The 144,179-nt window shown below is 36.5% G+C and overlaps 2 protein-coding genes across 2 annotated transcripts in view; both read left to right on the top strand.

Annotated features, from left to right (window-relative positions):
- The first annotated feature begins 49,537 nt into the window (after positions 1 to 49,537).
- On the top strand, positions 49,538 to 108,079 carry LOC140163446 (uncharacterized). The gene is made up of 11 exons (XM_072186759.1): positions 49,538 to 49,637; positions 55,686 to 56,708; positions 57,961 to 58,008; positions 70,460 to 70,543; positions 72,904 to 73,060; positions 86,257 to 86,357; positions 88,378 to 88,454; positions 101,978 to 102,041; positions 103,246 to 103,433; positions 107,503 to 107,565; positions 108,059 to 108,079. The coding sequence occupies exons 2-11, from the start codon at positions 55,913 to 55,915 to the stop codon at positions 108,077 to 108,079; spliced, it is 1,599 nt and encodes a 532-aa protein (XP_072042860.1). The 5' UTR covers positions 49,538 to 49,637; positions 55,686 to 55,912.
- A 6,667-nt stretch (positions 108,080 to 114,746) lies between these two features.
- LOC140163913 (uncharacterized) overlaps positions 114,747 to 144,179 on the top strand; it is a 68,307-nt gene continuing 38,874 nt past the window's right edge. Inside the window, exons 1-4 of the mRNA XM_072187218.1 lie at positions 114,747 to 114,886; positions 118,431 to 118,628; positions 122,313 to 122,435; positions 128,346 to 128,414. Coding sequence (XP_072043319.1) covers positions 114,794 to 114,886; positions 118,431 to 118,628; positions 122,313 to 122,435; positions 128,346 to 128,414 — 483 coding nt within the window. The 5' untranslated portion in view covers positions 114,747 to 114,793. The remainder of the gene's footprint in view (positions 114,887 to 118,430; positions 118,629 to 122,312; positions 122,436 to 128,345; positions 128,415 to 144,179) is intronic.

A 144,179-nucleotide genomic window follows, 5' to 3' on the forward strand; every position in this document is an offset into this window, starting at 1 on the left:
CATATCTGTTCAACACGTATTTTCAAGTGTATGAGACCACATCTGGTTTCTTGAGAGATTTTCGTCTGATATCAAAATCGTGCATAGCAATTCACGTGTATCGATCCCGTGTATTCATTTTAGTGTCTCTGCTGCACCAAATAATTATTAGCCAGGCGATGTCGGTGTGTGACATCTCGCTAGAAGCATCGTAAGTTATTAATTGAAGTCCTATAGTTTGTCTACTTTATTTAACACGTAAAATATAGACCATACAGGTCAACTATATCGCTCTTAACGTCGGTCTACATTTCGGCGTAGTGGTAAAAGTATAACGTTTCCCGCCAGTTACGAGCTGATCAAAGTATTAATTCTCTACGATATTTGAACATTTTCTATGCACGATTTTCTGTCCCATAGAATCAATATTTAGGAAAAAAGGGCGACCAACAACAACGGTGGTCGCGACTTTTGGTAGTTTCATGCCCCCATTGAAACAAATGGTTAATAGAAAAATTGGGCGACTTTCAATGATTTGACCCGGGATTTGGGTTGAAATTATGGCAACCCTGCGTAATAGTAGCATACGGATCAGAACAGGTTGGCTTCGAATAAGATACTTTAACCCTCACAATAAGGAGTGTAAATTGCACCTTTATCAGTAAAATTTTATAAAATGTTACAAAATGTATTAAAACATTTCCATGACCGTGCACAATGACGGATAGAAGTGCATATTCAAACACAAAATTATGACAAATATTGGTATATCGTTCTTAAACATTATAATGTTATTTGGTTAAAAAGTTTAAATTTAACTGCATTTTGTACCTTGCTAAATTTAAAACCATCAGGCGGAAAGCATTATTTGTCTTGTAAGATAGGGCGTGCTGCTGCATGTGCACATCTTGGTAAAATAAAACCAACTTGTTGATGCTAGATTTAAACATAAAAAAGCAAATAGGCTATATCTAAAATAGGAGCATCGGAAAGAGTGGTTTGATCGACTATTGCTTGCTATGACAAGCTAACGCGTTTCCTGTACGTAATGGTAACTAAGTTTGACGGTATAATTGGCGTATTGGTCAGTTTGCGTGGCTATGGCTTAGTAAATGTTGTTTCTGTATTATCTAAACGTTAAGTGTTAAGAATACTTAAGTTCGTGAATGTTGTAGCTATTGTAAAAAATTCTCAATTTTTATGATGAGATCTTGAGATGGAGTAATTTTAATTAACCTTATTTGAAAATATTTTGCGGCTCTTGCTTCATTCTTCAACTCTAAGATCGAACATTAAATATGCAAATTAAACATCTTTTTTCGTGTGTGAAGTGGTTGATAGACGAAAACTGAAAACAATGCGAGACAGGAGCTTGTGGTAAATTCTTCCTGGAAGACTTCAGGAATATTTTGGTATATATTTTATTTACTGCTTTGAAATTAAACATTTATTTTATGTGATGTGAAGTGGTTCATAAAACATGATAGAAGAGCATTAAAAAAGAAAACGAGGGAGGGGAGATATTACGAACATGTGTATATCTTGTGATAACTTCTTCCTTTTTTAGTCGTTCAACGTCAAACAATTAGCTTTTTTGAAGTATGGCGGGCACAAACGGAGAGGGCGTACTTTGGTTTTGGGTAATCTTTTGTATGCTTCTCAGCTGACAAGATTACCCAAATCAAAGTACGCCCTTTCCTTTTGTGCCCGCAATATTTCAAAATCACTCAGGTTTTTCACCCGACACGCTAAATTTAGCAAATATCACACCATATCACTTAATGTAATCATAGGGCAATTCTTTTATTAAATCATCTTTATTCATAAAACAAAATAAGCACATAAAAAAACCATTTAGTGTACAGCTTTAGAATGTTAAAATATAAATCCCTTTATTTAATCTTGCGGATCTTGAACAGAAAGGCTAAGCCATTCTCCAACTTTAAGATCGAACATCAACTAGCATCAAATATATAATAATGCATTATTTCTCATCCAAAGATGTGCCATCTACATTTTCACCATACCAATACATATGGGTCCGGTGTTTGCACAACATTTAAAATGTAGGTTGAGTAGACCCCAGTGCGTAGCTCCAGGGATTCGCTCTTCCCTAGCACAATAACATGGGTTGATGCAACGGAAGAATTCAGGAATATCTTTGGTATTTTATTTTATTTACCGCTTGCAAATTAAACATATATATGTGAAGTAGTTGACTAGTTATCTTGGTGTAGATTATTCATCCAGTAGTTCAAAACATTATTTTGTAAATTAAATCTAATACTGGAACTAAGATTTGCAACTCACTTTGCTACGTTGCGTCCGAAAACATCGGACTTCGTCAGGCATCTGATTGAAGATGTTGTGATGACGTCCACTGCATCAAGAAAACTGAACATTTCTTCAACCCTGAGGAAGCGGTTATTCTAGATAAGGAGGAGAAGTGGTTTGAGCGAGGAGCTAGAGAATCCATATGGGAGAGAGTGGAGGAGCCCGCCATTAACAGAAAAGGGGGACTCCGCTTCCAGTTGTCACGTGCATGGGACCCGGCGTTACGAGACATTCCTCGCCGTCTGACGTCACAACATTTGACGTCATCACAACATCTTCAATCAGATGCCTGACGAAGTCCGATGTTTTCGGACGCAACGTAGCAAAGTGAGTTGCAAATCTTAGTTCCAGTATTAGATTTAATTTACAAAATAATGTAGTTGACTAGTTGATATAGACGAAAACTGAAAACAATTCGGGACGTGAAGGATTCGGAACTCGTGGTAACTTCTTCCTACTATAGACGAATCAACGAGCCAAGTTATGGTCAAAATTCAGTCGGCCATTACTGGGTCCCGTTTGCACCAAACTGATGTTGTTACTGCCCAGTTGGGTGGATTAAATCCGTTTAAAAATCGATGTTGAATTATATTGTGTTGTAAACTTTCATCATTCGTTTGTCTCGGTGTAACACGGGTGATGAAATACAGTTTATTATCCCCGCCAAGGCCACATCATTTCACATTTTAGGTGGGATAGACCCAAGGGGGAACACAGCTATGGCTGCCATAGCTATGGCTGCCATACTATAGCAGCCATAGTAAGCTATGGCTGCTATTCAGGTGTAGGAATGCGTGAAATTGGATTCGTCTATATTTCGAAATGGTAGGGCAGTGATTAGGGTATCTTTTTGTTCTTTTTTTGCAACAGGTGTGGGTTCAATTATGCGTCATGGACTAGGTCGGTGTTCTATATCACCTCTTACAACAACATGTATATCTAAATACAATTACAATTTGCATTTGGACCTTATTTTGTCTTTTGATGTCATGAGTTATTTTATATACACGTCATACTGCAGTTACTGTCCGTTTTCCTATACATAATACACAGTGCTCTTACCATTGACGCGTAACCTCTACAAATAGTGTATGATAGAAGTATGGGTAATTGCCTAGTTAACGTCGCTGTCGGCCAATATTAAAAGTACTAATATAGTTTTGTAACATGTCCTAAATTTTTAGCTAATTTAGATGTTTGGAAATATTCGCACTTTGGTGTTTTAGTTAATGTCATAGGTAATATAGTACATTGCCTAGTTAACGTCGCTGTGTGAAAAATAACCGGCCAATATTAAAAGTACTCTTCTGAAATTCTAGAAAATATAGTTTTGTAACATGTCCTAAATCATTAGCTAATTTAGGTGTTTGGAAATATTCGCACTTTGGTGTTTTAGGAAGGATATGTAAACGACAGATAACACCAAAAAATATGAAGAAATTATTTTCAAACCGTGTTACGGCCCACAGCCATTATGTTTCTCATTTTCAAGAATGTGGTTAACAATATGCACAGTATTGTCTCACTTCGTGAACAAAGGCCACACAGTAATTGTTACCTTGCGTTTGCTTTATAATCGTTCACCCATCTGAAACTATTAATACCAGCTCATTGCTCATTGCACAGGTAAAACAGACACATGTGTGTGTGGATTTAACCAGAGAAGATCTGATGTAACATAGTTGAGCTGTTTTCAATGAATTCTACTGTAAACATGAGTGCATCATGTAACATTTGCGTTCACGGAAATACCTTGGTCTTTCCCTCCGTAAGCTTTATATTTACTTTTCAGTTGACTTCATTGATGTAAATTTTTGATGTAAATCTTGTATTTTACAGAAATAAACGGGCAATCCACGGACACCTATTTTTAACCCCAAGCAAAAAAAAAATATGTTTACTCTCTTCACTGAGGATGGTGAATGTCCTACTCAAAATTCTACCTCAAGGATATAAGAAAATCTGACAGGATTGACACGAATATGTTTTACACATAGGTTCCATTACATTTGATGACGTAAGAACCATGCAAAATAAGGAATGAGATTTAAAAGACAGTTTGTTGCATATCACACTCAGCCCATGACAAAATGGTACATAAAATGGCTTGAGTTACCATACTGGCTTAATGGCTTTCAATGTTAATATTCGCTTGGACGTTGGTTTGGACAATTTAGGGCGATGAGCTGGACTATTTTGATGTTTTTTGCCGTACCTTGATTTTTTACAATTCCGAAAAACAAGAACGACAACAAAACCAACCGACCACAAAAAGCAATGTTTGACATAATATGCCATTGATGCCGAATTTCGTGACCTATTTTATCTGAACACTTTTTTTTCAGCAAGGATCAAGGTGAGGATTTATAGTTAAAGTAGGGAAAAAAGCATGTAAAAACTGCTTAGGATTGGCAATAGCGTTAGGGTCATCGGATTTATTTTTCTCATTTGAAACTTGTAGCTAAGGAGTTATATCTGTCTTATAAATGCAACCGAGGGATTATCAAGAGCTGTGCACAAAAAGTAACTTGCTGCACCTTCAACTGATAAAGCAGTTCTGGCAAAAAATCTCAAACATACTCATCTGTAGGGACACAGTTATTCAACGGCAATATGGTTGCACAGTCATAGTTTGAACTTTGAATGAGTTATGTACTAAAATCTCATACCCACAATTAAAGGTCAAATTTTTAGCAATAGCTCTTGAATTGTCTTTATTCAACTATGCCGTTGAAAATGATTCCATTTTGGTTCAAAATGAAAGTCTTGAGTAAGCCTGGCATATGCACCTGATATCATCAATGCTTTATATTATGACCTGCATTAAAACTCAATATGCCAAATGGATATTTTCAAGCAGTATGGAAAATTATGCAATATGAATGAGATCCTGCTCTTAAGCCAGGACTTTAATGGCTATTTATAGTATGATCTTCTTGTCAGTTTCATAAAAGAAGTGTAATTTAGGTCAAGTCAGGGCACTTATACAGGAAATAATTTGTATGTAGAAATTTTGAAGTAAATTGGGTAAAATATATTTGTACGGAGAACACCTGAGATACTAAAACCAAAGTGCAGGTCAAGACATATTGCAACTCTACTATTAAAGTAGTTAATGAGTTTGCACGGCCTCTTACAGCAATTTGTATGTAGAAATTTTGAAGTAAATTGGGTAAAATATATTTGTACGGAGAACACCTGAGATACTAAAACCAAAGTGCAGGTCAAGACATATTGCAACTCTACTATTAAAGTAGTTAATGAGTTTGCACGGCCTCTTACAGCAATTTTCAATTTGTTTCTGTCGACTGGTAATTTTTCTACTCAATTGAAAGTACCCAAAAATAATTCACATCTACAAAAATGATGACGCTGAAGTATTAGATATTACTGACCTATTTTAATTTTGATATAATTCGCCAAAATCCTTGGGTTTTTTTCAGCAGATATATTGAATTTATTGACAAAAATAATATTTTAAATGAAAAACCATTTCGGAGCCAATAATTACACCTACATAGCGATTGTATGCAACCTGTTGATAAAATAAATAATCTGATACTGCCATAAAGATTAAAATTAAAAACATGTATATCGTCCCCGCCCTCACCAGTTTTTGGAGATTTTCAAATATTTTTTGTTATTTTCCTTCTTTGCTCCCTTACTTTGTTTCTAAAATTATTGTATTGAAAAGACAGTTTCTTGATTATCATTTTATAAACACATTGCAAACACTCTCTTCAAGCTAAGGGTAGGGCTTTGGTGAAATAACAAAAATATTAGGGGCCTCCCCGTTTTTATGTGTTGACAAACACGTTGCAATAATTGCAATTTTACACAGAAAAGAATGGTAAAATATAACATAATAACAAATAATAATAGCCTCCCTCACCTCCCTCCCTCAATTTTTGAAAAATTCTGGACGATATACATGTTATTTTTTTTTTTACTTGGCTTAATACAACTACAATAATTGAGAGTGGCCGTTTTATTTATTTTTATATTGCATAACAATGGTTTCTAGTTCCTGAATTTCTATTGTAATGTCCAATATTTGGTTGGAAAATCCCATTAATTTGCCAGACAAAGCTGCAAAACCCATGTAGTGATTGCTATAGCGAAATTTGTTTATTGGTGCAATGGTTAGATGTGATGCAATCCGGGGATGCAATCGATTGGGACACACAAATCAATAGCATAGTACAAATGAGATGTTCAAACAAGATTTAACGAGATTGACTTCTATCCTGAGTTGTCAAAGGCCTTTGATACAATATATCACATTTGATTGTCGAAATTTGATTGGTTAGAGCTGATTGTGCAATCGAATGCAGAATAAAAAATCAATAGCATAGTGAAATTATTTTTATTATTGTTTACTACCTGGATGAATGAAAATCTTCACAAACGTACACTGTCCTAAGTTATCAAAGGCTTTTGATACAATAGATCACATTTGATTAGGGAAATTTGATTGGTTATAGAGCTGATTGTGCAATCGAATGCAGCAGCAAAAATCAACAGCATAGTGCAATTTAGATGCTGAAGCAGGACAATAGATTTAATGATATTTATTTAATTGATTTACTGAAAAGATAAAATGATTCACACTATCCTGTAATCTGGATGAATGATAATCTTCACAAGTGTACACTCTATCCTGAGTTATTAAAGGCTTGCTTTTGATACAATAGATCACATTGGATTAGTGCAATTTGACTCGTTAGAGCTGATTGTGCAATCGAATACAGAAGCAGATATTAACAGCATTTTTACAATTTAGATGCTGAAGCGGGACAAAAGATGATGACATTGATTTACGGAAAAGTTAACATGACCCACTCTATCCTGAGTTATCAAAGGCTTTTGATACAATAGATAACATTTGATAAGCGAAATTTGACTGGTTAGAACAGATTGTGCAATCGAATGCAGAAGCAGAAATAAATAGCATAGTGCAATTTAGATGATGAAGCAGGACAAAAGATTTTATGAGATTGATTTACGGAAAAGATGAAACGACCCACTCTATCCTTACTTATCAAAGGCTTTAATCACATTCGATTAGAGAATTTGATTGGCTAGAGGTGATCGTGCAACCAAATGCAGAAGTCTAAATAAATAGCATTGTACTATTTAGATGCTGAAGCAGGACAAGATTTATGAGCTTGATTTACGGAAGATTAAATGACCCACTTTATCCAGAGTTATCAAAGGCTTTTGGTACAATAGATTACATTTGATTAGCAACATTTGATTGGTTGTAGGTGATCATGCAATCGAATACAGAAGCAGAAATCAATAGCATGGTACAATTTAGATGCTGAAGCAAGACAAAACATTCAATAGATTGATTTACGAAAAAGATCAAACAACCCACTCTATCCAGACTTTTAAAAGGCTTTGATCACATTCAATTCGCAAAATTTGATTGGTTAGAGCTGGTCGTGCAATCAAAAGCAGAGATCAAATTTTTCAATCAATCAATTTCATCAAAGGCCTTTGATATAAAAGATCACTTTTGATTTGCGAATGCAGAAGAAATCGATATCATAGTGCAATTTAGATGCTGAAGCAGGACAAGAGATTTAATGAGGTTGACTTACTGAAAAGGTAAAATGACCCACTCTATCCTGAGTTATCAAAAGCTTTTGATACAATAGATCACATTTGATCAGCGAAATTTGACTGGTTAGAGCTGATTGTGCAATCGAATGCAGAAGCAGATATCAATAGCATAGTGCAATTTAGATGCTGAAGCAGGACAACAGATGTAATGAGATTGATTTACTGAAAAGATAAAATGACCCACTCTATCTAGATTTATCAAAGGCTTTTGATACAATAGATCACAATATATATTTATTTATTTATGATGGGGCACTATGGTAAAAAATAGAAATTATAATACTACCATCTCTGAACTTCAAAGCATATGATCCAGAGTCCCACAAGACTCAATACTTAAAATTAATACCTAATAATACAAGGAAATATAAAGAAAAACACAGCACAAAATCTTGTATGAATTGGTATTTATTTCATGAATCTTCAACAATGTAATTTTTATCTTAATATTACGCACAGGTTAGGCACACCCCAACCACATGTTCACACCTACCACCCATGATATTATTTTAACACAACTAATACTAGACTTTCATTAATTGTTATGGTTGCAGTTAAAATGTAAGTACGGCCTGCTATTTTATGAATGTGAGCACAGCCAGGTTTTCAGAACACAGGCAGAATATACCTACAAAACAACACAATTTTAATGAGTGTTTTGGACAAGCATTACGTTACCTCATTCAAAATTCAAACACCCTGTGTGGAAGATGGATGTCTTCCACAAGAGGTGTATGGATTTCAACTGGAATAGCCCATTGCATATATGAAAAGAAACACTCTTGAGTTTATTACAAAATAACATGTGTTTCTTATCATATACTAGATTGCTACTGTATATGATTTTATTACCTTAAATATAGTTAATGGGGCACCTGGATTTTGCCTGGGTGAGATGGGGTGATTTTAGAAAATTAGTCAAATATGAAAACATAGTGGATTTTTACAAAACAACACAAAATATTTCATTCAAACATATCCATTGAAGACCTTCATTTCACCCTTTTTTATATTTCATAACCCAACAAACCCTAATCATGCTCTAGCATTTATCTTGTCTTGCATCCAGGAATGTCTAGAATCTTGTCAGGCTGGTAAATGGTTAAAACACCTAAAAAGAAACAAAATGAGAAAAATAATTGTTCAGTTTCTTAAAAGATTATATTAAAGCCAAGAATTTTCTGCTTTACAAATGCTAAATTCCGCTTTTCTCCGCTTTGTAATTTTAGCACATTTCTGACATAATAAAATTTCACAAGAATCATTGCGATGTTGCAAAGTTGGGATGGGTGATTGGGTATCATGGCTGCAATGGGAGGTCGGACAGGCGTTGTAACGGTAAATCTATGACGGATTTTACTTTATTTTGATGAATTTTGAAGACCCATTTCATTTAGTATTTTATTTATTTCTTTTCAATTACATTTTATTTCTTTTTCTAGGTAATTTTTGCTTATTTAAAAAAATTTTTTTTCTCAGAATGCGTTTTCCGCTTTACTTCCGAATTCCGCGATTTTCGCGGAATTTCCGCAACGCGGAAAATTCTTGGCTTTAGATTATATCAAAGTTAGAACATACTGAGATTCTACAAATGGTACGAAAACTAATATGCTATATTATACCTTAAGGATATCTTCTTGCAAAAGTCGGAAAAATAAAACAAAAACAAGAATTATTATTTCTGCATAAATCCAGGAAATGGTTGGGTATTGGTGTTTATACTTGAATCATGCCAAATTGAGACTCATTTCAGCAGAGTCTAGTCGTTTGTATTGCACTAAACAAATCTTACTTCACAAGAATCTTAACAAGAATCACTGATTTTCTTATTTTCCCTGAATTTTAAAGCCAATTGCTAACAGGGAGACGACCTAAATATCTACTCCTAGAACCTACCAACCACATGAGGTATCAGTGTTGTTGGTGCATATTGTATAACACAATGAAAGAAACTGCTTTTGGTAGAACTAAGTAAAGGTGTCCATACTCAGTCACTGTGCATAAGTGCAAAGGCAATTACCCCAGTAGCGGTCGGAACGTGAAACTATCTCCACTGAGGAGAGATATCAAGAGATAAAATTCATGGTAAACATCCCCTTCCATTAACTTCACTACTCTGTAATCTAGTGTGTGTTGTCTTAGTCAAATCTGTGTCTTGATCAGGACTAAATAGACATTACAGTACTGTTGATATAACAGTATCATCACTTTTCACCAGCCTTTCAAAGGTGCATTTTGTGATTTGTCTCTGAGGACCCACATTTTTGTTCACACTTACAAATATTTTTTGCATGTTTAAAATGAGCAAACAAGAAAGAAAGTTAAATTTGAAACACAATTAAAGTAACACATTTTACATTCAATAATACAGTAAACATTAAACATTTTCTTTTTTCTTGATTAGGTTAAACATAGTGTACAGAAATGTTTGCATATCCAATTGTCTATTTTCTACTTGAACATATAAAAGAAAGTCTTGCTCGCCTGTGGGATACTGGCTGCCCTGATACATAAGATTTTTAGGCCTTACCCAGCAAACACAAAACGTTTTCGACATCATTCGCAAAAGGTTATAAAAGGTTGTCAGAAAACATTTAAATGTCGGGTTATATAAAGGGTATATTAAGAGTATAAAACGTTTTCATAACATTTAAAAACATTTTTGATAATCTACTGCTCAGCAAACAAAAATGTTTTACAGAAAACGTTTAAATGTCAGGTTATATAAAGGATATAAAAACGTTTTAATAACATTCCAAAAACATTCTTGAAAACTTGATACAAAACATTCTAAACAGAATGTTATTTTGTGGTTGAAAAAATATTTTGCGAAAAATGTTTTCCCAAAATATTTTCAATAACGTTTTTAAAAACGTTTTCATGACCTTTATATAACTTAACATTTAAATGTTATTAAAAGGTTTTGAAAAAACATTTTAAGAACATTTCTGTGTTTGCTGGGTTCAAATATTTTAACATAATGTTATTTAAGTATTGACACAATATTTGGCAAAAATGTTTGCAAAATAGTTTACAATAACATTTTTTTGAAAACATTCAAAAATATTGTTGTAGGGTGTTTTCATGCAAAACGTTTTAAAACGTTATCATGACCTTTATATAACCCGACATTTTAATGTTATTAAAACGTTTTGATCTAAACCAAAAGCCAAAATATAACTTATTTAAAATGTTTTTAAAACGTTTTTGTGTTTGCTGGGTATATACTTTTTTGCCTACTACCTATACTACACAGATAAACAGGTGTTGAAACAAATCTTCCAACAGATTGTGTATTTCTTAAATAAAGATCATACAGATTATGTGCAGTGAAAGTGAAGACCAAAAATATTTCTCTGTACACTAAATCTTCCATTGACCACAAGTACTATGCGTACTGTATACTGTACATAGTTCTAAGGTTAAAAACAAAATTATAATTATTGGTTTATCAATGCTGGAAGAATTGTTACAAACAGTGTTGAAAATGGTATACCAATAACCTTTCAGTTTCTTTTTCAATATTTAACATGATACATGTATCTCAGAGCTGAGAAAATATCTGACCCTTCCCCAAATCCCAATTACTTTGTTTTCATTTGAGAATAGACTGGCTAAACAAGGGTCAATAGTCAAAAAATATTTTTTTTTTTTGCAATATCTGAATGTGCTCTGTTCATTTGGGGTACTTTTTGTTACTATCACCTCATGTTGCACTAGATAGCAAATCAGTACAGAAAATTGAAATGGAAGAAATGCACTTTGGGAAGTGTAAGATATTTTCTCTAATTTCAGAGATGCTAATGGAAACAAATGGTTTTTATATGCATCTTTCTCTGTCATTACTGATATAAATAGATACAATTTGTCATGGTAACCTCAAAGAATACCATCATAATTTAATAAGGTGTCTACCTATCTGTACATAAGCTCACAGTTCAAAGTCTTGCTGTGTTTCCAATTCATTGGGTTATTGCAGTTGAAATCCATATACCGCAAATGGAAGACATGCCTTAATCTTCCACACTACCTGAATGGGTGACTCCATTTGAAATCTACACACCCTGTGCTGGAGATAAGATGACGTCTTCCATAGGAGGATATATTGCTTTCAACTGAAGTAGCTCATTGTATCATGGATTTGCTATAATTGTGACATAATCTGATCTACTCAGGCTAAATGAGGTTATAACCAAATGAGGTTATCATCATCATCATCAACTTGCTTGGTAACTAAGCTCAAAATCTTACATTGATATCAGGTAAAACCATAATACAGGGGGAGTATGGGTTTCAAAATGATTAACTCTGACCAATTACATTTGAAAAACTTACTCCCCCTGTAGAAGGTATTTCCAAAATCTTCCACAGGGGGAGTGTGGATTTCAATTGGAAAAGCATAATGCTGATTATCTTGTGTATTTTATTGCTCCTTATTTTACCTGTAGGACCTATTGAAACTTTACTATTGTCACCTTTGAACTGGTTGGATCTGATTGTGTCATCATACATGTAAGCTATCCATCACTGGCTACCTACGCTGACTTATATAATATTTGTTTTGTATCATATTAACTTTCATTAAATAAGACTGCAAGAGTAGGATGGTAAAATAAACTGTAATACTTGTTTCTAGTACAGTCCATGACGTCAATGCATTGAGCTAGCTTTTTTGCACATGCACCTGATCACTCTCTATAAGGCAGATGACCCGATAGACAGCACCATCTCCCACTTTACCCCATCAAAATGCAGATTTTGGTTTCAGGTGAAAGCTCATATTTTTCTCTTTAACATATTAAAATTATGCATTCCAAATCTGTATATTGACTTACATCTAGCTTGACCAGACTCTCACTTAGAACATCCTTCCAACTCTTGTTTTGGCTTGTGTTTCTGAAAACATGAGTGATTAAGAAAGCAAGAGGTCAGATTAGAACTTCCTTATATGTTAAATAATATCCATCATTATTATCATCATTCTGGTTGTTGAGACTTATCAGCAGCTCATTATATTTAATGGAAAAGTAGCAAGACAGCAAACAAAACTTTTTTCACAAAACATTTGCAAAATGTTACCAGAAACCTATAAAAAATTATGGATATATCAATGTTATATACATATTAAATTTTTTTTAAACTTTTATTTTTAAATTGCTGCAAAACATAATGTTATTTTGTTGACAAAATATTTGTTTAAACATGTTAAACATTAGCAAAAAAAAAAAAATACAACAACATTTTAACATTTTAAAAATGTTGCTGTAGTATATTTTTCATTCAAAAGTTTTAATAACATTTTGTGTTTGCTGGGAACAATAATATGATCTGATATTAGCTATGTTCAGTACATTGTGCAAGTACTGTAACACAAGTAGACAATTATGAGCTATCTAATAATCTGATGTCATCTTCAGTATATAGCAGTACTAACACCATCTGATATGTGTTATCGTCAGTAGATAGCAGCATTAACACCATCTGAGGCGCTATCTTCAGTAGATAGCAGCATTAACACTAACTGAGGTGCTATCTTCAGTAGATAGCAGCATTAACACCAACTGATACGAGATATCTATAGTAGATGGCAACACTGACACAATCCCATGTAAGTCATCTTCAGTAGATAGCAACATTAACACCATCTGATATACACTATAATCAGTAGATAACAACATTAACATAACATGAGCTATTTTTTACTATATAGCAGCATTAATCATCTGATATGTGCCACATGTATGTGCTATATCCGTAGCTAGCAGTATTGATACAATTATTGTAAGTATATAGCAGTACTAACACCATTTGATATGAGCTATCTTCAGTAGATAGCAGCATTAACACTGTGTGATAAGTGCTATCTTCAGTAGATAGCAGTCTTAACACCATCTGATATGAGCTATCTTCAGTAGATAGCAGTCTTAACACTATCTGATATGTGTTATCTTCAGTAGATAGCAGCATTAACATCATTTGATTTGAGCTATCTTCAATAGATAACAGCATTAATACCATTATGTGGTATCTCTAGTAAATAGTATCTGATATGCATTAGCTTCAATGGATAGCAGCATTAACATAATTTGATTTGAGCTATCTTCAGTAGATAACAGCATTAATACCATTATGTGGTATCTCTAGTAAATAGCATCTGACATGCATTAGCTTCAATGGATAGCAGCATTAACATAATTTGATTTGAGCTATCTTCAGTAGATAACAGCATTAATACCATTATGTGGTATCTCTAGTAAATAGTATCTGATATGCATTAGCTTCAATGGATAGCAGCATTAACATAATTTGATTTGAGCTATCTTCAGTAGATAACAGCATTAATACCATTATGTGGTATCTCTAGTAAATAGCATCTGACATGCATTAGCTTCAATGGATAGCAGCATTAACATAATTTGATTTGAGCTATCTTCAGTAGATAACAGCATTAATACCATTATCTGGTATCTTTAGTAAATAGTATACAAATATATACTGCCATGAGAGGTTCTGGTTAAAACTATGGGCCCGAGGTGAGATCAATAGTACGCCCCGAAGGAAAATAGTATTAATTGATCTCAATGAGGGACCATAGTTTTAACCAGAACTTCGAATAAAGGCAGTATATATTTGTTTTATATACTTCATTAATATGTTCTTTGTTCATTGATTGTTTAAAAGAAAATTATTTGACGTTTTGACTCTCTAGCTTCTATCCTGAGTGAACAGCACGATCAATTTAAGCACAACCTATATTTTGCCCTTCAAAAAAATCGACTAGGCTAAAATCGAGCTAACCAATTACAGCAGCGAAATCACGCTATGGCAGTTTCTGGTAATGCGTGAACTGTTCCGTCGCATCAAATGCGCGCACGCGAAGAGCATGGTCAAAAGTACTATTTTACGGCTTGGAGGTACTATTTACGGCTCATCCGGGACATTGCAAATACTATTTACGGCTTAGAGGTACTATTTACGGATAGGAGTACTGATGGTAGAACTATTTTTGGTCATGTGATCCACTTTTAACCAATCAATGAACAAGAATATATTAATGAAGTATATAATATCTGATATGCATTATCTTCAGTGGATAGCAGCATTAACACCATCTGGCATCAGATATCTTCAGTACAAAGCAACATTAACATGATCTGATTTGACCTATCTTCAGTAGGTATATGCTACCTTTAGTAGATAGCCACAATTAAACACTGGCTGATATGGGCTATCATTGATTTTTATTTGATTTTAACTTATGAACCAATTAATACGACTTGAACCAACAACCTATGGAAAAGGGTAAATATGAAGGCTATTCTGAAGATGTATCCGTTTTGTTGTGAAAATACATGATACCCAGTAAAACTGTACTATCTACATGCATTAGGTATTGTTTAAATTATTTGAACAAAATAAAGTAGTTTAATTATTTTTACAAATAAATCTGTACTAATTTCCACATAGATGTGGACAACCTATTAAACCAAAATTGGCCTTTCTTTTCAGACCATTTCTGACATACCAAATTTGCTTTCACCAACACATCTTCACACCCAAAAATCACATTTTCATCAAATAACTTTGAAAAGTTGAAGAGCCAATCAAAATTGAAGAGCCAAGATTTTAAATGTATAATCATGAGTAATTTCAATATCCTGGCTCATAAGATGACAGAGATATGACAATGGAGGTAGAACTTTTTGAATGACCCTCGTACAAAGCACAATATTTGCTAGTAAAAAAACAAGTATACTGAATTTTTAATTTGGAGGTGCAGGCATAAGGAAGAGGATCCTGATAATTAAATAATTGATAATCAATTCATTACAATGAAAATATTTCCCTTCTTCTATATATTAGAGGTATGGTAAATTGCTGGCATACTACAACCTCATCAAACCCATATTTTGAAATTTACATCCCATTTTCAACAAAATCTTTTGAAACTCAATTATGACACAAGTGTTGGCTTGTCATGAATTTTGTTTTTGAAGTTTACATTAAGTAAAGGTCACATTCCCAAGTTACATGGTTTATGCAACCAAAGACTAAAAATACACCGGAAAAACCTCCCATGTGCTAAAATTTCTGTCATGAGTGACACTCTGGAGCCATCTCAATTAAAGTTGAAGACAAATACTAAATACATTTGCCTAAGGGCTTGTCAGAAACTGTTCAGAATGAGACTTTATGGAAGCAAAAATTGTGAAATTGTCCTGAAATGCAGGTGTACGAGGGGGTATCCAAAAGTTTTTCACATCAACCAGAAGAAAAAGAGCTATATTGATGACATTTTGTCAGTGTAATCACTGGTCCTTATGTACATTATGGTCCAAAAATGGTCTCATAAGTATGTTTAATTTTTTACAGGTGGCGCTATGATGGGCAATAGGCGCATAACCTTTTCATGATAAGATCCTCCAATTTTTTGAGTTTCTTCACTGTGGCCGCATCATCCGTAAATGATTGACGTCCACTTCTTGGCTCATCTGTAAGGGACATGCGGCCAGTTTGGAAATTTCTTTTTCAAAAAGCAACAGTGCCATATGATGGGCAATCATCGCCACAGATAGCTTTCATTTCATCATAGATTTTCTGAGCATTGTAGGCCTAACCCTCCAAATGCAGGAACTTAATCAATCTGCGTGCCTCAATTTTCACCATCTTACAGGTTATGCGCCTACTGCCCATCTAGCGCCACCAGTCCTGTAAAGAAAGTAAACATACTTATGAGACTATTTTGGACCATAATGTACATAAGGACCAGTAATTACACTGACAAAATTTCATCAATATAGCTCTTTTCCTTCTGGGTGATGTCAAAAACTTTTGGATACCCCCTCGTATAATTCAGAATTTAGATGCTTGCACATTGATTGTGAAGAATTTAGAAAAAAGTGTGTACATTATTTTGATGTTCAACTCTTTACTGCTTTTTATCTATTATTATTAATAATATAATTCTTGGGCACTAGAATATATATATGTGTACTACCAGATTCACACTGCTGCTACTCCAGAGGTACACTGCTGCCCAGCTACTTCATTGATACTTCAGAGTACCTGTGTGGGTACTCCAAGGTGCAAGTATTAAAATCACATGTAACCACAAAGTAGCTGGACAGCAGTGTTCCTCAGGGGTCAGGAGCAATAGGAATCTGACAGTGTACCACAGTATGGTATATATAATACCATTGGCCTCTGCACACTTTAGTTCAATTGATTTCAGTTTACATCCTGGGGGGGGGGGGTCCACTCCCATTGTGGCCTGTACACCATCCGCGATAGTCAACTTAAACAAGGATTTAACCCTTGGCTAAAACGACACCCTAAACAGGGATTTCATTCCTAACATCAAATTTCATACCCTAAATTTCATTTCTGCGTATTTAGAAATTGCAATTTTGCTACCCTTTTTCCCAATTTTTCATGTTTTTGACACCCTAAACGCGATACGCCAGATCGTGCCTACCCACTAAAAGCGACCCTTTTACGCGTTTTCATTATCGCGGATGGTGTACAGGCCACAATGGGAGTGACCCCGGGGTTTACATGCACTACAATCATGCAAATCATGTTAAAGTAAGACTAAAGTTGTCATATTTGGCAGATGAGTAGTACTTACATCGCTAATTGATCTAGGCTATGGAGGCATTTTAACAGTACCCTCATTTCAGTAGAAAAAGGTCACTGAACTTTTCACAGAGGGTCAAGTACAAAATTACTCAGACCAGTTCAAAACTCCCACCATCGTGGTCCTCTGGTAGTAAGGATTCAGAAAGGTATACTTTGACCTATCTATGATGTACGTTTATGGAGTTTTTGGCAGAAGAGTAACATTGTGACGTCATAGGAAATGAAATGAAATTTGCTCTGATTTTGATCTCTCAAATTATTTGCCTTGTTACCGGTACATTTTCATGACTATACTTGGAATCAACATGAAAAATGCATTAAAATGAGTACAAACAAGCCTACTATTAGTTCAGTGGTTCTTAAGATAGCTTGATATATATAGAAAATATGCCAAAACTTGTTGAAACCCATGGCTAGCATTTAAAGACCCACCTAAAGTGAAAATGGCATGCAATGAAATTGGACCATCGTTCTTTAAACGTCTCTATCTGGTTATCTCTATGTCTCTTTTCAGTAATTGTGCTCAAGTTTAAAAGAAGAAACAGTCCTCCCAAAGAGAAATGCCCAGGGCAGGTTGTTAACTAGATGTGAATTGCATGTGAATGAGGGGTATAGTTTATTATAGGCAGTACAAACACTCAGACACATCTCCAACATGGTATCACACACTGATTGTCTGCCCTGGGGTATATAGGAAACACATGCAGGTATCCCACAATGCAATGTGTTATCACGGTTATAGGCAGTATAAACACACACATCACCAACACATGATCACACCATACTGGGGTATATGGGAAAACATACAGGTATTCCACAATGACATGTGTTACAGGCCCGGGTTACAGGCAGTATAAACACTGAGAAACATCTCTAACACAATATCACACATTGATTTGTCTGCCCTGGGGTATATGGGAAAAACATACAGGTATCCCACAATGCAATGTGTTATATGCAGTATAAACACTCACACACATGGATGGAAGGAAGGAAGGAAGGAAGGAAGGAAGGAAGGAAGGAAGGAAGAAAAGTGGGTTCTTGTCCTTTACTTGGCAACAGGTGATGCTAAAATGTTTGCATAAATTATGCATAATTTATGCAAAACATCATACTTCATTTGCTTATCAGAAAAAATCTCACATGTGCATTTTCACTGTTACCTATTTGGCAAATAGGTAGGCGTAACAGTGACAACAATATCCAAGTTAACAATAATTTTCTGTTTGCAGGGGACACACAACTGCTTAACTGTGGTCAAAGATAACGTTTATTATTTTTATAAAATAATGTACTTGTTTTTTATTTTATTTTCCCTGCAAAATGAAAATATTGAATTTGACATTTTGTCACTGTTACCTATCTGCCAAAAAGGTGACAGTGTAAATTATGCATATGAAGATTTCCTGTCAGCTAGTAAACTTTCTCAGACTTTAAATGATAGAATTGTGATTTTAAGTGATATTTCATATTTCTTATTATAATCTCTATATTTTTTATACTCATTGTCATTATTATCTTTAAATGCAGGATTCTGATAACTTCTGTGTTTTGATGTGATGGGTCACAATTGTTGTATGTATTTCAATAAACTTGTTTCTTGTGTAAAGCACCTTTAGTGTGAAGTTCACATTTACAAGTGGGAAAAATATGAGGGCAATACATTTAGGGGACATTTCCTAATAGAACAGGTTTGCAATAAAAACGGTGACATCCCGCTATCTCTAAGGTCCGCTATCTCTAAGGTTCGCTATCTCTAAGGTTCGCTGTCACTAACGTGTAAAGTCTATGGAGATCAGAATCCCGCTATCTCTAATAGAGAAAAGGGTTCGCTATACCTAAAAAAAGGTCCGCTACTTCTAAGGTTCGATATCACTAATTTAGAATAAGGTTCACTAGTTCTAAGGTTCGATATCACAAATTATAAATAAGGTTCGCTATTACTACTTTAAAATAAGGTTCGCTATCACTAATTTTGAATAAGGTCCGCTATCACTAATTTATTGAAGGTTCGCTATCTCTAAGGTTCGTTATCACTAATTCCAATAAAGGTCCGCTATACCTAAGGTTCGCTATCACTAATTTTGTTTCAGGTTCGCTATCCCTAAATAATTAAGGTTTGCTATCTCTAAGGTTTGTTATCACTAATTTCGATTAAGGTTCGCTATACCTAAGGTTCGTTATCACTAATCTTAAATAAGGTCCACTATCTCTAATTTTAAATAAGGTCCGCTATCTCTAATTTCAAATTAGGTCCGCTATCTCTAATTTGAAATAAGGACCGCTATAGCGAACCTTATTTGAAATTAGAGATGGCGAACCTTATTTAAAATTAGAGATAGCGAACCTTATTTAAAATTAGAGATAGTGAACCTTATTTGAAATTAGTGATAGCGAACCTTAGAGATAGCGACCCTTAGAGATAGCGAACCTTAGAGATAGCGGACCTTATTTAAAATTAGAGATAGCGAACCTTAGGGATACCGGGATTGTTAAAATTAGAGATAGCGGACCTTATTTTAAATTAGTGATAGCGAACCTTAGAGATAGCGAACCTTCAATAAATTAGTGATAGCGGACCTTATTTAAAATTAGAGATAGTGAACCTTATTTGAAATTAGTGATAGCGAACCTTAGAGATAGCGACCCTTAGAGATAGCGAACCTTAGAGATAGCGGACCTTATTTAAAATTAGAGATAGCGAACCTTAGGGATACCGGGATTGTTAAAATTAGAGATAGCGGACCTTATTTTAAATTAGTGATAGCGAACCTTAGAGATAGCGAACCTTCAATAAATTAGTGATAGCGGACCTTATTTAAAATTAGAGATAGCGAACCTTATTTAAAATTAGTGATATCGAACCTTAGAAATATCGAACCTTTTTCAAAATTAGTGATATCGAACCTTAGGTATAGCGTACCTTTTTCCTAATTAGTGAAAACGAACTGTAGAGATAGCGAACCTTAGAGATAGCGTAACCTTAGAGATAGCGAACCGTAACCATAAAGACACCCATTCATCAAAAATCATCTAATGAAAACATCTTTTAGTACCCTGGCACATACTGTCAAAAATGCACACAGCATTGTTTAACAAACTCATTCTGACTCTAATTATTCCAAAGCACTATAAAAACCAGCTACATCAAAATAGTCTTATTTACAAAAGAATTAGTTGATTTATTTTAATAGCTCATATATACTGCTATAAAAAATGGGATGCTCTCCTATTAAAAGTCTGTCAGAAACTCTGATTCCATATCCACTTTTAAGAAGTCACTCAAGACTCAGTTATTTATGCATTACACTGCCTCATTTCAAATATTGAGTTTTAGTTTTGGTTTTGGTTTTGGTCACATGGTTTTCTATTGTCCTGCCTAACCACTTGAATCACAAGATATCGAACTCATTGTTTCTACCTTTTGTTTAAAACTAAACATTTGTGACAGGTAGTTTCGGTTTTGGTTTCAGTTTCTTATAAGTGGTGTGACGAATAAAATTACAGGATTTTCGAGATACCTGATATAAGTATACAAAAGAAATGTTTAAATTTCGCAGTGCAATATTCACGAGCAGAGAAGTCGAACAAAGCAGTCTACATTTGAAAGCATTGATTTAGTTTGAAAGCATTGACTTGAGACTACGAAATAGCCCATGGAAATAAGAGATATTCTCTTATTTCCATGAATAGCCTAAGCTGATTTCACTGTGAAAATATATAGACCATCGAAATATTTGCATTCAACATTACAAAAGGGGCCACTATTGTAATTGTATAGGTGCTATAAACAAAATCGATTCATGTCCTTAATCCCATGTACCAGAATCGATGGAAGGCCATTATATGACCTCTAATAACCTAATGACTTTTACTGAAGCAATTTTTACTGCAAAAAGTAGAAGATAGAGGGGAAAAGAGATTGTGTGATGTGTGTGTGTGTGTGTGTGTGGGGGGGGGGTTGGAGGGCAAGGGGATATGGGCCGGGGAGAGAGAGAAACATATGAGAGAGAGCATTGGAAGTGAAAGAGAAGGGGAGGAGAGCTCGAGATGAAGATATCGAATGTAGGGGAGGAGGAGGGGAAAGGGGTAATTTAGGGAAGATGTGGTTATATAGGGAGGGAGCCCCCTCTTAAAGAGGTATGGGTTGTGCTTCCGGGGATAATAAACTAATTCATAATCAAATCATCTCCATGCATCGTTTATGTTTCATACAAACAAACAAATCCCCCACCCCACCCCATCCTTCAATATGTGCGCATGTATATGATTTCTAGGCCTCGTGAGTGTAATATGCCACCTACCGTCGACAGAGAGCATCAACTGTCGTCCATGGATAGATTTCGATATCAATCATGATAATAATTATGTTAGCACAATAGGCTATTGTATACTTCTGGTTATATACCCTATACTGTGTCCTCCCAGCATAATAGTGTTATGATTGCAGACCAGATCAGCTCTACTTTTTAATCCCTTGATTTTTGGTTTCTGAACAAAAGAGAAACCAAAACTATATATTTGAAATGAGGGACTGTCTTTTTGTTCCTGTTGGTTCTTGTGTCTCCAAGCACATCATTCTTGATGTACATGATGTGCTATCACACCACCAAATAGTATGATATGGATGTTCGCCCTGAATGCATTTCTCAGAAAAACACATAGATGGCCTAAAGTAAGCATTAAAATGAGCAGAAATTTGCATAACCTTGGCTAAATTTGGATTGGTAATGATTAGTAATATCCATTCCTGCAAGTGTACCACAAATGGGAGAGATCAAGTATTTTTTAATGATTTTAAGCAGCTTTTTTGTACAGAAACACTGGCATGATTTTGCCTGTAAATAGGCAATTCCCAGACATCATAGATGTCATATCAAGGGCCAGTCATGAAAAATAATGATGGTCATCCTATATTTTTTCCCACTCAGAGGGATCAGGCTAGGGCTAATTTCAACCATCATAGCTGTTGCTAAGAACTGAGTTGCTTCTGCGAAGAAAAAAATGATGTTTTCTTGAGGCAAATTTAGTACTTATCTCTATGGGGCTTTATTTGGTGGTGTGAGATCATAAATGCTTGTAATGTATGTATGTATCGCTGTAGAATCATAAAAGTACTGAATTTGTACTGGAGTACACAATTTGCATCCTCCTTCTGTTATAACTGCCCGTGGGATACACAAACAGCAAATAGATGTGACACATCTGATGTGTAAATTTATATAAATTGATAAATTTGACCTTTTCTGATGGCAGGAAAAGTTAAGTGATGATAACATCTGAAGGAGGTTATCTGCTCTCTGTGGAAGTAGTCCTATGGGGTAGGGAACACATATTTTATAGAATTCTTATCAAAAGAAGGACATGTCTAAGGCAAGGTTGCAAAACAATTTCAGCACAATTAAATGGCGGGTTAAATAATTGAATAGTCGCCCAATATTTTTCTTATAAACCATTGGTTTCTATGGGATAGGAAACTACCAGAATTCACGTTAGCCAGTTGCTTTTTTTCTTCTTAAACATCGATTGGTGTCTGTAGGACAGGACATTGTTGCGGGGAAAATCTTCAAAAGTCATCGGATTGGGCTATTAAATCGTGAGTTTGGCAACCCTGGCCTGAGGGCCACTTGAATATAAAACTGCTACCCATCCATGCACATCCCATTAATAAAACATCAAAAAAACTAAAACAAAAACAAACAAAAACACCTTCATATATACTTTCACTAAAAATCAAGCCCAAACATTGCCATTTTCTCATTTTTACACTGAATTCTGGGTAAAACCTGCAGAAATTGAAAAACATGCTGCATGATGGGTAAAATCTCTAGATAATTGTCCGAGGGAAATAGTATACTGAACTGATAAAAGCAACTCCTGCCAATCTTCTGCTGCAAATATTTTGCACATGCACTCTTTTGCAAAATTGCCTCATTCCAATGGCAAATTACAATGACCTCCATTAAAGAATCATAGCTTAAAAGTTGATCCCAAGTTGTGGAGTATGAGTTTGTGTACCCATTGCATGTATAGGTCAATTTATAACTGTACAAAGAAATTGGAGTAAAGAACTTCGTATTGGCATGTTTGAGAACCTAGTGATAGAAATAGTCTAGAGCCGTCAGCTAGGATAGTCTGTGAAAATATGTTCCATTTAGTAGGACTAAGTGGAAGTGTAAAATGTTAACCAATAAGTGATCTGAAACTGTTTTATTCAACTTCACTTATAACCTTTAAATAATATATATTACATTATGGTGTATTTCACTTTACTATCAATACTTAACCTAAAAAAATATATATCCAATGGCTATATCAGGCTGGTATATTCCCGTTTTGAGCACTACTATTTGCTAGTGCAGTCAGTGCTTGATACAAGGTGAACATAAGTCAAGTTGGAGCAATATACTTAGAGGCCAAAATATGTTTGTCTATTTTTCCCTCCGCACTTTGGTCAAACTCCTAATTTTGAAACATGGCAATATTGGTAATTTGCCACTTCTTCACACAAGTAGAGTCTGTCTCACCTTTAGTGCATCAGCTATTACCCATACAAATGTACCTGCAATTTTGTGTTGGGCACTGGACATGTCGAAGTTCCAATGCACATTATTTACTTTTGTCTTTTGCCTATCCAGTATCGTGTCATAATGGATGGGCTGGCCAATATTTTTATTGTAGTGGATACCAGCTTATTCTTATTCTAATTCAGTATAATTGCTATAATTAAAAGTGCTTTTTTTCCAGAAAAAAATCATGTTACTTTTGTGAGTACATCCCTGTTGTTTTAAATGAACGAAACCGTTACGAACATCTAAGCCGCCGAATGGCGTTCTTAATTTGGGCACATGTATTATGCGAACACATATCGCGCGATCATTGAGGATCTACAAGCGTGTCGCTGTTGCTTGTCGGCGCGCTCACTGTCTTATATGACTATCCACTATCGTGTCATAATGGATAGGTGAAAAACAATCAAATTGCGTGTATTCTTGACAAGACGCACCAACTGAATTAGAATATTAATTACTTACTAAATGGGTAATAATACTATGTTTTTACAGTTGGAAATTTTAAGCTTTCTTCCTCCCATCCTCCCTGTTCAAGCAATGTTAAAAAAAGATTGAAAGTGTCTGAAAATAATTTAAAAAAAGGATTGACGCCCATGCACATAGCACAATCGCATACCAATCCATTCAGCACTCAATATTGAAGCAGAGATGCATAAAATGCATAGAGTGTCCCATATGTTTCATGATACAATTCAATTAACCAATCAGAAGCCCACTTCTGTTTCCATGTTTATGCTGTGTGTGTGCTATATTGGCAAATACTTCTCTGATAATTAGTGTAAGTCAGGCCTGAGAGTGTATCTTTGAAAAAATATCTGTTTTGGGCGAATGGAGGGTCTGGAGCAGCTAAAAACAAGTGTAGAAAAAATCTGGAAGTTGAAAAAAAAAATATCTGGAAACATATTAAAATCTGGTCTCTCACATGCCTGGTGTAAGTGTGCAACATAATGATACCTTTAAGGTTTTAACCTACATTGCTGTGATCACAAATTGGTCAAAAGTTAAACTGACAAATGATGTGACTGTTCAAAGACTTCTGACATCTATATGTGACACGATCTGGTCCATGGGGGCCAAAGGAGGCATTTTTAGAAAATTGACTTACTATAATTATTACATTATACATACAATAGGCTATCATTTACTGAAAACACCAGAGGTCTAGCATACTTGGTTCTAAAGTTATGAAGTTTTTGATGCCGATTTCTTATGTATTTTATTGTTGTTTTTTAATCCACATTTTTACCCTTATCTCAGTTTCAAATTTGCCGCCTTTGGCCCCCACGGACCAGATCGTGTCACATAAGTTATGGACTCTATTTATTAAAGGTGTGTGTGTATAATACATGGTGTTTTCTATCTCACATTGAGACTCATCACCCAAATATTATTATTCCAAATTTTGAGTTAAATTGTTCCAGCAGTTTGGATTCAAGTAGCAAAAATAGGTATCACATTGCACTTGGCCCATAGAATTAGCATAATGGATTCTAGTGCAGTAACCACCAAACTACCACATTTCTGTTCATACCACCTGAACTTAACATATTTTTGGCCTAAAATTTGGGGTTATAAGTAAAACATGGCCTTTTACATGATATCAAAATCTGTATTTAATGGAGTAGGGGGTGGGGTGAGGCTGCCAATTGGGTCATATACCTTTACTTTAAAGGCCAATTTCGAAATTCCATGACTTTTCCCATTTGTCACAATTCAGTGACTTTTGAAGAGTCTGTGGGAACCATGACTAAACCAACTATAGGGCAAATCAAATCAACCATCATTGCCATCTTCAATAATGTTTACTAAACAAACATTTTGAACTTGACCAATACTATAATTAGAAGTTCAACTTAATCATTAACCCATCTTGATTGATCAGGGACTTTTATTGTATTACATTTTAGTGTAAATTTCCCTACAAGGCAGCTGTTTGATGTTACCACGGGGATAATAAGTGACTTTTTGAACACCATAAAATTCATCAGAATTAAAATTTTGGCATCATTTAAGAAGCATAAATTGCTGTGCAAATGGCAAACATCATGAGAACAATCTAATGAAGACAAAATCCGATAACCATATTTTTTATTATGCAAGTGAGCCTGTTGAATTTTGAAACCATGGTTAACATATTAACATATGAATGTGAGCAACTGATGCTGGGGACAGCTATTATCACTTACAGAGCAAGTTATTTGCAATGTTTTATGAAATAAGAACATACTATAATGATAAATTTGACCTATTCATACTTTATATTGATAGTATAGTGCCTTAGGGTCGAAATTGTTACACGAGTGACAAAAGTGCCAAATTTGGTACACAGGTTTGTATGACCCTAAAGTTCATGAAAAGAAGCGGCTCCAAAAATATGGACTTTATTTTGGCCTTTTTTTTAATGTATCTAACCTATAGTCTAGGGGTGGGAACTGACCCAAATTTTTTTCAGGAAGCAGTTTTTCTATGGCCAAATTTAATCAATAAAAAGAATCTGTCAAAAAAAATTTCACCAGATGAAGTCTTCTTTCGGGTTTTGGCGAAAATTCAAAATGGCCGCCAAAATAGGTGTTTTTTAGGAATTTTACCACTATTAGTATAGTTTTAGTCCAAAAGCACCAAGTAATATGTCTTTCTATATGTTTTTGAGGCCGCGTATTCCATATCTGCCATTAATATAATGGCCATATGAATATCTAGATGGCTAAAATTCAAAATGGCCGCCTAAATAGGTGTTTTTTTCAAGATTTTGCCACTTTTGTGTAGGTTTAGGCCAAAATCACCAAGTAATATGTCTTCCTATTTGTTTTTGAGGCTGCTAATTCCAAATCTACCATTTCTATAATGGCCAAATGAATATTAGGTTAGATAATGGTAACAATTCAAAATGGCCATAAAATCACCTTTAAAAAAAAGACTTTCATGGACAGTGAGCCATTTATATTGATATATTGAGTAATGTGTCTTTTTAGGTGTTTTCATTTCTCAGACTATGAATCTCTACTCTATTAAAAGGGCATTTCGTGATCCACAGCCTCATCCCCACTTTTCTCAAAAAAGTTGAGATTTTTATATCACTGGAAACCTCTGGCTACATAATGTTTATGTACAAAATATTTCTTGCAGATTAATTAGTTTAGCAAAGATATCGTGAAATTTGAATTTCGTTCTGGTGCTCCAGAACGAAATTACAACGCATTGTCTATGGAGCAGTGTAATATACATAATCATGCATAACTCGCGAACGCAAATTCGGAATCAACTGAAATTTTGGGAATAGGGTTTTTTTTCGTGGATATCTAATGAAAAATGACATAAATAGAGGATGCTAGGATCAGGAAATACTCCTTTAAGCGATATGATTAATAGTGGCAATAATCACCGCAATAATCAATGTACCGCACCAAGGCATTTGCTTTTTATATTATTGGTAGGCACGACTGTATATGGTGTCAATTGTGTCATTTCAGCTTCATAACAGCTCACCATATAGGCTAACAGCGGAAAAGCAAATATGAAGCCATAATATCGCTAAAGTGTTGCTGGATCACCGGGTAGTTCAGCTCTACAGCGAGGAATGCATGGTTAAGTCTTTCGCTAATCTAAGAAATGGATCCTTTGTGATCGGTAGAATGATATTTCAGTGTCTAAGGGCTAAAGAAGACAATGAACAATAGAAGCAAATGGTGCCAGCCAAATTGAGGCAAGTGAAATGACAGAGGACTGGATCAAGAAGAGTGTCTGATGACAACATAATCTCTGGGCAAAAGAATCCTCGCTGACTATGACCAATTCAAATCTCTAATCAAAAATCTGATTGGTTTGATAAAGTCAGGCAATTCAATTGGGATGAACGAAAATACTTAGGACATACATGCAAAAACAGATACCTACTAAAAGAAACAGTAGCAGAATTTGATGTCAAAAATGACTATAGAGGACGAAATCTACATGGAAAATTGCATCGGGGAATACTTTTTACAAAGCTACTTTCAATGCTACTGTTTCCAACTCATGGATCGGAAAGAATAAACAAGGAGCATCCAAAACCGAATCGGCTGAAAGGGCTAGAGAAAAATGTGAGAATCGGAAAGAGAGAGACAGAGAGAGAGAGGAAGGTGTTGTTAAGAGACTGCAGATGTAAGCCTTGAATTTTCGATAAAGTGTCACTTGGAAAATCAACATTTTCTTGTTCCCAACTCCTGACCAAAGACAATGTTTACTGTGTGAAATATGATGTCTGCTAGATCATCCAGACTGACTTCATAGTCTGGTAGGCATGACCATCTATCTGGATTTGATTTACCATTTGAAGCTTAACAGAGCTCGGAGTACTTAATGGCATGCTTCTTGTAGTCTAATTGCTAGTGTATAAGCATTCAATGTGCTCAACTCTGACAAAATATTGAAGTCAGGGTATACCAACTTGTTTATTGGATTCAAGGCATCCTGCATCTGCAGGCTCTTTATTAGCAACACTTTCTTCTTGAATCAGTCCTCTGTTAGTTCACTTGTCACAATTTGGCTGACATTATTTGCGAATATTGCATGGCTACTGTCTCTTTGACACTGAAATATCACTCTACCGATCAAATTCAAGCATCCATTTCTTAAATTAGCGATAGACTTGAACTTGCATTCCTCATTGTAGGGCTGATCTACCCACTGACCCAGCAAGACTTTAGCGATATTGTGGCTTCGTGTTTGTTTTTGAGCTGCTATGGTTAACCTGAAATTACACAATTGACATACAGTTGTGCGTACTATAAAAACATTGGTGCAGTACATTTGTCATAATGGTGGCTCTTGTACCATTATAAATATATTATCAGATATTGCCACAATAATTAATCAAATTTGATTATTATCGAGTAGAGATTCATGGTCTGCGACATTGAAAACACCTAAAAAGACACATTTTTATTACTCAATATGGGTCCCTGTCAGCAAATTCTTTAAAAAAAGGTGATATTGGCGGCCATTTTAAATTTTTGCCATATTTTGATCTAGATATTCATATGACCATTATATTAATGGCAGATATGGAATCAGCGGCGTTAAAAACATATAGAAAGATATTACTTGGTGCTTTTGGCCTAAAACTATACAAAAAGTGGTATAATCTTGAAAAACACCTATTTTGGCGGCCATTTTGAATTTTAGCCATCTAGATATTCATATGGCCATTATATTAATGGCAGATTTGGAATCAGTGGCCTCAAAAACATATATAAAGACATATTACTTGGTGCATTTGGCCTGAAACTATACAGAAAGTGGCATAATCTTGAAAAAACACCTATTTTGGCGGCCATTTTGAATTTTAGCCATCTAGATATTCATAATGCCATTATATTTATGGCAGATTTGGAATCAGCGGCCTCAAAAACATATATAAAGACATATTACTTGGTGCATTTGGCCTAAAACTATACAGAAAGTGGCAAAATCTTGAAAAAACACCTATTTTGGTGGCCATTTTGAATTTTCCCCAAAACCCGACCTAAGACTTCATCTGGTGAAATATTTTTTGACAGATTCTTTTTCCTGATACAATTTGGCCATAGAAAAACTGGTTCCTGTGTAAGTTTGCAGAAAAAAGTCCTTGTCAAATACATTAATATCAAAAAAGATGTATTTTTGACCAAAAATTGGGGTTTTTAGCCCAAAAATGGCCAAAATGAGGTCCATATTTTTGGAGCCGCTTATTTTCTTAAACTTTAGGGTCATACAAACCTGTGTACCAAATTTGGCACTTTTGTCACTCGTGTAACGATTTTCGCCTTATTTGACCCTAAGGCACTATACTATGATAACTTGTGGAGCATTCAGGCACACTACTTTGTAGAGAAAATTGCTATTTGTTCCTTTAACAAACTTCCCAACTTTTTCAGATTCTACACATTTCTTAGTAAACTTTCTTGTCTAATCACTGTGGAGAGTCACAATGTCACTGTGACATTTCTTAAGCCAAATAAATTGCTAAGAAAGTCATGTATGACAAACTTGAAGCTTCCCAAAAGCCAACAATTCTCACCTATTGATTGATTAAAATGTGGTGAAGTAAAGTGCAAAGTGAATTTTACCTGAATGTTAAAAGTTGGGTTTATACGATATTAGATAGCAATAAGCATCTGATCACTGACCAATCAGAAGAATTGTTACTTCTAGCATGGAAAAGAATGATCCAGTTTGTTGGTCACGAGCAATTGCCAGCAACAGAACTATGAATTCACTTTACAGCTTCCATATCAAACACTTCCCACATGTTCACAGCATACTATTTCCCAATCAAGACTTTTCATTGCTAAGATTTGACAAGACTGTGAGTGCCAGCACATTAATGTTATAGCCCCATATTCATGTTATCACACAGGATAGTTGTTGACTAACTCAGGGTTAATTCAACTTGATGCATCCAACTTTAATCCAACTTTATGTATGAATTGAACATCTTTTCCATAACTTTTCTTTTTTCCCCTCCTCCCTGCACTTGCCACTTATAAATCAACAACATGCATTAACTGTGATATATGTATATCCTTCTTTACTGGAAATGGGAACGAGAAATGTCTTATTTCCTTGAAATAATAAGGCTCAAATCATGGATTTTTTCAAATACCAAAATTTGATAACTATGACAAAAGTCCTATTTTAATAGTCATTACCTCCCCTGTATAGTTATACAAAATATAAGTGGGAGAGAAATGAAGCAGGCAAATTGAAACAAAAACAAACAGATAAACCAGTTACCCAGCAAACACAAAAACGTTTTAAAAACGTTTTAAATAAGTTATATTTTGGCTTTTGGTTTAGGTTAAAACGTTTTAATAACATTAAAATGTCGGGTTATATAAAGGTCATGATAACGTTTTAAAACGTTTTGTATGAAAACACACTACAACAACATTTTTAAATGTTTTCAAAAAATGTTATTATAAACTATTTTTGCAAACATTTTTCCCAAATATTGTGTCAATACTTAAATAACATTATGTTAAAATGTTTGAACCCAGCAAACACAGAAATGTTCTTAAAATGTTTTTTTCAAAACCTTATAATAACATTTAAATGTCGGGTTATATAAAGGTCATGAAAACGTTTTTAAAACGTTATTGAAAATATTTTGGGCAAACGTTTTTCGCAAAATATTTTTTCAACCACAAAATAACATTCTGTTTAGAATGTTTTGTATCAAGTTTTCAAGAATGTTTTTGGAATGTTATTAAAACGTTTTTATACCCTTTATATAACCCGACATTTAAACGCGTTTTCTGTAAAACATTTTTGTTTGCTGAGCAGTAGATTATCAAAAATGTTTTTTAAGGTTATGAAAGCGTTTTATACTCTTAATATACCCTTTATATAACCCGACATTTAAACGTTTTCTGACAACCTTTTATAACCTTTTGCGAATGATGTCGAAAACGTTTTGTGTTTGCTGGGTACCATGGTTACTGCATCTCAACCTTCATCATGTCAATATCAGCAGTAGACAGCTACTTCAACAATATCAGCAGATAGCTACTTCAACAATATCAGCAGTAGATAGCTACTTCATCAATATCAGCAGTAGATAGCAACTTCATCAATACCAATATCAGCAGCAGATAGCAATTTCAACAATGCCAATATCAGCAGTAGATAGCTACTTCAACAATACCAATATCAGCAGTAGATAGCAACTTCATCAATAACAACAGTCAGCAGTAGATAGCTTTTTCACCAATATCAATATCAGCAGCAGATAGCAACTTCAACAATACCAATATCAGCAGTGGATAGCAACTTCATAAATATTAATATCAGCAGTACATATCTACTTCATCAATATCAATATCAGTCTTAGATAGCTACTTCATTAATATCAATATCAGCAGTAGAGAGCTACTTCAAAAATATCAACAGTAGATAGCTACTTCATCAATATCAATATCAGTAGCCTTGTCAGAACCAATATCAGCAGTAGAGAGCAACTATATCAATACCAATATCAGCAGTAGATAACTACTTCATCAATACCAATATCAGCAGTAGAAGACTACTTCATCAAAATCAATATCAGCAGTAGATAATTATTTCTACAATACCAATGTCAGAAATAGGTAGCTACTTCAACAATACCAATATCAGCAATAGATAGCTACTTCATCAACATCAGCAGTTGACAGCTACTTCATCAATATCAATATCAGCAGTTGATAGCTACTTTGTCAATATCAATATCAGCAGTAGATAGCTACTTCATCAATATAAATCTCAGCAGTAGATAGCTACTTCAATACTAATATCAACAGTAGATGACTACTTTTTGGGAAGTATATCTGTACTTTTGATAAAGCCAATTTTGTAGCATTTGTAGCAAAATTATTTCAAATTTATTATTTTTAAATTAAGCTTAATCTTAAATGTGTTGCATTTGTAAGAGAACAAAAGAGAGAGAGAGAGAGAGAGAGAGAGAGAGAAACAGTGAGAGATGAATGAAAAATGGAAAGGAAAGAGAGAAAAAGAATGAGCGAGACAAGAAACAAGAAAACCAGAAAAAAAGTCAAATCATGAAAAAGAATCAAAGCAGAAGAAAGTAAAACACCAAAGATGGAAAGAAACAGTCATAATCCCAATGATATTAGAGCAACACAACTGTATACCCTTAATCCTCAGTGCTTATTTGGTGACAAACTGTCTAATAAAACACTTGACATCCCCGACACGATGAGACTCCCATGATACGCCCTCTCAAACGTCTTAGGTAAACATTTACACTGGAAATTGTAATTGGACACTGCCACTTCAAACTGGGTCACATGATAATGATACTATAGTTATTCATACAAGCAGTTTGGTTCTATATTTTTCTAAATTTTCAAATATTTCAGATTCTGCAGTTACGTGGATGTAGTATAACTTTGAGCAGATCACAACATAGTGACCTGATCTGTGCCAGCTCTGAATAAATCTGTTGCAAATTTTATGAGCTGAGAAATACCCAATGAAAAGTATTTGTTACAGGACTTGCAGAAGGTAAACCAAAAGCTATCTGTACTGTTCCAGTTCCATTTGAACCATGATCTATCATGTGAATAACCCAGTTGAACCTTTGATGGGTAGGTAGAAATCTAATGAGAGACAGTGGTCTACTCTTAGTAGAACCTTCCTATCTAGGGAAATTGTGTCAAGTTGATAATTATATAATATTTAAAGGCTTTAAAGGTGATACAAGAATATATTGCAAGAGCTAAAAATATCATACAAGCCACTAACGAGTACAAACAATATTTTTAGAAATTTAATATATTCTTGTATTACCTGAAAATAAGCCATTCAATACTATTATTATCATTTATATTAGGCTTTTGCCGCCCCCCCCTCCATGGAAGAGAAAGATGCCCCTCAGACAAAAAATGAAAAAGAAAATTGGGAAGGCAAAAGAAAAGAAAAGGGACAAGGAGCTCGTTTCCCACCAAAATTCATACTGATCATGTACCAAAATAGTGTAAAATACTTAGCATGCACATTGTCCAAACGAATCCCGTTTAAAGCCGAAAGACTAGTTAACCGTATAATATGTCTAAATAAACATGTATACATCCCACCAATAATACTTGGTCAAAATTATGCAAACTGGAATATTTTCTCATTTTTGGCTTCAGAAATTTGTATCTTATCCCCCACCCCCCACCATGGAGGCTGGCTATGCCCTTGCACACAAGAAAAGCTCTTGAGGCATGTTTGTTCTCATTGAAGACATCACAATCATGAATCCTCACTTGTATTTAAACCATGAGCAAAAAATCCCTAACCACACACATAGGAGCCTGGTACAAGCTATGGTAGATATACATCCTATTTGCATTCCTACACTAAATCTTTGCCTTGATTATAAACAATATTGCTAGATGCCACCCTGAATGCTGATGTACCAGCACTTAATGTGTGAACAGAATCTTGATGAACGAATTAGTAGTAGTGAGGGCAAGATGAGCTATGCCTACAGGTAGGGACTGCTAGAATTGGTTATCTTGGTTTCACAAGTTTTAGTCTGCACTTTAGTCCCATATTTGGCTGTTGGTTCCACTGATATTGAGAAAGCAGTGTCACCTTCCTCAGTGGGTGGGTATTTCGAATGGAATAGCTACTTATTTAATCCAAATCTCTTTCCAGATGTGCAACATGTCATATTTCATCAGGTCCATGTCACACATTGTTGTTGGCATCTGACAACATTTAATCTATACTATGATCAGCTCTTAATAGGTGGGAAATATTTGTTTTTGTTACTGCGCGAGTCAATAAAGTTCCAACTTACGCGTGTGTAAATTCACAAAAGCATGCGTCATTCACGCAAAACGCAGTTGCGCGTAGGTGCTGCGCCTAGCTGTGTGTACGCCATTCTGTATCAATCCACGATGTTATGAGTCCTGCCTATTACGAGCTGATCAGAGTATAGAGGAAGATTTACATATTCATTTATAAGACTGTTCCATTAGCTAGTAATAATGTCAGGAACATTTGGTCCTAAGTTTGTTGACTACAACAACACTATTATAAATGTTTTTGTTATCATCAACAGCATTTGCAGGCCTGATAATAAATATCAAAAACAGAATTCCTTTTACAAAATTTGCTTACTTTAAATGTCCAATGCATAATTACAGTGCACTGATTAGCTGCTCCTTTAATCTGCCAATAGTCGTCAGCGATAGTAGGCCTATTAAGCCTTGCCCAGCTCACAAATGTTGAAGGTGAGCAAACAATTCTGCTTGAATTCTGCTTCAAATATTTGTGCAACGATGATGGAAGAAAACAAACATGTGATGTGGTTAAGTAATTTTGAGTTTATACAGCCAAATATGTCAATTTCAGTTACATTTCATCATTTTCAGCAATGTCAAATAGCTACATCTCAGGAATTCAATGGGCTAATCTATTTGAAATCCACACTCCACTTGTGGAAGCTAAAGTTCTTTCACAGAGGGAGTATGTGTTACAAATAGAATAGACAATTGGGTAACTTTGATTTGAAATACACCATTTGTGCTAGATATATAAGTAAATCATAATACAGCAGGAGTATGGGTTTCAAAAACCTAGCAAATCCATTTGAAAAACATACTCCCTCTGTAGAAGACTATTCATATATCTTCCACATGAGTATGGTCAATTTAAAATGGAATAGTCTAATTTGGTAGGCATTCCAGCATATTGTAGCCTGATACATGACTTTATTTGTCTAATCACTGCACATATGATGTTAAACCAGCAAATCGCAGGTAAGGAAGTATCTTATTATTGATGCATTTTGCCCTTTTACCAAAACAAATCACGTATTGAGGCAGTCTCTCCTGGCAGGTGATAGAGGGCTTACTACAAAGTCATTGACTTAATTGGAACCTGTAGGCCTAGTCAGGTTCATTAAGGACTTGATCAATGGCACAAACAGAATGGGGTCACAGACTAGATAGTCATTAACAAACACTAGAACACTTATTTGATTAGTTATAGTTTGAGCCTTAACTTAGACAGTGCCACTGAACTTTGGTGGGAGGTGTCATATGTGTTTCCCGTGTCTACACCACTGACGGGGAGGCACCCAGCCTGTGATAATTTGTGTTATTCAAAATCTTCACAAGTATGAAAACAGAATTTTTGCCTTCATGCTCTCTTTATTCTTTTATAAAATATTGAGCCTTTCTACAAGCCCTGGTTGAATTCTTATCAGAACTGCAATTAGAAAGGTTATGACAACAAGTCATTCAGTTTTATGACAGACATTGAAAAGCTTATTTCATATGAAAAGGTTCGACTACAAAAATGATTCTCTTATAAATGCATTTACGCACAGTTTTCACCTCGATACACCTGTGTACACACACCTCTCCAGCACAGCTAGTCTAGTCTCCACGCAGTCTGTGTTATACTACACGGTTGAGGGCATAGCATCATAAGAGAGTTGTGAAATCTAGTGGAAAATAGACATCTGTGATTGGTTTTGCCAAAACCCCAAGTGTTCCCTTCATCCAATCTAAAAAATAGAATTTTTTTTGTATTGAATGAAAGCTAACGCTCCCCCCTAAAATCATGTTTTACATTAGGTCAACAGATAATTATATTGGCCACAAAGTTAACAAAATTTAGCAAAAGACATTAAAATCAGCAGTTGATTAAAATTTCATCTATTCTTATATTAGCAGTAAACAGCTACTTTATCAATACCAATATCAGCAGTAGATAGCTGCTTCATCAATACCAATATTAGCAGTAGATAGCTACTTCATCAATACCAATATCAGCAGTAAATATCGGCATTAGATGCCTATTTCATCAATACCAATATCAGCAGTAGATGACTACTTCATCAATACCAATATCAGCAGTAGATAGCTATTTCATCAATACCAATATCAGCAGTAGATAGCTATTTCATCAATACCAATATCAGCAGATGACTACTCCATCAATACCAATATCAGCAGTAGATGACTACCTCATCAATACCAATATCAGCAGTAGATAACTACTTCATCAATACCAATATCAGCAGTAGATGACTACTTCATCAATACCAATATCAGCAGTAGATGACTACTTCATCAATACCAATATCAGCAGTAGATGACTACCGGTACCTCATCAATACCAATATCAGCAGTAGATAACTACTTCATCAATACCAATATCAGCAGTAGATGACTACTTCATCAATACCAATATCAGCAGTAGATAACTACTTCATCAATACCAATATCAGCAGTAGATGACTACTTCATCAATACCAATATCAGCAATACAAAAAAGCAAGCACTGACAGAAATACCCGAAGCTGCTTTCACATTGCCTGGAAATAGACCCAAGCAAACTGTCTGCAATCAGGCAAATGCCTGAAACCTTACATCCCTGAATTAGTAGATTACTTCTTCATCAATACCAATATCAGCAGCAGATGACTACTTAATCAACACCAAAAATAACAGTGGATAGCTACATCATCAACACCAATATCAACAGTAGATACCTGCTTTCACAACACCAATTTCATCAGTAGATAGCTATATCATAAATACCAATATTAGCAGTAGATAGCTGCTTTGTCAATACCAATATCAGCAGTAGATAGCAACTTCATCAATACCAATATCAGCAATAGATAACTACATCATCAATACCAATATCAGCAGTAGATAGCTGCTTTATCAACACTAATATTAGCAGTTAGGCGACAAAAAAACCAAACCCTGTTTTATGGGCCCCGACTCACCCAGATTTAGTGTTTTGAGAGAATTTTTTTTACTCTTTGCTAAAATCATGTAAAATCAGCCATTTTTGGCCTAAAATTTAATGATTTTGACTGAAAATTTTTGAAAAAAAGATCAGAACATTTTCAAAATATGTTTGCAAAAGAACATCAAATTTTTGCTAAATTTTCAAGCTTTCGATGATATTTTTAGAAAAAAGAAAAAAATCCAAACCGATCCACCCTACTTGAAAGTCCATCTGCCTATAAAACAGGATGTTTATTTTCGTCACCTTATGTAGATGACTTCTTTATCAATACCAATATCAGCAGTAAATGACTAACTTACATCAACTGTACTAATAAATAACACTTGATCGAATTTTTATGATATCTACATAATTTATACAAATATATTTTAAATGCTGCAAGTCTTTGGAAGTGTCTTAAAAGCAGTGGCATAGTCATTTGTTACTGAGGGGGAAAGGTTATGGCAAAGGGAGAGGGGCAAGATGGTTTCAGTGGGGGTAAATTTGGTCAAAAATAAATTGGCAAAAAGGCCTTTAATTAGTTCCCCTTACCCCCTTCCCTTGGATATTATGCCTGAGCAGACAACATGTTTCCTATGCACAGTGGGGTTCACCGATTCAGCACGATTCTGCGCCCCTCCAAGCCAGCGTTCGAAATAGGGCCGGTTAGCCGGCCATTGGCCTGTACCTTTTTGGCCTGGCAAGTAACTTTTCTGACTGGCATCTAGTTGCCGACCCGACTGGTCGGTAACTTTTTAAGGTCAAGCCCGGCTGGCGGTAACTTTTTGAGGCATATTTCGAACGCTGCTCCAAGCGATGAAAGTCAAAATCTTTGTGGGCTTTGTGCGCATTTCAGCATTCAACCATTTGAAAGATCAATCTAAGACTAAAGAAAGATCAATTCAACTTCATTATAACTAAAATTAATGAGTGATAGACCATATTTGTGCAAATTTTTGCACACTTGTTTCAAGAATTGGGGAGGGGGCACCATTATGTATCCTTAGCCCTGGGCACCACAACCCTATAGCTACGTCACTGCCTATGCAGACAACATAGGCCTTTGAAACTCTTCCCAATTTGGCAGACTAACCCTAAATTGTCCATGGTGACTTAATAACTGATCAGGGTAATTTCTAATTTTGCACATTTGAGTTATATCTAATTTTTCACCAGGCTGAAAAAATTCCCCTGGAGGAAAATTTTTAAAATAACAAAAACAATTTCTAATGGTTTTTTGAAAATTTAAATTAGATGAGCAAATTTTAATATAAACAAAATACCAGATTTTATACCCATTGATAGTAATATATCTTATGTCTTCTTTGCTCTAAACCAAGAAAGAACATATATTTTAATTTTAATTAGAGCATTGCATTGTGTGATACCATGTTGCCTGAGCAGGGAACATGCTGTCAGGTCAGGCAGTGTTGCCTGGCCAGGCATTCAAACCGGACTGATAATGGCATGTTTTTTAACAACAGTGTGGAGGCACTTTGAAACACATAATTTTCATCACACCATTTATAGCCATAAGATCTATAATATTGGGTTATACCACAGTGTGTGGAGTATCTGTGGTTATAATAGTGGCCATCTCCTTTTTTAAAAAAAATGGAAATGAACCCACAATTAAAATTTGAAATACCATGTAATAGGAGAAATGTGAAAATTGGCAAGTCGCCCAATGATATTATCTGTGTGGCGCCAAACATCACTTCCTACTTGCATTGGGCCAACAAACTTTTCAGGTTCAATGCATTTTGTAAAAGACTCTTTGCTGTGTGGAACTGTCCATATACACGGTCCCTGCTAATACCATGGAAATGGTATAGATACAGTTCAATGTTTGTACATTCACTTCAAGTTCAGATATCTACCATTTGTTCAAGGTCAGTGTCAATGTAATGGTTCAACCTACTGGAACGGTATGCCAGTGTTACCAGTATTTCTGCTGGGAGTCTGTTGAAAATATTTTGTGCCCAATAAACTATGACTCCCGTAGTTGACTTTATGTGCTATGTACCATGATCAATTGGCTACTAAATATTTACTACACCTGCACTCAATGATTTTGTAAATTTTCAAGGGGTGGTGAAACCTAAGTGTGTGTGTGGGAGGGGGGAAGAATGAGAAGAATATCTGTATGACATCTGTTACAGTAGTGTTATTTCCCTGTCATTGTCCTATCCTTGCCCTTATATATTATTTTGGGAAAAGAAAGTTGAGAATAAAATAATTTACACAAATTATTTATTGCTACAATTGGGTGGCTTGAACTTGATATTTGGGCTACTTATCAGCTCTTAAAGCAACAATGTAGAGAAGGCTATCATTAGGGGTTTGTTGTACATGTGCATGTTGTGTATATATAAAGCATGCTCCATTTGAAATTTGTGGATGTTTTATTCAGTTGTGACAATGAATGGTACTTCATACCTTTTGTAGCAAAGTATACAAATTCATGTACTACATAAATATTGAAATTATATGCCATAGCAGTATAAATTCAGTTTGGGAAACAAAGTAGAAAGACCAGGAAGGTGTGCCTGATATAATTCTGAATCACGGTGTGGTTCTGACATAATACAGTTCATGTGAACGTGGGGTAAGTTGTAATAATCTGTATTGTTCAACATCATCTATGCATGGATCAATTAAGTGATATAGCTATATGGCAAATGTTGAGCCTTATATGTCAGTGAGTAAGCTTAAAGGCTAATGAAAGTTGATGCTAAGTTTCCTAAAAGATATTTTTTGTCGAGTGATGAGGGGACTCTCATTATTTATCATTTGGCTGTATTTCGTTACTGTTGATGTAAGACCATGATTACAGAGGACCAGGGATTAACTCTGTCATTATAAAAAAATATTTGAAAAAATCAAAGAGCCCTTGGAGTTAAAATGGTGAGTGTAATGATTGACTGACGAATGGGCTATTGCAGTTTAATTGAAATCCACACTACCCCTGTGGAAGATTTGGATATAAAACCTATCAAAAAAGTAGGATTCAACATTGACTGGGGGAGTGGGGGCTTATTTACATAACCCTATCAAAACCATCTCAACACTTTTGACCAGCATTGTCTGAAAGGTATAAAAAAATCAAATTTTAAAATGTGTTTTTTGCCCATATCTCTGCAACCATAGCTTGGATTTTCGTCAAATTTTATATCAAGGCAGAAACTATATATCTTGTTACATATATAAAAATATTGCATTTTATTTCACATGATATAAGGGTATGGTCAGTTTTTATACAAACCAAAAAAATAGGATTCAACATTAACTGGGAAAGTGGGGTGGGGGCTTATTTACATAACCCTATCAAAGCCGTCCCAACACTTTTGGCCAGCATTGTCTGAAAGGCATAAAAAGAAATCAAATTTTAAAATGTGTTTTTTGCCCATTTTTTAATCTCTGCAACCATAGCTTGGATTTTCGTCAAATTTTACATCAAGGCAGAAACTATTTATCTTGTTACATATATAAAAATATTGCATTTTATTTCATGTGATATAAGGGTATGGTCAGTTTTTATACAAACCAAAAAAATAGGATTCAACATTAACTGGGAAAGTGGGGTGGGGGCCTATTTACATAACCCTATCAAAGCCGTCCCAACACTTTTGGCCAGCATTGTCTGAATAATTCATTAGCCCGAAATGCAAACTTATTGAGCATTTTGTACCGTAAGAACTTCGTGGCAACATGGAAAACGTAGCCCAAATGTACTTGACAGAATGATTTGTCATGGCAATCCGGCTATTATTTCGCCCAATAGTCGTGTTTCATGTTCCAATTTCAATACATACTGCTTTCGGCAGAAAAAATAAAACAGCAAAGATGAAAAGAAACAGTCATAATCCCAATGATATTAGAGCAACACAACTATATACTTTTATTAATCCTCACAGTGCTTATTTGGTGACAAGCTGTCTAATAAAACACTTGACATCCCTGACACGATGAGACTCCCTTGGCACGCCCTCTCAAACGTCTTAGGTAAACATTTACACTGGAAATTGTAATTGGACACTGCCACTTCAAACTGGGTCACATGATAATGATATTATAGCTATTCATATGGGCAGTTTGGTTTTCTATTTGTCTAGATTTAAAAAAAATTTTTTTTAATATTTAAAAAAATATTTCAGATTCTGCAGTCAGGCCTTTGAGCAGAGCACAACATAGCGACCCGATCTGTGGCAGCTCTGAACAGATCTGATGCGCATTTTGTGAGCTGAGAAATACCTAATGAAAAGTATTTGTTACAGGACTTGCAGAAGGTAAGCTAAAGTAATCTGTACTATTCCAGTTCCATTTGAACCATAATCTATCATGTGAATAACCCAATTGAACCTTTGATGGGTAGGTAGAAATCCAATGAGGGACAGTGATCTTAGTAGAACCTTCCTATCGAGGGAAATTGTGTCAAGTTGATAATTATATAATATTGAATGGCTTTGAGGGGCGATACAAAAATATATATAAAAAAAGAGTCACAGATGAGTACAAATGATAGTTTTAGGAAAATTAGTATATTCTTGTATCACCTGAAAATAAGCCATTCAATACTATAATAAATATCAAAAACAGAATTCCTTTTACAAAATTTGCTTACTTTAAGTGTCCAGTGCATAATTACAGTGCGCTGATTAGCTGCTGCTGTAATCTGCCAATAGTCGTCAGCGATAGTAGGCTTATTAAGTCTTGCCCAGTTCACAAATGTTGAAGGTGAACAACTAATAATTCTGCTTGAATTCTGCTTCAAATATTTGTGCAACGATGATGGAAGAAAACAAACAAGTGATGTGGTTAAGTAATTTTGAGTTACAGCCAAATATGTCAATTTCAGTTATATTTCATCATTTTCAGCAATGTCAAATAGCTACATCTCAGGAATTCAATGGGCTAATCTATTTGGAATCCACACTCCACCTGTGGAAGCTAAAGTTCTTTCACAGAAGGAGTACGTGTTACAAATAGAATAGACAACTGAGTAACTTCTATTCGAAATACTCCAACTGTGGTAGATAAAAGTAAAGCCATATACAGCGGGAGTTTCAAAAACATTAAACCTAGCCAATTCCATGTGAAAAACATACTCCCTCTGTAGAAAACTATTCATAAATCTTCCACAGGGGTATGGCCAATTTAAAATGAAATCTAATTTTCATGGGAGTTTTAGCAAATTGTAGCCCATGGTTCTGCTTGATACATGACTTTATTTTGCCTGATCACAGCACATTAGTGTTTGTCTATAACAGAAAATCGCAGGTAAGAAAGTATCTTATTCTTAATACACCCCTTTTCCGAAAACAAGTCACATATTTAGGCAGTCTCTCCTGGCAGGTGAAAGAGGGTTTACTGCAGAGTCATTGACTTGATTGGAACCTTCTGATCCAGCTGCAGTTATTTCTGGCGTACCACAGGGTACGGTAACAGGACCGTTGTGGTTTTTGCTGTATATAAATGATCTGCCTAATCAACTGCCGTCAACTTGTCGACTGTTTGCAGACGATTGTTTACTCTATACTCCTATTGACGGCAGTGGAAACACCAGTATTTTGCAAGAGGATCTCCAAACCTTAGAGAAATGGCAAGAGGACTGGCTAATGAGTTTTAATCCCAGCAAGTGTGCCTCAATGTCCATAGCAACCAGGGCTCCAACCAAGCGCTACTACACTTTCATGCGGGCAGCAGCTGGAGAGTGTGACATCTCACCCTTATTTGGGAGTAGAAATCACCAACACTCTCAATTGGGGAACACAGACCAGTCTTAGTATCAAAAAGGCCCAGAGAGTAATGGGTGTTCTGAAGAGAAACCTCGCTGACTGCAGGCAGGAGGTGAAAGTCACTGCTTACCAAGCCATTGTTCGTCCTTTACTTGAGTATGCTACCTCAGCGTGGGATCCCCATGTAAAAACACAATATCAACGCCTTGGAAAAAGTGCAGACACAAGAGGCTCGTTTCTGCATGAAAGAGTACAGCCGTATGCCGGGAACTGTCACCCAGTTAATGGCAGACCTCAACTGGCAGCCTCTGCAGACCAGAAGGAAGATTGCCAGAGTTACTATGTTTTATAAAATGGTCAACGGGTTAGTTGACATTGACCTACAAGACTACGTTGTGAAGACAAACAGACAGACGAGAGGACATAACCAAAAATATCAGACTATGAGATGGAAGGTGGCGGCTTGGAGAGACTCCTTCTTCCCAACGACTGTAAAAGAATGGAATGAGCTCCCTCCATCGGCGGTGAATTGTAATAGCCTTGAGAGTTTCAAGTCAGCAGTTAAAGACCACTACCAAACCAAAAGTAAAAATTAAAATTTAATGCAAGCATCATTCAGAGGTTTATACACAGTTAGCGTGATGCGTCGAGAAATGATGTCTTGCTGACTATACAGATGAGATGAGATGAGATATAGTCAGGTTCATTAAAGACTTGATCAATGGCACAAACAGAATGGGGTCACAGACTAGATAGTCCGATAACAAACACTAGACCGCTTATTTGATTAGTTATAGTTTGAAGCTTTGGCTTGTATGTTTCATGCGCCGCTAAATTGGAGGCACCCAATTTGTGGTAATTTGTGGTATTTCAAATTTTCACAGGTATAAAAATGGATTTTCTACTTTTAAGTTTCTTTTTTTTCTTTTATACAATTTTGAACCTTTTCTACACATCATGATTCAATTCTCAGCAAAAAGTATGATTGGAAAAGATCAGTTTTATGACATACATCAAAAAGCTAATAAAAAAAGGTTCGTCGGTGTCATACCACACGTGCATAACTTTTTGAAATTGTTCGATAGTTACTTCATCAATACCAATATCAGCAGTAGATAGCTACTTCATCAATACCAATATCAGCAGTAGATAGCTACTTCATCAATACCAATATCAGCAGTAGATAGCTACTTCATCAATACCAATATCAGCAGTAGATAGCTACTTCATCAATACCAATATCAGTACCAATATCAGAAGTAGATATCAATATCAATACCAATATCAGCAGTAGATGACTACTTCATCAACATCAATATCAGCAGTAGATAGCTACTTCATCAATACCAATATCAATACCAATATCAGTAGATAGCTACTTCATCAATACCAATAACAGCAGTAGATAGCTACTTCATCAATACCAATATTAGCAGTAGATAGCTACTTCATCAATACCAATATCAGCAGTAGACAGCTACTTCATCAATACCAATATTAACAGGAGATAGCTACTTCATCAATACCAATATCAGAAGTAGATAGCTACTTCATCAATACCAATATCAGAAGTAGATAGCTACTTCATCAATACCAATATCAGCAGTAGATAGCTACTTCATCAATACCAATATCAGCAGTAGATAGCTACTTCATCAACATCAATATCAGCAGTAGATAGCTACTTCATCAATACCAATATCAATACCAATATCAGTAGATAGCTACTTCATCAATACCAATAACAGCAGTAGATAGCTACTTCATCAATACCAATATTAGCAGTAGATAGCTACTTTATCAATACCAATATCAGCAGTAGACAGCTACTTCATCAATACCAATATCAGCAGTAGATAGCTACTTCATCAATACCAATATCAGCAGTAGATAGCTACTTCATCAATACCAATATCAGTACCAATATCAGAAGTAGATATCAATATCAATACCAATATCAGCAGTAGATGACTACTTCATCAATACAATATCAGCAGTTGATAGCTACTTCATCAATACCAATATCAGAAGTAGATAGCTAATTCATCAATACCAATATCAGAAGTAGACAGCTACTTCATCAATACCAATATCAGCAGTAGACAGCTACTTCATCAATACCAATATTAGCAGGAGATAGCTACTTCATCAATACCAATATCAGCAGTAGATAGCTACTTCATCAATACCAATATCAGCAGTAGACAGCTACTTCATCAATACCAATATTAGCAATAGATAGCTACTTCATCAATACCAATATCAGCAGTAGACAGCTACTTCATCAATACCAATATCAGCAGTAGATAGCTACTTCATCAATACCAATATCAGTACCAATATCAGAAGTAGATATCAATATCAATACCAATATCAGCAGTAGATGACTACTTCATCAATACAATATCAGCAGTTGATAGCTACTTCATCAATATCAATATCAGCAGTAGATAGCTACTTCATCAATACCAATATCAATACCAATATCAGAAGTAGATAGCTAATTCATCAATACCAATATCAGAAGTAGATAGCTACTTCATCAATACCAATATCAGCAGTAGATAGCTACTTCATCAATACCAATATCAGCAGTAGACAGCTACTTCATCAATACTAATATTAGCAGGAGATAGCTACTTCATCAATACCAATATCAGCAGTAGATAGTTACTTCATCAATACCAATATCAGCAGTAGACAGCTACTTCATCAATACCAATATTAGCAATAGATAGCTACTTCATCAATACCAATATCAGCAGTAGGCAGCTACTTCATCAATACCAATATTAGCAGGAGATAGCTACTTCATCAATTCCAATATCAGCAGTAGATAGTTACTTCATCAATACCAATATCAGCAGTAGATAACTACTTCATAAATACTAATATTAGCAGAAGATGATTACTTCATCAATATAAAAACTGATGTTAACATTAATATCAGTAGTATATACCTACAACATCAATACCAATATCAGCAGTAGATATAGCTACTTCATCAATACCAATATCAGAAGTAGATAGCTCTACTTCATCAATACAAATATCAGTAGATAGCCACTTCTTCAATACCAATATCAGCAGTAAATAGCTGCTTCATCAATACTTATATCAGCAGTAGATAGCTACTCAATGTGAAACATTCAAACCAACCCTACCAGATGCATCAGTCTTCAGATGCCAGGTCTGCAACAAAATCTGCAAGTCTCGCATTGGTCTATTCAGCCACACAAGACGATGCTTTCCAACCACCTCAGACGGCGCTACTCCATAGTCTGCGAAGACTGACGGATGCCAACTCCAGATAGCTACTCCCTTGATACTAATATCAGTAGATAGCTTCTTCATCAATACTTATATCAGTAGATAGCTTCATCAATACCGACAGTAGATATCTACTTCATTAATACTAATATCAGTAGATAGTTACTTCATAAATACCAATATCAACAGTAGATAGCTGCTTCATTAATACTAATATCAGTAGATAGTTACTTCATCAATACCCATATCAACAGTAGATAGCTGCTTCATTAATACCAATGTCCAATGAACTTTATAAAACCTGACATTTAATTAAAACGCCTTTAATCAAAATCAAAACCCAAAATATAACCAGATTAATACATTTTAAAAACATTTTGTGTTTGCTGTTTAGATATGTACTTGGAGCAGGTGTGTAATTGTCATTTAACAAATTAAAATAAATTTTCAATTGAATTGATTGAATTTTGTTTTATTGACTGAATTGATGGTGGATCGATTGACCGAGTTGCTTTTCTTGGTTGATTGCATACTTGATTCAGTTCAGGACTTGACTGATTGATTGATAAATATCATAAATTGGCAGAGCCCTATCCCTTTTAACTGAGGGATTTTTTGTAGTAATACAACAGCATTTCATTAAGTCATGGTAATCTATGTGGGCCGAGCACTCCCTCAAAGGACCAGTGCCGACTTTGGTCTGATTGGATCAGATCGTTTCACATAATTTCTTAAACTCATTTAGGCTATACAGAGTAGTGCAAAAACATTCCTGTTTTGTACTCCCCATTGCAGAAAATTACAGCACTAATTTTTTTGGATTAAAAAAATATTATCCTGTTTTGCCAAATGAAACATAGCTAAATCCCAATCCTTTAGTTAGTCCTAACTAGCAATAAAAGTCAAATTTTAATATTTTTGTGATTTGAGGAAAAATGGTCCAATAACATGCAATTTTGTAGTTACAATTGTAGTCACAAAATTGAAACACTTGGCAGGGTAATGGCGGCTTATAAACTGTGTAAACATTCAAAATCATGAGTATAAGGTAAGAGTTAGCTCATAATTTTAATATTTTATGTTATTTTTGCTAATTGGTTATGAAAAAGATTGAAAATGTGTTTTCCAAAAATTAGAATGCATAACTTGAAATTAGTCTTTGTTCAAGTCTTTGGGCTTGATTGTGACAGAATACGGCCCTTATTTCAATAAATTGATGATCAAAAATTAAAATTTTGCTTTCATTGCCAGTTTAGGACTAACTATTAAAAGGATTAAGAAGTTAATCCAAAAAAAATAGTTCTTTATTTTTCTGGAATGGGGAGTAGTCCGGTCTTTGTATTGATTTTTTTTATATCATTAGGCCTATGTTTTAAATAATGGAGAAGGAAGCAGCCTATGCTTTACCCTAGCAGGGCATAAGACAATGCGAAACACAATAATATGTGATCGGAAATAAATGATGCAAGCCCGAGAAATTTTGGTATATTTGCCAGGCTCTCCCTTTTAAAAGGATTTTTATTACTTGCATAATTGGGCACGGGAATTGGGCCAACAAACTTTCAGGTCCAGTGCATTCTTAAAAGACGGTGGCTGTGTAATAGTCGTGATTGTGTCAGTGTGTGCAGTTCCATGTTTGTACATTCAATTCCAAAAGTTCGCTACATTTATATTGAATGAATACACTTACACACAAACCACACACAAACTGTGGTGACACCGTATATGTTCAAGGTCAGTGTCAATGGTAGTCTCCTACACAGCCTGTTTGCGTCGGTCTGACACTCGTCGATCCTAACAATGTTTGTGATAGCCACATCAGTCTGGCTCGAGACTATGTCAATGGTTCAGCCCGCAGAATGACCCCGAGAAAGATACGGAACTGCATGGCAGTGATACCAGTTCTGCTACCTAATCATACTAATTTGACTGTTGGGTGTTTTTAATACAATACCGCCTATTCAAATATGAGTCCAGTTGTCAGGGGCTGTGCAATAATTATGAGCCGGGTAAAATTGGGGAGGGAAGAAATTTTGGCGAGCGAAAGGGGGAAAGCATTTTTGGCAAGCCGAGAGGGGGGCACGGGAGGGTGGGGGCCGGGGTGGGGGTTGCAAAGCGATTTTGGCACACATTCATGGGGCACCTTTTAAATAAAACACGCTACTATTAGAAAACGGTACGGAAATGCTTAATTATGCAAATTTTCCTGCTCACTGCGCTTGCAACATGTATCAAGGCCATTTAAGGTTTGTAAATTGGGATCCCAAAAATTTGGCATGTGCAAGGGGGGAGGCAAAGAATTTTTGGTGGCCAAGGGGGGTGGGTAAGCGATTTTTGGCGAGCCGTTTGGAACTTTTACCCGGGGGGGGGGGGCTCATAATTATTGCACAGCCCCTGACTATGTGCCACCATGAGCATTGGCTATAAGTATTTACTACACATGCACTTGCATCGGTAAAAGTTTAAAATTTTGTATTTTTGACTGGGGCAACTGTGGGGAAAAGCCTAAGTTTGAGAGAGGGGGAGAGGGCAAATGACAAAAAAGCTGTGTAAGAGTTTAATATATGACATTTATACAGTAGTGTTCCCTTGTCATGGTTCTAAAACTTTCCAAGCTGTCCATGCAATGTGCATGGGACCACAAACATGCAGCTATAAACCCTTAGCCTGAAATTATGCACCCTCTGTTTTCTAGTTACACACATACACATCTGCATGACAACTGGTTTTTTTTCTTTAGCTTTATCGCCTTTAGGCCTATGTTATACGTCAACTTGTTATTTTGAGAAACGACAGTTGAGAATAGAGAATTCATACACAAAATATTGCTACAATTGGGTGCCTTGAACTTGAAAATTTGGGCTACTTATATCAGCTAAAGCAACAATGAAGAGAAGTATTAGTACATGTATATAACTGGTATTGTACATGTGCTTGTGTATTAGCTTGTATTAATATACTGTTGTAAAATTAAAGCCCATCCATCATTTAGATGCTGCATTTGAAATGTGTGTTTTGTTTTATTTAGCATGTACTGGTACTTTCATACCTTTTACATGTTTTAAGGCAAAGTATACACAATTCATGTACAATACATTGAAATTACATGCTGTAACAGCCAAATTCAGTATGGGACACAAAGTAGAATAGAAAGACATGGATCTATGCCTCCACAGTGTGTTTCTGATTTTTTTCTCACAGTTCATGTGAATGCGGGGTAAGTTGTAATAATCTGTATTGTTCCAACATATCAATATTATTATATCGGTGAGTATAAATCAGGTACATGTGGCCCACACATACAGACATACTGTATTTATTTCCAGGGGTGGGGGCCCATGTATTCCAAGGTGGAATATCATGTTCAATGCATTAATTTTCAGTATTTTCCGGCATTAGGTGGAGGTGCAGTATTTAGCGTTAGTGTGCATATTTAATTATTTTCTTTATTTTTCACCCGGGTAAGTCAGGTGGAAATAAAGAAAATAATTAAATGTCCAAGGCTAACATTATATGGCGCCTGCACCTAGTGGGTGCTTCCATGATACCTTTAACACATATTTTGGTCACGTTTACTGACCTAAAACAGTGGAAAATGGTCATATCTTGCAATTTGTTAATGTTTCATGTTCAAGGCTCATTCAAACACAGTAGCGTAGCCAACGGGGGGAAGTGGGGACAGAGTCAGCCCGCCTGACAAAAAATGAAGGACAAAGTAATAGAAAAGGGGCAAGGACAAAATTCAGCCCGATCATGTGCCAAAATAGTGTAAAATGCAAAATTTTTGCACGCTACGTGCGCACATTGTACAGATAAAGTCCTTTCCATCCTGATAATGGGCAAAAATAGTTTTAAATACAAAATTTTTGCGGGCTATGTGCGCACATCGTCCCAATAAAGCCTTTTTGGGAATCTCAAAGACATACAGTACCCCCTTACCAAAATGTAAGCCATATTTAAGCAATATACCTAGCAATATAAGAAGGCTTCAAAGCCTTAATAACCATATGCCTTATAAGCAATATTTAAGGCATATTTTAAGGCATACCTTAGGTATACTTAAGCAATATTTTAAGGCTTCGTTTCTGATATTTAGGCATATATTAATTGCTTACACAAATAAGCAATATATTTCTTATGATAACAAACTGTATATTGCTTTATATTTTACTGTATGCCTTATAAGCAATATTTAAGGCATACCTTAGGCATACTCAAGCAATATTTTTAGGCTTCGTGTAAGCAATATTTACTGTAAGCAATATTTGTCAAAAATATTGATAAAGGTTACCGAAAGCAGTATATGCACAATGAAACTGCATGTAATGCAGCTGCACTGTATTGATTGGCTTGAAGGAATGTTCCTCAGCAGCAGAATGATCAATGTGTTCCAAAACATGCTTAAATCTATAGCATACTACCTTATTTTTCTTGAATAGCATCAAATTAAGACAATATACTTTCTACATCAATCTGCATCAATGACAGCTAAAGATTGGAATATGAAACAGTGGAACGTTTCGTTTAAAAAGTTAAAATAGTTTTTGTATAAAAGCCACATGTAAAATACAAAAGTTACATAATATTGTTATATGGTGAAAGATAAAATATAAAATGTTACGTTAAAATATAATTTGGTATGAAAGCTGAGTAACATGATAGAAGTATAATAAAAAAAGCTTTGCTCAAAGCGACAAATCGCAAGTTGTTATTATTTCTCTACACTATTGAATAAAATAACGTCAAGGTGTAGGCCTATACCTAACACACATGGCACAAAGAAACTGATTAAAACAGGAAGCAACTTTCCTTGTTCAAATTTAACATGATCTGCATTTCATAGTACATGGACATAACCAATATAACATAAAGACACTATATGCATTAAGGTGGTTATGGAGGCATTATAAAAGTGCTCTAAACATGTTTTAAACAGATTAATTGAGTAGAGCAAAGTACATTGATCAATATGCCTTTTGTTTGGAGTCAATCGGATATACGGTTTTCAAAATATATCAATTTATATTTGCTTTGTATCTTATTGTTTTTATCAATAATCAATCAAGTTAATGAGCTAAAATGACTGGAGAAGCTCATTTACATATAATTTTTAATATTTTGCTAAAATCCATGCATAAATGTTCAGGGTACTTTTATTTTGCATAATTTTGCCCTGAAACTTGGTCAAAGTGTTTCTAATATGTTCTAATGTATTATATAGTGAAGCCGCCCCCTAATTTGCATATTTGCATAATTAATTAGCATTTATGCAAATTAGCTTATTAATTATGTAAATTAGAGGGCGGCTTCACTATATAATACATTAGAACATATTAGAAACACTTTGACCAAGTTTCAGGGCAAAAGTATGCAAAATAAAAGTACCCTGAACATTTATGCATTGATTTTTAGCAAAATATTGGCAAAAATTACATATTAATGAGCCTTTCCAGTCCTTTTAGCTCATTAATAACTATATTGATTATTGACAAAAACAATAGGATACAAAGAAAATATAAATCGATGTATTTTGGAAACCGATGTCCGATTTGTCTCAAACAAAAGGCATATTGATCAGTGTACTTTACCCTACTCAATTAATTTGTTTAAAACATGCTCAAAGCATTTTCTAATTTCTAGAAAATGCATCCAATATGCCCCAATATACTCATCTCTCCCTTGCACTTGGTCATTCCATGTGCATGCATGCCTATAGCTTTCACAGCACCTGAATACCAAATCAATCATGTATATTTTTAAGCTTACCTATACCTTGTCCATGCTAATAACACTTGCACACTTCCAAGCAGTAATAATTACGTAGCTACATGGATCACATATACATTGATTGTCAAATAACATCACAATGTTAATGAAAAGAAGGTATTTTATAGCTGAAAACATCAAAAAAAAAAACAAGGAGCTACATCATCTCTGCAGTCATCACAATTCAAAATGACAGTTGGAAATATATTACCATAATGCACCATTTGACCCTGAGGTCATATTGCTAAATAATTTATATTGCTAATTTTATATTGCTTAATACCAGTTGTTAACAGTATATTGCTTGAAATGTTTATATTATTTGTTTAGTTTTTGGACATTGATTCAGTTAACAATATATTGCCTAAAATATTTATATTGCTAGCTAGTTGATTTAATATAAGCAATATGCTTCAACACGTACTGCTTGTGGTATTGCTAAAATAATGTATATTTTGTTTATTGCTTGTGATATTGCTTAAATATTGCTTAATAAGGCTTCAACATTGGTACGTGGGCTCTATGTATTGTATGATTTGTGTAATTTTTTCGCCTCTGCCCCGAAATTTTATATTGCCCCCCGACCAAAAAAGCTGGCTACGCCCCTGTTCAAACAGACCTTTTTTCTAATTTTTGATGTTTTTGACACCCTAAATGATGTAGGTCTACTTTTTGACGTTTCATGTTCAAGGTCCTGCCATAAATACCCTTTTTCTGATTTCCTAAATGATGTACGTACGTACATGTATATAATTACTTGCCCGTGAAAAACTACCCTTTTACACATTATTTGTTTGCACGAGCATGATATCCACCTCAAAATATATGTGGCAACCCCCTTGGATTTATTTCTTGTTGCCCAATTATGCTAAACTGAACTAAAATTGAAGTAATAATTTTGAAATTACAGCCATCATGAGCAGTATCCATGTTCGTACATGGGTAAAATCCATGCCGCACTTTTCATTTCTCTCAATAGATCTGATTGGTGTACAAATGAATTAGGCTTTGTTATTCCAAAGGGTTGGTATTCCAAAGGTTCATTACTCTGAATTTACGGTAAGGCTCGCTATTCCAAAGGACTGTTATTCCGAATGGTCATTAGGCCTACTCTGAATTTACAACAAGGTTTGTTATTCCGAATGATCATTACTCCAAAGGTGCATTATTCCGAAGGGTCATTACTCCAAAGGTGCATTATTCCGAAGGGTCATTACTCCAAAGGTGCATTATTCCGAAGGGTCATTACTCCAAAGGTGCATTATTCCGAAGGGTCATTACTCCAAAGGTGCATTATTCCGAAGGGTCATTACTCCAAAGGTGCATTATTCCGAAGGGTCATTACTCCGAATTTATAATAAGTTTCGTTATTCCAAAGGGTCATTATTCCGAAGAGTCATTACTTTGAATTTAAAACAAGGCTCATTATACCATAAGGTCATTACTCCGAAGGGTCATTATTCTGAGGGGTCGTTATTCCAAAGGGTCGTTATTCCGAAGGATCATTCTCTGAATTAAAAATAAGGTTTGTTATTCTGAAGGGTCATTAATACAAAGGGTCGTTATTCCAAAGGGTCATTACTCCAAATTTAAAACAATGCTCTTTATACCGAAGGCTAGTGATTTCGAAGGATCATTACTCCGAATTTAAAATGAGGTTCGTTATTCCGAAGGGCCATTACTCCGAATTTACATTAAGGTTTGTTCTTCCGAAGGGTCGTTACTCCGAATTTTGGAATAACAATCCTTCGGAATAATGACACGCCCCAGTTTAAATGTTCCTTGCTCATCAGGACCATTGGACTTGTAGCCTATGTGTCGAGCAGTAGCATATATAAATTAATGGGGAGCACAGGTGAGGGGGGCATTCCCCAATTTGGAACCCTTGCTCCTCACTTTCCCTCCCACAATGAATATTACTTACAATTTTTACATGCTTCAATGGAGAACCCCCCATTGCGGCCCCCTGCAGTATTCCACTCTGTAGCTAAACACAATAGTCACTAAATAGGCTAGTCAAATTAAAAAATCACCCTTCACAACAGAATCCATTTCGCATGCGTCCATCTCCCAAAGCTAACACAAAAATACATCAAAAGTCCCCAAAAATCCAAGCAGTGGAACAGTGCCTAATTGGCATAAATCCAAAATGGCCGCTTTATGCAGGGGTGAAATTTTAAATTTGGTCAAATCTTGTTTAAAACCATACCAATGTAGTCTTCTTGTCATCAGGATTCAGAAAAATTGGGGCTCTACAGGAGGAAAAATTAAAAATTCTCTGATTTTGATCAAAAATGGTCTCATATTGTTCCGCTTGCAAAAGCATTCAATAAAAAGAATAGTTTGCCATATCCCAGGTGGTTTGTTACCTTGGTAACATAGCAAAGAAGATCAAATTCCATTGAGTCGTATTGACCTTGACCTATTTTGTGATGTTACCTATGTAACAAAACATAAAAAAACAATGCAAGTTTTATCATTTTGATTTATTTTTTGCCAAAGAAACAATTTGAGACCAGTTGGATTAAAATTGGAGCATATTTCAACAGAGGTTGTGCGTGAAATTATTGATTGGTTCCAAACAAAGGATATCAACCGGTGTCCTTCACCATATTTCAATAGAGGATAGAGGGTGTGCATGATTGTCACCAAACAAAGGATTTGAACCGGTGTCCTTCACCGTAAGCGCAGTGCAGTCCATTCAATCAAATGTTGTCATTTGATCGTAGTGCAGTTGTTACGTTTGTGAGACAAACTGTCGCGGTAGATTGCAATCATGCATTTGAGTAGTCCGCCATATTTACGGTATGATACGTCATATGTACAACCTCTATTGTAAACACCCTGGGCCCCACAATTTGACCTTTGACCTTATAACTCAAGAACTATATGTTGGAGACTGGTCAAACTATACATTTTCTGAATCCTTATGAGGATAGCAATACATTGATATGGCTGTTAACAAGATTTGACCAACTTTGAAATTTCACCCCTGCATAAGCGGCCATTTTGGATTAATGCAAATTAGGCACTGTTCCACTACTTGGATTTTCAGGATATTGTTGATGTGTTATTAAATATGCTTTTCAGAATTGTGATTTAAATGGATTCTGTTCCAAATAGTGGTGGGTTAACTTTTTATTTTATTTTTCTTAATTTGATTGGCCTAAAACTTTAAACTTGGCAGGGTGATAGAAAATTATGACCTCTTGTATACTGAATAGTTGGTCCAATATGTTTTCAACAGTTGAAGTCACCGCCAAGCTAAATGATCACACTATTGTGATTTTTAATCTTAGAAAGAGACTCATATAATTCCTGAAGGTACTTCTTCTTATTAGGTGGCCTATCTAATGGTAAGAGTTATGCTACCAGTACCAACAAGTGTACCTGTACCAAACGTTTCGTAATTATGTAGGGGTCTAGAGCACTCTTTCTACTTACAATTTGAATAATAAGCAATACATTTCTTTTTTTCCTTTTGTTTTGTTTTCAGCAGATCAAAGTGAGTTGGAGAATATACTGAGAACAGCTAAGTACTGAGACCTTCATTAAAGAAACTGGACATAGTAAGGATGGGTATACCAATAATCTCAATACATACCAAATCCAACTGGTTTTCATTGTGATGTAGCACATCTTATCCACATGCAATGTACTTGAATAATATTTGTATTGGTAATCATACAGATTTAATTAACATACCACTTTGTGCAATTTAGTAACATGGCAGAAATGGTCAGAGATAGGTTTCTTTTTGCCCCAAATGAAGTTGAAATACAGGAAGAAATCGGTAAGGGGGCATACTCACGTGTATTTGCTGCTGTCTACAAGAATTCATCAGGCCAAATGTGTAAAGCAGCAGCCAAAAAAATTAAAACTAGTTCCATGCAGCACAGAGAGATCCAATCAATGCGACAACTCGATCACAAGAATATCATCAAATTCTATGGGGTGTATATTGTCGGGATGAATGAAACCTATATTCTTATGGAACTGGCAGAAAGAAAGGACTTGCGTTGCTTTCTTAATAGGTATCGAGTAGAAAAACCTAACCCAGTGCGACTACCTCGGGGGCTTGTGTGGAAGTGGGTTACTGAAGCTGCTTCTGCTCTCGATTACCTACATGCTCTTCATCAAAGTCATTGTGATATCAAATCCTTGAATTACTTAGTCATGTTGGATTATACGCTGAAGCTAGGTGATTTGGGACACATCAATACAAAAGGTGGTGGTACATGTCGATGGATGGCTCCTGAAGTTATATCCATGCAACTGATGAGATCACCAAAATCGGATGTCTTTTCCTTTGGAATAGTGGTATGGGAGATTGTCACAACAGAGATTCCATTCTTCATGATCATTGGCGATTTCAAAATAATGAGAGCTATATGTGATGGAAAGCGGCCAGAAATTCCAGATGATTGTCCAAGTGAACTAAAATATCTTATGCAGTCTTGTTGGGAGGCAGATTACAATAAGAGGCCTACAATGGAAATAATCGGTGCAGCTTTACAGTCATGTAAGTATTAACCTGCAGCAATTTAAATATATTTTGTCATTGATGCTAATAAAAGAAGAGAGAAAACAAGAAATGTGGTCATGTGACCACGAAGACAGTTGTTTGTTGTTCACGACCGGAAGTGACCCATTTGTGACCTTTGATCCCAAATATGTGAACACCCTATAGACACTGGCGTGTGATAGATGACAGGCAGGTCCAATATTTTGAGTAGTGGATGCCGGCGCAGCCGGTATCCACTACGATAAAAATATTGGACCTGCCTGTCGTCTATCATAGGTAGAGGATACATGTAGTCAAAATAAAAATTCCTATCGTTTATTCTCAGTCAAATATTATTTTAATAACTGTAAACTATTTTTAAAGCAAAAATTAAGTTACCATCATAAAAACTCCCCTTTTTCTAAAATGAACGAAACTTGTTTACAACTTCACATCTTTTGTTGCGCGTACTGCTAGCGCGTGCGCGTATTCCGCACTAGTCTACGCATACAACGAGATACATACTCGCACCTCTAGAAGCGTGTTACGCGTTATCAACACGCAAGATGACGTGGGGTCGTCTACGGCCTGATAGACGGCACCCGAAATCATGCGATTGTCCAATCGGATTATGAGTCTACAAACTAGACCATTCCCACTGACTAAGAATTCCCTATATATGCACCATTAGAGTTATAAGTTGGATTCTGGTGAAGAGATATACTACTAGTGATATAACTGGAGGTTATGTACAAGGCCACAGCTTTACTTAGCTAGATAGGGGAGTAAACTGGGTTGATTCACACAAATTGTCCTTCAGCTTTGAGGACTGATGTAGTACTAATGAAGGAATCAAAATTTCTTAATTGAATTGACATAAGTAAGTTATTAGGGTATTAGTTGGAGTTTTTATTCATGTAGTTTTTGTGGGGGGGGGGCGTTTATTTAAGAATGGGGACGTTTTAGACTGGAGTGTTTTTACCATCCTTATGAAAAATGTTACGGTTGGCAGTAACACTTTTATTGCGTTACGGATATCCATAACAAATTATTGTTACCGTTAACCATAACATTTCCAGATTTGACCTCAGCCTCATTTTGAATTCTCCAATGTGTTATGGCTGACCGTAACAAATGGTGTGTTACCGTTATGAGTACTGGGACAGACTGGTAATAGCTCAATTTCAAAATTCAAATTGCCTGATTTGTCCTCAACTTGCATGATCTACATGTAGGTTACAGTTTATTAATCAATTGTTTTTATTTTCAGGTATAGCTGGCAAGCCAGTGTTTTCACCAGCAGTAGTGAACCTTGAAGGTAAGTTTAATTTAGGATTTTCAGTTAGAAATTTTAAATATTTTTTAGTTTTGTGGTGAAGTTTAAAATATTTTTTTGTGTTGCAAGTTCAGCACAAATGGTTTTTTGGGGTGCCTGCTACGGCGACACCCCTTATTTGGCTTGAATTTGCAAAAGTTTCTAATTTCGGTCTTGCTAGATTTACTTTGCAACTGTTTTGCTTAAAAGTATGCCCAGCTTAAAAATAAAAACACAACTTGATTGATTTTGATTTTATTATTGTTTACTAATATGCACGGGATGAAATCTTGTGTGTCTAGGCCCGTTATCCTTTGTTTAAAATACACATGGGCTCATAAAAACACTGACGAATTTCAAGAGATGGCGCTATTACGATCGCAGAGTATGATCCAGCGATGGATGGTCTCTTATCCCTGGAAAATCTAGCACCTTTAAAAAAATCCTTGAAATCCCGGGCGTATAGGCTTGTCATCTTTGTTTGAAATACAAAATTATTGGGTTTATAAAAACACCCAAATACACTGTGACTTTCGTGTCGCTTAAACATGTTAAAACAAGTTTAAATGCGCCTAAAACCTGATAACCGCAGCGACTTTCCGTTAAATCAATAACCAGGCATGCAATATTGTCAGGTACTACAAGCGCCAGTTATATCATATGTCCACTTGGAAAACAATGAAGAATTAAATATGCAAACCTATATTCTAAATTAAATAATTCCGCTCCAACAACCCCCCACAACATGAGTTCCTAACAATAGTAACCGAAATGGTAACCTGAACTTTATTCCTTTTTATTTTAATTTACAATTTTATACCTCTCTCACTGAATAAATTATGCTTTACATTTCCTAATCTTTCTTTGCTTACTATGCTAATGTTACATTTTTGTTTTAAAGAAAAAAAAAATTGTTTCCAAATGGTTATATTTCAGCCCCGGGGTGGCACTTCAATGGATATAGGGCTGTGCAATATTGGGGCATCAGGTGAGAGCAAAATATAAAAAATATGAGGTCATTGCAAGGGTGAGATTTTTGGCATTCGGTGAGAGCAAAATGTACAAAATATGGGGTCATTGGGTGAGAGAGGGACCGTTTGGATTAAGGGGTGGGGGCATTGGGTGAGAATAAGACTTTTTTAAATGGGGTCTTTGTGTGAGAGCAGGGCGTAGCCAGCTTTCTTGGTCAGGGGGGGCAAAATAAAATTTTGGGGGCACAGACGAAAAAAATTGCAGTTGCATCATACAATACATAGAGACGGTATGTCTTCATGCTTCCCGAAAAGGGCCTCATTGGGATGATGTGCTTGTGCGCAGAAGCGAAAAGAAATGATATTTTACACTATTTTAGCCCATTATCCGCTAAAAAGGGGCTTTATTGTTACAATGTGCTGCAGTAGTATACGGAAAATTTTGTATTTTACACTATTTTGGCCCTGAATTTTGCTAGAAAAGGGCTCCTTGCCCTTCTCTTTTCCTTTGCCCTCCTGATTTTCTCTTTCATTTTTTTGTCAGAGGGCACTTTTTCTTTGATTTTTTTTTTTTATCAGGGGGCAGTCTGCCCCCGCTGGCTACGCTTACTGTGTGAGAGCCTAAAGCCTCGAAAATAGAATTCCTAGTTCTAAATGGCTTTGTTATTTCAAAAGAATTAACAAAATCAGTGATAGACGAGGCTCGTTGCTGTTCAGATATGGGTCAAGGTCTTTGGGTGACAGATCTAATTTAGGAAAAATATGTGGACTTTGGGTGACAGAGCATGTGCTGGTAATAGTGTCTTTGGGTGACAGCGATGGTGAAAAAGGAGGTCTTAACAGCCCTACATATGCGTCACCTCCAAAGTGGGAGTGCCCCCCCCCCCGGATTTCAGCACATCACATCAAAGCTCCCATTGGGCACCCCATTCCTTTTTAAAGGAATTTTTATTTTTGTGTTGTGGTGAGGTTTGAAAATATTTGTTCGTGTTTGAGGTAGTTTCAATATTTGTGTGTGTGTGCATGTCTTTGGAAATAAACTCAACCCAGGAAGTATCGAAACGATTATAGATGGTCAGATATATCGTGAACTGAAATATATATGGCAAAAACTTATTTAATGTATATAAAGCGCAGCTTTCTCCTGCGCATTTTGATACATCTTTTGTTGCTTTACGATATCATTTGGTCGAGTTATAGGTGCTTGAGTGGCTTCAAGTCGGATTTTGAAAGTTGCACTTAGCTCCTATTCAAGCCAAATGCATTCGTCGTGTACACACACCCCCACCCACACACAAAATCAAGACAAAGGACACCGATGTGCTCTGTTTACTTAACCATGAACTTTACTTTATTTTACTCCTTCGACTTCCAACTTCAATACTTGCTACCCTTTACTTATCTCATGAACTCTTTCTGCTGACATCTCAATACTTGGTGTGCCCACCATCACTGTCTATCACTGCCTGGATTCGTCGTCGCATGCTCTGAACAAGATGTCTTACCTTTCCTTGGTGCTAAGTGCAACTTTCAAGCCACTCAAGCACCCATAACTCGACCAAATGATATGGTAGAGCAACAAAAAAGGTATCAAAATGTGCAAGAGAAAACTGCCCTTTATATAAATTAAATAAGTTTTTGCTATATATTTCAGTTCCCGATATATCTGACCATCTATAATCGTTTCGATACTTTCTGGGTTGAGTTTAGGAAGGAATTACTTAATTACAGGATGTAATTAATCACCTGTGATGATGGAACAGGATCAAAGCCTATTGCAGGAAGTTCTGGACGGTCTATGGAAGAAAAGGAACAGCAACCTTTTAAGGAAACCAAAAAATATGTCAGAAGGGAAGGTGGAAATAGTACAGAAGGAGATGATTGTCAAAGGTATCCAGATACTGGGAGTATCAGAACTGTGGTGGCTTGGACAAGGAAGATTTACAACTGATGGTGGCAATATGGTCAACTACTCGGGAATGGAAAGTGGAAAGAAACGAGAAGGATCGAGTTGGTTTCATTGTTGAGAAGACAATTACCAAGTCTGTGATAGGATATAACCCAGACAATGAGAGGGTGATGACTTTAAGACTGCAAGGAAATCCCATCAATATTTCTATGATGCAAGTATATGCACCTACAACAGACATGACAGATGCACCTGACTCAGAGATCATAGAGTTCTATGAGATGATCCAGGGAGTTTTAGACAGTATTCCAAAGAGAGACCTGCTCATTGTACTGGATGATTGGAATGCCAAAATTGGAAAAAGCAGTGAAGTGTCAGACATTGTAAGCAAACATGGGCTTGGAACCAGAAATGAACGTGGAGACAGACTGTATGTGCAGATTGTGGTAGCGACCATCAACTTCTTGTAGCCAAGTAAAAATTGAGACTGCATGCAAAGAAAGGAAATAGGCCACCGATCAGGTATGATGTTGATAACATTCCAGTTCAGAATGCTGTTGAGGTAAAGAAAAAGTTTGAGCAATTAGTGAGGGGGAACATACACCAAATGAACTGTGGAAGGATATGAAGGAAACAGTGAAGAATACAGCCAGCCAAGAAATACATCCTGAAGGAAAGGAGAAGAAAGCAACCCTGGATAAGCAACTTTGGATATTACAACACACACTGGATTTAGCTGACAGCAGGAATGAAGCAAAAGCAGCTGGTGATCAGATTAAAAGGTCACGCCTGAATACGGAGGTTGCTAAGCTGCTAAGAGTGTAAAGGAAGAAAAGAGGAACTTCATCAAAAGAAAATGTCAGGAAATGGAGAGATGTAAAGGTGATTCAAAAGCAGCCTTTGGCATAGCAAAGGAGTTAACAAAGAAGTGGGTTCCAAGAATGGAGTAAATGTATTTTTATCATTGACATTGTAGGTATAGTTGTAGTTATAGTTGTAATCACATTTTTATAATCATTTATAATTGTAGTTGGATTATAGTTGCATTTATAGTTGCAGTTAGAATTGTAGCTGGATTGAGAGTTATAATCAGAGAGTTATAGTTGAGTCTAGAGTAATAGTTGAGTTTATAGTTACTTTATAGTAGTTGTAGGTTTAGAGTTAGGGTTGAATATTTCACTTATGCTACATATGATCACAGAAGTAAGAAATCTTTCATGATGATCAGGTATTAAACCTAGTAAATTCAAAACCTAGGTCTATAGATTCAAATCTTCTTAGACTATACTCCAACATCAGATACTTTTTTTTCTGGAAGACCTGGGTAAATTACTTGAGGGCACAACAAAGGGAATTAGTTTTATGGCCATATTAAATGTTTTCACTGTGGGAGACAATTAGCATGATTAGTAGTCGTGAAAACAGACCCTGGAAATAAATTCCAGGATCTGTGCTGTGACTTGGTATAGATCTGATCACCTACCATGCCTACACTGTAAAAATAGTCATGATAGTGGGGTGGGTATAAACTCTTCTACAGGAGTGGAAGAATTAAGAAGGGGCCAAGAGGTGACAAATTTCCAAATCTTCCTGCTGTCCCTCTACTAAAATATTGTTGATATTCACTGAGAAATTTTGGGTCAAAATTAGAATGTTTAAAAATTGTGGTCTAACCAGGCCAAAAGAAGATACTTTTGGTCAATTTTGTCCCAGTATTTTGAGCCGAGGCAATATCGACCAGCCCCGGGGGGGGGGGGGGGGCACACAAAATTTTTGGTGGGTATGCTCCCCCCAAATTTTGAGGCGGTGGGTCTTTGGGAGCTGACTGCGTACCGATAAAAGGGGGTCTTTTGGAGCTGCGAACAAGTAAAACAGGGACTTTTGGAGCTGCGAACAGTCCAAATCAAGGGTCTATCTTGGCTTTCTGGTTGAAAATCGCCTGAAAAAACCTTTCAGAGCTGAAATTATCAAAATCAAGGGTCTTTCGGAGTTCTATTTTGGTCACATATAGGGGTCTTTTGGAGCTACGAAATCCAAAAAGGGGGGTCTCTCCGGGAGCATACCCAGTATGGTCATTTGTGTTGAGTGCCCCCGACCAGCCTCTCCCACTCCCCATTACTGCCGATGCTGGTATGCCTCCGGGGTACGCATGTTTGTATTCGGAAGGGATGGGCCGCGGGGCGTGTGGGAGAAGACCCAAAAATTCGCCAGTCTTCGAAGAATTTTGAAACAAATGATATACCAAAAGTCAAAATTTTCGGCCGAATTTACCCAAAATTGTCTTAGTTTTTACAAATTTTGGGAAAATTGTGGGAAAATTTTGAAAATTTTGGCTAGATTAAGGAAAAATTGGGCTGTTTTTCGAAAAAATTGAGAAAATTTTGAAAAAGGACCCATTCATATACCAAAATAGGCTTTGAAAAGGGGTCATTGATATACCAGAAGGCTGAAAATGCGTCCCCGTATGGTCATTTGTACTGAGTACCCCCCCGGGGTATGCCTCTGCTCTTCTGGGTCTTTGAATTGATGAAGGGTCATGCTATAAAAATTAATTAAGTCATGAAGTGACATGAGCAATCTATAAATTGCATAATGGGTTGCTGTTTTGGCCATGATGTGACCACCCAGAGGCTTTCATTTCCTGCTTAACCATCAACACATTGACCCCTCACTGTGTGTCTCAACTCCAAGCATGAAGTTATAGAACTCCCAGGACCCCAGTTTAGTATCTTTGTTTACCTTGACAAAAAGGCATTATGGGAAGGCATTCCTGTACAGAGTACGGAATGCATTATTATGGAAGGCATTTGACTACCGGTATAGCATAGTATCAACAATGCATTATGGGAAGCTATGGCATAATTTCATCAATCCTTTGTATGGGAATATAAGGTACAGGTGATGCATTCTGTAGGCCTATTTAACATGACAGTAACATGGTTTAAAAATGCATTATGGGCAAGAGTTCCAACATTGCATTATGGGAAAGCATTCCAATACAATCTACAGCAATGCATTTATTGGGAAGACATTCCGCTACAGAGTATGGGTATAGCGTATAGTTTCAACAATGCATTTTGGGAAACTATATCATAGTTTCAACGATGCATTATGGGAAAGCATTCCAGTACAGGTTACGGAATGCAATATGTAAGGCATTTGACTACAGGTATAGCATAGTATCAACAATGCATTATGGGAAGCTATGGCATAATTTCATGGGAATGAAATAATTTCATAATTTTATGGGAAGCTATGGCATTATGGGAACCTATGGCATTTGACTACAGGTATAGCATAGTATCAACAATGCATTATGGGAAGCTATGGCATAATTTCATCAATATTTTGTATGGGAATATAAGGTACAGCTGATGCATTCTGGGAAGAATACATAGTGTACATATATTTAACATGACAATAACATGGTTTTAAAAATGCATTATGGGCAAGAGTTCCAACAATGCATTATGGGCAAGAGTTCCAACAATGCATTATGGGAAAGCATTCAAATACAATCTACAGCAATGCATTATGAGTATAGGTATAGCATATAGTTTCAACAATGCATTATGGGAAAACATTCCAGTACAGCGTATGGAATGCATTATGGAAGGCATTTGTCTACAGGTATAGCATAGTATTAGCAATGCATTATGGGAAGCTATGGCATTTCATCAATACTTTGTATGGGAATATAAGGTACAGCTGATGCATGTAGGCCTAGGCCTATTTAACATGACAATAACATGGTTTTAAAAATGCATTATGGGCAAGAATTCCAACAATGCATTAGGGGTGGTGCAATAATTATGTGTACCCGGGGTGAATTATAGGGGGGGCAAAGATTTTTGGCAGGCCAAAAGGGGCGGGCAAGGATTTTTGGCAGGTCGAAAGGGGGGTCAAGCGATTTTTGGCAGTCGAAGGGGGGGGCAAGCAATTTTTGGCACAGATATTTTGGGCACCGTTTCTATATTACGCCCTAAAAGGCGTAGGAAAAGCGTTACAAACACGTTCAAATATGCACAATTTCCTGCTCGCTGCGCTCGCATTATATGTTAAGACAATTTAAGGTTTTAAATTTGGGTTCCCCAAAACCTTGCATGTGTAAGGGGGGGGCAAAGATTTTTGGCACGTCAAAATGGGGGGGGCAAAGGTTTTTGCACGTCGAAGGGGGGGGCAAAGGTTTTTAGCACGGCCAAAGGGGGGCAAGAGATTTTGGCAGACCATTTTGAGAATTCACCCCCGGGTACACATAATTATTGCACCACCCCTTATGGGAAAGCATTCCAATACAATCTACAGCAATGCATTGGGAAGACATTCCGCTACAGAGTATAGGTATAGCATATAGTTTCAACAATGCATTATGGGAAGCTATGGCATAATTTCAACAATGGTACAGAGAATGTCTTTAGTTATCTAGCCAACTATAAACTCAACTATAATTCCAACTACAACTATAAACTCAACTATAATTCCAACTACAACTATAAACTCAACTATAATTCCAACTATAACTACAACTACAACTATAACAACAACTATAAACTACAACTACAACTATAAACTATAAAATGTTAACACTCCCAAGAATGGATGTAATAAATGATGCAAAGGGCATTTTGCTAACTGAAAGTGAAGATATCAAGAAAAGATTTCAGGTTATTTATATAATTTGGAAACCACAAAATTGTCTAATATCTTTTTAACCAATTATCAAAATTAATATAAAAAACTCAATTAGCAAACTCATAGCCTATACTTCAAATTTTAAATGCTTAGACTTGGACCAAGTTTTTTTGAATTTTGTGACTGCAATTGTAAGATATGTTTTGGGCCCATTTGCCCTCAAATTGTAAAACTATTAAAATTTCACTTTTATTGCCAATTAGAACTAAACTAAAAGATTAAGATTTAGCTATGTTTTATTTGGCAAAACAGGATAATGTGTTTTTAATCCAAACAGTAGTAATATGCGAGGACACAATGTGCTGCTCACTATCTGAACTGGGGATTAGCAAAGATTATAATTTTATTATATAGAGGTTATCCACTTTACTCATGCGTGACTTCTAACAAAAGGCGCTGATTCCCGTAGTATTCCTCATTCAACCCAATTCAATGCACGACCTCGGAGTAACCTGCATGACTTTGGCGGGTTATTTTGAAGCAGTTATTGTTGCACATGCAGGTACTTCTTTTGAAAGTCCTAAACAAGGTATAGCAGTCGTTGATAGGATGTGTAACTTATAGAACACGGATAACCTCTATTGAATGATCTATCATCGATTAAAGGTGACTTGCAATGAAGAGCTCCGGAGGTGATTACAATGAAATATAAACATATTCAATGAAGACTTTCAGCTCCTGATATCGATAGCGGGTTTGATTTTGTGAGTGAAATAAATAAATAGCAAACAGCGATTTGGACTTCTTAGCTGAAGGTTCTACCATCAATGCCCATTTGATGCTTAAAATGCATTTTGCATGGAACAGAATTTTTTCAAACACCTTTTGTCAAACTGAACAAAATATATCAAGCAATAAAATTGACCAGGAATTTATCAGAATTATATAACGGGAAACAAGGAATCATTAGCCTAAATCTACTAAATATAGTTATTTTACCCTTAGACAGAGAAACTGAAGAAGCACAAAGACGCAGAATTTGTAATCACGTTGGCAATCAAACAAGAAGCTACAAGACATCATCATCAACATCAGTCGGCTGCGGAGCAGGCTTTCTCCAAGCTTTCTCCAACTAATGCGATCTTGGGCAAGCGAAACAATTTTGTTTGGCTGCAGCATCCCTTCAGTATCTCCCAGGAGGTGCTGGACATACTGTAAGTACAGTGTGCGCGTGGCCCCGGTTTCCTCTTCCCATGTGGTGGAATATAAAGCGCATATTCTTTCACAGGCTCGCCATGTTCAAGACGCAGTATATGGCCGAGAAATTTGAGTTGATGAATCTTGACTCTGGCAACCAGTGGAGTGGTGTTGGTCAGGTTGTAGATGGTTCCGTTTGGAATCCGATCCACACGCTTGATGTTTAACATGGCTCTGTAGCAAGATGTTGCAAATGCATTGATCTTGTTTTCCATGTCCTTGGTAATTACCCATGACTCGCACCCGTACAGAAAGACAGTAACACACGTTGTCTGAAACAGCTTGATTTTTTGTTTCGATTGGCAGGGACGGGCTTCTCCAAAGCGTTCCAGTTTCCAGAAAGCTGCCCAGGCTAGTGCTTTTCTTCTTTTTAGGTCTCCAACACCAGAGCCCATCTTGGAACCCAAATACCTGAAGTCTGTGACATGGTTGATGGTATTACCATAGACTTCAAGTGCTGGTTGGGCGTTACAGTTTGCAGGCATATATTCTGTCTTAGGTGCGCTACAAGACAACCATTATTTTATTGACTTTTGTTCAGACCAACACCAAGTATCTCAGCCGTAAACTATATCCATATACATTTATAAGGCTGGAAAGCCTGTATAAGGACAGATTTGAGATGCCAGCGACTAAAGACTGACTCCCGTTTTATAGCAGTGGCCGCTACCGCAATAAAATTTTTTTCCATGATCACAATTGCCTGAGGGTGTGCATCCACCCTGGCATAAATTATGGGTATTGGACCCTGAACCCTTGGTTCGTAGAAAATATCATGGCTGAAAAACATGTGATCCACACTTTCCCTAGGGTGTGCCCCCACCCTGAGCCTGAATTCCGAGTGTTTTGACCCTGAACCCTTTGATCCTTAAAGCAAAATATCATGGCTGGAAACTCAACAATGAATAGGGTACTGGTGCATACAAATCAAATGTTCAGTGGTGAAATTTCCAAGATTCTTCAACAGGCGTGTGACCTGAAGTTACAAAGGATGAAATATCAATGTTATATTCTACAACATGTGTATTATTATAATTAAAGAAAAGAGAAAATTTTTTAGATGTTGTCTTTAGATGTTGCCCCAAAACCAGCGACATGCTCATTGGTTGCTGGGGTCAATCACCACGATGCTGGCATGACATTGACCTCTGACCCGGTAAACAATTGGCGGGACAATTGGAATCGTCAATATCTCAGCAAGGGCAATTTATTGAGTTTTACTTGTTGCACATCGTAAAACTTTAATTTATAAATACATATATATTTTTTTTGCAGGTGCTTTGTGCTGTCCAAGGTAATTTTGATGTTCCAGATAAATGCAAATGACTGATTGCTTGATTTGCTTGAAAAAAACCCACAAACAACCACCAACATTTTTTATTTGCTGAGGCCAGAGCGATCTAGCAGGGGTGTTGAGAAAATGTTTTTGCTGGTATTAATGTGTCGAGCGCTATTAATACGTCGAGCGCGAAGCGTGAGCTCCAATGAATATGGTCCAGTGGCCTTCCTTGAGCTCGAGCATAGTAGGAATGGGGTCAAGAGCTGTAGAATATACTCTTCTGGTCTCTTCAATCAGCTTGTTTAAAGTGGAAATTAGAGGTATTGAGTCATCAAGAGTAGCTATCACTCTCACAATGCAACTTAAAGGTGCAGGTTGAAAATCCTCATTTCCCATGGATATGCACTGCTAGACAGTAACATGATATGAGTACATGTAAATGTAGGTGTAAATTTATTTTAACCTTAAGCACATGGATATATTGTAGTCTTATTTAGGTCTGCTTTTTCCAATTCACCATACATATAGGACTTCAACTGCTGGGGCAGATCCAGGATTGTCAATGGGGTTGGGGTACAGAGGCTACAATTGGCTGAAGTTGGGCTGATTTGGCATGATTTTTCTTGAGTTTAGCTTCAATTTCCTATGTGTTAGGAAATTTTAGAGAGGGGGACATAAGCTGGATTTTCCTCATTTTGATCCGCCCCTCAACCGGTCGTCTCAAGTTGAGAGTAGCGCCATGTTGGATTTTGCAGTGGCAGTTTCAAATCCCGTACTGGTCTAATCTCACGAGGCATATGGGTCAAAACCGATCAATCGGCAGTACTTGGAAAAAATTGTGTCGCACACATTGAATTCTAATTTTCACGAATGCTTAAACTTCCATTGTTAATTTCTTTTATATAATCAAACAACCAGACTACACTCAGAAAAATGGTAATGTTTTTTTTATCTTGCATTAATTCCTTTTATAAACCACGGCAGGTTGTTTGAGGAATGGTCAAAACACTGTGTCGCAGATGACATATTTTTGGTATTTAATGTTGCTCATTCTTAAACAGACGTGCATTCATTTGGAACATGGCTCGTATTTGAAGTACAAATCTATACTGACACAAAGCAATGAAAATTTAAATGGCATGCATGGCCTACTTGGAGTTTTTTTTTAAAATACCATCAGAATATGTTGCAAGGTTTCATGAAACCTACGTTACCCCGATATGTTAACACCTACCTTAGTCGTTGCAAACACTGAAATTGAATCAAAGAGTCCTTAAACATACGGTTTATCATGCAAGTTATATGATAGGAATGTTTGTAGATCCACATGATTTATGTATTTGAGAAAGAAATCCTAGGCAATTTGAAGGTTCAGACTGTATTTTTAAGAAATGCAACATACGTTACCACAAAGTACAGGATTAAAACAAAAAAGTGACTATAAACTGTTGAGCAAATTATAGCCGCATGTGTACTTGATCAACTTTATCAATATTACTTCGTTAACACATTTCCAACATACTTGTCAAGCATTTTGAAGTTAAAATGTAACCTACGTGACCGAAACATATGTTACCATTAATTTTAACACCCTATTAAAATTGACTAAAACCGCGCCCAATTAAATGTGTATTGTTTTCTTATAACGCAATCATGCATTATACACAGTAACATGTTTAATTACCCTTAGTAACGTAAGTTACCCATAGAAAACACATGGACATTATTGAAATTGATGTTGTAAAAATAAAAGTACACAAGATTTGATGGTCATATTTTCCAGAATGAAAATTAGAGGGACTGCCTTTGATTTATGAATAAAAAGGAGTAGTTTAGAGATACTTTATTTTTACTGATTTTTCAATTCCAAGTACTGCCGATTTATCGGTTTTGACCTGTATACACAGACGTAGAAAATTGGTTTATCTGTACGCTGGTGACGAAGCTGTGTATACACATTGATGGGACTCTCAACAGCACTCAACGTGAGATGAGACGTACAGACTGACTCTCATTTCCACATGATTTTTTGACTGATGCTGGGAGGAGCAATCGCCCTTGCTCCTCTCAAATGTCAGTGCCTGCATTATATAATATGTGACCGTACAGCACGAATGAGCGTTAAATGTCCTCAATTGTATTCTGAGTTACAGTGTAAAATGGGCATGAAGGTCGTATTCATAGGTACCTCAATTTGGTGCTACGTGTACCTCATTTAATGAGATACACGTAGCACCAAATTGAAATACCTATGAATATGACCTTCATGCCCATTTTACACTGTAACTCAGAATACAATTGCGGACATTTACGGCTCATTCGTGCTGTACGGTCACATATAGGCCCCGTTGCTGGGTTGTGACAGCTTTATCTGATGAACTGCATAAATATTATGATATTTGATAGTTTCAGATGTTCACATGACGACACAAAGTCCATATTCTTCAAGAGAGCAAATAGATGGAGGGGGTGACACTCTACCTGGAGTAGGTAAGCGATTATATATTAGCAAGGTTAAGACAAATATCAATACATGAACAAAGTTTAATCCTGCAACAGTAGAGTAGACCTCACACATTTAATATTATTTAACTATGTGACAGTTTGGGTTATGAGCTCAAATGTGAAAAAAGGGCAAACCAAATTAAGTATTAGTATTGTACTGCAATTGATTTCAGTTTACATGCACTACAATCGTGCAAATCATGTTAAAGTTGTCATTTTTGGAAGATGAAGTGCTAATTAATCTAGGCTAGGGAGGCATTTTAACAGTACCCTCATTGTAGTAGAAAAAGGTCATTGAACTTTGCAAAGAGGGTTAAGTTCAAAACTACTCAGACCTGTTAAAAACTGACACCATCGTGATCCACTAGTAATATGGATTCAGAAAAAGTATAGTTTGACCTATCTATGATGCACGGTTATGGAGTTATGGGCAAAAGAGTAACATTGTGACATCATAGGTCCAATTTTGTTCTTGTTGCAAGAAATCAGAAAAAGGATAGTTAAAATGGCCTTTCAGCTAGACCTATATTTGGGCTGCTGCGTGTATGTTATTAAAAAAATTAGAAACGCCTTTGGACAAAAATCCACAGCTATCAGGACAAATGTATATAAATGTCAGACCATATGGTCAGACCTAGCAGTTCACACTTTCTTACTTGCCCTGCGGGGCCGTTACGTTGTGGTCCCACTTGGAGCATGTTCTCGAAACGTTTGGGCTGCTGCGTGTATGTTATTTAAAAAAATTAGAAACGCCTTTGGACAAAAATCCACAGCTATCAGGACAAATGCATAAACGTCAGACCTAGCAGTTCACACTTTCTTACTTGCCCGGCGGGGCTGTTACGTTGTGGTCCCACTTGAAGTATGTTCGCGAAATGTTTGGGCTGCTGCGTGTATGTTATTAAAAAATTAGAAACGCCTTTGGACAAAAATCCACAGCTATCAGGACAAATGCGTAAACGTCAGACCTAGCAGTTCACACTTTCTTACTTGCCCTGCGGTGCTGTTCCGTTGTGATCCCACTTGGAGCATGTTCTCGAAACATTTGGGTTGTTGCATGTATGTTAAATGCATTTGGACGAAAAGATTGATAATAGCGGAATAGCGCAATTATCACTTGCGTGGAGATGTAAAGTAAAAATGTCATGTTTGAAAATAGCGCAATTATCATTTGAGTGGTGAGGTAAAGTGAAAATTTCAAATTTGTGCAATTACTTTGAAGCCATTTTTGAAAATAGCGGAATAGCACAATTCATAATTCATAATTGCAATGTTTAGTTCGTAATTGCAATAATTTCAAAATGTGGTTGATAATTGCGCTAATTTCAACAACTTATTATCATAATTGCGCTATTTTCATTGAGCATTTTGAAAGTTTCAACGTTTAGTTCATAATTGCGCTATTTTCAAAATGTGGTTGATAATTGTGATAATTTAATTTTTATTAACCATCTAACTGATACATATTGTGCTATGTCTTCTGATGGCATTTAGGCAACTATTTAGCTCTATTGGTGCAAAAGAACAGGCCTACAAGATGGTTTCCGACATCGGTTTTCGATAGTCTTTCGAATGATGCGTGCACATTAAAAAAAAAAATTAATAGGCCTACATGTACAAGATGGTTTCCAACACTGTTTTTCGAGTGGTGTGTGCACCTTTTTTCATCAGCTTTACACCAAACCTGCAAATTTTTCATGAAGGCGCTGGAACTGACAATAGCCATAATATCAAAGAATAGCAACACTGACTGCTAATCTGCAATTATCAATGAAATTAGCGCAATTATGAACTAAACGTTGTAATTATGTAACTTTCAAAATGCTCAATGAAAATAGCGCACAGTCTCGACACCCTGTATTAGAAATATTTTTTCCCTGCTACTTAATACTTCTACGACTTTCGGATCATGCATGCACATCATATTTTTATGGACGGAAATGTGGCACGTCCCATATTTTCGGGTTCTTAACTTTGGAATTTAATGGCAGGTCTGTATTTCACCAAATACGAGCAGTGAAAATGTCCAAATAGCCTTACTTTTAATACATATATCGAACTTTTTGAAAAACATACTTTAGGACAAAAATTCGTACTCCCGCATTCTGAACCAATTTCCGTACGAAATACGGAAAATCCATACTAGTTGGCAGCCCTGGAATGAGTAAAATAGTACTATGAGTTTTCTCCTGATACCAAAATAACAGGTTTGATCAGGAATGGTGGATGAGGCTGTCGTTCTGGGCACAAACCTTTAACGTAAGTTATGTTGTACAAAAAGAACCAAATTGGTATGTGAAATATACGGCAAATTTAAATTTGAAAGATTCTGGGTTTTTTTGCAGTCCCTGTTGAAATAAGTTCCAGAGGACGACGTACACTCAGTGCTTATAACAAGGCCATAAAGTTTGGCAAAAACGCAGTCTACAGATCAAGGCTTATGATTGTTGGGCAAGAAAGAGTTGGAAAAACTTCACTCATGAATAAATTACTTGGAAGACGGTAAGTCTTTTTGGAAATTATTAGAGGATGGAGAGGTTTTAAACTTTTTAAGTTTATCAAAATTCAGATTTTTGCATATTTGTAGGAAGCATAGATTTGCTAATGAAGCAAACAAATGGCAAATGTGAAAGCAATCTGATCAGGCCCAAAAAATTGTTTGTTAGTCCTGGACATCAGATTTAGATGCACGATTGTTTTTCAAAAAGAAAAAAAGGAGCTAAATGCTAGTTCATTCATGATTGACTTACAAAACAAGCAAACAAACAACAACAACAACAACAACAACAACAACAACAACAACACTTTGTGTTTTCAATAAGCAAAGTTATAATTTGTGCCCATGTCAATTAATGATTTCAAAATACATGGGATTTGTATCCGATTTGAAATCGTTAATACATTATGACATAAACATAACTTTGCATATTGAGCACACGTTTTTTTTTCTCCAAAAATTAATGATCCTTGCATTTAGCTCTAGTCCTGTTTCGTGTCATATCATACAATCATATATAGTGATGACTTAGACCTGGGACTTAGATTTGGTTATAGATGTTTAAAAGTGACTTTGAAAAGTTGTAACATGTTGATTCTAGGATATAATGTGTGTATGACATGATCTTATTTATAATAATGACTTGATGTTAGTAAGCCATGTTTAAAATGATCTGAAGTGTAGGCCTATATAATGTATTTATCCAACAATAGATGCTCTCGGTCGGGGTTGTACGTTACATCTATTGCACTTACCCATTTCTCATGTCTGTCAAAGGGGACACCCTCGTGATATTGGTTTGTACTGGGCCTTTCAGTTCCAGCTGATTTTCTCCGCATTAAAAACACCAATTTGCGAACAGTTAAAATCAAGGGTCTTTCTTGGCTTTCTGGTTGAAAATCACCTGAAAGAGCTGAAAGGATCTTCAGGGGTATATGTGAGAGGCCACAAGGTAAAATCAGGGTAAAAATGCCAAACATGGGCTGAAAATAAAAGAAAACATGTAAAAGTAGTACAACTAGTCTGTATAGTCAGTGATTTCCTGTTCAGCCTGATAATGTCATATTTCCGGGACACCACTAATTTGGGACATCGTATCAACTTTCATAGACATAGTTGTCTTTAAAACCGGTCAAACTTTTTAGGCGTATGAACCGTTTGGCCATATCGGTTATACTGAAATATTGTGGATATTGACGTGGTCAGATGAGATAATCCTTGTCAATATTCATTTTAATAGGGACTGTAGAAAATGGACGTTTAGAGAGATCACCCGTTCATTAGGCCAATAGTATTGCGTATCATTTGGCGTTAATTAACTTGAGTTCCCTATCATATCTCATTCACTACTACACTATCTATATCACTCACTGTATTAGCAATTCCGCCATGACAGTCAGTCTACCTTAATTAATTGTTCCTCCAAGTTAGAGTTCTCCCAAGACAACCAGTACCCCCCCCAATTACCAATTTCCATAATGGTATGTATGGGTTATTATAGTGGTCAATGAAATATATCCAGTTAAACAGGGTAATACCTGATATAGTCAGATTTTCCCATAGTCGTATCCTTAATTAATTGTTCCTCCAAGATATATACCTAGAGTTCTCCCAAAACACCCAGACCACCCCCAATTAATAACTTCCCTCTGGGTCATAGTGGTCAGTGGAAAATGACCAGTTAAACAGGATATACCTGATACAGTTATCCATAGTTGTGTACAGGATCTTATATCACATAATTGGCACTGTGTCTTCTATCTGTTATATTTAATTTTGTTTCCCTATTTGATTTGGAGAATATAGTGTACATTGTAGTGGTTAAAGGAGAGTGTCCGGTTGGGGGTGGGGTGGGGCGTGTAGTTGGTGATGATGAGCGGTCACAAAGGAGGGCAGTTAGTTGGGGTGCAGTTGGTGATGATGAGCGGTTAAAGGAGGGCGTCCGGTTGGGGTGTAGTTGGTGAACACCATAGGATGTAAATCGATTGAACCGATATTTAGAGGATATGAATCAAAAGAGGGTCTAACATTAATGATGAAAACAAACCCCTCCTCGGTTAGATTTTTAGTCCAATCCAAATCCAAAACGTATTGAAGATATATAGAAGTCGATGTCATTTACAGGCCTATGATCATGTAGAATACGACCATAGAACACTATCTGAACTGGGCCCAGGGGAAACTGATTAATTTGGTGAATTAGTTGTATTGGGATAATCGCTCTAATTAATTGGAAGAACTAGGCCTATATATTACGGACCGACTGTCTCGGTGATCTACTTGGAAGTGTGAGTGGACGAGACTTAGGGTGAGCACATAAGTTCTATTATAATTGCATAAATTCTAAATATGTTATGAAATAGACCCAAACAACAACACATAATAAAGTACGATATAAGAAGATATATATATATATATATTTCATTTTTTTATTTTCATTTTATTATAGATATTCAAAGGATCTTTGTAGGCGTTACTCGATGGTTTAATGTTGGTATTAATATTTAGTCGGGTTTTTAAGGCCCGTGGCCTTTTGATGAAGACAATGTGCCACCTATCCTAGCATGTTGTTTGGGTCCCAAGTAGCATATTTATACATGTTTACAAAAATCCAGATGCAGCAGAAGGCGGCCATCTTGTTTTTCAAAATGGCACCCATTTTGGCAAAATATTTCCAATATTTGTCAAACTGCCCCTTCCCAATGTGATTTTATTGGCACAGTAGTGATTGTTTTAGGCTTGTTATAGTAGTTTTGTCATGTTGGCATGCAGTAGCACCAATATTAATGATTTACAAATTCAAAATGGCCGCCAAAAAATTCAAAATGGCCACGAAATCAATTTATTTCCTTCAAACATACAATAAGCCTACATTAATCTGGTAACATATGAGATTGGACACGTGACATGAATATTAAAATAATAACACACACAAATCCCATACTTAATGCACACACCACCCCACACCCTTACCCCCGTATATTTAGTATATTATTTTAAAGTGCCACAGAAAATGTATCAAAAACGTTTTCTTGGCTCATACGGGTATCCTTTATACAAGAACAGATGGCGGTGCTAGTTTGGGCTACAGGCTGTATTACTACATCCATAAACACATGGCAGCAGGAAGTACGTGGTTCTTCAAAAAATTTGAACCATTTAAGGACAATTTTGCCCAAATGTGCCCAGTTGGTTGCACTGGTCTCCACTGAAAACCCACCCATCGATATACCAAAATCGCTGAAAAAGGTACCCCAAAACCGTGGCACCTTCCTGTACACCTTCAAACAGCAAGACCCCCCCCCAGGACATGACATTGAGAGGTATTGAGGGGTATTGAGAACAGGGTAAAAGGTACCGAGTGGTCCCAGAAATGGTTTATGGTTCCCGGGGGATGGAATTTTTAATGGTTTCTAGGGATAGAGTTAGGGATACCAGGGATGGGGTATAAAAGGGTACTAGTAAAGGGTACCGAAGGTCCCAGGGACAACAGTTTATGGATCCAGGTGAAGGTGCTAGGTTCCAGGGGTGACATTAGGGGTGTCAGCAATGGGGTTTGGGGTACCAAGGACAGGGTTAGGGGTTCGGGGGATGAAGTTAGGGGTTCCAGGAATGGGGAGAGTCTCATGGTCGGTGTTAGGGCACCTAAAACAATGCCTACTGTACCAATAAATTCACAATGGGAAGGGTCAATTTGAAAAATATTGGATAGGGTGAGGGGTACTGGGATGGAGTAAAGGGTCCCAGGGTTTGGATAATGGGTACCGGGGACAGCGTTAGGTGCACTGAGGAAGGGCTAGGGGTACTGAGGACAGGGTAACGGGTTATGGGTCCCGGTGAAGGGGCTAGGGGTTTCATAGATGACCGGTCATGGGTCCAGGAATGGGGTTAGAGGTCGCATGATCGTGACGCGTGTTTGAGGTCCAATGGATGGGATATGGGGTACTGGGCATTGGGTATGGTGAACCAGATGTGGGTTAACAGGTTCCGAAGATGGTATTAGGGTCCCAGGGGTGTTTCATGGCCGGGTCTCAGGGACGGAGTTTGGTGTTCCATGAATTGAGTTAAAGGTCACATAGTTTGTGTTAGAGGTCCCCGGGAATAGGGTAATGGGGATGGAGGCCATGGGTTAGGGATATGAGTACCAGGCCAGAACAGGGTAAGGGGTGTAAGGCATTGAATATGGGGAACCAGATGTGGAGTTACAGGAGCCAAAGATGGGATTAGGGTCCCAGGGATGGGTCATGGGTCTCGGGTTACGGGTTCCAGGAATAGAGTTAAAAGTCCCATAGTTGGTGTTAGAGGTTCCAGGGAATAGGGTAAGGGGTAATGGTGATAGAATTAGGGGTCCCAGGGTTGGGGTAGCCCATTAAATTGGTACCAAGAACAGAGTAAGGGGTGCCGGGCATTGGTTAAGGGTAAACAGGTTGTGGGTTGCATGTACCAAAGGTGGGATTAGGATCCCAGGGACGGGTTATGGGCAGACCTGCCAACCTAAGCATGAGTAAGAAAGAGAGACATTGAGGCCAAAACTTTGTACATGTACACAAACCAGGTACCGACAAATTCAAAGACTTGAGGTGTGCAATACTTTCAGAATTCAGGGAAGGTTTTGCAGGTCTAAATTTATCACAATAGACTAAAGAGAATGCTATAGCAAAATTTGTGAAAAAAAGTGAAATTTGCATCATTTTCTGCTGTTCTTACATTTAAATTTGCCATCACTGAAATTTTCAGAAAGCAGGACTGTCCCTCTTTTTCATTTTGGAAAACCCCAAATGAGGGACAGTCCCTCAAAATGAGGGACAGTTGGCAGGTCTGTATGGGTCTCCAGAGTTCCAGGTTCCAGGAACGGAGTTTAAAAGTCCCAATTGAAGTTGGTGTTAGAGGTCCCTGGGAATAAGGATAGGGGTAATGGAGATGGAGTTAGGGGTCCCCACGTTGCGGTAATGGGTACCAGGAAAGGGGTTATGGGTACCGGGCATTAGGTAAGGGGTACCGGATGTGGGGTTACCGGTACCAAAGATGGGATAAGACTAGAGGTTCTAGGAATGGAGTTAAAGGTCCCATAGTTGGTGCTAGGTGTCCCGGGAATAGGGTTAGGGATACTGGGGATGGATTCCAGGTTTGGCGTTAGGCGATGGATTCCAGGTTTGGCGTTAGGAGTCCCAGGGATGGCGTTAGGGGTACCGAGGACTGTGTAGGGGTAATGGAGTAAGAGACTTAGGGTACTAAGGATATGGTTAGGGTGCCAAGGGTGTGGTTATGGGCTGGTCCGAGTACATCAAATTTAGCCAGAACATATCAGGTTATGGGCCAATGGGCAGTGGATTATGGGTTCCGGTGTTGTGTTAAGGGGCCCCTTGGATGGGTCTAGGGGCCCCAGGGATGGGTAGTGCTACTGGCCAGGGATCGGGTTAGGGGTACCAAGAATACAGGGTTATGTGAACCGAGGAGGGTATAAGGGTAGGACATTCGGGTACTAGTACGGGATACATGTTATTGGGTATAGATATCAGAGTACGATGTACGTTTAGCAGGGTAGGCCTACAGGGTTATGAGTTAGGTACCAAGTTAGGGGTGATCGGGGTAAAGATTAGGATTACGGGTTCGGGTATGAGTATGGGCTGGCCCGGTACATCAAACTTAAGCGGGAACATAATTATTATTATCATATCCAGATGAGGAGGTGGGGGTGGGTGTGTGGGGTGGTGTGGTGTGTATTTGCAGTGTAGTATGGAGTTTGTGTATCTGTTGGTATATTAATTAACATGTTACTTGCTTAAACTTATATTTTATAATGCTCATTGTATGTATAGAGGAAATAAGTTGGATTTGGCAGCCATTTTGAATATCAAAATCGTCAATATTAGTGCATACATGTCATAAATAATATCCTAGGCCTAAAACAATTGCTATTGTATCAATAAATTCACAATGGGAAGGGTCAGTTTGAAATATATTGGAAAATTATTGAAAAAATGGCCACCATGCTTTATTTCGACGTCGAATGCGTCGTTGCGGGGTCAAATGCGACGTTGCGGCGTCAAATGCGTTTTATCATCGCTTGAATCATGAGTTTATTTAAGCTAACGTCAGTCCATATTCTCGCTATGTACACAAATCTTTGAAAGGTCAACATGAATGTTCCTGCTGCTAAACCTCACCGGTGTTCCCTGTGTGAGAGAGGGTTCACTCGCAAATTCGATCTAAGGCGACATGAGAAAATTGTACATCAAGAAGAAGAGTCTGAACAGGAGGAAGGGAGGAAGGTGATTCAGAAGTAGATGATATGAACTGGGATGATTCACAAGTAAATGACTACCCTGAATCCGAAGCTTCTGAAGTATATGAATCTGAATCTGAGGAGGAGTCATCGGGTGAACAGATAAGCGATGAACTGGAAGACAACGCTACGTATCGAGAATGGTACGCACAAGCCATGGAAACCACTGAAGAGTTGAGAGCTGAAAAATATGAAAAGTACATTGCAGAGGGATTAGATCCAGAACAGGCTAAGGAGAAAGCATACACGAATACCGTGAGGGCGGCTACACGTACCTTCACCAACCCACTTACCGCCTCTCTACGGAGTTAGGCTGAGTAGATGGGAGATGACCTGTATCAAGAAATCACGGATGAACTCGAAGACAAAATGGACTATGGTGCGGATATTCACACAGCAATCAAAAGAGTGGTGGCTAAGTATCAAGCCAAATTCGATGGTCTTTTCCTGTACGATGAAGATGCGGATGAAGAAATGGAAGCTGATGATGAAGACAGCGTGTGAAAAAGGAACCAAAACTACGGAAGTAACTAAGGGCCATGCGGGTTGCTTTGTAACGCAAGAAGTCAGTATCGTGTGATCACAAATCCCGACTTCTTGTGTTCCTGACTTAGCCAGTTTGAAATAAAGAGAAAGTAAAGATATCAAAATAAAGAAATAGTTAAGACAACTCAGGATCTCAAGAACTCATGAAATCTGTTCAATTTTTACGGCGTTGGTATTTTAATTGTAAGCCCATCCACGTTAGTTATCTCGAGATCCTATTTTCTTGACTTAAAGTCAGGAACTCGTGAACTCAAGCCACGCTTGAGTTCCTGACTTCAAGTCAGGAACACAGGATCACGAGATCCTGACTTCATGACTTTAAAGTCAGGAACTCGTGAACTCAAGCCGCGCTTGAGTTCTTGAGTTCCTGACTTCATGACTTTAAAGTCAGGAAGTTGTGAACACAAGCCGCGCTTGAGATCCTGACTTCACGACTTTAAAGTCAGGAACTCGTGAACACAAGCCGCGCTTGAGTTCACGACTTCCTGACTTTGAACTCAGGAACACAAGAACTCAAGCGCCGCTTGGTTCACGACTTCTGACTTTGAACTCAGGAAGTCACGAACACAAGAACTCAAGCACGGCTTGTGTTCGCGACTTCCTGACTTTGTCGCGTAACCTATACCACCTGCTAGTCCAGGCAAAGTCAGGAAGTCGTGAACACAAGCTGGCGCTTGAGTTCTTGTGTTCAGAATCTCCTGAGTTCAAAGTCAGAAGTCGTGAACTCAAGCGGCGCTTGAGTTCTTGTGTTCCTGAGTTCAAAGTCAGGAAGTCGTGAACTCAAGCGCTGCTTGTGTTCACGAAGTTCCTGACTTTAAAGTCGTGAAGTCAGGATCTCAAGCGGCTTGTGTTCACGAGTTACTGAATTTAAAGTCATGAAGTCAGGAACTCAAGAACACAAGCGCGCTTGAGTTCACGAAGTTCCTGACTTTAAAGTCATGAGGTCAGGAGCTCGTGAGCCTGTGTTCCTGCCTTGAAGTCAGGAAGTCAGGAAGTCAAGCGTGGCTTGAGTTCACGAAGTTCTTGACTTTAAGTCAAGAAAATAGGATCTCGAGATAACTAAAGTGGATGGGCTAGCGCTTACAATTAAACTACTAACGCCGTGACAATTGAACAGATTTCATGAGTTCTTGAGATCCTGAGTTGTCTTAACTATTTCTTTATTTTGATATCTTTACTATCTCTTTATTTCAAACTGGCAAAGTCAGGAACACAAGAAGTCGTGATTTGTGATCACAAGATCCTGACTTCTTGCGTTACAAAGCGAACTCACGTGGCCCTTAGTTACTTCTGTACAAAACTGTTTTACCACCACCATCACCATCACTAAACTATACTTTATGCTATACATTAACGCGATAAAATATTTAACAAACAGCATAATAAAATCTAATATTTGTTACAAAGTACATTTGACGAATATTAATACCAACATTAAACCATCGAGTAACGCCTACAAAGAGCCTTTGAATATCTATAATAAAATGAAAATAAAAAAATGAAAAATATATATATCTTCTTATATCGTACTTTATTATGTGTTGTTGTTTGGGTCTATTTCATAACATATTTAGAATTTATGCAATTATAATAGAACTTATGTGCTCACCCTAAGTCTCGTCCACTCACACTTCCAAGTAGATCACCGAGACAGTCGGTCCGTAATATATAGTTCTTGCAATTAATTAGAGCGATTATCCCAATACAACTAATTCACCAAATTAATCAGTTTCCCCTGGGCCCAGTTCAGATAGTGTTCTATGGTCGTATTATACATGATCATAGGCCTGTAAATGACATCGACTTCTATATATCTTCAATACGTTTTGGATTTGGATTGGACTAAAAATCTAACCGAGGAGGGGTTTGTTTTCATCATTAATGTTAGACCCTCTTTTGATTCATATCCTCTAAATATCGGTTCAAATGATTTACATCCTATGGTGTTCACCAACTACACCCCAACCGGACGCCCTCCTTTAACCGCTCATCATCACCAACTGCACCCCAACTAAATGCCCTCCTTTGTGACCGCTCATCATCACCAACTACACGCCCCACCCCACCCCCAACCGGACACTCTCCTTTAACCACTACAATGTACACTACATTCTCCAAATCAAATAGGGAAACAAAATTAAATATAACAGATAGAAGACACAGTGCCAATTATGTGATATAAGATCCTGTACACAACTATGGATAACTGTATCAGGTATATCCTGTTTAACTGGTCATTTTCCACTGACCACTATGACCCAGAGGGAAGTTATTAATTGGGGGTGGTCTGGGTGTTTTGGGAGAACTCTAGGTATATATCTTGGAGGAACAATTAATTAAGGATACGACTATGGGAAAATCTGACTATATCAGGTATTACCCTGTTTAACTGGATATATTTCATTGACCACTATAATAACCCATACATACCATTATGGAAATTGGTAATTGGGGGGGGGGGGGGGACTGGTTGTCTTGGGAGAACTCTAACTTGGAGGAACAATTAATTAAGGTAGACTGACTGTCATGGCGGAATTGCTAATACAGTGAGTGATATAGATAGTGTAGTAGTGAATGAGATATGATAGGGAACTCAAGTTAATTAACGCCAAATGATCGCTTAATACTATTGGCCTAATGAACGGGTGATCTCTCTAAACGTCCATTTTCTACAGTCCCTATTATAATGAATATTGACAAGGATTATCTCATCTGACCACGTCAATATCCACAATATTTCAGTATAACCGATATGGCCAAACGGTTCATACGCCTAAAAAGTTTGACCGGTTTTAAAGACAACTATGTCTATAAAAGTTGATACGATGTCCCAAATTAGTGGTGTCCCAGAAATATGACATTATCAGGCTGAACAGGAAATCACTGACTATACAGACTAGTTGTACTACTTGTAAATTCTGTCAAAATCAGCTGAAAAGAGGAACTCTAACACCCCTAGGTCTTTTGGAGCTCTATTTTGGTCCAATTTATGGGGTCTTTTGGAGCAGCGAAATCCAAAAAGGGGAGTCTTTCCAGGGAAGCATACATGTATGCTAATTTGTGTTAAGTGTCCCTGGGCTTTGCGCATTAGCTAATTATGTCATAATATGACCTTCACTTATTTCTTAAGCTATTCAGGCATTAGGGGGCTGTCATTTTCTTTGGAAGGGGGTGGGTCATGAATATACTGGGGGGGTCATAGAATTTTTAGACCAAAAATAAGGGGGGGGTGGTTCTAAATTTTTACACCCAAATTAGGGGGTTATAGCACTGCCACTTTACTTCCAGAAGTTACTCTGAGTATGCAGTGGTCCCCTGCGAAGGCCGTTTAAAATTTGGTTGCGAGGTCGTGAGAAATTTGTCGGAGTAAGTGTGTGTGAACGTATATGTGTGTGAAATTGGGTAAATTCTTTGGTATGCCGGGGTAAATTTACGCCGACTAGTGCCCATGTCTGAACATGGCTTTTATAGGCATAAAATTAAGTAAATGATAGCCCTCCCATACAATTCTCTCATTGGCTGAGCGGTTGTCACCATTTGTGTAACTTCTACAAACCAGTGATTGGAGATTGAGACTAGACTTAAACTATGCCCAAGCTAGCATGCCAAAATGATGCTACAGTACTAACTCCTATCGATGGATGCTTTGTGCACTTTATACAAGTTGTTGTAAATATTACACCAAGTCTACTGAATTAGGCTCTTTTTTTGAGAAAACCCCACTCCCTTCAACTCTCTACTGTACATTGTTGACAAATACTATTACAGGCACAAATATTGAGTTTTTCCCCCTGGCTTTGTGCAAGATGGGATTTTGAATTCGTCCGGGCATCTGAGTTTGTGTTTGTTTGTCGAACTGAAGAAGAAACAACAATTATGTGAAAATCTCCTGCTCTTAATCACACATCTCCCCAATGGTAAATCGCTCTTACTCAACCATTTTAAATCGCATAAATTTGCGCCAAACCACTTAGACTGGTTTTGGTGATGGGTCTTTACCAATACTTGACGGTACCCATAGTGCAGCTACCACCCAAGTTTGGTTGCATTAGGATCTAATCTGTTCATATGAGACCAAATATTAACCAAAAGTCTAAAATAATGGTATTTTACAAGTTGACCTTGTAATGACCTTTGACCTCACTATATGACCTTCAACACCACTAATAGCAGAGGGTTTCTATAGTGCAGCTATGACCCAAGTTTGATATAAAATTGGATGGTTTGAACCCAATACACAAATTTATTGGTCGAGCTATGAGTTTTAAAATATTGGACGAGACGAAGTCGAGTCTAATATTTTCAACTCATAGCGAGACCAATAAATTTTGTAAATGAAAAAACCATCAATTTTATCATTATTATGTTTTCAGAATCTTCTCTTGGTCAAAAACATGACTTTTGGTCAAAAATGTGATTTTTTGGTCAAAAATGTAATTTTTGGTCAAAAATGTGACTTTTGGTCAAAACTGTGATTTTTGGTCAAAAATGTGATTTTTGGTCAAAAATGTGATTTTATGCTCATCATAAAAAGCATGATCGACTTAAGAAACGGTTTTCTCATTTTTTTATTTTTGGTCTATTTCCGATTTTAGGCATCATTTTGTGCAAATATGCGTTTGTGAATTTTAAAAAGTTCATTTTGATGCCTTATATGGTCAATATCTCAAAAAACTAAAAAAAACGTTTTTGGAATGGTGCCTCAAGATTAAGAAAAAAACAAAACAAACATTTCTGGAAAGAGTGTTTTTTTGTTATGATGTACCAAACAAAAATGGCCAAAAATTCACTTTTTTGTGATTTTCTTCATAATTGTTGTTTTTACACCAAATCTGTATTTATATTGAGATTCATTGATGTCATGCCTTTATAAAAATGTATACTTTTATATGTCTTGCGTGAATAAATACAAAGTTATGGCACTTTTACTACATGCATGTCGGAGAGTACACAGCTACCTTAAACGGTATTCATGAACTTATGTTGAAATGCGCGCAAAGCGCGCTAAAAATGTGTGAGTTTCTCCGCTTTAAGAGGGCACAGAATCGGTTAAATGCTGAATTGGCTGGTTCAATTGCTGATTTTGGGAGATTCGCAGCGAGTGATATTTAGTCTTTACCAATACTTGACAGTATACCCATAGTGCAGCTACCACCCAAGTTTGATATAAAATTGGATCGGTTGAGCCCATATTTATTGGTTGAGCTATGAGTTTTAAAATATTGGACGAGACGTAGTCGAGTCCAATATTTTACAACTCATAGCGAGACCAATAATATTGGACATAAATCATCCAATTTTATCATTATTATGTTTTGGATCCAATATTATCACAACTTGGATCCATCAAAACATAATAATGGTTGCATTAGGATCTAATCTGTTCATATGAGACCAAATATTAACCAAAAGTCTAAAATAATGGTAGTTTACAAGTTGACCTTGTAATGACCTTTGACCTCACTATATGACCTTCAACACCACTAATAGCAGAGGGTTTCTATAGTGCAGCTATGACCCAAGTTTGAAATAAATTGGATCGGTTGAGCCCATATTTATTGGTCGAGCTATGAGTTTTAAAATATTTGACGAGACATAGTTGAGTCCAATATTGTACAACTCATAGTGAGACCAATAAATATTGGGCGTAGAGCATCCAATTTTATCATTATTATGTTTTGGATCCAATATTTTAACACACTTGGATCCATCGAAACATAATAATAGTTGCATTAGGTTTTATGTAAGACTTAATTTTGACAAAAATCTTACATAATGAGATTTTACAAGTTGACCTCAAATGACCTTTGACCTCAGACCTTGAACACCATCAATTGATGAGGGTTCATATGAGACCAAATTTTAAAGTCTCAAAATAATGGTATTTTACAAGTTGACCTCAAATGACCTTTGACCTGCATATATGACCTTTAACAGGGGTGTGATTCAAAGCTTGTGAAATATCCAGAAAAATAGGAAAACACCCAGAAAACAGTGTGAAATTGGACAAAAATACCCTAAAACAGGCTGAAAATCAATAAATCACTTTAAATAGTTAAATCGGCAGAGATGGTGATTAATAAAATGGATTTATTGGTTCAAATCTATGTCTTTAAATGAATTTTACTGAAGGTATATTTTCTTGTACAGTGTTGAATGTTTTGTATGTATTGGTATTTATGCACCTGCGGAGATATGGGGATGGCATTTTGTCTTCTCCATTCTCTAGTCTGGTTTATGTGTTTTCTTTTCAATCATTGTGCTTAAAGTTTGTTTTTTAATGATAGCAATAAAGATTGAAATGATCAACAACAAAAAATCATGTTTGCGTTCTTTGATAACATCAATGTTTAATATTATATTATTCAGATTTAATCAGAATGAAGAAACAACAGAAAGCATAGACCCATCCTCCAGATGTACTATAGATGTCTGTCATGTGACAAATTGGAAGGAGGTCCCAAATAGAGGTATATGTGATGTTAAAATCCCGGGGGCACTCAACTTAAATACTTATACACTTTAGACCAACAATTTAGCAGGTATGAGGCTCAAAGGTTTCCATAATTCCAGGGTTAAGACCAGTCTTAAGGAATTGGATTGCAACGTTTGCACAGGATTTTTTGTGGGACCTAGGCTGAGAGCACATCACACACCAAATTACATCTTGAATATGAGGAATGTCCTTCTGATATCAAATATTTCGAAATATAATACAAATTTGATGGAAAATGATCAAAGTAAACTTTATAAATCTAATGATATACTTTAAGTGTATGTAGCTCTGGGAGGAAAAGCCATCCATTATTTGACCTTTAATATTGAAGATATTCATTTTTGTCCCCAAAAGGCCTAAAATTTGTAGGTCTTTTTCTTATCCATGGAACTATGGAATCTTTTAGGCTCATAAGTTTATATATACAGACTTGACATTTAGTATGGAATATTCCAAGACTGGTCTGGAAGGGGTCTGTATAAACCGCACGGGATAAATATTAATTGGGGTGTGTCGAGAGATGGTGTAATGTAATCTTTTGACAGAAAATGTGCTTTCCATTAGTTTAAATTATGGTTCTCATAATGTAGTGAATTAGCCTAAAATGGCAGATTTAGGGAGACTGAATTTGATTTTTATGGGGGTAAAATTTCTGAATTTGAGCAACATTATTCTAATATTATCAAATTTATTGAGATTTGAGGTGATATTTACTGAACCTAAATACCAGTAAGTGTTTGTCTGAACTGAAATGCACTTGTAATCTGACAGTTTTGAAAGTGGGAGGAGCTTTAACAAGAATTTGTCTTTAAAAAAGACAAGTTCACGGATCAGGTGTATAGTAAAATGGCATCATTTCACTGCCGTGAAAAAATATGGCTCTGAAAAGTGGTACGCACTCAGAAATTTTGAATAGCCCCCTGGGGCCAAATGGTATAAACTTACTGTACACAAAAAAACAGCGTGAGTTCATTGGACAACCAATTGAGGCCATTCAAACTCTCAGAATACGTACCACTTTAAAAAAAAGCCGTATTTTAAGCTCCTCCCGATTGCAAGTGTATTTCAACTGTGATGAATGCCAATTGCTGACGAAGTTTAGGAAATATCACCTCAAACCCGTATAAATTTGATAATAACAGAGCAATGTTGCATAAAGTCCGAAATTGTGTCCCCCACAAAGCTCAAAAATAAATCCACCATTTTAGGCAGATTCGCTACATTATGAGAACCATAATGTAAACTCATGGAAAGCACATTTTCTATCAAACAATTATTTTACACCATCTCCCGACACACCCCAATTAATATTTAGCCTGTGCGGTTTATGCAGACCCCTTCCAGACCAGTCTTGATATTTTTCAAAAAAATATTCCATACTAAATATCGAGTCTGTATATAAGTATACAAATTTAGAATGGCAAACACTTAGCAAAAATGCTCCATTTTTTTGGACAACATAACAAAAGGGTTTTTTTTTTTAATCTTGCCCACTTTGAGAAATATTCATCAAAAATTGTTGAAAAATGCTTAATTTTGGAAAAGTCTGATTTTTGCACAAATTTAAACAATTTTTGGTGAAATAAAAAATAAAATAAAATAAAATATAAAAAAATGAAGAATTTTTTTTGTTATGTTGTCCAAGAAAATTTGAGTAAATAAACAAACATGATTTTCCCCATAATTCCAGGGATAGTTAATGGAAAAGGAATGCACATGAACACATGGATGCGTAAGTAAGACACTGCTTTAGCTAGTCTGTACTGTCACCGGTCAATCAAACTATTCACAGCCAGTGATTGGTTACTAGTATGTAACAAGGATAGGTATCATCGAAAGGAATCAAACAACAATCTGAGTGTGAGTGACAGGTGAAATCAGATGTGAACTAGTTTGTGTTATTTCTGACTATTAATTATTAAAACTTCCTAGCTCTCAATTTCTACCTGATGGAAGACAGCAAAACTTTGAATATATCTTCTTTTTTTTGGCAGACCCTCATAAGATCTATATTAATGCTCAAGCTGATTGCTTAAAGGAGGAATTGAAAAATCTAGTTTCCTCTGAACAGGTATGTTTCCATTTTTGTGTTTGCGTGCATTTTGTAAACTTTTCTCTACTATCCGGCTGTCAATTTGAATTTGCTGTATAGGGCTGGTAAAAATGCAAAATTAATTATAACAAACATTATGTTAATCTACATGTTAATCTACAGAAATTAAAAGTTACACAAGAGTTTCTTATATGCACATACTTAAACTTAAGAAAAAGAAATAGCTATAGAGAAAGATACAGTAATTAACAAATCCCTTTTAGGGATTTGATTTTTTTATGCTTAGCCTAAATAACACAGTCATGAGTAAGTTAAAACTGTGGTTTTTTTTCTTTTCAATTTCTTGACCGAATTTGACCAAACTTAGTCACAAGCATGACTGAACATGTCCACACATGTCACATGGCCCTTTTAGGGTCAAAGGTTGCTGAGGGGTAACAACCTGATTTACAGCTCAAAATACTTCTCCTGCCACAAATAACATAGCACAGTGAGGCACATATGCACTAACACTAGCCATTGTCTATGGGGTGTTCACAGATCTGGGGTCAAAGGTCATTAACAGGAGTTTCCAATTTGAGAAATTACTAAATACCTTCAAAATGCCTCTGTAGGCTAGTCAAATTAAAAAAAATACCCACCACTAATTGTAACAGAATCCATTTTGCATGTGTCCATCTCCCAAAAGCTCACCCAAAAACATATCAAAAGTCCCCAAAAATCCAAGCAGTGGAACAGGGCCTAATTTGCATTATTCCAAAATGGCCACTTATATGCAGCAGTGAAATTTCAAATTTGGTCAAATCTTAGTAGAAAAACCATACCAATGTGTTGCTCTTGTCATAAGGATTCAGACAAGGCGGTTCTCGAACCACGAGTCTCGCCTGCTTTTGTGACCGCCTGCTTTTGTGACCGCCTGCTTTTGCGATAACTGTTGGTAGAGAGGTAAATGAATTTGGCGGTTATCGGCTGGGCACGATTATCTGGCTGATGGTAACTGTACTGTACCCACCAAGTTTCATGCCCATGCAACAGTTTTTACTAATATGACCTCATATGACCCCAGGTGGCCCTGAAATGACCTTCTAAAATTTTGGCTCTAAATGTTGACTGTACCCCTCGTGCTAAGTTTCATGCCCATACGAGTTTTTACTAATTTGACCTCAGATGACCACTGGTGGCCTCGAAATGACCTTCCAAAAATTTGGCTATAAATATTGACTGTACCCATCAAGTTTCATGCCCATACGACAGTTTTTACTAATTTGACCTCAGTTGACCCCTGGTGACTCCGAAATTACCTTCCAAATATTTGGTTTTAAATATTGACTGTACCCACCAAGTTTCATGCCCATACGACAGTTTTACTAATTTGACCTCAGATGACCCCTGGTGACCCCAAAATGACCTTCCAAAAATTTGACTTTAAATGTTGACTGTGTACCCACTAAGTTTAATGCCCATCCGACAGTTTTACTAATTTGACCTCAGATGACCCTGGTAACCTCAAAATGACCTTCCAAAAATTTGGCTTTAAATGTTGACTGTACCCACCAAGTTTCATGCCCATACGACAGTTTTCACTAATTTGACCTCAGATGACCCCTGGTGACCCCAAAATGACCTTCCAAAAATTTGGCTTTAAATGTTTACTGTACCCACCAAGTTTCAAGCCCATACGACAGTTTTTAATAATTTGACCTCAGATGACCCCTGGTGACCCCAAAATGAACTTCCAAAAATTTGGCTTGAAATGTTGACTGTACCCATCAGGTTTCATGCCCATACGACAGTTTTTAATAACTTGACCTCAGATGACCCCGTAATGACCTTCCAAAAATTTGGCAAAACCAAACAACTATTTCATCAAAGTAATAAATCAAAACAGAAAGATGCTTCCTTTACGAGTTATCACTCATTGAAAGTGCTACTTTGCTATAGTTTACATGGAAAGCGACTATTTTAAAGTCGTCATATTTCGTTAATTACATGACCGATCAAGCTGTTATTTGGATATGTGATACAGTTGAAAATTAATTATTAAAAGATTTGGTGACCTCAGTTGACCTTTGACCTTGTATGTGACCTTTGACCTCACGAAATTGGATAAAGTATGTTGCGCTGAAAAATCAAATTTGGCAATACCAAAGAACTATTTCATGAAATAAATCAAAACAGAAAGATGCTTCCTTTACCAGTTATCACTCATTGAAAGTGCTACTTTGCTATACTTTACATGGAAAGCGACTATCTTAAAGTCGTCATATTTCCTTAATTACATGACCGATCAAGCTGTTATTTGGATATGTGATGCACAGTTGAAAATTAATTATTAAAAGATTTGGTGACCTCAGTTGACCTTTGACCTTGTATGTGACCTTTGACCTCACGAAATTGGATAAAGTATGTTGCGCTGAAAAATCAAATTTGGCAATACCAAAGAACTATTTCATGAAATAAATCAAAACAGAGAGATGCTTCCTTTACCAGTTATCACTCATTGAAAGTGGTGCTACTTTGCTATACTTTACATGGAAAGCGACTATCTTAAAGTCGTCATATTTCCTTAATTACATGATCGATCAAGCTGTTAGTTGGATATGTGATGCACAGTTGAAAATTAGTTATTAAAAGATTTGGTGACCTCAGTTGACCTTTGACCTTGTATGTGACCTTTGACCTCACGAAATTGGATAAAGTATGTTGCGCTGAAAATCTAATCAGGTCGAAAAGTACCACTGGCCACGCAACTCCCCACCAAGTAACGCCACTGTACCCCATCACGGATCTCCAGATAATCTGTTCATAAGGTATTTTGCTTATTACGCATATATTATGCAAATTAGGTACTTAATTACCATATTTTACGCTCAAAATCTAATCAGGTCAAGAACCTCTGGCCCCACTACTCCTCACCAAGTTACGTCACTGTACCCCATACGGATCTCCAGATAAGCTGCTCACAGGGTTTTTTTGCTTGATACGCATCAAATACGCATAAATTATGCAACTGAGGTACTTAATTACCATATTTTGCGCTGAAAATCAAATCGGGTTGAGATCCTCTGGTCATACTACCCCCTACCACGTTATGTTGACCGTACCCACCAAGTTTCGTGCCCATACGACAGTTTTTAGTCATTTGACCTCAGATGACCCCTGGATGACCTCGGGTGACCTTGACGCACTAACCAATACAAACTTGTTCTGTCTGGGGTGAAGATGCACCCACCCACCAAGTTTGAACAACGTGCGACCCCTAGTCTCCGAGAAAATAGGTTTTTGCATTTTATGCATAAATTATGCAAATTAGGTACTTAATTACCATATTTTGCGCTGAAAATCAAATCGGGTTGAGATCCTCTGGTCATACTACCCCCTACCACGTTTCATAATCATAGGGCTTATGGATCTTACGGATCCCCAGATACAGCTCCATAAGCGGATTTCTTCAGATTTCCAACCATATTTTTAGAATCGTTTCGCATAAATTATGCAAATTAACAACTAAATGCGCATACTTTTCGCCGAAAAACTAATCAGGTGATCAGCAGGTGTGTATCATTCCTGTCACCAGGTTTCGTTACCATGCGCCTGACGGATCTTGAGATAGTCTGTCCACAAACTCCGCTATCAATTTGCGCTGATTTTCGCATAAATTATGCAAATTAGCTATGTTAATTTGCATATTTTTCACCGAAAACATACGGTTACGGAGCAAACTTGAATACCCTTCCTCCCACCAAGTAGCGTCGCCGTAAGTCTTATGGTTCCCCAGATACAGGTCCGGACGGACACACATACATCCACACATCCACACACACCCCCCCCACACACACACACATCCACACACACGGACAGACAGAAATAGTGATTACTAAGTCCCATCCTGAACAAAGTTCAGGCGAGACAAAAAGGTATAGTTTGACCTATCTCCGATGTATATTCTTGAGTTATAGGGGAAAAGGTCAAATGTCAAAATTTGGACTCCACAAAAATGAAAAATTCTCTGATTTCATTAAAAATGGAATCATATTGTTCCGCTTGCGAAAGCATTCAATAAAAATAATAGTTTACCATGTTTCAGGTGGTTTGTTACCTTGATAACATGGCAAAGAAGAACAAATCACATTGAGCCATGTTGACTTTGACCTATTGAGGTGTTACCTATGTAACAATACATCCAAAACAATTCAACTTATATCATTTCCATATATTTTTGCCAACGGATCAATTTGAGACCAGTTGAATTAAAATTGGACCATATTTCAATTGAATATATGAATACAAAAGCCACCTAAGTCCATACTTTGGCCAAATTGAGTTAAGCATGGGAAATTGTTGCTATACATAGGCCTGTTATATGCTAGAAAGAACAACTCAAATTCATCCTCTGTGTCTATTGGGCATGTGAAAAATAGCATGTATGAAAGAATCACCCAATTCCATGATTTGAGTCTTGTAACACATTGATTGAAATCCAGTATGTATAAAAGTCCACTTGTAACACATTCATTGCTGGAGAATGACTTTTGAACAAAAAATGGGTTTAATAAAGGAAAGTGTGTGGTTTATATTACATGGCAGAATGCTTATCAACATTATACATACCTGTGTGCTTTATTTTGTATTATCTTACTAGTGGTAATCTCATTCTAACATTGTTGTCTTTGTATATGATTCAAAAACCACCTAAGTCCAAAATTTAAAATGAACCCCACGAAGTCCCTGAAATGCTAATCGTTATACCTAATACAGTTTAACCCACCCATTTGCACGTAAAACTTACCATATTGACCAGGTAAATCTAACTGAAGGAATTAAAATGATACACAGGTTTTTCTTTCAAAATAATTTCGCATGGACTTAGGTGGCTTTTGTATTCAATTGTAAATGCCTGTGGGCCCAAAATTTGACCTTTGACCTTTTTCCTATAACTCAAGAACTATATGTTGGATACTGGTCAAACTATACATTTTCTGAATCCTTATGATGATAGATATACATTGGTATGGTTATTAAAAAGATTTGTCTAAGTGGCCATTTTGGATTTATGCAAATTATAAGCACTGTTCCACTACTTGGAACTTGGATTTTGGGGGACTTTTGATGTGTTATTAAATATGCTTTTCTGAAACGAATGGTGATTAAATGGATTCTGTTGCAATTAGTGGTGGGTTAACCCCTTATTTTTCTTAATTTGACTAGCCTACTGCTGCCACAAATAACAGCATATACAGCTATGCCACTTGCACACATGCAGCATGGACATTAGACAGCGTATATGGGGTGTTCACAGATTTGGGGTCAAATAACATAGCAGTCAAGTAATGCCAGAGTCTATTGGGTATTCACAAATTTGGGGTCAAGGTCATTAAGGGGTCACTTTCAGCAGTGACGTAGCCATGCTTTCAGAACAGGGGACTCAAACTTGTGAATGTACTAACAAAAACATAATTTCACAGACGAGTGTTTTTATCAAGTATGTCACGTCAGTGACCCCTATTAAGTATAGCATAATTTTACTCTTACTCTCAGGTGGGGTCAAACAAAGCGGAAATGATACAGACTCTTTTTCCCTTTTTCCCAACATGCAATATTCCAGGAGTTACTTCCACTGCATTCTGTCATATCCCCCAGGATGTTTAGAGTTCTGCTCATAACATTGTAGCTAATACCGACATGATATTTCGGCTGGTGCATTCATTGTAGAGCAGGTGTTATAGCTGAACTTGGAACTTAAAATCTGGGGTATAGCTCAAAGGGGAAAGGCAGCGGAGAGGTCCAATATTTTTAAACTCTTAGCGAGACCAATACAGGGTGTCCCAGAAAAAATTACAGAGAGAATAAAATTGAACGTAAGTCGAGAAATAGATATCAGAATCAAAATATTTAAAATACTAGTGCACCTGCAGCTGTAATAGCCCTGTAGCTATAAGGGCACCATTTGCATGATAGAGATACTTTTTGACCCCAGATGTCCTTTGAACTCGGATGACCTCGATGTAATTTTGTCATGCTCCCTCATCAAGTTTAAGCACAATAGCGCAAAGTTTAAATGTAGCCCCTAGATGACCTTTGACCTCGGTTGACCTCAATTTTGTTTCGCACATATATTCCCCTCATATGAAGGATTCCACCCACCAAGTTTGAGCCCGATAGGACAAAGTTTGAAATCCATGACCTTTGACCTTTGACCTAGGATGACCTCCATATGTTTTTCATGCTCCCCTCATACGAAGGATTCCACCCACCAAGTTTGAGCCCGATCGGGCAAAGTTTGAAATTTGACCCCACCGTAATGACCTTTGACCTCAGCTGACCTCGATTTTATTTTGGGCATATATTCCCCTCGTATGAAGGATCCTATTCACTAAGTTTGAGCCCGATCGGACAAAGTTTGAAATTTGACCCCCTCCGTAATGACCTTTGACCTTGGTTGACCTCGATTTTATTTTGCGCATATATTCCCCTCCTATCAAGGATTCTACCCACCAAGTTTGGGCCCAATCGGACAAAGTTTGAAATCCATGACCTTTGACCTTGACCTCCGATGACCTTCAAAACTACCCGATAAACAGCGCCTGCCCGGTAGCCATCTATGTCCGAAATATTGGAGCGATCGGTCAAGCGGCGTAAACGCCTTGCCGGACAGACACACAGAGCTCATTATTTTATTAGTATATAAATAGCGCATAGCCTATTTTATTGTGCATCACATATGAAAATGTTATTTGATTCGGTTGACTGGTTGCTAAGAAATTAACGATTATATAATGCTCGCATTAATGCAGTTCATTCCAAGTTTGATCAACAGGCACCTTTTCATACTCGCTCACCGCTTCCTAACGTTTGTGTATCTCATTAAATTCAGTCCACATCATCTATTTTATAATCCGATGGTGTTATGTTATTCATGCTTTCACTGAAGATGAATAACAGTTTGTCCGAGAAAACTTTGATTTCTTCAATTGGAAGCTTTCCAACTTTAAGTTTAGGTTGTGCAAATATGTTATATTTTAACTTTTAACATTTGAGCCAAGAATGACAATGATCAAGTGCTGTACGTGTGATATTTGATCAGTGTTGTAGTCGAGTCCTCGTCATCCGAGTCCGAGTCCTTGGTGTCCGAGTCCAAGTCCGAGTCCGAGTCCTTGCCAATTTCTGATGTCCGAGTCCGAGTCCGAGTCCTCAATGTTCGAGTCCGAGTCCGAGTCCGAGTCCTTATGTATCAAATTCAAGCCCCGGGTTTTCACCAATACTTTATCATCGTGATATAGCCTATACTTAACCAGAATTTTAGTTCTATATTATTTTCTTGTAAATACATAATTTGCTAGTCCCACCTAGCATGCCTAGTATTGTTTTGGGGCTGTGCAATAATTATGCTGAGCCCGGGGAGGGATGAAATTGCCAAAAATGCTTATCTCTTCTCGGCCTACCAAAAATCGTTTACCCCTCCCGACCTGCCAAAAATCTTTGCACCGCTTTACACATGCCATTTTTTGGGGGATCCCAATTTACAAACCTTAAATGGTTTAGATAATTATGTTTCAAGTGCAGCGAGCAGGGAAATCTGTATTATGTAAGCGTTTCCGCGTTCCGTACTATTTTCTAAGCCTTTTTAGAGCGTTTTATTTGAACGGTACCCCATATGTGCCAAAAATTGCTTGTTCCCCCCTCTCGGCTTGCCAAAAATTGCTTCCACACTCCCTTTCGATTGGTCAAAAAAAATTTACCCTTAGGTACCATACCTTAGAAACAGAGTATAATCACAGACTCACAGTAACTTATTAGGCTTGTGTTTTAGAGAGGCAAAAGGTGCAGTCAGGGGTCCTTTTTCAGGCTCTCCGGCAGTCCCTTAACACATTTGCATCATGCTCCAGTTCATTGAGCCTACTAACACTCTGAAAATTGTAGGTCTTTAGCTCAAACTTGGAAATATTTTGAATTTGTTAGCTCCAAAGCCTATAATTTGGCCCAACTTTAGACCTCCACAAAAATGTTGAAATTTCAGTTCATCAAGCCCCTATTTTGCACCAAAATCAGCTCTTATAGTTCCCAAAGTTCGGCGCCGTACACCCCTACCAAAATTTAACTTGAGTGCCCCAGAGTATTATTATTATTCATGTACATTCTAGACTTGCGTCTAACAAAGCAGTCATGTCAAAACAAACGAATATGATTAAAATCCATTTAACCAATTAAAGATATATCTGAAAGCAATCTTGCTTTTTGATTGTAGGCCTTCTTTTATTTACAAGCTGAATTTATTTGCATGTAAAATAAAAATTAATCATGTGATGTGATCATTGATCAAGCATAAGAAGTTTACAATGAACGAAAATAAAAGACCTAAAAAGACCCTATTTTGCGGACTCGAGGAGGACTCGAAGCCGAGTCCCGAGTCCTTGGGGTCCGAGTCCAGTCCAAGTCCTTAGCTTCGAGTCCAAGTCCGAGTCCTTGAAAAAAGGACTCGAGTCCGGACTCGAGTCCGAGTCCTCCAACACTGTATTTGATACCATGCAACATTAATGTTGTGAAGTATTTAAAAATTTAAACTTTGCATTAGAATTTCTTGGAAATATTCCAAAAACATTAATGTGTGTGAGAATATTTTTAAGCCAGCTGGAATTCCTTATGCAATAATTCTTTATGCAACATTGATATTAACATTAACGAAAACAGATATTTACAAGTACCGAACATCATGCATCATGCAAGAGCATGCCCGATCAACTAGGAACAAAACCATCTCTGTTTATGACTTTGTCTTGGAAAATAACATCGACGTATTGTTTGTAACGGAGACCTGGTTATGTGAAAATGACCCTGTCATAATTGGAGAACTCACACCTCCATCGTATTCCTTCCTCAATATTCCACGAACTGAAACTGATTTATATGGAGGAATTGGAATTCTGTACAGATCAAATTTGAAACTCTCAATCAAAAGGACTGATATTAAAACTGTAACTTTTGAACATGCTATTGTAACGGATGTTTTAAGATGTGTAGAATATATTGTAGTGTATAGGCCACCACCGTCTACTGTAAATGGGTTTAAGACTAAGGACTATTTAACTGAAATTGATGATTTTCTTTCTGATGTAAATATGAGTGCTAACAAAATTGTAGTTTTAGGTGATTTTAATTTGCATGTTGATATCCCAACCAAATCTGAAGTTGCATCTTTCATATCTATTTTATCTTGTTTGAATATGTCTCAACATGTTTTGGAACCAACTCACAAACGAGGTCATACTCTTGACTTGGTTATAACGAGGTCTGATGATGATATAATTAAGAACTGCAATGTGCGCAAATGTCTCAGTTCTGACCATTATGTTATACATTTCGATGTGTGCAAAAAGAAACCACCAATTCAGAAAATTAAATCTGTATCTCGCAAATATAAAACAATTGATATGCCATCTTTCATAAATGATCTGAATCTGGATTTGTCAAAACTTGATCTAAATGAAAACATGAATGCTGATTTTGCTTATGACTTATTTGAACAAACCATACAAGATGTCCTTGACAAACATGCACCAGCAACAACACGAATCAGGACAGTAAGACCAGTATCACCTTGGTACAATGATGAAATCAAAGAGGCACGTCGCATTAGCGCCGCGTCTAGAACGTAAATGGCAAAAACATGACACTGAAGAAAACCGAAAAGCCTATAAAGAACAACATACGTCTGTAAATAAGCTCATACATGAAGCCAAGAAAACTTATTATAATGAACAACTAGCAGCCGCTGACAACAAACAGGTTTTCAAATTATAAATAAACTTCTCAATAAGGGTGCCAAAGTTCTACCATCATGTGACTCATATAAAGAACTTAGCGATTCGTTTGCCGACTTCTTCAAAAACAAGATTGTCAAAATCCGAAATAATCTGGACAAAAATGGTAATAACATCCGAATACATACAGAAGTTCAAGAACTCAATCAAGTACAGTCAATGCAAGAATTTAATTTGGTAGACGAAGAAATCGTCAGAAAAATTATATGCAAGTTACCAAATAAGAATTGTTCTCTTGATGTTATTCCAACCTGGCTACTCAAGCAATGCATGTCATCAATTATTCCCACCTTAACCACAGTTATTAACATATCACTAAAGTCTGGCACTTTTCCCAACTCCTTGAAACAAGCTATTGTCACCCCTATCATAAAGAAAGCAACCCTGGATCCCAATGAACTTAAAAATTATAGACCTGTCTCCAATATTAAATGTTTTTCAAAAATTATGGAAAAATGTGTTATGTCACAGATGTTTTCCCATATGTCTACAAATTGTTTGCTGGAGCCTTACCAATCTGCTTACAAGCCTAATCATGGAACAGAAACTGCTCTTCTGAAAGTGAAAAATGATATTCTATGTGCACTGGACAACAAAAAGCTGTTTATCTTGTATTATTAGATCTAAGTGCAGCTTTTGACACTATTGATTTTGATATTTTGAATGATAGACTTGAAAAATCTCTTGGCATTAATGGAGCCGTGCGATCCTGGATACTCTCCTACCTCAAAGGACGCAATAGCCAAGTTGGTATAGGTGGTGATTTTTCTAAAACTCAAACAATGGCATTTGGCCTACCCCAGGGATCAGTGGTAGGTCCTGGGATGCACCAGAACGAAATTCAAATTTCACGATATCTTTGCAAAGCGAATTAATCTGCAAGAAATATTTTGTACATAAACATTATGTAGCCAGAGGTTTCCAGTGATATAAAAATCTCAACTTTTTTTGAGAAAAGTGGGGGATGAGGCTGTGGATCACGAAATGCCCTTTAAGATAGACACCCAAATTTGTGACCAACCCATAGACACTGGCTAATCTCAATGCATGTGTACATTTTGCTATGTTATTTATGACAGAAGAGCCTGCATTTTGATCCCGGGATTTTGATGTAGTTCATCTCAGACCAACAGTGACCCTTTAATAATGTCCTTTGACCCCAAATCTGTTTGCACCTTATATCCGCTGGCTAATGCCAATTAATGCATAGGTGCAAGTGACATCACTGTGCTATATGCCACTTGACAGATGAGGCACTTTGCAAAAAAAGACAAATTAGTGAGTCATAGTTGTGTAATTGGCGTATGCAAGTGGGGTGTTACGGGTGTGAAACACCCCCCTTGGGTCTGTTAAAAATGGGGGGAAGACAAAGAAAGAGAGAGAGCAAGGCATAGGGGACATATATCTCGATTATCGTAGGCCTATAGATCTGCCTTAACAACCCCACACAAATTTTTCTAACCCCTATACCCGGTATTGACCGGCAACGTATGTAGATGTGTTAATTGTTGATACATGTTAACCCCCACACCCTCCCCTGCCCACATCATCACACCCCTACCCTGGCAATGTACGTACGTAAAGGTGTTAATTGACATGGATATACATGTTTAATTAACACCAACACCTCTCCACATCGTCACACCCCACACCCCTACCTCGGCAACATACCTAAAGGTTTTAATTGTGTAAATTGAAGGCCTTTTTTTCTGTTTAAAGCAATGATTTAAATAGTGTAAAAATTATGCACCACATGGCTTCAATTGGACCTTCATTTTGCAATTGTTTCCAACTTCTGCAGGAGGGAAAACTTGTTCACAAAAGGCTTCATGGACATTATTTCACAAATTTTCGCCTTTTCGCCAGCGTTAGCTGGCTATCTAATTCGGAGATCGTCTTTGTTTGCTAAAGAGATTACGGGGTAGGGGGCCTACTAGCATTGGTTTGAATTACTTTGCGGAACTTTTTATGGTGAAAATATATAATAGACCTGTTATTGGATTTGTAAGAAAAAGAAAGTATGTTTTGCCATTTCAACGAATGAAAACGAGTGAGAATTTCAAAAGTTACGGTTTGAAGGAAATATGACATTAAAAGTTCATGCCAGGCCTATAATAGTTTCCACAGCATACCAACGAAAGAAAATTATAGAATCCTTGTTATCAGGCGTTCTTAGATTTACATTTGCAGACCTCCTGGAGATCAGCACAGCATGTGATGTGAGTGTATTGATAACATGATTAAAACCTTTATGGACGTAAAAGTCAAAGTAAAAATATCCTATATCCTGTATCGTTTTATGGATAAAAATGACTCAAAATGTCATTTATGAAATAATAATATTTATATCTTAAACATCAGTTTTGTCTTTTCAACGGGAAAAATTCGATGCTATTTCAGGGCCTATTTTTGATATGGGTATATAATTTATATATATGTAGGCCTATTATAATTGAACAATATCAGTCTTTATACATTTTATAATGTGCTATATAAAGTATAAATTGCGAATTAATATAAAATTAATGTCCATGTATAAGGCAAGTAGGATGGCAGTTTTTAGCCAATTAACTTAAAACTGCATTTCTTTATATTAATAATGAGCTAAGGGTAGCCTAAAAGGCAGAGAAGACAAAAAGACAGAACTGTCATGTGGACTGTCATGAAACATGATGGATCATAAAAAAGAGTGAGCCTAAAATGCCACCACCCAAACTAATTACAAGGCATCTTCTGCATTGAAGCTGGCTTTCCCTTTAAAGGGAATTTTTATTCAAACTAAAATTTTACACACTAATAGTGCCAAAATGGTCCACCAAATTGCTTCAATTAGGTCTTCATTTTTGTTTTGCAAAAGTCCCCCCACGTAGTGGATAAACAAGTGCCCATTTTTGCTTCTGCTTTTGACCTTTACCAATTTGTGTTTAACATATTAAATTTATAGACCTACACCTGGAGGAAAAACTTGTTCACGAAAGGCTTCATGTGCCGTTATTTCACAAATTTTCACCTTTTTCAAACTAAAATTTTACACACTAATAGTGCCAAAATTGTCCACCAAATCGCTTCAATTAGGTCTTCATTTTCCAAAAGTTTCTTACTTCTGAGGGGGCACATCACCCTCAGACACCCCTGCGTTGCGCAAGCGTGACGCGATGCCCACTACGCGGCCATTTTTTTATTTTAGTGTTTTTTATCATCACACCCCCTTGACAAAATCCTGCGTACGCCACTGCGTGAGTAATGTTTTATGTACATGCCATTTTCCCTGGTTAGTGGAAGAAAAATATATCAACCATTGTGATATATCACATCAGTAGCACTGAACTTTCCTGCTTGTCCACCCAGAGCATAAAAATTAAGACAAAATATATGCAAATAAGCTCATTAATGTTTGTAAATATGCAACTAACTTGTCACAAAGCTACAGAACATGAGGTCACTGTACTCTTATCATCCTACCATGTTAGAAGTTAATCGGTTATTGCATGTCGGCAGCAGAGTGGACTAGTTTGCTTCCGGAAGCAAGGACATTAACCTGACCGACTAATATAACCATCTGCATCATACCATAAGTCCCACACAACATATTGTTGTGGGTGTCAAAAAGAGAAGTAAAAGCGGAAGTAGTGTGGAATGTGTCAAGAAAGGCTTTTAAAAAATGGGTACAAGAAGAATTAAAGGCATCTAATTTGGGGAAAATCCGTTTTTATCACATGACAGGAGCCAGAAGAAATATTAACTACCAGTGAAAGCCAGCAAATGTCACCAAGTGAAGAACAGACTGGTATGTTTAAACTAAGTTTGGTAATTTAGTGAACTAAGGCACAAAATCCCATTCCTTGGTTTGTGTACACAACTGGTGCTACAACATAAATTTTCTAGTCCTCAGAAGTTTCGTAGATATGGTGGTTGGATTTATCATCTAAATTACCACTCTGACTATGAGAAACAATAGGTTGAACTGCTTTTTTTTCATGGCTCAAAGACCTGTTTGGTACTCACATAAAAATCACTCAATGTCCAAACGTGAAATTGCACGATAAGTACTATTAAATATGACTGATATCAAAATGGAGGATAATCCTGACAATTTCTACTTTTTAAAATCTTTATTTCAGTCTTACCTTTTTCTTAACAAAAACCTTTCGGCAAGAGAGCTTATTTGATGGCAACAAAATTATTGAAAGAAAATAGTAACGCTGTTTTCAAACTTAGTTGATTGACGATTCCTTTCCCAAGATCATTTTTTTGTTCAGATAATGTTGTGTGATGTGATAATTTCAAACAAGTTAGAACAGTAAACCGGCTCACCAATTCTGTAAGTAAATATTGCAATAGTCTGAGACTTGCGGTACATTAACCCCAAATGGACATTTTTATTGAGACACCCTATACATATACCGATCTATGAAACATGCATGACTGTCATAGACTTACATGTGGACAAACTGGTTTTTGACTATTTCTCTGTAAATGGCCGCTATATTTCTTATTTTGAGTTTTATTTTCAACTTCATTTTTACCATGATACCACCTTGTAGTTTAGAAATATCTTAAAACAATTTCAACTTGTCACCCCAATTTTATTTTGAGAAATCTGAAAATTAAGCATAAACTCTTTTTGGACCAATCTGTAGAGCAGTTTCTTTTACTCGGCAGTTGTAAAGGGGAACAAAAGCTGTTTCTGTTCATACTCTGCAATCATTAAACACCCTCTCATAGATATCTTGCACTTATCAACATTGCATCTTTTTTCTCATTGTATATTTAATATATCTATAAATGGTGGTTTCAGTTTTGACCTACCTGTGAGACAATCTTTTACTTGTATCTAAATTGTCAATGAACTTTTATTACTCGTTTGGTGGGTGTTTAAAAGTAATACCCAGAATCAAAGTGAATGTGTGCAACTGAGCAAATTTCATCACAACTTTGCTAGTAATTTGAAATGTTCTCAATTTTGTCCACTTCCTGAATGGCAATACCAGGACAAAGCTTGGCAATGGAGCAGAGCAGCAATGACATAAATGAAGTAGCTTTCTCCATGTCAGTAGGATCAATTCCAGAGCAAGTTAGCTTGGCAATTATGGAGAGCAGAAGTAATGAAGTGAATGAAGATATAGAACTAAGTTTGTGGGATTTTGCTGGTCAAGATCTTTACTACATAACGCACCAGGTGAGTAAATATGAGTAGATATCACCAAAAATAGGAGGATGAAATGAGTGCCTGTTACATAAGCAGGGTTACATGCATATTGAAACATGGGGTGAAAATGCAGCAGATGGTATGAAAATGGAGATGCATGTTCCCAAGCCCTTGGGGAGACTGCTTTTCAGTCAGGTTTTGATTAACAATTTACTGCAGCTAATCAGCTATGAAAGTGTATGAAAAATGTCCCCTTTTTATTGCATTTCATGAATCACATTTCTTTATCTGCAAATGCCATCTAATTTCACGAAATTTCCAACGAGCAGCAGTACCCGCAGATACACGGAGTGCCGGAACCGGGATAACACGTAACACATCCCCAATGACGGCTCTGCTTAATAGAGAAAAAGGTTCATGGGCATTGTGATTTTTGGATGGGAGTTCTCATTCAGGTAGAGTTTGAGGATTTATAAAGTACAGGTCTCACTTTTTCATCGGTGGCTTTGTGAAACTGGTGTGAAATTATGTGATTAAAATTTAGGTAGTGAAAATTGGATCAAATGTTTCACTGAGCTTGGATCATTGCATTGAAAGAGAGTTTCCACAATAATCGTGTAGCTGGATATTCATTACTTAAAACAGACTCTTGGCGTCAGCAATTATAAGTTTGTCAACAACTAAAATCAACAAAAATGCAGTCTGCATAGACATGAACTACTAGTATATATAAGTTTATACAGGGCCCATGGATACTGGGATCAAATTTTGAAATTGCTTAAATCGTGTTAAAGGAAGATGACCTGATGTATTTGGAAAATCAAATTCTTTAAAACTTACATATTTCAAGTACTCATGCAAAAGTAACACATAAATGTTTCTTGTAAATGTGACTAATTCCTTTATGGAATGAGAAAGAAGTAATATTCAAGCTAGTGGCTTTGAGTGTGACATTGTTGCTCTGGAAGTTAGTAGTCGGGGATATATCTCCCCTAATAACTAGAGTAGAATCAAATACATTCTCTAACTTAACCATGTCTCATTCAAACAATTTTGTGATGGCATCAGCAAATTGTCCATCACATCTTCATTTTCAATTGATCATGCTCACAAAGAACCACTCACTGCTCAACGTACCATAATTTTGCTTTAAAAAAAAATTCTATATTGTATTGGCCACCCAAGTTAATAAATGTTTGTATTTTTAGACAGTTATTGATGAAGTCACAACTGTCTACTGTTTCTTTCCAATTTCTGTTTCTTTCTTTCTTTCTTCTTCCGCCACAAACAACAAAGCAGGGTGATGCCACTTGCACGCATGCATTGTTATTACCACATGCCTTTAGGGTGTTCACAGATTTGGGGTCAAAGGTCATGCAGAGGTCAAATCTTAGAAATGCATTTTCTGGACATCTGTAAAGGTCTATGGGACTCAAACTTCATGACCCGGGGGCGATTTTTTTTCCAAGACAAGGATGCGTAATAGGACTCTCATACACAGTTATTATATTATACGCTCTACATAGAGCGACCACCACTGTACGAACAGCATTTGTACAAGAGACTCACCATGCTCACAGCGATACCAGTGGAGACTATATCCCATGCGCTACCACGTATCAACATCATATCACGCATCACTGTGACTTGTAATACAAGTTGTTTTAGTGTGTTGTAGTATCATCACACATGCTGATACTCACACACACAGGCCGAAGCCAGAGGAGGCTTAAAGGCATTCCTACAATGCACTATGATTGGGAAATTTGATCAATATAACCTAATTTTAAAGGCAAAGTCCCCATTGCCACACACACAAAATGGTAATTTTAAAACTGAGAAAAGTTGAGACTTATGACTGATATTTGATTTTCTTACAGGAAACATTCATATTGTCCCACTGCATTAATTTTATTCCTAAGTCTCGATGTTTTGAATGTTAAATAATAGGATGAAAACACCAGATATTTGCACACAATCCCAATGCAATGTATGATCAACTGTACCACATGTGTACAAAAGCCAGACATACAAGGTCAGAAACCCCATTGGGTTGTGGGAATGTCTTTAAACATCCTCTGGGCCGAAGCATTTGTGTAGGCCTATGTACTTTGAAAATTAAATGAGGTTTTTAATCAGATCAGTCTTAAAATGTTTCCGTTAAATATTTCATAATACCAGGGCCTAGGCCTATGCAATCTTGAAAGTGTTAGGGGCCTACATCTCGATTTAATGTGATGGTATTCTTCCAGTTTATACTTTTGAGATACGTAGGCCTAAAAGATTCTCATGTATGAATATTTTGATGTACATGTACTTTGTTGTTGTTGTGATTGTTGGGGTGTACGTGCATGTATACATGTTTGGTAATGTCAATAAATAAACTCAACTCAACTCAACAGGTTGAAGACCCAGTTGAAGAAAGAAGGGAAAGAACGAATATGGATAAATGTAAATATAATTGAGTTTAATAATAGTAATACATGCATGGTCACAAATTCTATGGCTCCAGTATTTACATCAAACAGCATTATCAAGGTTGCTGTTTTGATCGTAGTATACACAAGTCTGCACTGCAGTACGCATAGATGAAGTTGGGATGATTTTTCTTGCAACTTTTCCCAAAAATATTACAAATACTTCCAGATTTTTAGTTTACCGTTTGGTTTGATTTCACATTATAAAGGATCAATGTTAGCTCTCTTTAGCAATGCAGACATGCTCTCAATATATTAAATATTAATTTGTTATGAAATCGCATAAGAATGTAGTGACTATTTATATAAATAAAATAGACATTCTTACATGCGGCCAGCGTGGTTCACTAGCACCATGACTTGCACTACCACTGGTATCGTTGTGAGCATGGTAAGTCTCTTGTACGAATACTATGCGTACCAGTGGCGGTGACTTAACTATGCAGAGCGTACACTATATAACTGTGTATGAGAGTCCCATTACGCATCCTTGTCGTGGAAAAAAAAATCGCGACCCGCGGAACATTTGGAATATTTCGCAAGGGTCAGGTCAAAGATCATATGGGGTCAAATCTTAAAATTCCATTATCTGGACATCTGTTAGGGGTACGGGGCTCAAACTCTGTGACAACAAACCTCATGACCAGGGGAACATTTTGAAACATTTTGCAGGGGTCAGGTCAAAGGTCATTTAGAGTCATTTCGGTGACAACAAACTTCATGACCCGGGGACATTTTGGAACATTTTGCAGTCAAAGATCATCTTGGGTCATATTTTAGAATTGCATTATCTGCACATCTGTACGGGACACAGGGATCAAATTCGGGGACAACAAACCTCATGACCAGGGGAACATTTTGGATTATTCTGCAGGGGTCAGGTCAAAGGTCATTTGGGTTTAAATCTTAGAATTGCGTTATATGGATATCTGAGAGAGGTACGGGGATCAAACTTGGTAACAACAAACCTCTAGTTGATTGAGGTCAGGTTTCCAGTAGTATAAAAATCTCAACTTTTTTGAAAAAGTGGGGGATGAGGCGCACTGTGGAAACATGCATTGACATTTGCCTATGCATATAATATGGGCTGCTTACAAATTTGCCAATGTATTTTTAGGGCTAAAGGTAAAAAAAACCTGTCTTTATAGTCGAAGGACCACTGCACTTCTAGTAATTAGTGTTTGTCTTTGTTACTTTTGTAATGACCTTGCACCTTTCTTGCATAAGGACGGCTGATCCGGGTCTCTCTTGTATTCCTTTATTTTGCACTTATAAAAGGTCTAATAAAAGTGATGTGAAATGAAACTGAACACCACCAATACATGGAGGTTCCCATAGACCTAAGTTTGGTTACAATAGGATTTCAACAGTTCATATGAATATGATATTTTACCCAAAAGCCTTACATAATAATGTTGTCCCCCCCCCACCACATACACACAATCCAAATGACTGACACATGACTCGCGATGCATAAAGGTCTTTTCCTCCGGATGACCTAATAAGCTTAGATACCTTTAAAATGACAGCTCATTTGTCTGGTATAGGGTTTGTGATTGTGCTATTCTCAGCCTAGCAAACTTTTGAAAATAATCTACAGTTTTGTTTTATGCTTTTTTTAGGTTTTCCTATCAAAAAGAGTACTGTTTGTTGTTGTCTTTAAACTCTCTGAAGGTGAAGAAGCGGTAAGTATCCAAATGATGTATGTGTTCTAGAGCATCTTAAGGTTAAATGCAATTGATTTTCAAGGCTTGATTCCAGAGGGGCGGAAGTTAATAATGGAAACAGCCATGCAGAAAAGAATGAACTCACACGTACAATAGTGTATCAATCTGAACTAGACCACGGACAAACCGCGGCTCGTGAGTCATCCTGTATGTTGCGGGGATAGGGAGGGGGCGACGATGATAGGACCAGGGGCTGATATGGGGGGGGGGGTGATTGTGGGCAGCCGTTTTGGCAATTTTCCTTTGGATTTTCTAAATTTTCAATTTTAAAATTATCCTGGATGATATCTGTTGTGAAATAAATCAATGCTTCTATAGGCTATAATAGCCCTAGTATGCCTATTTATACCCTGATTATGCAATATATAGGCCTACAACAATAACTACAACAACAGTAACAAAACCAACAACCAATATTTTGTTAATCTAATTTGTAAAAATATATTCATAGGCTGCACCTAGACTAATATAGCCTAAAAATTCCTGAATTATATAATGAAAAAAAAAAACGGGCAAAAACAATCAATCGCTGCAGTCAGAAAGAAAAAGCGAACAAGAAAAAAGAAAAAAGTGAGAGAAAAATAAAATAAAATAGATGGAATGGACCACATAGGGACTCGAACACGTACCAAAGTTTTCCAGCTCAAAACAATAGTATTATATAGTCGAACGTGAGCCCAGCGCGCTAACCAATTGAGCTACTGAGTGATCTGTGAAATCGATTGATCTCAAACTGACTATTATGGAATAGTGCATACCAGGCTCTTATGATAAACAATCTCATCACCGCTGTAAATGTCGGAGGTATTGATGGCGAAAAACCTCGATTTTTGCAAAAGTAGCTTAAATTTGGAGTGAAATTCAAATGGGAAAGGAATCGACATACTTTTGAGAAATAATGTAGGCAGTTAGAAATCAAAATTAATGTTCCACAATCCAGATATCGATAATGTAACATAACAGTGTTTTGTGGTACAAGATTCTCGAAAATTGTTCCCAAAAGCGGGCTAATAAAATTTAATCGGTACTGTTTTTGGTTCTTCCCCATGGCAACATTATTTCTTTGGTCGATTTGTAGTTCAATACAAAAAAAGAGAAAACAATCACTCGGCGTAGTTTTATACGGAGCGAATTGTTGAAAAAAACTGCATGGAACGTGTTTTTGATCTTGTGAACACGGTGCGTAAAAATGATTTAAACGAAGGATTTTCAAACGGATTCTAAAAATTTGTATAAAGACACAAAAATAATGTTAAGATCGTCCATGCACCAACATTTGACTCACTGCGATATTTGATTGCTGAGAAAACGCGGTTTTAGAGAACAACTTTATACGTCTTTTATACGTTTTTTTATACGTTTCTTCGTGTAACCTTAATCTGGCTAGTTATGTGAATAGCATATTGTAGTCCCGGGGTGTCTATTATTCCTGAAAATCTAATTTATTCCCTCACGCTACCACACTGTGGCCACATCCTTCCCCAGATCCTTCCCCAACCTGAATCCCCAAAAGGGAAAATTTTATGCTTGCTGCTACAAAATGTATCTACAAATTTGACATGTGTCATACTTTTCTTTATTGTTTTTTGTTCCCTCCATCCCTGTCTGAAAATTCTTCCCCAAATCATGGAAATGGTGAAATTATTCCCTCCCTTTTGGGGTGAATAATGGAAGAATACCCAGCAAACACAAAACGTTTTCGACATCATTCGCTAAAGGTTATAAAAGGTTGTCAGAAAACGTTTAAATGTCGGGTTTTATAAAGGGTATATTAAGAGTACAAAACATTTTCATAACCTTAAAAACATTTTTGATAATCTACTGCTCAGCAAACAAAAATGTTTTACAGAAAACGTTTAAATGTCGGGTTATATAAAGGGTATAAAAACGTTTTAATAACATTCCAAAAACATTCTTGAAAACTGAATACAAAACATTCTAAACAGAATGTTATTTTGAGGTTGAAAAATATTTTGAAAAAATGTTTGCCCAAAATATTTTCAATAACGTTTTAAAAACGTTTTCATGACCTTTATATAACCCGACATTTAAATGTTATTAAAAGGTTTTGAAAAAACATTTTAAGAACATTTCTGTGTTTGCTGGGTTCAAACATTTTAACATGTTATTTAAGTATTGACACAATATTTGGCAATAATGTTTGTAAAAATAGTTTACAATAACATTTTTTGAAAACATTAAAAAATATTGTTGTAGTGTGTTTTCATACAAAACGTTTTAAAACGTTTTCATGACCTTTATATAACCCAACATTTTAATGTTATTAAAACGTTTTTACCTAAACCAAAAGCCAAAATATAACTTATTTAAAACGTTTTTAAAACGTTTTTGTGTTTGCTGGGTAGACACCTTTATAAACCAAAAAGGTTTTTGAGTGCTTGTGCCTGCAACCACCCTACGATTCATGAAGAGGTTCTAGTTTTAGCTTGGTTTGTGATTATTTCCTGCTATTATTTAGGTCCAAGACCAATTGTATTTGCCCAAAGTTAGCCTATTGTATAATATTCTTGAAGAGGTTTGTGTGATACAATTAACAGAATTTTCTTTTTGCCAAAACCAAAGTATTTTACTGACCTGACAGTTTCGGCCATCTTGGTCGAAGGCCATCATCAGATGGTACTTGATCCTTCCTTCTGCTTGATTGGTCACCAATATAGGGTGCACTAGCACCAGAATTGGATCGTATATGTGACTGAGAAAATGGGCCCCCTCATCTCTGTTCATGGTATTTGGAGCTCTCTCTCTTATCCACATGGATTCTTTGATGCAGCGAGCCCCAGATCATATTCCTTGTTGAGAATTTTTGTGCCAACCCAATTGATCACATGATTATGTTGAACTGCGTGGTCTGCCATTGGCGATTTGGATTTTTTTTGCTTTCAGATTGTGTCCTATATAGTTTGTCTAGTAAAGATTCCTTTACATTTGTCTGATTTTGTCCATTCCTTCTTGTGTTCAAAGAATCCATGTGGATAAGAAAGAGAGCTCCAAACACCATGAACAGAGATGAGGGGGCCCATTTTCTCAGTCACGTACACAATCCACTTCTGGGCGTTAGTGCGCCCTCTGTTCGTGACCAATCAACCAGAAGGAAGGATCAAGTACCCTCACTCCAATGAGGGTCTTTGACCTAGATGGCCGAAACTGTCAGGCCAGTAAAATATATTTTTGGTTGTCCATGCTTGCATTAGAAGCAGAACACAAACAAGTACACACAAATCAATGTTTACTTGGCACATGCCTCTGGATGTTTTTTGCCCTCCATGAGCAACCACAAATATGGCGGGGTCAGTTCTCTTAATCTTTGATATACTACATATTTCCTTATGATTTAAAGGAATCTGAAACTGTGCTGTACAAGTTAGACTTCTGGATGAAGTCTATATATGCGTTATTGCTTGAAGATAAAGAGTCTGACAACAGTCAAACTGAACATCATCAGCAAACCCAGCTGTCACCACCAATATTCTTAGTTGGTACTCATCGAAATAACCTACAGGGAACTCCAGAGTTGAAACAACAAAAGGTATGTCATTATCGCACCTTCAATTTATACTTTCCAAGTGCCTTTCCTCCCTATGAAGTTTATGACATGATTAAGTTCAATGCACCATGAATGAACTTAAATAAAAAAGGGGTGTATTAATTGGTGTGCGTGTGTAGGGGCATTGTAAAGACCTGCAAATGAGGATGCACCCAAAAATACAATGATATCTGCAGAAGCCCAGCAATCGAGGATGTCCACAGTTCTCTTTCCCTATCAGCGTATTGCAAATGACGTAATGCATATAAAACCATGTCTCATTTTCCGGTGTAAAGTCAGGTCGCGTTGGATATATGCATATGTAGTAAAAAGTCAAACCGGTCCACGGTTTGGAGCTTAACTTCTTTGTGCAAGGTACTTGGTTAGATAGGAAAAACTTGTAGGACCTCATTTACAATAGGAGACATTGATTTCATCTCTGTGGACTCTTGAAAATATTTTTGTTGAGCTATTTGTGTGTATAAAATGTAAGTCTTTTCTGGTTTTAAAAAAGATACGAAACAAATGTAGGTCCTCATTTGCAAGAGGAGACATTGATTTCATCTCCATGGACTCTTGAAAATATTTTGTTGAGCTATTTGTGTACATGCATAAAATGTATAAGTGTTCTCTGGTTTAAAAAAATACCTGAACATATCATAGGTTCACGGCATGCAACAAGACATTTCAGCGATATGCAAGTTTGACTAATACTAATACCAAATCGTTAGTATGAATTAAATCCTATTTTGTCACAATCAAATACAGCACCAACTAGGCTTAGAGTTTTGCAGGGTTTGTTTTGATAATTTGTACATTTCCTAATTTGGCAACTCACATGAAACTTGGTTCACATATGGAAATGTTTTCAATCATTGCAGGCAAAGAATATATTAGATGCCATAGACAAGAAGCTGAAAGATACAAGGTACAGGAGCCATATAGTACCACAGCATTTTGCTGTTGAAAATTCCCTTGATGATGATGAAGAGGTAGGTGGTGTTATTAATTAGTGGTAGTACAATCTGACACTTATTTTTAGCTACATGGGACCCAAGATGTGGATTTGTTTGCAATTGCACATAAACAAGCATATTTTTTGCCAAACAGTTCTTGTAATTAACCAAATCTGCGAGCTGGATAAGCATAGATCCACAGGAACCTCCCCTTATTAATGGGAGGGTCCATTAAAATATTGAAACCATTTTTAACAAGAAACCATTCTGAATAGATATAAATCAATATTCGCTTTACAATATTCACCAGAATGTTCGGATATTGACAAGCGTGCAAATACAAACATGTGTAATCCTATATGGAAAAAACAATGGCTGTCTTTGAAATCTTGTTAAAAAAGTAATTCTAAATTAAATACCAAAAAATGAGTTAAATGTTATGCTACTAAAGAGAGTGCAGATGGCCTTATAGCTACTGGAACTGGAACTAGCAACTGGAATTGACAACTATATCAGAATTCCATGGTTTAAGTATATTGTCATGAAATGAGAAGTAGCTATACAAAAACATTATTTTGTCAACACTTTTAAGTGTTGTGTTGCCAAAATATTGTGCAGAACATTCTAACATGTTATTTCAAAATAACATTATGAGAGCTATTATGTTAGAAACATTATGTTAGAATGTTTTGCAGCAAGTTTTCAAACATGTTTTTGAATGTTATTAAAATGTTTATACCCTTTATAAACCGCTTTGTGTTGGGTTAGTCTCATTCCAGTCGATGATGTAGACTTTTTTTTCCTATTCGCTTATCTATGGACATTAGCCCTGCTTTTACCATGACCTTTGTCATCTTACAGTGTGCATTACTAGACTGCTGCCCTAATTCGTCAACCTTCAACCTTCTGGATTGACAACTGAGAAAACTACATGGAAAAAGTGACAGACCTTTGCAACCACTTTCTGGTTGCACTGAGACTGCGCAGTTAAATTGACCTGTTGTTTTTAGAACTTCAGAACGCAATCTTGTCACAATGGTGCAGTGAAGCGACGCGGTACACTGGCGCTACTAGTTAATCATGCTACGGCGCACAAGTCACATTGAATATTTTCAGAAGTCCGTCACAATATGAACTGTAAGATAATCAGTCGACACTACGAAGCATACAAATACATGTGCAGTGCAGATGAGTGGTGGATTTAGTCTAGTGCAGGCTTCCTCAAATAGATTTGTTGAAGAGCCACATGAAATAAAAGAAAACTGCCAAGCGCCACTCAATGGCTGTGAATCGCAGTGCTTTAGCACCGTCGGGGGAGTCAGAGGGGGGGTTTCCCCTCTCTGAAGCTATTGATGTTTTGAAATTTATGGGGCAAATGACGCCATTTTGGTGCAACATTCTGTACTATTTTAGCCTGTCTTTACAAGGATAACATGGGAATCGCATTGTTTAATGTTGAAATGTAGAATATTGGAAATATTCCTGATGGATGAAGTTTGATCAAAGGGTTTGATTTGATTTTGATTTGATTTATTTTTTTATTTTTTTAAAAATCTAAACGGCGCGGAGCGCCACTCGGGAAGCCACGGCGTGCCACAAGTGGCGCGCAAGCCGCTATTTGTGGATCCCTGGTGCATTACCATGGTGTTGAGTGGATCCCTCTTGTCTTGAGGTGCACCAGCACTTTTCTTAATTGCAGTGTGGTTTCATGGTTAACGAGAAATAACTCTCAATATACAGAATTAAGTTAGGTTCTTCTTTCTTTTTAGTCGTCTTCTGCTTTGGAATCTCCATCTGTTAAAGTACATACATTTTAAGTCGCTGGTAACCAGTATTTCAAAAAGGGTGTAGCTTTGATATTGATGTGATGGGATTCAATTTTATGCAATATATATGCGGTTTCACAATTTAAATTACTATATGACCCAAGAAGGCATTGAGATAAACAGCATGCATGTGAAATGTTCCAAAGGTTAATGATCGAGATAGATCATCATGTTTCTCTCCTTTGCACAAGTGCGTATATTTATAGCCTTTACAAAATTTTCTAATGTTTTTGATTAGGTATAAAAGTATATAATAGTTATATTAAATGAAATCATAGTACAAAGAAATCATCTTGATTCAATCGTCTACTGTGTCCATACAATGTACTTGTGTTCTCTTTAAAACTAGAGGTAGCTTGTAAACTTTCAACATGGGAACATGTTTTAAATGAAGTATCTAAAAATGCATAGGCCTATGTCAGTGAAAAAAAAAAGTTCAGCAGCCAACAAAACGTAATTGTGTATAGTAGGCTCTATACGATAAACAAGAATTTCTTTCTGAATTGGCCGTATTTTTATGTGTAAGAAAATCAATCGCATTTATCGTGTTCAAGCGTAAGTTTGGGCCCTATTGGACTCAAAACAACCCCCTGCAACTGTCAAGGTAAAATGAATTTATTATAGTGTTTTATTTATAGTGCTTTCTAGACGGTATCGCTTCCTGCTTAGTTGAGTTACTTGATGAGCTTAAATCTCACAACCAAAGATGAGGTCATTTTGTGACACTATTCTGTGTTCACCCTGAACAAATCTGGCAAATCAGTGGATTGCATGTGATTATCTCTGTGAATTATTTGTTTTAATCACAGATTACAAAACTTAAGAAGAAGATTATTGAGGTAGCAAAACAACAGCTCTACATGGGAGAAGAAATTCCACTCCGCTGGTTGGCATTTGAAGGAGCAGTAAAGGAAGCAGTTGAAAAGGACATTCGCTATACAATAGTTGACAAGGTACAGGGTTATAAAAAATCCCCTCCCCCTAAAATTACAAAATATTTCTTTGTATAACTTAAGATACATTTTGTTCATTTGAAAAATTCAAAAATATGTGAATAGAAGAATTGTTTTTCTACCCTCCCAAAGTAGTCTCATTTCCAAAAACAATTTTTGTGGTAAAAAAAACACACATTTTCAAAAAATGCTTCTTTCAAAACAGTTGCAGTTTTCAACATCCCATACATGCAATGTACAAAACAATGTTATAATTGATTTCATTGGGTTTTTTTTCTTCCTGACCTTTCTGTCTCTGATCCCTCAGTTACCCCTGCAACCAGCATTCAGTACAAAACAATAATTTGTTGAAAAGAATTTTGACATGAATGAGGTTTTCTTTAAAGTTTTTAATCCACAGGTGTTTCAAAATGATAAAATCACTAGGAAGGAGAAATGAGTTCTCCACGCATACATTTGACCAAAAGGGTGAACATTTATCTATCTGGGTGTTTATACTGGTGAACGGTTGGCGGGTAATGTGGTTTAGTTTAGAGTGTTACCGGTTAATGTGCTCAGTGGAAACAGATCGGTTCAGAGTGATGCGGTGTGGACACCCGGCAACCGTGATCCACCTCATGAGGTAGACGATGTGGTGTGACACCCGGTATTTCTCATTACTGGTCGATCACGATAGGATTTCAGTTATTATTAGATAGAAAATATTCTAGCCTTTGCCTGACGGGCACTCTGAACATGTGTGAGCCCTCACTAGCTTTTGAATCAACAAGCTACTTGAGGGGGGGGGGTGTGTCCAACCTTCATGTAATTATTTTGTGTAAGCTAACCCTAAGCCCTTTCATAACCCTAATCCTAACCCTAAACTAACCCTAACCAATCAATGACAGTGCCTGTTTCAAGCCTATAAGCCTCCTTGCATGATCGCCTTCCGAATTCAACTACCTGCTCTGACCGGAGACTAAGTTTTCAACCCCAGCCCTATTGGGTAGCCGTGTTAACGTGCTTAATGACCGAAATCCTATCGTATTCGACCAGGAATGGCGGAGGCGATGGGAATTGTAGAAGATACCTATACCGGTAGCATGATCTTGTCTGCATTTAATCAATAATCAATCACTGATCACTAATTGATAATCAATAATCGATATTCAATAATCGATTATCAATAATCGATTACCAATATCAATCATGATTGGGCCTACTATTCAAATAGCATTACAAATGATGTGGGGGGGTGATTTTCAAATCACGTCTTTTCCTTACGTAGGCCTTTTACTTACGGACTGTCTATGTGTATGGCGGTGTCAATCAATAATCAATAATTGATAATCGATAATCAATAATCGATTGTCAATTATTATTAATCGATTATCAATATCAATCATGATTGGGCCTACTATTCAAATACCATTAAAAATGATGGGGGGGGTGAATTTCAAATCGGGCCTTTTCCTTATGGACTGTCTATTTGTATGGCGGTGTCAATCAATAATCGATAATCAATAATCGATAATCAATAATCGATTATCGATTACCAATTATCGATTATCAATAATCAATTATCAATCAAGATAATCACAATTTTCAGAATGTTAAAGATTTTTTATTTTTATTTTAAAAGTAAAAATTTGGAACATTTTAAAAATTTCTAAAATTCCCATTTTCACCTTCACATGCATAAAATGACAATTTTTTTTTTTTATTTGTTGAAAATTTTGTTCTGAATTCGAAAATTGGAGCGCTTGTCTTGAGGTCTTTCCAGAGTTCAAAAGGTGTCATTGCCACTTTCAATTATAACGATCTCCATGGCAACAACCACGTGATCCCAGAATTTCAAGGGTACCAGACAAATAGTTTTAGAGATAGCTCAACTTGAAGATTGCATTTAATACAGCAGTGAATGGAGATTTTTTCATAAAATTGCGATTATCTCGAAAAGTGTGTCACCAACAAGTAATGAATTTTTGCTAAATTTATTTTTTGAACACGCAAAAGGAAAGACATTACTGGTCGATCACGATAGGATTTCAGTTATTATTAGATAGAAAATATTCTAGCCTTTGCCTGACGGGCACTCTGAACATGTGTGAGCCCTCACTAGCTTTTGAATCAACAAGCTACTTGAGGGGGGCGGTGTCCAACCTTCATGTAATTATTTTGTGTAAGCTAACCCTAAGCCCTTTCATAACCCTAATCCTAACCCTAAACTAACCCTAACCAATCAATGACAGTGCCTGTTTCAAGCCTATAAGCCTCCTTGCATGATCGCCTTCGAATTCAACTACCTGCTCTGACCGGAGACTAAGTTTTCAACCCCAGCCCTATTGGGTAGCCGTGTTAACGTGCTTAATGACCGAAATCCTATCGTATTCGACCAGGAATGTGTCAGTGGAAACACAACGGTTAACGGTTGCTGGGTGTTGAACTTCTTTTATGTACATTTTATGTATCACATCGTGACCTTAAAAGCAGCTTGGGGGTCAGGAAAACATTTTCAGTACTTCCGGTACACACCACAACCCTTATTTTAAGCATCAGTAGAAACGTGCTGGTTGTTGCCTGAATCAGATTGTGGGTTACCAGGTAATACCTGGTAAAAATACAGAGTGCTCAGTGTCAACACGCAGATTAATGAGTAGGCTGAAGCATCTTGCATCTTGATCTAGGCGTAACAATCATAATGTGGCCACAAGAGATTGGTTGCATTTAAGAGGCTGGATTTTGCCAACGAAAGGACTAAGCATCATGCTACAAACCTTATTTCTCCTCCTATTATAGTGATTTTACCATTTTTGAAACACCTGCTGAATAAAAACTTTGAAGAAAACCCCATTCATGTCCAAATTCATGTCAATGAATCATTGCATATGCTGCTTCCTTTCTTCATTATGTATATACATTAGCTGCTAAGACACAGTGAGAGGGTAGGCAATCATGACTAGGTGAAATAGCTCTATTAAAATTGCCAGCAAAATGCAACATTTTCCCGGCCTTGGAACATGCTCTGAAACCTGCACCTAACTTTGTAAATTACATCAAACCCCTTATTAATAAAATCTGCGGCCGGCATAATTTTTCATTTGGAATGTGTGGCCCACCGAGTTAAAAAGGTTGCCCACCCCTGATAATAAACCCTGCATATAACCTGGAATTTGAGAAACAAATACCTACAACTGGAAAATCACTTTAACTCAGAAGGCCAGAAAGTTTATCTGATTTGTACAAATTTTTCTCAGTCAAAAGGACCCATAATACATATGATTTATAGAGTAAGGAATACCCTTTTTCTCACATTTCCTTCTTAGATACCCTATTCATATTAGGTACATAAATGTTCGTACAGTGCTAAATCATCTTGAAAATAACCTTTTATACAGATGACACTGGCCAGTGACAAGTGGCCCCCTTTGGAACTCTTTGAGTTCCAGTGAATAATGAAATAGTATACGCTGTTGGTGGTGGTGATGTTGGTGTTGATGATGGTGGCAGCGGCGATGGTATGACTTTGGTACTTATTTCTTTCTTTTTTTCCCATTTCATTTAGGTGAGAACATTTGAAGGTGCAAAAGACATTTCAGACTCAGATGGCTTAAGAACCATGCTTCAGTACTACCATGATGTGGGTGTTATCTTGTACTTCCCAAACGCAGGTGCACCTCTATGTGAGCTTGTGATATTGGATATGCAGTGGCTTATTGATGTATTCAAGTGTGTTATCACAATTCTAGAGAAGGAAAAAAGGGTAATTAATTATATAGGAGCATATGCATAAATAGCACAAAGTATAGATACACTATAAAAAGGAGGATGTCTGATGCACATTTTTCCCCATCAAAATTTGAGATTTTGATATCAGTGGAAGACTTTTTTTATTGACCCTGTGAAAAAATAGGGCTGAAAGATGCTTTGTTTGTATTTTGTAAGCAAAAATGTGTTGAAAGTGGGTTAACCCTCTTATTTATCTTATTTATGCTCACAGTATTCTATGGCACTTTCAAATACACATTTTTGTCTCTCATATCTCGTACGCAGGAATTTGTGAAGGGATGCCACGCAGGGGTGTCTGAGGGGGGATGTTCAGAAGTAAGAAACTTTTAGAAAATGAAGACATAATAATTGAAGTGATTTGGTGAACAGTTTTGGCACTATTAGTGTGTAAAATTTTAGTTTGAAAAAGTCAAAAATTTGTGAAATGACAGTCCATGAAGCCTTTCGTGAACAAGTTTTCCCTTCAATTGTAGGCCTATAAATTGTGTTAAACACAAATTGGTAAATGTCAGAAGCAGAAGCAAAAATGGCCACTTGTTTATCCACTACGCAGGGGGTGTCTGAGGGGGATGTGCCCCCCCCCCAGAAGTAAGAAAATGAAGACCTAATTGAAGCGATTTGGTGGACCATTTTCGCACTTTTAGTGTGTAAAATAATTTTAGATTGAAAAAGCCAAAAATTTGTGAAATGATGGTCCATAAAGCCTTTTGTGAACAAGTTTTCCCTTCTGCAGAAGTTGGAAAATTTTGCAAAATGGAAGGTCCAATTGAAGCCATTTGGTTCATAATTTTTAAACTATTTAAATCTTTGCTTTAAACAGAAAAAAGGGCCCCAACTCAATTTGCACAATTTTAAATGTTACACTGGTCCACTGACACTTTACAATTACTAAAGCATGCATGGATTGATGCTGAGTACAGCATAGAGTCCGTCGTAATACTAACAAAATATGACGGGCCCTGGATACAGTAAATCAGGTGCGGATCCAGGGGGGGAGCGGAGGGGGCGCGCGCCCCCCGTAAAATTGGCAAAAGTAGGAAAGATGGGTAGCGCCCCCGCAGAAAAAAACGAGAAAAGGGAAAGGAGAGAAAGAGAAAAGGAGAAAAAGAGAAGAGAAAGGCGAGAAAAAGAGAAGAGAAAGGTTAAATTGCGCGTAATTGAGTCCTTCATTTTACAAAATTTTCCCCCTCACACACACCTACGTATGCGTAAACAACGTTTTTGCTTTTGTTCGGACACCCGTACACTTTAGGCCTATATTGTTTTAAGTAATAACTGAATAATAATGATTAGGCCTACAGTAATAGTGAATAATGATAATGTTCCACGAATGGCTTCGATTGGGCCTTCATTTTCACACATTTCGAACTTTATCTAACTAAAATTTTACACAATAATACTTTAATAGTGTCAAAATCGTCCACCAAATGGCTTCAACTGGACCTTCTTTTTGCACAATTTTCCAACTTAGACACCCCCCTGCGTATGTATAAAGAAGTTGTCTTTTCTTTATGCTTTGGGTACCTGGAACTTTATGTTTAAAGCAATTGAATTTATACAATAATATTGAAAACTTGTCCACGAATGTGAAATGAGCCGGCATGGTCATTTCACAATTTTTCCGCTCTTTAAAACTCAAATTTCACACAATAATAATGTCAAAATGGTCCACCAAATGGCTTCAATTAGGTCTTCATTTTGCAAAAGTTTCTCACTTCTGAGGGGCACATCCCCTCAGACACCCCCTAACGTCAGCATAAGCAATTAAATTTATACAATTATAATATGGAAAACTTGTCCACGAATAGGAAATGAGCCGGCATGGTCATTTCACAAATTTTCCGCTCTTTAAAACTCAAATTTCACACAATATAGACACCCCCCTGCGTATGTATAAAGATGTTGTCCTTTTCTTTATGCTTTGGATACCCGGAACTTTATGTTTAAAGCAATTGAATTTATACAATAATATTGAAAACTTGTCCACGAATGTGAAATGAGCCGGCATGGTCATTTCACAAATTTTCCGCTCTTTAAAACTCAAATTTCACACAATATAGTGTCAAAATGGTCCACCAAATGGCTTCAATTAGGTCTTCATTTTGCAAAAGTTTCTCACTTCTGAGGGGGCACATCCCCTCAGACACCCCTAACGTCAGCATAAGCAATTAAATTTATACAATTATAATAATTGAAAACTTGTCCACGAATAGGAAATGAGCCGTTATATTATAATATTGAAAACTTGTCCACGAATAGGAAATAGCCGTTATGGTCATTTCACAAATTTTCCGCTCTTTCAAACTCAAATTTTACACAATAATAGTGTCAAAATGGTCCACAATTTGGTCTTAATTTTGCAAAAGTTTCTCACTTCTCAGGGGGCACATCCCCCTCAGACACCCCCTATGTCGGCAATAAGCGCTGACGCCATGATCGCTTTCAGCGCCATATAGTTCGTCGCCCTCTAGAAATCTCATGTATTTTGCGCCCCCCGTATTTTTTTCTCTCTGGATCCGCGGCTGATACTGGCGGGTCCGCAGTAATTTTAACATGCTTTGGGCCAAGAACCCGCGTTTAGCATGTTCAAGCAATGCTTAAAAATAATCACAGACCTGTATATTATAGGGCCTACTTCCGTTTTTTAGGCATGGGCCTACTCAATTACGTGCAATTTAACCTTTTCTCTTCAGTCCTCTTTTTCCCCTTCTTTTTCTTCTCTTCTCTCCTTTCCTCTTTTTTTTTGGGGGGGGGGGCTGGCCCGCCAGGGTTTACAGCATTTTCAATGCAAAATACTGTCTAAATTTGCTTTATTGTAACATATTCTTTTGAAAAGTGATTAGATTAAGATTACAAAGTAAAAATCATCTGAAGTGCATAAGCTTGCGTACTTGGGCCATGTTTTGACAGAAACAAATTGCAAACGGTTTTCAGCTGATATGCTTTTAGACGCCTCATAATTTTTCTGTAAAAGACACTACAATATAACATGGCGCAATGCGGTGTAAGAGATGCAGTTTTGTAAGCTTGATGATGGGGTTGACAATTAAAACATTTACGTACATTGCCGGGGTATGGGTGTGGGGCGTAATGATGTGGAGAGGTGTTGGTGTTGCATGTATATCCATGTCAATTACAATTAAAACCTTTATGTACATACGTTGCCAGGGTAGGGGTGTGATGATGTGGAGGGGGTGTGGGCTGGGGGTGTGAGCTGTGAGCTGTTACATGTATCAACAATGAACACATTTACGTACGTTGCCAGTCAATATCAAGTATAGGGGTGAGAAAAATTTGTGGGGGGGGGGGTTGTTAAGGCATCTATAGGCCTAGCTATGATAATTGTGATAATGTCCCCTATGCTTTGCTCATCTCCCACCTCTCCTCTTCCCCCTCTTTCTCATCCCTCTATAAATTCTACCTCCCCCCATTTTATTTTTTGGACAAACCCAAGGGGGTGTTTCACACCCGTAACATCCCCCCCACCTGCGTACGCAAATGTGTGAGCGTCAATTGAGGTGAATCAACCGAGGTGGAAATAGAGCATGATGAACGTGGCTCATCCTCCTCTAAAATATTTATGGTTTCCAAAGATACAGGGCAAAGCATTGTAGATATTTGCCACTTCAAAAGTGTCATTTTTACTTGAATTTTCCAGCGTGCTCAAGACAAGCCTGCATGGGAAAGACTAGAAAATGAAGGAATACTTGAGGACAGTCTTATCACCTTCATGTGGAGAGAGTTTCTGAAATCAGAGGATGAAGAAGAAAATCAGCAGCAGGTATTAAACATGTCATTTATAGTATTTTGCACTTACTAAATTCAAAAATCATGGCCAATGCCCGAATCAAATTACACATGATTTAAAGTTTAATGAAAAGAAAACATTGAAAAGATTTTATATAACAAATCGCACAGATAGAAAATGACAAATTATTAAAGTAATATTATTGTACAATGAGCATAGATACTACAAACATCAAAATCATGACAGCCATATTGGAGCCAGGTATACCAACTTGATGTGGGGAATAAGACAAAATAAAAACTAATGCAGTGTGCAAACCATGGGAGTGTACTAACACTGCAACTCACATGTACTTGTACTAACCAGAATGGTCTTAGATTGTACTGGGTACAAAATCTAACTTGACGTACATTTTTGAGACATATCAATGTTAAAAGAAGGTTGGGAACTTTGAAGCCAATACAGCTGTAAGAATTATGTCATGGGGAGTGATTTTTGTGATGTCATACTATTTATTATCAGGGGAATAAAGGCGGCCCAATGAATTGGGCTCGCCAAAAACCAAAAACTACAGGGATATATTTTATTTTTGAAATATTAATTTCTTCGTATCAATAATATATTATTTAAATATATCTGTCAACCATCTTTTATACAAATTGCGGTCAAGAATATTAGGGAATGTTCAGAATTAATTCAGAAATTCAGATTAAAAGGTCAACATAATGGACATTTACGAAAATTCCATGTAAAGTTGTCACAAGTTCAATAAAATGACAAGAAATCATGCACAACCATGTATACTCTAATAACGCACCCATTAAAAGCCACCCTCCACACCTTCAATCCTACAAGCACCCCGATCCCACACACACACCACGCGACATAGTAAATCGGCTCTTGCGTCTATTAGCGTTCTGTTTTAAAGCATGTGGTTATGCAATGGTAAACCAATATGGTTAACCCTCATTACGGTTAACCCTCATTGAATGACACACACTAGTGGCGATTAACCCACCATTATATTAAAAGATATATAATAATACTTTTATTATTTGTTATGGTCATTCGGTTCTGCTGCATGCTTTTGAATACGGGTTAACCGAGTTGGTTAACCATCATATATGCCAACAGTATTATACTTATACCATTACTTTTCCCGTGCTCATAATAGATCGTCCTTAATAGTTCAGTGGTAGAATTCTCGCTTGTGACCCGAGAGGTCCCGAGTTCGAGACTCGCCACTGCCCTATATTTTTTTATATTTCCAACTATGTGCTTTTAAATCATATTAAGCTGTAAGAAATAAGGATTACATTAAAAGTATTGTTTTTAATGTGATTTTCCTATCAATGTGTTCAAGCGTGCGCACAAGTAGGCTTAACTGAACTGTACTCTCCTATAAAGTAGAATTTTACCTTCTTTTAATTCAAATTGACATGTCTCTGTTATTAAATACACGTATCCTAAGATAAATGGTACATATTTTAAAATGTCATATATTAAATCTGGGGGGTATTTTATTATATGTACTTCTGTTATTTTGTTATATATTTATTTGCCATGCTGCTTTACTGGGAAAAATTTGCAATATGAATGTTTCTTATGACCGATCCCTAAATATCGCTAGAATTTTAATGTGCATTACTTGACAGTGGCGCTATAATATTAAAATTATTTGGTGAAAATATGGATTCAATAGGGCTAATAATAAAAAAGTTATGACAAAAAAAAAGAAGAAATTTATACGATTTTTTTTCGACTTCGCACAGACAATCTTAAAATTATTGTGTTGGGACACGTGGTCAATTTTACTCCTTGTTTCCATCCCCAGTCACATAAATTTTGATGGACGTTTTTCAAATAATGTTCTACGTGTAGCTTCAACCCTCCTGTAAGCTATATCCCTCCCCTTCCCCCACCAATCAATATTGCAGACTCCTACACGGAGTCTAATGATAAGACCCCAATCAACATTGTTACAGGGGTAAGGGGGATCGATTTTAGTTCATGGTCCTAAACTGTCCCAAGACTAAATTCTATGATTGTAGCTAGCTACATGTAGGTGGCAAGCACGGACCCAAGCTAAAGACTTAAGGTTTTAGTCATTGGTTCCTCCATCAAAAATATATAGGTATGGGGTTGATCAAATTTAAATCAAATCTGTAAATTTGTCATAAGTCACCTCAAAATGGTTGATATATCAAGGGAATATATATGCTCCAGAGGCCCAAATGTTAAAACAATGGGCCAGTCATTTCACAGTTAATAAAGCAGCTACATTAATGTACAGCGCTCTGTGCTGGTACACTGATGGCACTTGAGCATTATGTGTAGTACATGAGCCGCATAGTGCCGACTGTTTCTCAGCAAATAAAGCGACTTCAGAACACAGAGTTGATACACTGATTGCATTTGAGCATTGTATTTTTACATATAAATATATGTGATGCGATCAAGCAAAATCAGTCGGAACTCGAAAATATTAAATTTTCAGTTTTTTATAGGATAGTAAAAAGCATTTACAAAGCTGCAGCATTTTGCAGAAAACCCCTTTGAAATTGAACAGCCAGGTCCAAAGATAATGAGCGATTATAGAGTTCCCAAAACAATAGAAAACAAAAGGAAATGTTCACTTTGTTTGGCTATATCTCAAAATCAATATTTCCGAGTTCCGACTGATTTTGCTTGATCGCATCACATATATATGCCAAATATTATGGGCCCTACTGTCTCAAACACTAAAACAAAGAGCCTGCTGTTTTAGCTACAGCGCTCTGAGCTGGTATAATGATAGCACTTGAGCATTATAATACCTGACGGTATGTACATGATCCCTATAGGCCAATTATTACGGGCCCCAGGGCCCAAAATGCTAAAACAAAGGAAATCTCCCTCTTTTCAATTTTATTGGCCCTTTTTACACTGGAAAAAGCAGGGCAAGTTAAATATCAAGTCGGGCAAGTGGATTTCTATGTGGACTGTAGACTATGCCATAATCTATTTTTGATTAATAAAATATGTTATTAATCATGAACGCATTCAGGTGATCTCAAAATTATACTGTGTATTACATCAAAATACTAGTAAACGGTTATAAAAAAAAGTTTATATGATAGTAAAAGTAAAGTATACGTAGGCTTATATTATTGAATGATATATGATCTTAATGGCATAATTATTATACGGCTTTCTTCAAAATCTGATTTTAGATTCTACCAGTTTATTGATCACGAAAGTCTGAGTAAAAATTCGACTATGTACTTTGGATTTTTGATCAGGGACTTTGTCCCTAACACACCCTGTCAATCACACTTGTTTTTAAATCAAATTTAATCGCAAGCACAAAGCAAGGAAGTACAAGATGCACTAGCTGTACGTCATGCACCTATGTTATTGTTTAAATTTTGCGCCAACACAAAGCGCCGCAAATTCCACAGATGTGTTATTTATTTTATTTTATTTATTTATTTGAACGAATGCTTTAGTATCAGCGGCACATGCCTATATTGGCGGTGCATTCATATAAAAGACAAAAGAAATACATTAAAAACAACAACTCATAGGAAACAATAATATAAAATAATTATGTACAATGATTCAAAAGATACACAAACCACTCACGCACACCCCCACACACCCCAGCCACGCACACACCCCTCTCATCCCTCTCACTCCTACTCGCCCACACCCATATCACACATTATACCCTCACACACATGCACACAAAATCAAACTTATGTCCATTACAATATTCCAATCAAAACTATTTACAATCATATTTACATAATCAAATAAAATAAAATAACGTTATTAAGAACATTTATGCAGATTTCACCAGCATTACTTAGTTGTATTATACTGAGTGATACGTTAAGCATGATAGAGATTTGGATATAGATTTAGATTTAATAGATTTATTAAGACTAGCGGTCACCCGTCTTTCGCGGTCAGGGTCTTTTGCGGTTGGTAAATTTTGTACATTTTGTGTACATGTAAATGTTTTAATTAATGTGATTAATGGTATGAGAGGAGATGATCATTTAGAACTTAGATAATATTTAGTATCTTTTCCATATAAATCAATGGCTTGAAATTGCAATTAGATCATGTCTTGCCCCTGTGGGATGCTGGTCGCTCTGATATTTAAGATTTTTATGCATTTGTTTCTACAGTACTTTTTAGCCCATTTTGGACAAATTTGTTGTACCTTTTAGCTCATTTTTTATCATTTTCATCCAAGTTTGTCCTCGAACTTGAAATGTACCTTCTTCCCCCGCCTCCTGCAAAAGTCCTGGCTACATCACTGAGCAGATGAACACAATTTTATTCACATCCCTCTTGGCCCCCTGTGGCCTGCTGGCTGATCTGATATTTTAGATTTCTATGCATTTGTTGTACTTTTTATTTGTTAGCCCATTTTTGATAAATTTGTCGTACTCTTTAGCCCATTTGTGGCCCATTTGTGCCTTGCCCCCCCCCCCCCCCCCCCCCCCTCTCTCTCTCTCTCTGAAAAAGTCCTGGCTACACCACTGTGCAGTACTCTTTAGCCCATTTATGACAACCCCCCCCATGAAATTTGCCTTGCCCCCCCCCTCGCTCTCTCTGAAAAAGTCCTGGCTACACCACTGTGCAGCTGAAACAATTTTATTCACATTTCCTTACACTCTATTTCATATAAAGTTATGATCATACCTGATCATACATTATGCTGATAACATTAAACATAGCACTACCACAACGCAGAGTAGGCCTATTCATGGTGTGGTTTGGCAACCCTGATTAATTTGTCCTTCAAAAGTTTCACTTTAACTATAGGTTCTCCATAAGAACACAGAATACATGCTAATGTTGATCAATTAGTTGAATAAACAATAGATGTTAATTGAGTTTCTACTGTGTCATGTAATAGTTGCTTCTACTGTGTCATGTAATAGTTGAGACTACAGGCATAATATCCTCACACCGATGACAGGATAGAAGGCCTATAAATTCAGGCTATGTCAACATTAGTGTATTGTGTTGGGGTGAAAAGTTGTAGCATGCAGGTGCGCTGTCACTGCCTTTGAAACTAATTAACATAATTTGACACCCTTAACGTAAACAAAAACAAAATTGGACGTTTTATTGGGGTGCGGACAACTTTACTCTACGCAACGCAAAAATCTGTTTTCCGAAAAAATGTAAAACGTAGAAGTTTTTAGCCTTACAAATTCGAAAAACTCAGTAATTTATTATAGATAGTTGTGTACGATGTACTTAATGGTAATGGCACGTGCCCAGAGGTTTTAAACCATAATGAGATCTGGGTGACCAATCACAAGCCATCCATTTAAAGATGCATTACATCATGGCCAATTTTAGTAGGCCATGCAGAAATTTGACAATCTCATCCATGTTAACCACAATCTAAAGTAAGTAGTCCACTTGGGAACCTAACAGAGGGAGTACGGTGACTGAAAAGATCAGATGTGAAAATCTATCAATTATGCACAAATTAATACAATGTTTTATGCTTAAATATTTGACAAACATGCTCCTGGAACATGTCTCTAAGTCAAAAATGTACGTATCAAGCAATTTATAATTTGGTAGATAAATTGAAAATATTTATAAGTCAAACATGTTCCTGTGCCATATGTGCAGGACGGTGGACCATTGTCAAACATGCTCCTGGAGCATTCTAAGTCAAACATGTTCCTGGAGCATGTACTTAAATTGAAAATATTTATAAGTCAAACATACTCCTGTACATGTGCCATACGGTGCAGGATCATGGTCCAGGACCCTATGGTCTTGGACCATATTATCGGGCCAAGATCGCACAAAAGCTGTCAGTACTTGCAAGGTGAAATTGACTACAACTCTGGTTGTAATTAAGCCAATGCATATGCAGAAACAAACATGTACATGTGAAGCTACTACAATCTTTTCTTTTAATAGAAAATGGCTTTGATAGAACTGATGAAGAAATACTACTTGATAGTCCCCAAGAATTGTACAGATCCAAAGGTAGGTTCTCCAGCTTTATTAAGTACTAGTGTTTTAAAAAATGGAATCAGGTGGATATATATATATAGCAGGTGTTGGAATATACGAGGGTCATTCAAAAAGTTCTACCTCCATCGTCACATCTCTATAATCTTACATGCCAGGATATTAAAATTACACATGATTATGCTCTTAAATCTTGGCTACAAATTACAAGTTATTTGACCAAAAGAAGCTGAATGTTTACAAGCACCATATTGTAGCTTTGGATAATCTCCATAAAATGTTTTGAAGATGCGGTTGTCCAACTGCTTACTCAGGATAAATATTTTGTTCCTATTTGAGCTCCCTAACATACCTTGGGACTTCAAAGCAAAATAAAACATGTTTTATATGAGAAGAAAGCATCGAAGGGTTCAAAAGACACAAATGTTAGTGAAATTTGCCAGATTTCGACTAGACCACGTTTACGGGTTATTCGTAATTACGTCCTTATTTTAAGAAATTGGTGCATCATGATATGGAAATAAGATGATCAGTTTGTTAACAAGCTTTTTATATACTTGCAAAATACAAAAACTGTGCATAAGACTTATTTGATTTGAATTTATGAACCAATTAATATGTGACCGTACAGCTCGAATGAGCCGTAAATTCCCTAAATTGTATTCTGAGTTACAGTGTAAAATGTGTATGCCGGTCGTATTCATCAGCATCTCTATAGCTGGCGCGGCATCTATCTCATTTTTATAGTCAAACACCAATCAATAATCCTATTATTGAAGAGGATAATAAGCTTCTACCTTAGATGGCAATAGAATTTTTAATAGCTCTGGTCTTTATTTGCTTTGGCTAAATCCTGTTCAAGTGGTATTGTATTTTGTATAGGTATGTATAACCAACAATTAACAATGAGAGAACTTTCTTGAACCTCGTTGACTTGGGGATGATTTGAAATGACCGCCAATTATGACTGTTTGATATTTATTGCCAGCAATGTGGAAAAAGAGACACACGTAGAAACGAAAAAAACTACTATTTTGTTGAAGGAGCAAAGTTCAACAAACCATAATCCCGCTACTGAATATCGTTTGAAGTCAAATAATATACCATTTTAAAGCTTATGATGTATATTTTCTAAACACAAAATAAAACAATTCATTCATTCATATTCATTCATTCATTCATATTTTATTTTCATCAATCATCAACATCAATATACAAGTGATACTAATAGCTCAACAAAGTAACAAAATTAAATGTAAACAAGAGTCATTGGTATAAATAAATATCAATACATTAGGCAGTAACAATTAAATCAATATAATTAAATTAAAGTTTAACACAGTGCAACAAGTTAAACTCAATTTACCCTAGCTAAGAAATGGGCGAATCCATGTTATTGTTTACTGGGTCAGAGGTCAATCATTGTCATGCAGATAAATTTGTATTGTTTGGCTCAACCGGGAACCAATGGATTTTTCGCGGGTTTCAAGGCGTGATTAGTTGGTGATTTATTCACTGTTGGTTTTGTATTGGACACGACAACAACAAAAATCTTTGGCTACCGATTCTTAGAAATCAACAGCAACTGTATAAGACATAAACAACTGACTGATTGATGATAAAAAATCAAGCTTTGGGAAGCTTAAAATGTGCACGTTTACTGCATCAATAACAAGGACACGCGCTGATTTTTCTACCTTGTTTCTGCTTACTGCACAACAATATAATCAGGATTCAGGTTCCGAATTTAATGCCGCGCTATGTATAATTGGTGGCGAGTTCGGCGCTGGCATGCAGTGCTAAAACTTGGATGTAAAAAATATTGATACATGTAGTAATATCAACATTTTGTGCACGTTTTGTGAGCTAGCCAAGTCAGTATTCTATACAATCGTCGTGGAAAATTCCCGGAAAATTACGGTAGACTTAATCCCACTGAACAGCACAACATGCACGCAAAGCAGTCATCTTCAAGACTTCATGAAATTTGTGGTTGAGTAATTTCTGATTAGACGGAGAAATATCCGGGTGAGAATAAATTTATTTAATTTATGTATAATGCGGAGTCGAAATTGTATTTAAATGCATCTAAATAATATTTAATGGTGTTTTCTTGCATTACCGAAAAGTGCTCCAAAACTTTGCAATTCCTGTGGATTAAGGATTTACGATTTAATATTAATGTTTGTTTACCAAGTGTGGTTCTATGAATAATTCATGAGGTGTAATTGTTATGTAGGGGCAGGGTTTTACAATGCACATGTAGCCATTATCCAAATAAGGCAAGGCGTAATAAAAGACACGCTCATTATGACGTCAGGGTCCTTGAGAATTTGACATGGGCGAATCAATCGATATCCCGATTGGCAAACAATGACTTTCCATTGCAAATCAATGGCGTAATTTTTGAGCCATAGTTTGAGCCATAGTTTTTACCCGGCGAATTTGGCCAAATATTACCATAGTGACAGCAATTGTCGAATCAGTTTGGCAGCTCGAATTCGGGATGGCAAAATTTAAGCAAATTAAACTATCGCTTTTGATTAAGGCCGGTTCATTTAAGTAGGTTTTTTTTTTCAGCATCGGATATGTTTTTAGGGTAAAGTTGACAGTCGATTTTAATTTGGTGCCGAATTCAGTTCAAGCAGGCCAAGAAATATTGTCAGTTTTCTTGAAATTAATGTGGTTTTCATTCAAGGGATCCCTTTTATAGTTAAAACTCAAAAAATGTTGGGATCATTTGGCTTACGAATTTACGTATTAAAAGCTGGAAAATCATAAGTAGAAAATTTACAGATGGTCAATTTTATGTTCCTACTTGTAAATAACAAAAGCAATAAAAATAGAATAACAAAAGGGAAGATGTAAGACGATGATAATGTCGGTCAACGATTACGTGTTTGGGTTGGGAAATCCCTAATAATGATAATAGTTTTAAGTAGCAAAATATACGGTGGGCAGATGATAATATTTAACGCCACTTGTAGCAAAATAGTTCACAAAGGCAATTTATTTTAGCCATAAAAAATCGGGAAAAATCCTGGTGCAATTTCCGTCTCCCTCGTTCAATCAAAATGGGGTAAAGACAGCCCGTCACCCCCTGGCGAATTTAAGCGACATGCGTTTGTGGTAAAATTTTAGACAATTTCTAGGTGTGATTTCACCTTTTTATGTTAATGCAAGCATATTTTAGGTGATAAATGTTAGTATAACATTAGCAGGCCAGGTTTTTGTGGCTTATTGAAAGGAAGGGTATCATGAGTATATTTACCCTTGGATATTTACCTTCATAATGGACGATTATGTCTAAGCTTACTCTGCATAAAACGTATATAATTTACATGACAGAGTCGGTAATGCATTAGTTTTGTTTGTTTGGTTGAATTTGGTTTGATTGTGGCATAATGCCTTACTTAAAAGGTAACCTAGTTTCATCCATAAAGTGGTCATATAGTGTAGGTCTAATTTTAGTCACGGGTTGTAGACAAAATGTATCGAAAAACAAGGATAGCCTCGATATGTCCCTAGACGAGAATTGTTATTGAATACTTGGATTTTGGATTTGGATTGGAAATTTGATTGGACTGGAATTGTAATGTTCTTTTCCTTGGATTTGGATTGAAGTTGGATTTAAAAATTGGTTTTTGGATTTGGATTGGAAATTTGATTGGACTGGAATTGTAATGTTCTTTTCTTTGGCTTTGGATTGAAGTTGGATTTAAAATTGGATGTGGATTGAAAATTGGAAAAATAAATAAATAAATAAATAACATTGCAACGCTCTTTTCTTTGCATTGAATTTGGATTGAATTTTGGATTGGAAATTTGATTGGACTGGAATTGTAATATTCTTTTCTTTGGATTTGGATTGAATTTGGATTTAAAATTGGATTAAAAATAAATAAATAAATAAATAATTGCAATGCTCTTTTCTTTGGATTGAATTTGGATTTGGATTGAAAATTGGATGTGGATTGAAAATGGAGAAGAAAAAAATAAATAAATAAATAAATAAATAATTGCAATGCTCTTTTCTTTGGATTGGATTTGGATTGAAAGTTGGATTTGGATTGAAAAAAAAAATAATAATAATAATAATAATGAAAGACCAGGGTTTATCATGTGTGTTACGGTCTGTGTGAGGGATTTTGATCATAGTTGCATACCTTTTTTAACCTTGCATCCCTCGTTAGGCTTTGATCACAGGCTCAACGGGAATGTGGACGAGCTCTTCGAGTCTTTATAGAACTTGATGGTATTAGTAATGTGAAGTTCAGAAGTTCAACGGTAGATTTAGATCATAAAACTTGGTGAAGAAGGATCTTGGATAGTTTAATAATCTTGTGGTAAATCTCAGGTCAAATATTTGGATGGTGATTTAAGGAGGAGTAGTTATGAGTGCCGCAAATACATTGGTCATCGCCCTGTTGGCTACAAGGGGTCAATTTAAAGTAAAGTAAAATAAATTGGTTGGTCATGAAACCAATATAAAGATATCTAATTAGGAAAAATCGTTAAGCAGGGTCAAAGAACTAATTAATGTAGAGAAGGATTTCATGAAAAACGGGGATCAAAAATTCTTGAGGTCAAGTAAGTAAAAGCCGGATTGTGTGAAAATTGGGAAAATGTGTTCCCTCATCCCTTGCATTTGTGATACAATGACAAGGATATATTGTGTCAAAGCATTTTTATTGTGGATTAAGGGTAATTAAGGCAAAGATTGCTTCAGTTTCTGGAATTAGTAATTAGTAAATGTCATATTTTGAAAGGGTTAAATTTGTATGAGAGTAGATCGCACAAATAATTTGTCATGCTTATCCACATAACACGACGGTTCATAAAAATGGTCAGGGAAAGAAATTAATACAAATTAAATATTCATCTGTCTCCTGATAACTTGTGTTGGATCACAAACAAAATCGAGGAGGTTTATTCAAGTTACACAGGGTAATTAGTATAGATGTGCTGGCAGGTTGGTTCCCATTTCTTTCTTTTTTCTTTCTTTTATTTATATTGCAGGCGATATCAATGACACTTTGATGCTGGTGGTAAGAAACAAGCCTGACCTGTATGTACATGTACACCTGGACACCCATATAATTGCTAGTGACTACTAGACTTTGTGTGAGGCGACAGTAGACTTTGACATGCACAGCGAAGCATATTGAAAATTTTGTGTCATCTGCGTAAACTGAACTTACGCACGAGCAATACAAGGGAGAGCATGCATCTTTTACACAAATTGTACTGTCAGAAGTCTATTGAACCAAATAAGTTCAAGTTCGAGTCCAGCTAACGTAAAAAGTTAACACTTTAAGGCTTCTCTTGGTCTATATAATAGCATCGTTTGATCAACCGCAGTTGAACTTTGTATGGGAAATATTAATTTGATCATTCCTTCGATGTCGAGTAGTGGAAATTTGAAAGATGGGTTGTGCATGATTTAGCCATGACCGGCGCTTTGGTAAGGCAACTCAGGAACAAAGGGTCGATGAACGCCGAGAGTGCTGAAATAGAATAAAATAAAGCAAGACATCAGGCAGAATGCTGTTAGCCACATTGGTCCCATATTTCCGACGCTTAAAATGGAATTAAACAACCCAATCACTGGGTTCCGTATAAAAGCGGTTGTGCGTAAGTGTACTGGCTAGGGTGTCTTACTCGGATTACAAGGTCTATTTCACTACACAACAGAATAACCCGATTTCTGCCTGAGATAGACGAAAAGATTTTTCAATTGGTAACTAAAAGTACGAAAGAAATCATGATGTTGATAATCAAAAAGCTCAAATCAACTTCTTCATACATTTGAAGAAAGAAGAATTAACTTAAAAGAGGCGTAAATTCATCCAACTTCGCATTGGTAGTGGACAACATATACAAAAACAATTTATACAATTTTGCAGAGTTGGACGAAAAAAGGGTCAACATGGGAAGTTCCATTGGACAAATGAATCTCATGGGACTTGGAATATCACTAATATCTGGGTTTCTAAAAATTGAATTGCATGGTAACGTAAAATCTTACAAGAAACAATTTATACAGTTGTGAGCCCTCTGATATTATATTGATGTGCTTTATGCTATGTAATAGTATGACTATAGGGGGGTTATATATCTCAACAACACATATATTCTGTTGTACATTTGAAATTAATAACATTGAGTCAATCGTGCTGGTTTTTGTTTGATTAAGTCTGTGTTAAAGGGAAGTAGGAATCAACTCCAGGTTGGCATGGGGTAGCTAGACTCTGGGGCCAAGTACTATGCCCTCATTTTTTCTAGTTTTTTGTGAGGTTTGCTTGAGCCGGCTAGTTATCGCGTTGATTTCTTTCAATATCCTATTGTGAACATACAATATAGAGGTCAATGTATCTCGCAGCATATAGAGCCAGCACAATTAGTAGTGTTATTGTGGAGAATTATATGGATTACAGTCAATATCCAGCAAAGAAATTTTAGTGCTGTTTTATGCTAATGAACAATTAGTGGCACAGAGCCAAACGGTGATTTATATTTCAATGTGCCAACAATAAAATCCTTCATTGAGGCACCAGTTAGTTATCAGTAGCATTATCAAACATAGGCAGATATATCTGGTTCATCCATCACCATGTGGTTTCTGGTATTCAAGCAGACGCTCTCAAATGCGCTTAGTCAAATTTAAACATGTGCCTCATTCCATTGTGTATCCTCCAGGAGTGTTAGAGGAGGTTTAGGTAATGGTATCCGTGCGGCAAAGTGAACAAACAAGTTTAAGGGGGAGTTAACCAAGTTCCTTATAAAATAAGTCCCTTGTGTGGGGTTTTGAATTATCTTTTCTGTATTTATTTATTATGATATATGTACATGTCATAGAATGCTAACATTAATACTTTATCCTTTGTAACTTCAGGTCGATCACCTGTTGAGAGTCTCGAGAATTGTTCCACTCGGGAGCGTCTGACCTGTATGCACCAGTACCGTAATTTATTGTTGAGTTTCCAGCCATTATATATTGGATTTAATGATCCAAGGGTTCGGGGTCAAACGCTCAGAATTTGAGCTTCGGGTGGCGGCTACCGAATGCAAGTTTGGATCACGTGTTGGTTTATCCAAAACGAGATTTCTCTGCGCCTTTGGTCGTTGTATCGCTAGAGTCTTGGGTTGGGTATTGTTCGCTCGATTAGAGAATCTCCTATTATATATTGAGAGTCTCTAAAACGAGATTTCTCTGCGCCTTTGGTCGTTGTATCGCTAGAGTCTTGGGTTGGGTATTGTTCGCTCGATTAGAGAATCTCCTATTATATATTTTGCTATAGTACGGCTGAGAGTGTAGGTACTTGGTGCGGGTCCTAAACAAAAGTCAATAAATGGTTGTCGTGTCTGATTGCCAACATGCATGCAATTTTTGCGTCCGAGTGTTTTTCAATTTCTCTGTCTTAGGGTAATAAAGTTTAACACAGTGCAACAAGTTAAACTCAATTTACCCTAGCTAAGAAATGGGCTAATCCATGTTATTGTTTACTGGGTCAGAGGTCAATCATTGTCATGCAGATAAATTTGTATTGTTTGGCTCTAACCGGGAACCAATGGATTTTTCGCGGGTTTCGAGCGTGATTAGTTGGTGATTTATTCACTGTTGGTTTTGTATTGGACACGATAACAACAAAAAATCTTCCCACCCACCGCTCCCTGTGTGGACATGTGAGAAGGAAGTAAAATATAATTATGTGTGACAGTAATGAGATAATGACCTGTATAAATACAGATATATTTTATCTACTACATGGTAGTGTGTTAAATAGCTAATTAAAGCATTTAAGTGTCTGTAAGTTTAAAAAGAAAAATCAAGAATTATGGTCCCTGTAGATAAGGAGGGAGGAATAAAGAGTTGACGCCAATCATTAAAATTACATGTGACTTGCAATTAATTTCCCTTTCTCAGTTCTTCAAAGATACAATGTACACTGTTTAATTAGATCATGTGTTCAATATGTTGCTACATAAATGTTTATATAATTATTCTGTATCAACCTTTTTAGGATGATAGTTCAAGAGGGAAAGTAAGTCGTCAAAACTATATAATTCTTAATATGTACAGGAATTGACAATCGTATTGTTACATGCAGGCACAGGTGTCATCAAAAACAGTAAAGTAGTCTTTTATAAGGTCAAAGACTTCACACAGTAAGCAAAAGAAAATAATGCTGGGTTTTGAATTATCTTTTCTGTATTTATTTATTATGATATATGTACATGTCATAGAATGCTAACATTAATACTTTATCCTTTGTAACTTCAGGTCGATCACCTGTTGAGAGTCTCGAGAATTGTTCCACTCGGGAGCGTCTGACCTGTATGCACCAGTACCGTAATTTATTGTTGAGTTTCCAGCCATTATATATTGGATTTAATGATCCAAGGGTTCGGGGTCAAACGCTCAGAATTTGAGCTTGGGTGGCGGCTACCCGAATGCATGTTTGGATCACGTGTTGGTTTATCCAAAACGAGATTTCTCTGCGCCTTTGGTCGTTGTATCGCTAGAGTCTTGGGTTGGGTATTGTTCGCTCGATTAGAGAATCTCCTATTATATATTGAGAGTCTCCAAAACGAGATTTCTCTGCGCCTTTGGTCGTTGTATCGCTAGAGTCTTGGGTTGGGTATTGTTCGCTCGATTAGAGAATCTCCTATTATATATTTTGCTATAGTACGGCTGAGAGTGTAGGTACTTGGTGCGGGTCCTAAACAAAAGTCAATAAATGGTTGTCGTGTCTGATTGCCAACATGCATGCAATTTTTGCGTCCGAGTGTTTTTCAATTTCTCTGTCTTAGGGTAATAGAATAGCATTATTATGTATGATTGACCAAAATACACTTTAAATGCATAATGATATTACGAACGTGCTTGTAGTAGTTTATCACGGAAATACCACACTGCAATGGCAATTGATTTTGAAGTACTTCTACGATGATAAGCGCCTAACAACGGATAAGCTGGCTCTCTACAAACACGCTCAGTGAATAATACATACTATCAAAATATAACATAGTAATACATGATAATAAATATAAAATTTTTAATGTTTTTAATATAATATTATAAGAACATAATGATAATATAATATAATAACATAATGATAAAATAGTATAATAATAATATTTCTAAATCTTTTATAGTGATGGCAGAGTACATTTAAATGTTTGTTGATACAATGGATGCATAATATAATGCATAGTAATGCATGATAAGAATCATAAGTATGATACATTAGATTGTACAAAATACATAAATGACCATTGATACAATGGATAATAATGTTAATGAGTCAATCTCTGCATACTTTACAGTGAGAGGGGCTATACATGATGACAGAGATTATATTTTAGAATTAGGTTGTTGAGCAAAATGAAAATGGGAGGGGAAAAGATGATTGACGAGGACTCTGCTAAACGCGGGGCGTGGGGTGCAGAGACCTCGTTGACAGACAAACACACACATTATCCGATAAGAAGAAGAAGAAGAGAGAGAGAGAGAGAGAGAAAGAGAAGAAAATAGGAAAGAGGGAGAGGAATGAAAGAGATAGAGGAGAATAGTGAGGGTCATAGCTACTACTTAAATCAAGAGCAAGATGGAACAAGTGTCGAAGGCTTCTGGTGATTTTGACGAAACAGTAATAGGGCCGTAATGTGAAGAAGCTCGGTGGGTACTATTGTAAGAAGGCAGACAATGGATGACAATTAAAGCACACAAAGGAACCAGAGTAAGGAAAAGGGGTAACAATGAAGCAAAATTAACAATCCAGTACAAGTACCGTAAGGCTTCGAGTATAGGCAGCGGCTACGCCGATTCATACTCAAGGACCATAGATTTTTTCAACCTGCTTTTAAAAGCAACATGGGACACAGAGTGTCTGATGTTGAGTGGAATAGTGTTCCAGAGAAGGGGTCCTTTGGTTTTAGAAGTATTGCCAGCTAAAATAGTGTTAGTATGGATGATGAATGGCTCATTGGCATGTCTCGTGTTATAAGAATGAGCAGATACATCTACGTTAAAGAAATTGTCATGTAGAAGATCTGGAGGGAGAAGACCATTATGAAACTGATACATAAAAGAGCCAAATTGAAGTTTGTATATATCATAGAGTTTTCGAGTGCGAAGGGAGGAAAATAGAGGGTCAGTATGAGCAAGCCATAGGGAGTAGGTGCAAGTTCTAATAACTCTCTTTTGAAGAAGAAATAGCGAATGTAAGTTGGTGTTGTTGGGGTCAGCCCACACAAGAGCACCAATCAGAAGACAGGTATGGAAGAACAAGAGAGTTATAGAGGGTGAAAAGTGAAGATGAGGGGATGAATTGCGGACCTTGCATGAATGATACCGTTGTATTTGGAAACTATTTTTGAAATGTGTTGGGTGTGGGAGTTCCATGATAAGTTGTGATCTATAAGCAGGCCTAAGAATTTAGTTGTATTTACTTTTTCAATTGGTGTGCTATCTATTTTTATATCATGAAATATCAGGTTTATTACTATGTTTATTTTTAAATACAATATAATTCGTTTTCTTTATATTTAGTGACAATTTATTTAGTTTGAACCAGTTAGATATTATCTTTAGTTCCTTATTTATAGTTAATTCGAGTAATTTTGGGTCATGGTGTGCAAAAAGGATGTTGGTGTCATCAGCAAACAATATGAAATGTGGAATAGATGTGGTGCAGGGAAGGTCATTAATGTAGAGGAGGAAAAGAAGAGGGTCCAAAATTGATCCCTGGGGAACACCGCAGGTAACATCAGAAGAATGAGAGCAAACACCATTAACCATGACTTTTTGGCTTCTTCCAGAGAGATAGTTTTGGATCCAATCATTAGCAAGGCCCCGGATACCATAATGATAAAGTTTATCAAGAAGGATAGTGTGGTTTATGGTATCGAAGGCCTTGCTGAGATCCAAAAAGATTCCAATTGTGTGCAGTTTCTGATCAAGATTGTCAGTAATCCTGCAGTAGAGATCATTTACTGCCATGTTGGTGGACCTTCCTGGTCTAAAACCAAACTGATGTTTGGTTATAGTATGTTGTTGTGGGTGATAAAATCTTGGATCCTGATGTATACAATTCTTTCCAGAAGTTTGGAAATAGTTGGAAGAATGGAGATGGGCCTATAGTTGGTAAAGTCATGTTTATCACCAGACTTGAAGATAGGGGTAATAACGTTAGCTTTTTTAAGTGTTGATGGTATGATGCCAGTGAAGAGTGATATATTAAAGATATGTGCAAGTATGGTGCTGATGGAAGGAATGATTTGTTTTAGAAGATTATTGCTGACGCAGTCATCACCACTACTGTGACTGTTTTTAAGTTTAGAAGTTAATTTAATGATCTCATTGGAACATGTAGGAGATAGAAATAGACTATGAGGGATATTGTTTGAAGAGAACGAATGCTTAAACTCAGGAGATGGATCGGGAATCTTATTAGCCAGTGATATACCTATGTTAGCAAAGAATGAATTAAATTGATCAGCAATTTGTTTATTATCGGTTAATTTAGTGCCATCTTTATCTACGAAAACTTCAGGAAGTTTAGATTTTTTATTACGGCCTAATAAGTTATTTAGCGTTTGCCACATTGTTTTAGTATCATTTTTATTATTTTCAATTTTAGTTGTAATATAATTTCTTTTACTAATTCTAAGAAGTTGGTTTAAATAGTTCCTATAATTAGTGTATTTTTATTTTCCGAGTTCGGTTTTGAAGTGTAAGTTTTGTAAAGTTTATCCTTGGTTTTAATAGATTTAATAAGTGCTTTAGTTACCCAAGGTTTTTTAGGGGTATTGCGTTTAGAAATTATTTTATTTTTTAGCGGACAATGAATATTAAGAAGGTCATTGAATTTATGAATGAAGATATTATACGCATCATCTGGGTTAGTAGAACTTTCAACAACCTGCCAATCAACTAGAGAAAGCGCGTTTTTTAAACCATTGATGTTGTTCGTGTGGAATTGACGCTGTTGGTGAGTTAATGTAGTTTTGATTGGCTTGTTGTTGTCAGTTTGTTTAGTGATGAATACAGGGAAGTGATCGGATAAATCCGTGACAACAATACCAGAGTTGATGATACTAGTGATGTCGTTAGTAAATATGTTGTCGATTAGTGTTGCAGAGGTGTGACCGTTTTGTTGGTCTTAATGCGGTGGGTCGAGTGATGGTAGGGATGTAATCATGTGAGTAAAATAAATTAAGAAATTCAGAAACCTTGGAATTGTGCTCGTGGACAAGAAGATCAATATTGAAGTCACCCATAATAAAACAAGTCTTATTCTCTCTAGAAACAAGAGCGAGCGTATTTGTTAGAGAAGATGAAATCAGCAAATATGACATACTCTGGCTTATAAACAACGCCAATGATGATCTTTTGGGAGTTATGGGTTGTTTCAATGAACAGAGAGTCACAATCGTCGGCGGTGATGGCTAGATCAGGTCTGATAGAATAATTGATACTTGACTTTACAAATAATGACACTCCACCGCCGCGACGATTTTCTCTAACACAATTTTCAACGGAGAAATCACCAAAATCACAAAGCAAAGAATTGTCATCCGAAGTAAACCAGGTTTCTGAGAACCCATAGATGTCAAAATGGTTGTTTAAAACAGAAAGATAGTCAATGACATCATTTGAGTGTTTAGCAAGGCTACTGGAATTTAAGTGGAAGAGAGATAAATTACAGTCATTTATGCCAGGCTGGTGATTCGAGATAGTACTTGAATCATAGTAGGTACAGCGAGCTTCATTAGCATTTGTGACATCAGCATCATCAGACAAACCATCAGACGGGTGTAGTGAGCTATTATAAAGGAAAAAGGATGGAAAATAAGATCAGAGACTAGTTCAGAGTTAAAAGAAGTAGGATCGGACATGTAAACATACAAGACAAATATCAGGTAGAAACAAATATAAACTTACTTAAATAACACAAGTATAACTTTGTATAACAAGCCGGGATAACAAGGCTATACAAAGTTAAGTAATATTACAATTGAGCACATCAATGTGTATCAAATACACGATGGAATAGCGATTGCTCAAAGATCTTACGATAGCTGACTCGTAAGCCACATAATCAATACAATATGTTACATAACTGAGGTAACATAACATAATGACGAGAATTAGTGTGAATAACAGATTAGATGTCCAGGACAGTATGAGATGCATAAAATGCAAGATGGTAATTACAATACAAGCATCTATATAGATGTGAGAGGGGAACAGGGATGAGAAAATATTTCCACATTGCCACAAACATCCTGTGTTTGAGAAATATGCCTTTATTAGAAAATCAAATTAAGAAACAACAGGAATTCAAGGGGAGCAGGAAATATAAAGTACACAAATTCATCATAAACTAAGCTGACCACATTGAAATGTAGCTAAATGTGAGCTCGGTGACATGCTCAAGGGGTGACACTAAATTCACGGTTGTTCTATTAGCAATAAAACCTATGAAAAATTCCGCTGGTTTACTAGCTAGAAAGTGAGGCCAGTTATCGATCCGTTATGAATAATTCATGTTCGACCCCTTGGATCATGTTAATTGATATTGGCAAATAACAACGTTGTTAGTTTTGCGAACTTTGCCTGTTCAATGAGAGTATAGCGCGCCCTCAATACATCTGGGCACAAACCAGGCTAAAACGATCCAGTTTAATGAAATGGCGGACGGATATTCCCATCAGGCACCAGTGATATGTTTTTTCAAAGAAAGTCTACTAATTTGATATGAAATGACATTTTGCAATAGCAAAGTCAAAATTAGGACTTGAGGTCAATAATATGAAGGAAATACGTGACAGAGGCAAGGTGTGAAACACAAGTAGTATTTGAAGTTAAAATAACCTTTGATACCCGACCTGACCTTCCATAGCTTTCTATCATGGCGCCTTATTCGTCTTTATGTATTTCTATATGCTCTCAAGTAAAATAAAATACCAATATGCACTAAGCAGACAGAATGTTACTTGGCTCCCAGCATGAATTATTGATTTATACGGAGGTAAAGAAATACACAGTTGCCTGCAAGCCGTGCACCATACTCCAAATACTTCGGTAAATCTGAATAATGGTCACATGTAGACATATCATGTGTTCGGGAAATCACGTGGCAACATTTTAAGATTTCAGACTTGTTTACTAGTTAAATTGTCATTTGTACTGTTGATTATTTATCTTTGTTAATTAATATATCTTTTAAATGCTGATAAATCGTGGTTGGCTGCCCATATTATATGTTAAATTCAATGTTTTATGAATATAATTCTACCACGCAGAGGGGTCACACAGCATAATTTCACACTACACGATTTAGCTAGATTTGGAGCTCAGCACTTCAAATTCACGTCAATTTCAAAGTTTATACACTTAATATATTTAATATAATACTTATTTTTTTGTTATAACAAACTGGAACACGAAATGTACTAGCTTATTATCTATACAGAAAGGGGATTTATACACATTCACTCAGCAATTTGACATGCCTGGCGCATCAAGACATTCTCTGTCTGGATAACATGACTGTCGCCCTCAATACGTCTGGGCGCAAATTTAAATAACAATACGCTATTTACATATAAATGCGGCTTCATGCTAATTTCTAGTGCCGCTTCCAGGCCTATTCCGTGATATGCTGCAAGTCCAACTATGTGTGATGATGCATCCAATGAGAGGCCAAAAATAATAATATGAGCAACAAAACAAGGAGATCAAAGGCCTATAGACCAAAGGCCTATGAAAAGGCAGTGTGTTATTCTTGTGAAGCATTATCACACTATATAGTTGACACTTATTTGCAATTCCAATATATATTATTTAGATGGCAATGATTATATTCAGAGCAGCACGCAATGTAAAAAATATCAAACCAAAGATTGAGAATTGAACAGATATATCATTATAAATTAAATTAACATGAAAGTTGTTAATAGCACAATGTAGGCAAAAGAAACCCAAGCATCAGATAATCACGATTATACAAAAAAAATATAGTGAGACAAGAATCATTATTGACGCTAAACGCATGATTGATAAAATAGATATTGTTTGAGATCAACTGAGTGTGTGATGAAGCAAGTCGAGCAACAAACCGAAAAATAATAGACTATATACGCCGTAGAAGTGACGTAGTTAATCAGATTAACTACCATAGCAATAGATGAATACAATTTTGACTATACCGCCCTGCACTACAACGTTCATGCGGTACCGATGCATTGAACCATAGATGTCAAAGAAAGGCTAATCACTCGCACCTGTTAGATAAGTATCTTTGACAAGAGCGGTATTGTATTCAATCTATGTTTGCTGACATACACAGGTGATTAGTGCAATCTGCTTATAGTGCAGGGCGGTCTATTCAAAAATTGTATTTATCTATTGCTATGGTAGTTAATCCGATTATGACGTCACTTCTACGGCGTATAGCTATGGAGTCTATATTACATTATATAAATAAGAGATACCGAGAAAACGAATTTATACGAAGCACGCATAAGGTATCATTAAACATATTAAACAGTAGGCAACTAAATAATGATGTAGGTACAACCAAGAATGGCAATATAAAATGTATATTATTGTATCAATATTATCATGAAAAGTACATATAGTATTCACGACCCATTTTTATTATAATACACCAGATTTGTTTGATGATGCCTCCCAGAAAAGCCTATTCTGAAAAAGTAAGCAATAGTCCATGAAGGCTAAGACAAAACACACGTGGCAACAAATGCAGA

This window comes from Amphiura filiformis, chromosome 11 (genome assembly GCF_039555335.1).
Source record: "Amphiura filiformis chromosome 11, Afil_fr2py, whole genome shotgun sequence".
Lineage (NCBI taxonomy): Eukaryota > Metazoa > Echinodermata > Ophiuroidea > Amphilepidida > Amphiuridae > Amphiura > Amphiura filiformis.

Excerpts from the sequence above, each read along its gene's own strand:
- LOC140163446 (XM_072186759.1), top strand. The coding sequence starts at position 55,913 with ATGGCAGAAATGGTCAGAGATAGGTTTCTTTTTGCCCCAAATGAAGTT. Across the intron at positions 58,009-70,459 it reads AGCAGTAGTGAACCTTGAAG|TTTCAGATGTTCACATGACG; the intron begins GTAAGTTTAATT and ends GATATTTGATAG. Across the intron at positions 102,042-103,245 it reads ACCAAGTGAAGAACAGACTG|GACAAAGCTTGGCAATGGAG; the intron begins GTATGTTTAAAC and ends TGGCAATACCAG.